The sequence below is a fragment of the Lepisosteus oculatus genome, chromosome 11, assembly GCF_040954835.1.
Source record: "Lepisosteus oculatus isolate fLepOcu1 chromosome 11, fLepOcu1.hap2, whole genome shotgun sequence".
Lineage (NCBI taxonomy): Eukaryota > Metazoa > Chordata > Actinopteri > Semionotiformes > Lepisosteidae > Lepisosteus > Lepisosteus oculatus.
Window position 1 is genome coordinate 31,859,280 of NC_090706.1, and position 108,246 is coordinate 31,967,525.

General features: G+C 35.3%; 6 protein-coding genes and 1 long non-coding RNA gene across 12 annotated transcripts in view; 3 read left to right on the forward strand and 4 right to left on the reverse strand.

The window, feature by feature from the left end:
- slc34a1b (solute carrier family 34 member 1b) overlaps positions 1-1,047 on the reverse strand; it is a 10,722-nt gene extending 9,675 nt beyond the window's left edge. The window contains exon 1 of the mRNA XM_015349636.2: positions 945-1,047. The gene's annotated coding sequence lies outside the window, so the exon portion shown is untranslated. The remainder of the gene's footprint in view (positions 1-944) is intronic.
- A 7,530-nt stretch (positions 1,048-8,577) lies between these two features.
- On the reverse strand, positions 8,578-29,368 carry LOC107077678 (uncharacterized). Its single transcript, XR_001478676.2, has 5 exons — positions 29,202-29,368; positions 13,493-13,580; positions 12,531-12,608; positions 12,070-12,126; positions 8,578-11,725 (listed from the first exon to the last, which is right to left on the reverse strand). It is a non-coding gene; the product is annotated as an uncharacterized lncRNA (long non-coding RNA).
- A 4,721-nt stretch (positions 29,369-34,089) lies between these two features.
- On the reverse strand, positions 34,090-61,644 carry rgs14b (regulator of G protein signaling 14b). 2 transcript variants are annotated; one of them, XM_006631962.3, is made up of 16 exons: positions 61,577-61,644; positions 55,555-55,677; positions 45,550-45,571; positions 43,671-43,840; positions 42,540-42,632; positions 42,164-42,307; positions 41,564-41,743; positions 40,539-40,680; positions 39,880-39,986; positions 39,104-39,307; positions 38,166-38,239; positions 37,548-37,674; positions 37,218-37,299; positions 36,650-36,708; positions 36,449-36,560; positions 34,090-35,132 (listed from the first exon to the last, which is right to left on the reverse strand). In XM_006631962.3, the coding sequence occupies exons 1-16, from the start codon at positions 61,598-61,600 to the stop codon at positions 34,705-34,707; spliced, it is 2,091 nt and encodes a 696-aa protein (XP_006632025.3). In that variant the 5' UTR covers positions 61,601-61,644; the 3' UTR covers positions 34,090-34,704. The 2 variants fall into 2 exon arrangements, with proteins under 2 accessions (XP_006632025.3, XP_015205138.2); XM_015349652.2 differs by lacking the exons at positions 55,555-55,677; positions 61,577-61,644 and adding an exon at positions 54,094-54,267.
- A 2,443-nt stretch (positions 61,645-64,087) lies between these two features.
- On the forward strand, positions 64,088-84,373 carry LOC102694875 (uncharacterized). The gene is made up of 18 exons (XM_015349658.2): positions 64,088-64,224; positions 67,843-67,994; positions 69,608-69,786; positions 71,942-72,147; positions 72,945-73,082; positions 74,246-74,426; positions 74,997-75,087; positions 75,884-75,982; positions 76,694-76,784; positions 77,201-77,380; positions 77,720-77,861; positions 78,479-78,575; positions 78,664-78,758; positions 79,721-79,875; positions 81,989-82,172; positions 83,005-83,117; positions 83,780-83,873; positions 84,222-84,373. Exons 2-18 carry the CDS (start codon positions 67,892-67,894, stop codon positions 84,285-84,287), a joined length of 2,214 nt encoding a protein of 737 aa, XP_015205144.2. The 5' UTR covers positions 64,088-64,224; positions 67,843-67,891; the 3' UTR covers positions 84,288-84,373.
- A 101-nt stretch (positions 84,374-84,474) lies between these two features.
- On the forward strand, positions 84,475-93,052 carry LOC107077662 (uncharacterized). The gene is made up of 9 exons (XM_015349659.2): positions 84,475-85,002; positions 86,771-86,838; positions 87,147-87,269; positions 88,446-88,520; positions 88,629-88,706; positions 89,067-89,090; positions 89,798-90,052; positions 90,173-90,271; positions 90,846-93,052. The coding sequence occupies exons 2-9, from the start codon at positions 86,787-86,789 to the stop codon at positions 90,893-90,895; spliced, it is 756 nt and encodes a 251-aa protein (XP_015205145.2). The 5' UTR covers positions 84,475-85,002; positions 86,771-86,786; the 3' UTR covers positions 90,896-93,052.
- Positions 93,053-93,701: 649 nt separating this feature from the next.
- On the forward strand, positions 93,702-105,047 carry arl3l1 (ADP ribosylation factor like GTPase 3, like 1). Of its 3 annotated transcripts, none has more exons than XM_015349670.2 (6): positions 93,702-93,894; positions 97,610-97,732; positions 100,564-100,680; positions 101,969-102,019; positions 102,359-102,544; positions 104,688-105,047. In XM_015349670.2, the coding sequence occupies exons 1-6, from the start codon at positions 93,877-93,879 to the stop codon at positions 104,733-104,735; spliced, it is 543 nt and encodes a 180-aa protein (XP_015205156.1). In that variant the 5' UTR covers positions 93,702-93,876; the 3' UTR covers positions 104,736-105,047. The 3 variants fall into 3 exon arrangements, with proteins under 3 accessions (XP_015205156.1, XP_006631944.1, XP_069052199.1); XM_006631881.3 differs by having other exon boundaries at positions 93,705-93,894; positions 97,589-97,732; XM_069196098.1 differs by having other exon boundaries at positions 93,883-93,958; positions 97,589-97,732.
- Positions 105,048-106,283: 1,236 nt separating this feature from the next.
- On the reverse strand, positions 106,284-107,394 carry LOC102696122 (profilin-3). 3 transcript variants are annotated; one of them, XM_015349770.2, is made up of 2 exons: positions 107,305-107,394; positions 106,284-106,797 (listed from the first exon to the last, which is right to left on the reverse strand). In XM_015349770.2, exon 2 carries the CDS (start codon positions 106,759-106,761, stop codon positions 106,348-106,350), a length of 414 nt encoding a protein of 137 aa, XP_015205256.1. In that variant the 5' UTR covers positions 106,762-106,797; positions 107,305-107,394; the 3' UTR covers positions 106,284-106,347. The 3 variants fall into 3 exon arrangements, with proteins under 3 accessions (XP_015205256.1, XP_015205255.1, XP_006631945.1); XM_015349769.2 differs by having other exon boundaries at positions 107,253-107,355; XM_006631882.3 differs by having other exon boundaries at positions 107,207-107,348.
- Between the last annotated feature and the right edge of the window lie 852 nt (positions 107,395-108,246).

Here is a 108,246-nt window from a genome sequence, read left to right on the forward strand (position 1 = left end):
TTATTTTACTTTGCAACTTGAAATTACTTCATTCAAATTATGAACCACACTTCCCAAAGCAATTATTGAAAATATAGTTTATAGCAGTTAGGTATTTGTTACATTATATAGATGTGTGTAGATCTTCCATTGTCTTCAGTTTAGTTCTCATTGTGTTGAACTAGGTTGGAGAAATCAAAAACTGTGGTAGTCATCTAACCTAGAACAAGAATTTCATTTGTGGACTAGTTTTGTTGTGCACACCTCAATTGCAGCTAAGAATTAATATTAAGATGTTATTTGAACAGATTGAAAAAAGTGGATTTTCTCCTATTTTACTGATGTGTAGGTGACTTACAGTATATTGATTGTACTGTATATATTGATAGGTACAGTATACTGTATGTATTTAACTGCAGTGATACAAAGAAATAAGTACCATAACATAGAACACACACAACCAAACATATATTTAATTTTAATATTTAAACACAAATATTTCATTTATTTTTTTCTACTATCAAAAACACAGTAATGATAAATGTTACTTAATTTTATTACATTATAATGTACCCCCAAAGAATTCATTGAATTTAGCATCTCAGCAAGAGAGCATTTGGATTGGAAACCAAGTGAATTTTCAGGTAAATTTCCCTAGGAAAGGTTAATCAAACCCATTAGTCTTTAAATTATTAATATACAATCAAATTAAAATTAGTTAAAATTAGATAACTAATTAACAGCAGTTTTTTTAGCCTTTTTTCCTAATCCACCCAGAATAACAAGTGCTAAAATCTGATGTCCAATATAAGAATACTCGCAAAAATGATTTTATAACTTTTTAAGAACATTTTCATATACCTGTATTAATAAAAATATTAAACTTTGATTTGTTATTAAACTCTATGTGAAATAGAAAAAAGGGAAAATAGTACAGAAAACTGAGATTAATTAATCAATCTTACCGTCTTCAAATATTAATTTCACTGTCGTTTTCCACACATGGTCCCTTGCACAATTAATTATGGGAAAGAGGCTGTGGATATTTTATACTCCTAGACTCGAGGTCTAAAGTCTAGGAGCATTATGCAGTATGTCTCACTAATTAACTAGCTCTCTTCATCAAATTCCAGGCTGTTAATTTATAATCAATGAACCTTTCCATAACAGGCAATACTGTCAGAAATGTTCAGAACTTGGAACGACTGCTCCTCATTTCTTCCTAATAACAAAGAACATTTAGAACATTACTGGTTGGTAGTAAAACAAAACTTTTTGTACTAGCTTCATAAACTAATTTAGGCCAAACAATCTAATATTAATGCTTTAAGTACAGTAAAATACCTCATCATTTTAATGCTTTTGGTGTTTAAGCTTTATTTTGAACTGTGAAAAATGTAAGAAATCCTCAAATGTGGACTAATTTGCCATAGTTTATTTACATATAGTGATTGATTGTTTGACTGTTTTTTCTCTGAAGAATGTATTTTTAAAACACAAAAAAAGATTTTATAATTTTATTTACATTCAACAAACTGCGTGAGTCATGATCGAAAATAGGACACCACACATACACTCAAATGTACTGCAAGGATTCCAAGAATTTAATTCAAAGGCAAGTAAAACTGAATGTAGAGCACATCTTTGATAATAATAAAATAAAATAATATAATAATAAAATAGAATATATTCAAATAAAATAAATTAAATTCAAATTTGAATATATTCAAATCATCCAGGTGGATGCTGCACATTGGTGGTGGTGGAGGGGAGTCCCCATTACCTGTAAAGCGCTTTGAGTGGAGTGTCCAGAAAAGCGCTATATAAGTGTAAGCAATTATTATTATTATTATTATTATTATTATTATTATTATTATTATTATTATTATTATTATTATTATTAAATATCATGTATATACTGTTAAATTTAATTAGTGAAACATGACACCTAGTGGTCAGTCATATGAAATCATTTGAGAGCAGCATCTGGTGATCTCTAATAGCATGCATTGCATTACTGCGCTGTTTTAAGATAAAACAGCTTTATCTGTTGTGATCTATCAAGCTCGAAAATGATTTGATTAAATTCTTTACCTGTTACTATGGTAGTGTAGAAATACACACCTGTAATCTAAATAAAATCTGATACATTCAATTACATTGTTTTCTATGATTATATGACTATGATTATATGATTTATATACAGTAACTGTGGATATACAGTAGAAGTCAATTCTTTTGAGCATATTGTAGGAAAAAAAATACTTCGCAATAGGATTAAAACACACAGTCACAACAACAAAAACAACAACAATATTGTGATTGTCTTTTTGTTGTTTTAGCATAACTATAAAAACAATATTTTATTGCTATTAAGAGTGTATTGTCTTTACCTCTCACCTTTCAATAGTTGTATCAGTAATTCCTGGTGTTTTTAAAGTGGTTATAACAGTGTGTCTAATGGCATTGCTTTTTCTGGCTTTTGTTTTTGAACTGGGAAAACAAAATCTACAGACCAGAGTCCGGCCAGGTTCCTCAGAGTTGAACCAGTTCACTGTTTTTGTGTGGAAAATTAAAGCAGCTCCACTTGATGTGATCTCCAGACCTATTTCACGCTCCCTGAAGCAGAGAATTGCTCGTGCCAAGTGGCCTTTAAAAACAGACTGATCCCCCATGCTTTTCCTTGAGGGAAATAGAAATACAGGAAAAAGTGACTGTATGAACAATTCAATTATTACACAAAACTACAAATACTTACAATCCATACAGTAGTTTATTGTGATGAAAGCTAAGAAGGTGAGGAGTTTCTTACTAAGTAAAATGAGGAGTTTCTTACGCAGTATTTGTCATTTAGCATTTTGGCTTTACTGTTGTACACCGAGTGGGATAGAAATCCGCAGAAATGTCCGAACTCCCTATAAAAATCTGTAGGTCATCTTTTACCTATTTACATAAGGATATTTCTCAGTTCAGTTATCTTGACATATGAATTATTATAAGTCCAAAACATGTCATCTTTGTTCTTTTCTTACATCACAGATTGTTTTAACACTGTAGGAGAAAAAAACAGAAGTCTTGCTTAAATCCTGATACATAAGAAAATAGAAGGTTAATATGAATGAAATGTTTGGATGTCTGTAACTATCAAGGATTCACCACAATATGTAGTATGTCCTTGAGCACTTTTTGAAGATGACCTAGACTCAACATGATTATAAATGCTAGAATCTGCTGGCACATCCTGGCTAAGTTGCAAAGCTTTATCACTGACTTTAAAATTTGAGATAATGCAATATTCATAAGTCACACTTCAAGTGTTGTCTGAATGATGTAGCTTGTATTTTACAAGTATGTTAATCTTTACAATACATCATTTATATTGATGAGTAAAAAAATCAGTTGGTTTCTAGTAATGCCAATACACACCATGTATACCATGTAGGTATACCATGTACATTTTTTCTTTTTAGAATTTTGACTTTTTAAAAAGTCAGTCAAATAAAATCCAGTTGCATATGGTTTTTCTTACCACAGTTGTGGGGAGTAACTCTTACAAATGTCTAATGTTTTAGAAAACTAGAAAAGACTGTATTAGTATATAAATCATTATAACGTTCTAAATCCATTATAAATTCCAAACATTTTATGCTCAACACACAGATAACCAAGAATAAATAGCTCTGGTGCATATATTTGTCTCACTGTTTTGCCTTGAAATAATATCATATTATTACAGAGTAATTAAAACAAACATTCTGTATATCTCATAACTGAGATGATATCTATATAATTCATATTAGTGGACAATCCCTTCATCACATGCAGTAGGTGACAATCAACACAGACTACAGTAACATTCCAGGTGACTATAAGAGAATTCATATACAGTACGTACAGTAGGAGAATGTGTTCACAAAAAACATGATATAACAATCCAGGCTTTCTGTACAACTTCAAAGACAAAGGACCAAAGGTGCAGCAGCAATCAGTTCTAAGGACATTTGTGTGCTTTAATGGACTTACTGCTTTTCATCTTTGTCTGAGTTTTGCAAGGAGTCCAGATACCCAAACCAAGGTGTAAGTAGATACGTATAACAGACAAAGACTGGACATTTTGGACAAGTTATTAATAGGTGAAAATAAAGAGATGAGAGTGTGTCAAGAATGCTGACACACTGGTAAACTGGTGAACTGGTTAATTTTGAAAAAACGTAAAATTATAGCTTAATAATCTTCTTATTAGTTGACAAACAATGCTTATTAAGACATGTTTCGATGATTCATCTTAAATAGTCAGTCAATCATTATTTGAGCACCCTCCTGCAAAGTCAGCATTTCCAGACATTTTTGTTGCAAAGCCAGTGCTGCACTTCTGTGCCATGTAGCAGCTGCTTAATGTTTTTCTCTAGTTACCTAGTAGAGGCAAATTAATGACCCTTTCAGTTGATGATGAACTGCTGGCACCACTACAAAAACCACTGGCCAGGAAATGTTCTGCCCAGTGCACATCTTCAACAGAAAAGGTGTTCTGTGACCAAATACTTTATACTTTATTAAAGCAAGCAAAAATTAACATTTGGATAAACACGTTGTTGTATTAAATTTGATAAGTATGATATAGGTCTGCTTAAGCATAGATTTACACATGTCCACTTGCTAAAAGCTGAGCAAGGCTGAGCTTTGTCAGTAGTGGGTAGGTAGCCTTTTTAGAAAATCATGTTGCAGTAACATTGTGTTTGTGGATCAATAGGTGGCACTTCTTACTCTGGACCAAGACAGTTACAGGGGAGCCACGATGCTTTCTTTCAGATGAGATACTGTACTTTAACAATACTACTTTGTCGTTAAAGTTTCTGTTGCACTGATCATAGGCGTAAGGTTGTTAAACCTGGAGTCATGGATAAATCCCACTCCAGGCTTGGACTACCTAAAGTCTACCTAAAGTTCATCCTTAGTTCAATTGGTGAGCTTATTTCATGGTTCTTCATCTGTTGTGTTGTGTGGTGTGGTGTTCGGGGGCCAGTGTGCCACTGGAAAGTTTCTATCTTTTAAAGACTGATAATTGCCTTTTTAGTTAGACATCCAAAAAACACTTTGAGAGGTAGCTTGTGTCTATTGCGGCACTATCATGTCTGACATTTAGCAGGCCACAACCACACATGCTGGCTCAATATCTCTTACTTTACATCACACCACATCTCTATCAACTTAATGTTGGACACTTTAATTTAACACATTTGTGGAAAGTTAGAGTTATGTCATGATTGGGATTCCTCCACTTAAGGGTGCTCCGACCCTTTTGTATTTTAGTTCATTATGTGCACCTGTCCCCTGTTTGTCCATCTTTATTTAAGGCGGGAGCTCCCACTATGCCTGACTCAGCATTGGGAGATGGACGCCCGGAAGTCCAGGATAGACCCGACTGCATAAGCTTCATCATGGCGTTACGGATTTTAACTGTGTTTTATTTGGTCTTGGATGGATCACCCGGTTTTGGATTTTGGACTGCGCCCCCAGATTTTCCCCTTGGGCTGTCTGAACTTGGTTGCCTGCACCAAGCCCCCTGAGCACCGGATCACTGCCATCATGCCCCCCTGTCTGTCAACCCGTCCTGATCCTCTTCGTCTCCTCTCTGTTGTCCATCTCCGCTTACTTCTGGATACCGTCTGCATAGGGTCCTGAACTACGCTTCGTGGGAGCCTGGACTGGCTCCCATTAAAAGTCATTAATGATAAACCCTCTGTGCTGGTTGTTATTGATCGTTCTTTTTGTCCCAGATAATTACAAATGTGCTGTGATAATAGATGGGTGGAGATCAATGCATTATTGAAGCATGGTATGTCCACTGAAAATGGTTTGTAATTTCAGTGTGGATGTCTCAGGTGTGTCAAAGCAACCATGGAAATGATCTTACTTTCCCAAGACATCTTCTGGGCTGAAATAGTATGTACAGTTATAAAGATGGAACAAACCATGCAAAAACCTCTGAAACGATAATAAAAGATTTTAGACTTGATAACATTAGAACACAAGAATATGGGCAATGCATTTTTGAGATTATGTTTGCAAGTATTTAAAAATATGTGTATATTCTGATTAGAAAAATTAAATAATGTACTCCTTTTAAATCTTATAATTCCCCCCTTGCTCACAATTCCCCTATTTTGTAAGTACAAGACATAAACCACATAAATAGTACCGAAAAATAAGTACCAACAGATATTACTTTTGATCAAAGAAATAGTACATTTATTTTCTGCTGTTTTTACAAGACATAGAAAGTGTTATTTTTTTCATTTTGGATGTGTTGTAGCATAGACTTTAAGACACTAAGCTATATTTACCTAATTGAGGAATTCCCTGGTGCACATCATAAATAACACTGGCAACAGTTTCTGGATTCCTACCAAATTATACATAAGCCATGAGTCCACTACTTAGCAAAGCTAGATGTGTACTGGCAGAGAAACCACGGTTTGGTTGCTAATAAACCATGGATAAGGCAATAATCACTTTGCATGTGAAATGAGCTTTGAAATGGCTCTGTTAAAGTGGCAAAGTTTAAGGAGGTAGCTACCCACCAATATATTTTCACTAATATTGGGACAGCACAATGGGCAAGACTGGAAGAAGGGGTACAGGTTATGGAGACACACTTTTTACTATTTATCACTTTGCCAAAGTAAAATGTTGTAGAGTTGTCAATGTTCATGAACAGTGTAAAAATATGTGCTCACTTCCATAGATAAAAGGAAGAGAGTTTGTCACTGCCAGCAAAACCTCCTCGTGGTGTGAACACTAAAGGACAAGTGAAAAACTGGTAAACAACGGTACATTTTTTAGAGAATGCTTTCTGCCAGCAACCTGATGATGCATGCCCACAACAAGCAGCAGAGACAAAAGGCCATTCAGGAAACTCTTCAGCTTAGAACCCTTTTTGAGCTTCAGAGGTTTACATCACAATATTGTTACTAACTTGGGGTTACGGAAATCGAGAAAATCAGGCCGAGCGGATAAATCAATAAATAATCATAACCCCCTACCTGTTAATGATATCTGCCAAAAATATACCAAAGCAGTTGGTATAACTGGAGGCACATGATATTTTTGGCACTGGTTTGGTGAAAAAAGTAATAGTTCAGGCACAATTGGTTAAGCAAATATTTATTAAAAATGACAATACACACACTAAACAACATAAAACACAAACATACAACAGACAAGTTATGCTACAGTATGTATAGATTTACAAATAAGGCTCAATGTCCTCACTTCCCAGAAAAACCTCAGACTGTTACCAAGTATTCAAACTCTATAATGCTTACAAAAGCAAAAAATAAGAGATAAGCTGCCTACTAAACTAAATAGAATACTGTCTGTTATACACATTTCTCCCTCTGTAACTCAGATGCCACCAAATGAATGGGAACCTCTCTCCCTATTCTAAAAATGCACCCACGACCCAGGAAAGGCTGTTTTTAACCAAGGGATTCTTTACGCAGGAAATCAGAGTTCCTTAAAAACCACAGAATAACTCACTTTACAGAGGTTCAAATAATTAGCTCCAATCTGGTGGTTGATCTGGAACAAGGAGCTTGAGCCTCAGATATCTTTCTTGTAGTCTTGTCTGTTCTTCTTCTTCCAACCTTTTTATGCTCTGTTCCTGGACCATTAATTGACACTTAATGATTTACCCGGAACTTAATTAACTAAGGTAAACCAAGGTAAACTTCACAATTACTTAGATCACTGAATCTGGACCCCCTACATCTAAGACACACATCCCCTTGCTTTGAAGAAGGAGATGTTGACACCAGTCAGGTTTCTTAGAGACACTTCTGTAGTCACTTATCACTGTAATCATATTTTTATTTATTTGAGGGTTTTTATTGAGTATAAGAAAGATGAGTGAGGAAAAATGTACAAAGAAAAGGGATTAGTGCATGAAATATATAGCTTTGAAATTACACCAGGAATGATTATGATTTAAAAAAGCTGAGGTGAAAGTCTTATGTTATCATCCAACCTACTGCTGTTACAAACTTCATTAAAATGAAGCCTTGCATCTGGGCAGAGGCAACATTGACAGCAACCTCTTTCTGGACTGAACAGTAAACTGATACATCTGTTCTTTTTCTTTTCCCGTTTACAACCGTTTTTGTGCAATATATGCCAGGGACCTGTGCAATACATTTATATTTATAGTCATATTGTGCAATACAACTTTTTTGTGTACTGTTCTGTTCTGGTTTGTTCTTTGTGTGTTCTGGACTGTGAGTAACTCTTCTTAGTGCACTTCTCACTTTACTGATTGCATTGTATGTATTGTATTATTAGTATTGTATCATTCCTTACACTGTGGCTGTGTCGTCTGTATTAAGCTGCTGTTGCACTGCAATTTCCCTCATGGGATCAATAAAGTATCTACCTGTCTAAAATGAGAAAAAAACAGTGAGGGTAGTGAGGACTGATGTTCTTCAATATACAGACATATACAGATTGAGTCCAGTACATACTGTTTATGTGTACACACACTTATTGTATATGCATACACATGTATGTTCAAAAAGAAATAAATTAATAAATACACTTAACAAGTAGAAAAAACAAGTTTTATTATTCATCAAAGTCCTGGTTCACATCAATACATTTATATTGCCACTTCACAAGTAAATAAAATGAAGTCAGTGACTGTTAAAGAGTGAAACCAGTGGTAATTGGTTTATTAGTGTTACACAAAGGTGCTCTTCGAGAACAGTTTGGGAAATTGTATTTATGGCAGTAGTAATGGTATTTGGTATTATTTGAAGAGAATAGCAAGAGAATGCTTCAATCAGAAAAACTAATGGTTTCAGAGTGAGTGTTTCTTTTAAAAATCCACATATTTGGACTGTTTCAACCAACTCCCATTTAGATAACCAATGAGAAAAACACTTACTGTAGCTTGTAAGGAAAGGGAGAACCTTTGACTCAGCACAATGATTCCACTTATTTCTTAAGAGGTCCCAGGATTTTTTTTTCTATCTTAGCTGATAACAACATTTAATTGTGTGAAACATGGCTTATTTTAGTCAGTCATTTTATTGGGTAGTGCTACTGACCCAGAACTGTTCACTAAATTTGCATAGGCTACAGAATTCAAGTACTGTATCTTATTGAGTTGTAAAAGTACTGTGCCACTGTGCCAAATTACTTAGTAATTTTACAGTGCAAAAGGATTTAAAGAAAATAAAAAAGTCTGAGGTCATAGTTTGCTCATTAAAATTTGAATCAAACTCAGTTCGTATAGGTTTATATTTGTTCTACTATAGATCCCCATTCTAATGCCAGATTTAATATTCACAGTTTCTAGTTGAGAAAATTTCATTGCATGACTTGTTTACATCTAGAAGTATATTAATTAAAAATAGAGTTAAAGTTTTACATAAGAGCCATGATAATGAATGACATCCTTCTTTGAAAAGAAAATGGAATATTTACCAGACAAGATGACTAAAACTAATAAAAACTAATATGACCTGTGCAATACATTTATATTTATTGTCATATTGTGCAATATGACATTTTTGCTTACTGTTCTGTTCTGGTTTGTTCTTTGTGTGTTCTGGACTGTAAGTAACTGTTCTTAGTGCACTTCTCACTGTACTGATTGTATTGTATTGTATGTATTGTATTATTAGTATTGTATCATTTGTTGCACTGTGGCTGTGTTGTCTGTGTTGAGCTGCTGTTGCACTGCAATTTCCGTCCTGGGATCAATAAAGTATCTATCTATGCTGATTCATTAAATTATTTTAAGTAAAATTAATACAAAACTAAGCAATAGTTTGATTTTCCTTTTCTCAGTTACTATTTTATTGAGTAATGTTCAAGTGTGTAAATGAAGGGACAAAGAGAAATAAAATACAAATAACACAGGAAAGCAAGAGGTAAATCTTTAATCCATTAAAATAATTATGTTTGTGACTATACAGTATATCAGCAACAAAATATACTGAATCAACCATTCCTTGTTTAAACAATAATGTTTCTAGAACCATAGCAATACTTACATTTTTGTACTATAATTTGTATTCAAATATACTGTATGAATGCTCATTCAGGTGTATGTCCATTTTGTGATAAATGTACTTTACCTTCAAATAAGAAAAACAAACTATCACAGAACACATTCCCAGAAATAAATATCCATAAAATGGAAGATGAAATTAGTATGTTTGAAGCAGAAAACTGGCTAGGGATAGTCAAAGAGAAATGTTTATTGAAGAATTTAGATCAAGTATTTATCTGGCATTTGACCGATAAAATGAATAGGTCACAATTATGGTACAGTATATAAGTTATACATAGAAAGAAAAATACAGAGGTCATTAAATTCTAAACTATTTAAACTAATTATTGAATTGTAATATGTCCCATTCCTGGTCAATTTAAATTATACAGAACAGAGCATTCCCTGGTGTTTCTAAAACTGCAATTCCTGAATATGTTCCAATTTGGGACAAGAATGCTATTTGTATTCTGATATTACTGATAAAAAAGGTAATAACTCCTACTGAGATTGAAAAAATTAATACATGTAAGACTTAGTAATAAGAAAGAGTAAAAATCAATACCAGAGGGAGGATTCTGTGCTCCAGAAAGTAATTTACTTTTTGTTCATTTTTAGTAATTTTTTTTTTTAATTTCAATATTAGCATAGCTATTACTCTGGCCTTAAAATTAACTAAATATATTGATGTTCTAAAGCGTGCCTGCTACACACAAGCTGTATGTGGATATACATACATATTCTAAAAGTATTTAATGACATACTCTAAGCAACAGATATTCTGACCATCTAAGAAAATTAAGAACAAGAAACTGTTACAAATGAGAAAGAGGCCATCAGGCTGTCATACTTGCTTGGTTGTGGTATTTGGTGCTTGAAAGCTACCTTAAACAAGGATCTTTTTTTAGTAGTCTTCTACCTTTGACTTTCTTATTCCCAATTAATTTATTTTATTAGAATTCCCTGACAACTATTTCAATTCTCCTGGTTTAACAGATGCTGAGTAAAACTTAAACCATTTCACACAGGATAGCAATTTCAAATGAAGAACTGTCAGAGAAAAAAAAAGTGCAGAATGTAAGATTCACCAAGAAGAGACTCTAACCTGCCTGATTTCCCCCAGGCTAAATTTTAAAAGTATGCTCCTGGTGAAGTAGAATTGAGTGATTTCCACGTCTTTCACATTATGCTGAGGTAAACAGTAGTTTTTTTTATTATTTTTAATTAGATTTATTTTTACACACACATTACAGATTTACTAGTTAACTTGAAGCATGACACTATATAAAATGAAAAATGTACAGAGACCATTCAGTCTACAATAAGTGCTTCCAGATCTATATAGTAGTATTAAGATATACCCTGATTACCAAATAAAGAAAGAAGAATGAATTCAGAGAAAGAGAACTTCAAGGTCGCTTTTTTGTTAATGCACATTCAGTTCTTTACGTACAGTGGACTGACATTACATTGACATTACGTCAGCTTTATATCTGAAGCATGGTGATGACAATGGGAAAGTCAAGGCCAAACCACTGCACAGTTTTGGCTCCCTGTTGCTGTGTGTTTGAGTGGATACTGACAGAAATGCTTTTTTTTGGGATGACTCATTAGCCAACTAGCCATTCGGCTTTGATCTCCCACTCATTTTAACACTTCAGGTGAGGATGTTGTCTCTGAGACATCAGAGGCCTCCTGAAATGGGAGCAAAGATCCGTAAACAACAGTCAGAAAGACAGCTTGGAATAGTGTTAATAAGCAGAAATACACTGTATGTTATTTTGTTCCATAGTTTCCAAACTTTGCAAACTAAAGTGCAGTTGAACTGTATGTTTAGCTTATAGTTTATAGTTATAAGCTTAAACTTTGTATCATAGCTTTATAGTTATACAGGTTGGTTGATTTCTTCTTGTTCAATATGTAGTAAAGCTAATACTAATAATACTATTAAGATATACCATGAAGAAAAAACAGACTGACACAGAGAGAACTACAAAGTTGATCTTGTTGAGAAAAGCTTGCTTTGCAGCAAAACTTACCTTAAGTTTCTCTAGTTCTGTCTTCCCTGGCAGGGATTTCTGGGGAGTGTGAAAGGCCTGTGATGTGGGAGAAATTATTTTTTTAAACTGCTGTGAATCTTCCTATATATTATAGGATATACAGAAAGGGAAAAGTCATATTTTTCTAGGCAACATCCATTACTTACTAACTTATTAATCCTGAAATTCAGAATATTTCACTGATATTTGTAATATTTTTTAATATATATTTGATTCATTCTATAATAATACATTTTCAGATCACATTTGTGCAATGAATATTCAGGATACCCCAATGATTCTTGTTTTATTTTACCAAAAGACAATGAAGTCATTCAATTTTGAGGTATCTTACCATTTTTCTAGTTATTGTTGTAAGTGTTATTAGTAATAGTTATTTTTCAATATATGGTCTTGGTGAGAACAATGAAGAACAGTCACTTTTTGTAGAACACTGATACCTTTTTAGCTTGTTGGATCTCCTCAGTGGATTTGGACCTGTTTTTCACAGTCTGTTTCTGAGGAGAGGAAGATTGGCACTAGGAGAGAAAGAAATTGATAAATACTGATATAAAAATCAACAGTCATACATTTGAAGTTTGATTTCATTGCATACAGTTATTCTTACAAAACAAGGTGGAGTGTTTTAGCACACAGAGACCTACAGTATATGGATGATAAAGTACAGACAGCTTTGGTGAAACATGATTCAAACTTAATCATTGCAAAGCCAAATGGAATACTGTGTTTACATTTAGCAAGAGAAACGTTCATAACTAGTAACATCAGTAGAATTCATGGGATGGAATCTCTCATTCTAACTATAAAAATATATGTACCGTATATGCACTGTACAGAAGAAACACAATGATTTAAAGAAAATATTGAAGTATAGATATGGAACAAAATAATATAAAATATGAGAAAAATACATATCAAAACACTTTTTATTCACTATGAAACATGAGAAATTAAAATATTACAAAGCTAATAATGAGTGTGATTTCCATGAGCATTGCCAGTATTCTAACAGCCTTGACACATAGACCCGAGCAGCCACTGGATAATTTGTTGTAGCCTTTGGACAGATTGTGAACATTGTGCTTTTTGGACTTTGTTAGCCTTTTGGTGTTGAACACATTATTGTTGTTTTTTTTTTCAATTACACAACTATATCAATATTTTTTTTCTTAGATTGTCACTAACAATGGGCAATTCCAAATGAATTTACATGGGACTCTAAGGATAAAGTATTTGTGTGTTATTCCCGAGTTGTTCTGTCAGAATTCATTAACATTTTGTGCCCATATATATGTAAGTGCTTTGATCGAACTATAGATGTGGCTTGAATTTAATTCTTTCTGAGAAACAGAATGAAAACATATTTAAATAAGAAAAAATCTATCCAGTTTTTTTTTTTTACCTTTGGGTCCATAGCTGAAAAGTCACTTCAGAGATTGACGGTGCTTTGGAATATTCACACAACTTTCTACCCTCTGGAACAATGATATCTATGGAAGTAAAATATGCAATCAGTAGTAACACATTTGTTTCTCAGTTGTAAGGTAGATTATCGGAAACACTTTAGAGATGAGTGTGGATAATCTTGTACTAACTGATGCCTATTAATGTTAAGTACCATGCCTTAAAACAAAACAGATTATCCTGATGTATTATTATACATTTCTTTAATTGAAAATTAATTTTAACACATTGTTATACATTTGTAATGTGCTATTTGAAATCCCTCAACAATATTTATAGTCATGTAGTAAGTTTTTCTCTCCACTAGAGGGTTGTGTATCCTTATATGAAGTAGGAAAGCTTTTACCTATTATACATTATATATAAATTGGACAACTGTCTACCAAAATGTGTCCCACACAAAATATCATACTACTGAAGTGAAAAGGCTTCCCTGTTTCCTCTGTGGCAATCAACAAAACTTTATAAAATCAGCATTTCCATTATGTGTATATAACCTCTTCTTTAAAATATTGAAGAGATCGGTTTCTAAACTACATACAGTACATATGAAGTGGAATTCAGCATGTAAACACAGAAGTAGACACATGTAGTTTCATTGACATAGTGTGTCACAATCGTCCTTAGTTATAAAGCTGAAATTCACTTTACATTCCACCTACAATATATTAACAATCATCAGATGCACCAGAATTCTTATTTCTTATTATTATAACAGCAAAACTCACAGTCTGTCCCTCCTTCACCATGAAGGGAGCATCTTTATTGTGAATAGTAAACTTTGCAATCGCAGGAAGCCAGAACCTATCCTAGCTAGAAACAGGCCCAAGGCAGGATACACCCTGGATGGGATGCCAGTCAATTACAGGCCACACACAAAAACAACACGCACACCATTTTCTCAGAAGCCAATTAATCTATCAGTATGTCTTTGCACTGTGGGTGGAAACTGAAGCACCTGGCTAAAACCCACGTCAACACAGGGAGAACATATTGTCCAAACTACACATAGACAGCACCACAGGAAATTAACCCGGGGTTCCAGCTCAGAGAAGCAGCAATGCTAACCACATGAGCATTTTTCTCATGTGGTAAAATGAATGTATTTGTAAAATGAAGTGGCTATGAATAACATTTGGATAGATGATGGACATATAAGTGGGTCCCATTGTGTCATTTCAATGCCTACCCAGCACTCATCAAGTTAATTGACTCTCGTAGGTCTTACATCTGCGCATAAAAAAAATAAAAAATAAATCTGGTTTCATGACAAACTAACAAAAGTACTTTTTGGTGAAACAGCTAATCATGAACTCATGGAGCTGAAAATATGCATCACACTGTGACAAAAGTTAGTGGTTACTCATACTCAATTAGTAAAATGCTCCAAAAATAACAAGATTATGAAAGCTTGACAGTCCTTCATTTCAATTCGTATTTGTGATTAATGCAGTCTGGCATTTAGCCCCCTGAACTTTCTCCTTTAAGCAAGGTAGCAATAATTAGATTAGACGCTTCAAGAAACAACAGGGTTCACTATTTCCATTTATTTACCACCCTTCAAACACTTCAAAAGACCATAAATTAGTGAGGACAAGACCTGACTGATAGACACTGGAAAACTGCACAGTAATAGCTACAAAAAACAATGATGTTCAAATGTGCATTATTAATCAACCCAAATCACCAACTATACTTTGTTTTGAATGGATTATGGAAAATTTACACAAAGAATAGTTAATACAATATTTAATACACAACATACTGTTGCTGCAGTGATGTTCTGGTTCAAAACCAAAACACTATCTCGATGTTTCATGCTACACACAGGATACACACTTAATTAAGTAATAATTAAGACTAAAATACATTTATTTTCAACATAGGACAGTTGCACAGCAAAACAAATTATGTTTTAGAAATGTTTTTTAATTAGAAAAGGACAAAAAACGGCTGATTTTTCTGACAATTTAAGCAATTAAATTAGTACAAGTAATTTAATTGTTACAGCAACTCTGGAATTTAGTTGATCTGCCCTTCATCTCACTCACATACAACATGAACTCACTCAGCTCTTGGAGTAAGGAAAATGAGTTATTAATTAATTCTGAGTCCATGAATAGTATCTAAAAATATTTTCTAAGGCAATTCTCTCTCTACCCTTCTTCAAACATCAACTAGACATTCTGAGAAAATTATGCTCATAGCTACTGTATAATGCTTTAATCAGCAGTTCTTAATGCCTCCAGAATTTTTCCACAGATTTTTGCACAGTATTCAACATCGTGTTCATTTTTTTCTTACAGGTCAGAATTCAGAATTGTTGTGTGAAGTCTGAGAACTCAGGCATCCAGTAATAAAATGCCTATTTCAGACAAGCTGACAAAACACAAATATTTTTAAAAGTTTGATTTGATATTAAACACTGTGTGTCTTCTTCTCCAGATAAGAACCCATACTCCCATACTGTTGGTCACAAGCGCTTTAAGCTTTAAAATAACTAATCGTGTTGCATAAAGATGTCAACAAGGCTTCCAGGCACAATAACAAAAGTCACAGATTACATAAAAAGCACAGTTCTCTGGAACAGAAAGAGATAAGTGGATATCTGTGTAAAAAGAAAATATTAGGACTTTTAATTTTGCAAGCAAAAAAAATGAATGCATTTTATTTTCAATTTTAGAGTTCAGAAGAGAGATCTCTACACTGTTGCTTTAACTGCATTTGCTTGCTTTAAAGCCTTTGTTGCCTTAACTCCCAAGTGGAGCTCTATAATCATCTATTAAGAGATAATGGGAATCGTTTCATCTGCTTTCTGGCACTGTGCACAATACCAGGATATTAATAAGTTCACTTGAGAGACGTGATCCATGCTCTGAATCAGTTGCTAACTAACGCGGTCTTTCATCATGCCAGAAAAACCATTTTCATGCGGCTCTAAAGCTCAAACCACCCACACTGTCAGACTGGATTGTTTCAGTCCGGTTAAACTAGTCTGTTAGCACAGCTGGACAGCATTTTTAAAAGTGATATTAGCACACGTCTTTCTTATTACGACAACAATTTATTCTCCTGTGAAGTCAATTCACATATTCACATACCATGTAACGTCAATGTAAGCTTTTACCCGAGTCTTTTTTCAGAGCATAATGAAAAATAAATTATTTTTTTACATTGTCTTAGGGGCTCTGCAACAAATACGAGCAATTTGGAGGAGAAATACATATATTTTTATCTTTTTAGATCTTACTTATTTAGACATGTAGCATTACTTTTACACAGATCCAGCTATTCAAAATGCGCGAGGTACGCTTCGTTAAAACGCGGTGGGCGTGGCGCATCTACCGCATTTTACCGTATGTTAAATGAAAGTGATAATAGTATCCGAAAGCACCTTGTAAAACCGCAATGTGGAGCTAAGAAAGTTTAAGTTCTCATGTACAGCATTTGAGGGAAAATTAAGAATTTAAGTTGTATACTCTTTAGATTTTTAATAATTTTGTGTATTACAAAATGTTAATCACTAAACATTAAAAGGTCGGTATATTTTATAAAAACAAGATTGCTCTATTGGACAAAAATACACAGCCTTAATAAATATATTAATTATGCATAAATATTTTATGCATCAAAGTCTTTCACTTGGTAACTTACATGGGTTCTGGTTTAAACGGGCTTGTTCTAACATTATTAAGCTTATATTCTGTACTTCATAAAAAGTTATAACGTTTTATCCTTTTCTAACAATACCTACAGTAGTAAGAACACCACTTGCTGTTATTGTAAAAAGATAAATGTTGTTCAAGTTCAAGTTTATTGTCATTATACTCATATACAGTACAAGTATATGGCATAACGAAATGCTATTTACTTAGCTCTCAAACAGTAAGAAGTACATAAAAAACAACAACACAATTGTATAAGAAAAGAAAGACAGACAAGAGGCAATGTACAAAACAACAACAGGTAACAGGCAATGTGCAAAACAACATCAGATGTGCAAACTCATACATCAACAGAATGAAATAAAGGATAGAAAATTATGGGGAGTGAACATCTCGACATGTGAGGTAGAGGTAGATTTCAATGTGTGTTTGAGGTTCAGATCGTAGGTGAGAGGGGCTGGGAGTTGAATAGTTTGCGGGGGTAAAAACTGTCTCTGAGTCTGGTAGTCCCAGCCCAAATGCTCCGGTACTATTTCCAGATGGTAGAGGGTCAAACAGTTTGTAGCTGGGGTGTGTGTGGTCTTTGATGATGTTTAGAGCTTTCCTCAAGCACCGTCTGTCATAAATGTCCTGGATGGACTGGGCAGTTTTCACCTTCCGCTGTAGGGCTTTTTAGTCAGCAATGCTGCGGTTGCCATACCACACTGTGATGCAACCTGTCACTGTGCTTTCTGTAGTGCATCTGTAAAAGTTATTTTTAAAAAAATATACAGTATGCTACATTTTTAGTTATCCATTGAAAATTACTACACTTTAATAAGTCAAACACTAAATATTGTTTAACTGGCCTAATTAGGAACTTTCTCTTTTCATCTGATTGTCCTCTGGAGCACTTGAGGTCTAACATACAGTTTAGTTCTATGGAGTTTTACAGATACTGTATGTTATGACCCCAGGTGTCTAGGGGTAAAGGGGTGTAACATTTAGGATGGATTTGGATGCAGGTGGGTTTCTGGTGAGAGACTTAGAAAGCTTTGGTGCAAAAATGATTTCTTTTAAAAACTGAATAAGTGACTGGTACATGTACAGAACACAATAACACACAGGGAAAAGGAACTTGAGCAGTGCCAAAGGAAAGAAAATAACAAACAAAATGGCGTAAGCTAATAAAGTGAGGGGAAGCTGACCTAACTACAAAACAAAAACCTGAAACATTCAGTCTTCATTGTCTTCTAATGCCCTACCTAACCTTCACTAACTACCCAAAACCATAAAAGACACAAGGCACTCACCCATCCTAAACTAGTGTTTCTAATAAAAAGATAAAAAGAACTATGTGTGCACAATGTACCTGACAACCTTAACTAACCCTTTACACAAAAGTTCACAGAAATACACAAGTGAGCTACGAATACAAATAAGGGAAAACAAGAGTAGACACAAATAATACAGTACAAAAGAGCACAGAGGTTAATATGACACATTTGGGCAAGGTAATGGCGAAATAAAGGCTAATACAAACAAATGAAAGTATAAGGCGATGAACACAAATCAACAAAGTCGAAGCTATACGGAAGTTAAATACTGAAGAAGTTGAGATCTGATTGGTTGAGAAGCTGATTACGAATGATGTAATACAGCAAGTTGGATAAATTAATGAACCAATAGGGAGGAAGAACAACCAAGGTCAGGAAGTGTGGAACACTGAATCAAAACAAACACACACGGACCACTCTGGGATGTACTGTAACACCCCCACCCATAAAAACACACATCTAATGTTTGGACAAATGGAAAACACAAAGGAAAACAAATCTTGTTTAAACTCTAGAAAGGCCGTCAGCCAACACATTTTCTGCCCCTCTCTTGTGGAGAATTTCCAAATTATAATTATGGATAAACAAAGACCAGCATATCAGTCATTGATTTTGATTATACATATGGTGCAGAAACACCAAAGGGCTATGGTAAGTGTAACAATTATAAACAATTACACATAAACTTTGAATTACTATGGAGCTAATAATAAGGCCAATGCTTCTTTCTCAATGGTGGAATAATTACCTTGATGCTTGTTTAATTTTCGCAAGAAATAGCGAACCGGTCTTCCTGTCTCATCATACTGCTCTCGAAAAAGCATGTTGACACTCATCAGACCAGGTGACGTTTTCATTGGGCTAAGTAAACTAGTAAGTGGATGTACCATTTTAGAGAAGTTTTTACAAAAAGTTCGATAATAACCAGTCATGCCTAAAAATCTTTCTCTAAAATCTCTGTTTACTCTTTTGTTGCTTTGCACTCACCTACAGTACCAGCTTTAACTTTTTCAGACTGAATACCATCTACTGTTAAGAAACACTTATATAATATAGCTAACTGATAATGATATGGATACTGATCTACAGTTATTTTAAACACACTTTGGAGAAAAAAAATCTAATGTATTTCATTTAGATGTACAGTGCAATGTGTATTCCTTGCAGATGTACTATTGTACCTGTAGCTGTATTTTAGAGGTTTGTCATTTAAAAACTCCTTAGATCTCCTAGACTTGTCTAGAACTTAAAAGTTTGGTTTCAGATGCTATAGCATGCAAAATCGCATACTGTGGAAGCCTGTTTTATTTTTCTGCCCCACCAGGTAATGAAGCTGCTCTGTAGGAATGAAAGGGGTCATCTCAGAGGGGGTACGGAAAAAAGCCAGCAGGAGTGAAGGACGCCCTGCTCAAAGTTCCTGCCAGCTGTATAGCTCAGCCTGTCCCCCTCCTTTGCCCATTAATAATTGATTGGCAGAAAAGGCAATGATACCTCAACAGCCACAGTATGGGGTTGAACACTGCTGCAGTATGTCCGGAAGAAGGATAAAGATGTTATCTAAAACAGTGACATCCTAAAACCAGCAGAGAATTGTGAAGCCTACACTTCAGGCAGATTTCTTCATGTATAGTACCGATGAAACAGCAGTCCTGAAGAACCAAAGTCATTAAACTGTTCATTCATCCATGTTAATGATGTGACCATGCAAGTTCACCGGTGTTTGTGCAGATAAGAGCAAATTAATACCTGAACAAAGCTACGTATCAGAACTATAGCCATAAACAGAGGTTGGGGTTATATCTTTGCTAAAGACAGTTGACACTTCCAGTACTCTAATGCTGCAGGTGATTTTATTTCACCAACACAAAGCACCAACATTACACAAGAAAAATAGGCACATTTTAAAACACAAACAGGTCCTCACAAAGTTAATTAGAAATGGACAGCTCAATTGTTCATCTGTAAATTGAAGAATAGAAAAGGTATTTGTCTTTTCTAAGGAGGAATTAATAGTAAATACACTGTAAATATAGTTAATAGTGTATTGTGATATTTGATTGTTTGATCTACAAAATTGCTAAATTAAATCACTTTGAAATTACTGAAATTACTGTATACACATCAAACTTGTTATAAAATTATTTTTAGCGTTGTATAATGTCTCATAAGTAGTTTTTTTTAGGATTGCTATCTATTAATCTTGGGTCTTCTATTTAAACCAGCAAAGCAATCGTTAGTAGGATTATAACCAAAAAATATTTAAAAAGTAATAATAATATGCTTATTATTCAGAGTTCAGAGATCAGTATTTTAAACACAGGCCTTCAACTTATAGATCCAGTTCTACTGAAGTAGCTTCAAGTGGAATTGAATGGAGGAGAAATTCTAAATAAATTATTCAAATTGAGTTAAAGGAGAGCTGCAAAGTTATTTTTACATTTCAGGATTAGAAAGAATCAGCATTGATGAGTGCATTTCAAACAATAAAAGTAAAATGTACACAGAAACCTGTAAAGCCTCCAATTTACATCACAAAATAGATTAATTTTCCATGTATGCACAGCGCCATGTTTTACGATTCAGAACACGGCAACAAAGCATCCGGTGATGCGTTGCGGTCTTATTACATTTTAAACAAGCAGGCTCTCTTGTTCAATCCAATAAAATTATTGCTCCTGATTTCAAAACGGTTTTGACAACAAATACTACTTACTTGCTAACTCTGCATGCAGATCACGTTGGAACATTTCTGCAGTGAAATGTCTGCTGCACAACCTGTACGTATTCGCTCGTACATCACATTACATTAGTCATTACAGTAACTAGTGAGTAGGAAGGGCTGCATCACATTGCAATTCGTGGGAAATAGAATGCAAGTTTCCGACAACATGGTGACTTACAATACTTTCACAAAGTTTGACGTTTCTCTTTTTTTTAATTCTGTAATATCACCAAGATGAGACATTGGGACTGCAGTTTCCCTTTAGGTTTTTCAAATATAAAACATAGTTCTTACAATCAAAATTCAGGATGTCACAGAGAACACTGCCAAGCAGATATATTCCATGTTATGCATTATTGTGTAAATATATTTGCTTTTTTAGAGTTTTCTTTATCAAATCTTCTTTAACTAGGGGATATACAGTACCTTTCAGTCAGAGAATCGGACACTGTTAGTATTTTAACAAGTATATATGTACTTATTTCACTACTTTTATGTAACTGATACTGTAATATCTTTAGCTCTTCTCAGTGTTTTTATTTTAGAATTATTCTCACATATTTAATATTTTCATTAATGTGTTCTACTGTTATATTGATAAAGTAAGAAGAATAAAGATTTTATCTTTGTCTCGAGATCTTCATACTTCCAGGTGCTATAGAAATGTGAATTCAATTGTACTATATTGCAGTTGATTGTAATTGTGCCCTTAGTCAATAAATAAAATCAATTTATTGATTGATTGAACTCAGTGGCTGATAGACTATTCTGTCTACATTTGGTAACCTGTAGTTTTTCCCATCCTAATTTTTCATAATCATTCTGGAGAGCACCTCTTAAAAGCTGAATTAGTCACATTGCATAAATTCTTTTTTTAAAATTCATAATGATAATCTAAGCACACTGAATAAAAGAATCACCATGGGAACAAATAACAGGTTACACAAGCATTACAAAACAAAATAGCTGGCAAATGTAACGTGTTTCATAAGAAATTAAATAACTAAATTTTAAAACTGGTCAGAAGAATAATTTGCTATCTGTACATACAGTAGAATTACTGTATATTGGCCTTTCTGTGTTCCATTGCTTATGACATACACATGTACTACACCATTAATATGACCCTCTCTGACTTATAAAATATTTATTAATGTCATTGTGTAAAAATAAAGAGGATGAATCGGTAGATGTACTTTCTTACAGAATTGATTTTTCATTTTGCTTCCATTTTTATTTTTTTTAAAAGCCAAATATCCCATCTGCTCCTGCAGGCCATGGCTCATATTGCTCACTCTAGCTAAAAGCAATAGTCACAAAGATATTTTCACCTTAGCAACACTGAAACTCACTTTTCCTCCAAAATTTCCACTTTGCCTCAAATTTCTGGTGAAATTTCATAGATTTGTTTTCAATGTTTGTAACTATGGATTCCTATACAGGAAGGTAAGGATTCACCTTCTTGTGATTGCTTATAATGATTTCTAACTGGAGACAGCCTAATACAAAGCATGACTTTAAGTAATTTTACTCTGGACAGTATGTAAAAAATGTAAAAAAAGATTTACATTATGAAGAATCATTTGACCAAATTCAGAGCATGAAACATTCTGCTGGCTTTGTAAGGCTGTACTTTAAATATCAATATAATTTTAATTTTATTATTATATTATTAAAACAAACACAACATAACTTATAATAATATATATCACGCTGAATATATGGCAGTTGTTTGATTTTGTCTACTGTTAGAGACATACTTCTGTTTTACTGCTTTTCTGAGGGAAAGTTTTGTCAGACATTGCCAATACAAGATGATAAATCTAAGCTGAAAGATGCAGAAAGATAAGTTATATAAATATAGGGGTTCAAGATTCAAGATTTTTTATTTGCCATATACAACAAGTATATTGGAATGCTTACTCACTCAGCTGTACCCAGTAACAGTAGAGAAAAAAATAGGCACAAATGACAAACGGATATGGACAATATATTTAGACAATAGACGTTATAGTACAGCCAAGACAGGTCATAGTGCAAACAGTGCTAATTTGGGCAGGTGCTAATTTGAGCTGTTTATGATGTGGACTGCTTGGTGGAAAAAACTGTTTTTCAATCTATTGGCCAGTGTTCTGATACCTCCTACCAGAACCCAGGGGTGAAAACAGATCGTGGCCAGGGTGAATTGGGTCCCGAAGTATAGCTCGAGCCCGGCTGTAACAGTGGTCAAGATGTATCTGGTAAATGGAGGGTAGCTTGGTCCCAATGATTTTCTGAGCAGACCTCACAACCCTCTTTTTGGCTTTTCTGTACTGTGGCTCCACCATACCACACCGTCATACCACTGGTCAGAACACTCTCAATGGTATTACGGTAAAAATTGGTGAGTGTTGTCTTGCTCATCCCCCACTTCCTTAACTGTCTCAGGAAGCGAAGGCGCTGGTGGGATTTAATGAGGATATCAGCAGTTTTCTCTGACCAGCTCAGCCTCTCACTTATCTGGAAGCCAAGGAACCTGAAGGTGCTGACAGTTTCGACTGGAACCCCGTAAATGGTGATGAGTGTGTGACGTCCTCCATGCCTCCTGAAGTGCACAATAATTGTGAACAGCTGTCTAAATATTGTTTGACGTCTTGTTATTGTGAGCATACAATTTGTGGAAAAAATCCAAATCATACATTTATTTAAAGGAAACACTGTTTATCCATTTGTCAATTATATATTCAGCTGCCATCAAAGAAAAGCATTTTTACTTATTATTCTTGTTACTTAATTGCAGATATAATTGTTACTTATTGAGATACTACTTAAAATGTTTTTTACAAGAAGATAAGAATAGCACTTATTCACTTTTTACATTATCTCTGCTACTACTGTATATTATATTTCGCCAAAGATCCGGTCTACGTGAAAAGTGATATCAATGTTATTTCTCTTTTTCTTTATCTGACAAGATATATCATTGTGACCCTGTGTAGTATTTTAATTTATTTCTATTATGTATCTTATCTGCCTTTCATTTATAATAACACCACCTATATCACCGAGCTCTGAACTGCAAACGTGCCATTTTTTTCATGCTCTCATTCAGTACACACACTGGCATGTTCACTGACAAAAATACCCTTCAAGAAAAATCCATTTAAAATCTCAATTATCACTTTCTGTGATTTTATTTCCTTTAGGCAAATGAAATCTGCCGAAGTGTGGAATCAGGTCACAGATGATACAAGGAGGTTTTTATGTAATTAATTATTTTTCTTTTATGCAAAGTATGTACAGTACAGCCCTTCAAATGCCAGATCCAAGGAAAAAAGCAAACTGAAAGGCTACAGAATACTAAATCAAAGCACAACTAAAGTGCTTTGCTTAGCCAACAGCAAAAATATTTTACCTCGTTTTATGAGATAAATGATTGGATAAAGTATTAATATTGGAAATACCTAGATTGGCTCTGATCCTTGCTTACAAGGACAGCTCAGCATTGAGCTGTCCTTGTAAGCAGTTTCTTATATCAGGTGATCTCTGCCATGTTATGGGTATGTTAAGACACTGACTGAACACATAATCACAGCTTGGATCACAAGCATTCATGTCCCCAATTCTTATGTTCTTTACTTCTAGAGTGGCCACATCTCCAAGCTTCCATTGAGTTTTAAATTATTAAAGTCATCAGTTATAGTTTTTATGTAATTCGTCAAATATGCTAGTTTTTCATGTCTTTATCCCTATAATTGCTCTTCTGAAAAACTGCCTAACTTTATAAACACCAAGAGCTGGCCTTTACTTTAGTGAGATCCAAAGGCCCCTGAGCTGAACTTCTCTTCAATTTATCCACATGAACGAATTAAGTACACCAAATGTGACAGTCTTTAAATGCAGTCAATATGAATCTCGGGGGGGAAAGCTTAAAAATGCATTTCTCTGTTGTAACAAACAGCATGTCTAGCATGTCTAACAGTAATGTTTTCTCCTTACAAACTCTTCCAAATAACTAATTCTTTATCCTGTGACAGTTAGTAGCACATAGGTAGGCAAAGTTCAGCTGAGGCTTAAAGAAAGGACATTCAAAGGAATATGATGTGGCAGGGAATTCCACAATTATCTTGGCTGATGTGTGTGTTTCTCGCTTCAAGTTCAAATTGAATTTGCTTCTCGCTTTCATGCCGTTAAACAATGAGCTCTACTGGAAAATATGAGGCTCCCATCACTCTTTAAATGTAATTTAAAAACTTTAAAAACAAATTATTTTGAATAATAAAATTTAATCTTCACAAATGAAGCTACCATTAAGCCATTTTACAGTAGGAGACTGAATAGCATTAAACATCTTAAGCATTTTGTCTAATGTTAACCCTTTTAAATAACCCAGAAGGTTCTTTAAACGACTGTATGCATTTAGTAAAACAACTACTTTCCTTTTTTGTTTATTTATTAATGTGCTAAACCTTGTTTCAATCATAAGACACAAACCTACGAATATACTTTTTATCAAGACAAACAAATGAAATGTACAGTAGTTCTGTTTTACATGCCTTGAGCACATAGTTATTTGATATTAAGAGAAGTTTTCAGTACCTTCACTGTCAAAAGCAATAGAAATTATAGGCATCCCAGAGTTTTGGTTATGGTTTTCATTTAAATGCAAATTCGTATCTGTGTTCCTAACTGGGTGGCACATCTTCAATGCTGTAATATCCCTCTGAACAACAAGCCAACTCCAATACTATTATTTACAGTATCTTCATTTCTTAATCCAGAACCTACCAGAATTTGTGATCATTCCCCTAGTTCTGGCCCTTCTCTTTCTATAAAACGGGCGATCTTTCAATTTTGACAAACGATAAAAATGACAATTGACCAATAATGAACAAGAGAAGCTAATTCTCTATGTAACTGAACAAGAAGAATTAGTTTAGCACAAGCAGATAATGACTACAAGGAAACCCAAAAATACCCAGAAAGGAAAATAATTATATATATACTGTATTGATTTATGGTTAAAAGTTAAATGTTGAGTTCCTATGTTCCTGTAAATGTATTCAGTAACTCTTTTTTGTATTTTTGGCTTTGATACAGGTTGAGTAGCTACCAGAGCTAGATAAATATACCTCCACTGCCATTGAATAATTGATTAAAACTACAGATTTGATCCAATGCTCAAAAAAGCCTTTACATTAATAAACGTGGAGCACCTGAAATGCCAATTGTATTAAAGACCCAGTGGAGATCACATGTCAAGTCTGAATACATTCATTTTCTTGGTGTCTTTAAATTAGTTTCCTTAAAAGACATGTACAACTCTCCAAGTACTGAACAAATGAGTGGAAGAGAGTCAGTAGGAGAATCATATTGGTTTCCAGCATAGCAGAGACCTCTTAGTATGAAAGACTTCAGCAGAAGCTGCATCTATGCCTGAGATTTCCACCTCCAGAATGGCACTTCTACTGCAGTCTATCTATTCTGTCCAATCTGTAGAGATGTATGGCACAGACATTTGCCATAGCCCTCTATTAGTGAGCTGAGGTCCAGATGTGTCATGGAAGATCCAAGTCTGGAAGTTAAACAGTGCTACATCTGGAACAATAAGCCTCCATCTCACATTTCTATCTAAAATGTCATTAGGAGAGTAAAATATTGCATATATATCAAGAGACTATATATATCAAGAGACTATATAATAAGGGGAAAATACAAAAGTAATTGCAATGTGCATACTGAAATATGCAGGCAGGCATTATCTCGGTAAATAATTACTGTATGTGGTATAAAGTAAACTCCATAACATATTTCTGGATGTTACTTGTTTTACAATATAAACCATTTATATTGGTTTTCTCTGCACAAAAGCATTGTTCATACCTTTAGTGTGCTGTAACAATTACCCTTTCCAAATGAAGCCTAAATCAGGACAGGTGTTTAATTTTTGTTCCAGATCAGTTTGATCAAAACCGATAGATACTGACTTCTTGTCTCGTTAACAAAACCAAAACTGGGATCTGTGATTCTTCAATCTATAACATATTTCCAGATGCTTAAACTCTTCCTGAAGACAATGATTCATTCCTCCTTATGAGATATTACACAGCTGGTAATTAAAAAAAACATAACTCTCAATGTATGGTCAAATACATGATACTAAAATAAAATGCAGTATATTACTGTGTAGACAGTAATGTTAAGAGATGTTAAGAGATGCACCACTGCAAAATCCTTTTCTCTTACAGATTGACTAAATTATACAGTTGTTTTTACATCTTGGTCACTGAATGAACAGCTAGCCATTTTACAGCATGAATCCTATTAATCTGTTTTACCCCCAAGCTAAAGTACAGATACAGTAGGTCAATAAACAAGAGACCACGCAGAAGTCAGTGATCCTAGTCCTATTGCATAAGCACCTGGTAAACCAACAATAATATGAAAAAACAGATCAGGCAAGTGTCTCTAAACAAACAATACTGAATAAGTGACCATTTTACACAGCTGTGCACAGCTGCGCATTCAGTAGTATGTGGACATGAGAAGGAACCAGGAACTATATGGTACACGGTGTGGTTTTTCATCTTACCCTAATGATATGGGTCACTTGTAAAAAAAATTCATATCTAATCCTGAAGTCCACAACTTGATTTTGAGTCCATTGGAATTTAGGGATCCTTTTTATATGGAGAGCTGGAAATTGAAATGACTTCAGTAAAGAAACACATTGCTTCAGCTGTGTATATGATGAATTAAAATCTTTGAAAACCCAGAATTCCTTAAGATGATAAGAAATAAACTCAACATTGAACTGCGGCATTCCTTCAGTGGACAACCTTGTCCTCCCTCTCTCTTGCATCGACCCATGAATGCTCTGAACATAACTGCAGAAGCGCAGACACACCCTTCCACACATATCTTTCCATATTCTGTCAGAGGCACCTGACTGAGGTACCAGAGCTTTGAATTTGCATCATTCATAGAACAAGAAGCTTTGCCTGTCATTTCTTCTTGAAAGGAAATGTTTTATTTTACTTGCTCCACATGCTATCATTTCAACCTCCAGAGAAAACAGCACATTGTCATCTTCAACTGGTTGTACAAAGATAAAGCCATTTTGAAAACACACACTAAAACATTGAACACAGATATCAATGTTTAATAAAATGACCTCTTTCCATTCCTCTCCTTGTCAGTTTGGATACACACTATCATTTTATAAATGTCTAACAATGTGTTGTTATAATATAAACAATAAGTATGTTTATTTCTGTGCTCATCAGTAAATTCAGATACAATATATGTTACTATATATTGTATACACTGTATATGTCATTATAATGATATATATCATAATAATATATATATAATTATAAACATTACTAGTGTTTGAAACTGTCTGCAGATGTAGCTGATATTTACAGCAGGTATGAGACATACAGTTTACCTTATATAAGGTATAAGATATAAGGTTTCATGTCTAGAATTAATATAAAAAATTATTATCACCTCTAGACTGTTATAAATGCAGAATATACCAGTCAAGGACCTATGAACACGCTCTTCTAGCAAATACATATATATCAAACCTTATTTATCCTCCAAACAGTTTACTGCATTTCTGTCCAGATCACTATATCTGTTTACTTCTGGATTGCTTATTTTATTAATTACTTGTTAATACATGTAGTGAAAGAAAGCAAGACACATTACCAAGATGGCATACTGTTTTAAATTAGCTGTCTGATGGACCTAATATACAACCTGTTACAGCCTAGCAAAAACATTCTGCTCCCTAGTTTATTGTAAAAGATGATAATAAAAAGTGATCCCAGCACTTCTACATGTTATCAGTTAAAGAACACCCTCAGAGATTCTTATTCTTTCCAGTATTGCGAAACAGTATTTTAAATAAGGCAGAGACAGCTAACGAAAAGCAAATGAAAATGAGAATTCTATTACCTTTTTTTTGCTCTGTGTCTCTCCACCAAGAGGAAGCAATGAAGCTCACAGGTTTGCACTCCTCATTCTGCTGGTGAATTCTTGCCTTTCTTGAAGCACTCTTTGCTGCCCATTCATAATTTCTGTGACATACGAAGCAGCATCCCTCCTCTGAGTCTCCCAGCCCTGTCAGAGAATGTCAGGTGCTTAGTTTTGCACCAATCCTAGCCACTGAGACTCTGTTTAGGGTCTGTGAGACTCATTATCCACCTACCAACGCGTTGCGAATGCAAAAGGACTGCTTCTTCAACTAATGTTTCTTCTCTCTCTTGTTTAATTCGCTCTATGTTATCCTTGGAATTCGGAGACACTGAAATCTTTTGCCAAATGCATGGAAACTGCATGCTGTAAAAATAAATATGTTTACATGTTTTAATAATAAAGGTGGTCAAGTCTCTTTTACACTACTGTAAATGGGGAGGTTTTAGATCATTAAAATATTTTGGAATTATTTTTACTTTGGGATTATTCCCCCAGAACTGCAAGAAAAACAATCTTTAGCTAAGAAATACTCACTACTGCCTGAATTAAGATTTGCTGAAGTATATATAGTAGATAGTCATCTATGCAGCACTTTCACCTTCGTGTCTTAGTAATAACACACTTTTGTTGTTGCCATCTCTTTGAGTTGACATTTATAATTATTGTCAAGTCTTTTATGCTGATATATTCAGTATATTTAATTTCAAAGCACTGAAAGGCTAAACGAGTCACTGAAGTCTGAACAAAATTATCTATATCTAATTGCCATGAATGCAATTTAAGAAAAAGAAAAAACCTTACTATGTTTTCCAGTATCATTCAGATGTAAAATTCTCATGGACTTCTGCTGCTCCTGAATTTTCTCTTTGCTCCAAGGCATGTACACAGAGTTATTAAATTAGTCTACGAGATGACAGGGTCATCACTTCAGTTTGTCAAAAGAGAGACAGATTCCCTGGCTGCCTCCTCTGTGTAACAAGTGCTTTGGATAACTGTGTTTACTTTTACTAACTGAAAAGTTATTTTTAACAAGAATGTGAATCAAGCTAGGAATGACTCAGATAATATTGATTGCTCACTCCATCTCCAAAAGTTCAAATTCTAGAATGAAAGGGATGCCCTGCCTTATTATCAAGTCCCCAAAATAGAAACAGCTGTTAAACTCCACATTTAAGAAATATCTAAAAATACAAGTTTACAATAAGTGCTTCACATATAAAACATCCTGAGATTTCTTGCAGTTTAACAGAGACTTTGAAGTTATCTTCCACTGTTGTGTGCTGTGATTTATTTTAATCTACATTTAGAAAAATGTCAAGCTGTTAGCTGTTCCAAAGGGTATTTGACTGGCATGCCTGCGAGCTGCCTGACAAGCTCTGTCCATCTGCACAGCAGTGAGGCTTAGTCCAATAAATGCAAATCATCTCCACATACTGCCAATCTCCTAACACAATTATCCCAGTCCGACATAATATACAGTAATACACAACATGTCTTCAATAACAAGGGAGCCCAGAGTGAGGTGGAAAATACCTTTTGCAGCTTTGTAGGGGGACTGAGAATTCAATGAACAGAACCAAGTACACATTAATTGACAAATAATTTATTTATTTGGTTCACTGCACTTACTTTGGATAATAAGCTGACACCTATTTGATGACACTGATCAAAGATAGCTACAGAAAGATGTCTTGAAAACTTTTATACACATAACATGCTTTTGCAAGTTTTGACTTTATTCCACAGAGCCATGTCATTGCCCCATCTATGCATCTATGTCATTAACTTAGGACTATCTCATTGACATGCAGACTGATTTTCTTTTACTGGTGGGGATATCTGTGACTCTTAGCAGACTGCTATTCTGCAAAATTAAAAAATAAATAAAGGTGGTTGACCATTTTGCTATTTTTAAAAACACATTAACTGTCCCATATATTGTACATTCTTAGAACAGCAATGGAATTAATTAAATTAAAAGGTAAATGAATTGAGTTTTTAACCAAAAGCGACTGAGGAATTGTCTTGTTCGTGCGCTTTGTGTGTGAAAAAACGATCCAGGTCAACAATGTGCTGCTCAAGAACAAAAACACTTTATTCCGTAATATAACTCCAAACATGTTAACCCATGTGTACTTCACCCTGTGTTCCTTAACTTGTATGAATCCCATTCCCACACACTAATCAACATGGAACGTCATGTGGTCAATGACGTCAGCCGATGGCACTTACTGTAGCTATATTCACTATGTGGTCGTGTGCATATTACAGGAATGACAATTCCTTTTTCCTTTCGCCTCTTTTGCTCTTACAATCTTTCACAAAGCCACTTTCTGAAAAGCTATAAAGGAAGCAAATCTCTTCACATAAGGTTTTCTTCTGTATCCCTCCATTAACTCATCTCCACCTTTGCAGGTCCAAATGTCCCACAGGCAGGTGGTTGACCCTTACCCAAGCAGGTCAAACAAGAACCCATCATGCCTAGACTTGCAATAAACACTGAATCATAATGTCTTAACATTTATATTATTTCTAAAATTATGAATATTCTCACAGTCAGGTAGACGTGCTTTTTGATTGATTCTCAGTAATCCCTAGCAAAAAAGGCAGCTTTGTAGATGTTAAATGAGCTACGTAACCCTTTTTTCTTAGTTAATTACCCATGAAAAAGCACTGAAAATCAGATCATTGCACACTGCAATGGTACAGTATGCTAGCCAGCCATTGCAAGTTACACACAATTACATAACTATAACATGTGGGTATTTCATCTTAACTAACTTGCCCTAGTGCAAAGAAGAATGGTCTAGACTGTGAAGTGGAGAAAAATGCAATCGAATAACAGATCAACCCTTCTAATTACTGACAACATCATTTGAGCAGTTTCCGTCTGATACAGAACTTCAATGAAAACTACAAACTGTTTTTCATCCCAGGGGACATAGATGCGTTAATTCTTAATGTTTCACTAAAGAATTTATGAGCACTTAAAGGTAAAACCTAAAAGGGGGAAGAAATCAATTATCACTCTTCTTGATATTTATTATGCAGGAACTGAATCTTCTGTAGCTTGTCTAGTGAGTGCCAAAAACAATGCTTAATCCTTGTCCTTTTTGGAGATTGTTTTTGATTAAACTTTTGAAACAGAGAGACTGCAAGATCTTCTTCATTGATTTTTTTACATGTGTATCATGTACAGTAGCAAACATTTTGAGGTCTGCATTTACTCTAAATGGCAATCATTTGTCCAACTTGAAAGGTGATTTTAGAAAAAAAATACCTTTAGCTAGGTTCCAGAACTTAATATGACCTACTCCAATCAAAATCAGTCATTTGAGGGAATATGAGAGTTCAGCTCTCCCTTGTGATATTACTGTGTTGTAGAGAGAGCAACTGACAGGGAAACAACTGTGTTCATCCAATTTCCCTAAACACAGAAATTGCCTCAGACTCAGAAGTACAACAACTGTCAGTGCATTAATGGTGTGATTCCAGATCTCGGCTCCAGGCATCAAACATCTCCCAGAGCTCACTAAATGTAGAAAACAAACCCCTGCTGTTTTGGAGACACTTATAGCCAGACCCACCTAGGGGTGTCTAGACTTAAAATTGTCAATGAAAACAATCAAGGTTAAAGTCAATATGTTGCCACCCCCACAGAAAAAAAAACATTGGCGTCTTGCCTTCACTTAACAATTTAAAGGGAAGTTGATTTCAGTACTGTATATAGAGTATATAGTATATATACATCCTCTCTCCCAGCCTTTGTTCTCCAGCTACATTACTTTTGCCTACTGCCTTGTCTCTCTCACACCGGCCGAAACATTGTGTTCTCTTTTTTCTTTTTTTCAGCATGGAATAAACCTATTACTTGTTCCTGTATATAGAGGCATTTCATTCTCCAAATCCTGTCCATTGCAAATAGAACCAGAAGTAAACTGGGTGGTTTCAAACCAGTAGACTTCAGTTTCTTTTGTCACATTTAAATTACATTAAAATCTAGGTCTTTGTATTTAAATCTACAATGATCTTTATATTTTAAGAGCCATGAACATGTTTAAGCACACAAAAAACACAAGAAATAATTTAGGTATGGTAAACGTTTTTCATAGCCACATCCAGTAGTGTCTGACAGCTTGGCAGATGACAGGTTTTTGAAAAATAATTTCCTGAGGATGCTAAAACTGTTATGCATTATTTAGTGTGGCTATGTTAGAACCTCTCGCACTTTTCCAAGGAATGAGATTGAGAAGAAAGATCTCCATTACTGTAAGGCAGCAATGGTAACCACTGCAAAACCATGACACCCAGATCAGCTTTCTTAAATGAAAACTAGGAAACGCTTAATACATGATTAACTTGCTAAAGCAGCATTCCAAAGTGAAAAATCAGAGGCCTCCAGCAGTTACTTTCCATTTCATATTCAATTTATTCTGTACTATAACATGGACAAAGCAGTTTGGAATAATTATTTTTGGTCTGTATGCATTCCAGATGAGTACATATTAAGCTGGTAAAGAATGATTAACATCATAACAAAGAATAAGGAAGTTGAAAGCAAAGAAATATAATTACACATACCCATATACAAACTAAAAACAATGTGAAAAGGGGAAAAAAATAAATTAAAATAGAGGAGTGCAAAATAACTAGACAAAATAAATAACAATAACTTACCCTTAAAGTTTTTCATTCAATAATCCACAAATTTCAGTGTTGGAATAAAACTAATGTTGAAAAAATACATGACCGATTACTGCTCCGCTGTAGCACAATATAAACAACAAGGTGCCTCATTGGTGCTAAGAGAATCAAAAGTGCAATTCTAAAAGTGGAAAAAATCAAACAGCTGAAAGGGAAAGCAAGGCAATTTCAGAGATTTTCTTTTTATTGGATGCATCTAATACTTTTTACTAACAGCCGAAAACCACAACATTTTACAAGAACTACTGAACAGTGCAAAAAGTGCATGGACAATTGTTTCTATTTTAAAATGTGCAAAATGGAAAAACAAAGTATAAGTTAAATTAGAAAAAGGCACAAAGGTGTAGCATTTTTTGTATGTTATTATACAACAAATTCTTCCAATCTACAGTATCCGAAGCCTACATAAGTTTAATCACTATTTAAAATAAGTTAAAGCAGACAACTATACTACAATATATATACAATTAGAGGGAAAAGGTTTTTGAAAGCTTAAAATGTAGTTTCTCTTTCTAGTCCAAATACACAAAAATAATCCCAATAAACCATCTGACCCCTCCACTTCACACACATTACCTTAAAGTCTATAGTGCACAGTATAACTCAGATAACAGAAAGAACACTGCTCTTTTACTGAGCCACTTTCAGCTCACTTTATCTACAGATGGCAGTGAGAAAAGCAGAACTCTTCCAACTTGAAAAAGGACTTCTCACAAAAACAGTGAGGGGAAAATGCAAAACCCATTTGTTAAGCAAAACATTTTTTGCTGCCAGGAAATCATACTGTTGTTTCGCGACTGGAGTCTGTGTGCACAATGGGCATTTTCGTCTGCAATGAAGGTGCATTGGTGTCTGTCACTTGGCTGGACTGTTTGGATTGACATTCACTTTGGTCTGAGTCATTAGTTAGTCCTGTATCACTGTCCTCTGAACTCACTGGCTTGTTGCATTCTGGAAGTGTGGTGGTGCTTGCAGGCTGCTTCTCAACATCCTGTCCACCACTGTCCAGTTGGGCCAGGGGAGGGGAAGGGTCAGACGCGAGCTGACTCTCTTTCAGCTTCTCACGTTTGTCCTCATCTTCCTCACTTTCTTCCTCCCTCAGAGGCTGCTGCAAGAAGTGGGGAATTACCAAGTTCTCTTTGCAAAGGAGGCCTCGTTGATCATTCACTCTGGAGTTCTGCACTTTGGAGAGAAGATCGATCAGCCCTTTGGAGGAAAGGGAAGCAGCTTTTAATGCATAATCTAATAAAAGACTTTCAACCACAATATGATGTACAACTATTGGAAAGCAGCATGTTCATCCTACGGGTGTCCCTGTGAGATTTATGGAGGATTGTACCATTTTCCACACAATTAGGACTGCAGGTTCAATGTCTCAATTTTCAGTTTGAACAACAATATTCCAACTTGCTTTCTTTTATAGCTTTGCAATTCAATATACAGTATTATTATATGTGATACTACTTTTTTATTTCCAACAGTCTGGATGTTTGTAGTAAAAAAAAACAGTTTTGAATTTTGTGATCCTTTGACATGATTATAAATAAAAGGCAAAAACACAAACACTGAATTCACTCAACCACTTACAAATGTCTCTAGCTTGCCCAACATGGAGCAATAAACATATTTTGTTTATTTTGTTGAAGTGGTTTCTTCATAACTTTTTAAAATGCATTCAAAGTGTTTTCATAGGGTGCTTTTTCTATTAAGGCCTCGTACCTCATAAACCACAATAGGCCTCATGAACTACAATACATAGAACCAAATGTATCAAAGTCTTTGTAATAGAGTGCCACTGGGACAAAAGAACACAAAGTATCTTACTCCTAGAAAACATTCCAGCTCATATTGTTGGGTAAGTTACCATTTAGTTTGGGGTATTTCAAAATAACAGTATGGCTTCATTTTAATATTTCTGATTTTATTTATATTGTTTTCATGAAATACATTAAGACTCAAAGACAATTTAATTCCAATACCTGTAATGGAGAGATAATTGTGTGATAATGGTTTCAGAACCTATGTGCAGAAAATGTGTCTGGAAACCACAAAAATGTTTAACCATTTTAAACCTCCTACCACCTCCTCAGTAATATGACAAAATATTGGGTCTTTGTCAGTTGTCTGTACCCTGCAGAGGTGTGTGAGGGGTCAAGGGTTATAACGCCTTGGTGACCCCAGCTTTCTCACATTAATCTTAAACAAGGACAGCTTTTTCTGGGCAGAAAAATGATATCTTAAATTGGATTTACAGTTCATACTAGTCCCCCTTCTGATGAAAATATTCCATCCTTACATTTTCACTGAAAAAAAAATATTTTAAAGGTGATGATAATAGGTTCATAGACATTCCCTGATGAACAAAAGAAGTTTCACTGTGTATTTCTGGGATTTCTGTCATGTGAAATCTGTTTTGTATGTTAAAGATTGATCAACAAAAGTTTGTCACTAAAATCCCACATCAGTTTATTGCCCCACTTAGATCCTTAAGACGATGTTTTAAAACCTGAAAAATTCAATACCATCCATGTCGTATGTTCTCCTCTGCATGGGGTTTCTCACTCTGGAGTTTGTTCTGGTTTGGTTTCTTCCAGTGCAGGGAGTCTCACTCTTTTCTTCTTGTATTGAACTTTCCTATTAAAAATGAAATCAGTATGAGAATTCACATACTGAGCGCATACTTTAATTCTTTTTCAAAGTATGTAATGACATACAGTACTTACAATCACTTGAATCTCTGGAGGGGAAATAGGTGTTTTTGTGTTGCTATTCTGTTCTTTACCTAAGAAAGTAAGAAATAAAAGTTTGACCTTAATATCTTATTTGATTTGGTCTGGTACACAAATACACCTTAGTCCAGTTGTGTTTTAAAAATGAATCAAAATATATAGTATTTTTCCACCATAGTATCTTATATTGTTGCTGATTTACATACACTCAAGAAAAGATTATTTAGATCTTCTGATAAGCAAAAAAAAACATTCATTTTCCCTGTGGCTTGACCACACTCTAAACAAGTTCTAAAAGCACATATAAACATAAAAACCTATAAAGTACTTAATCTCTATCATGATATACATAATCCATTGTACTGTAAGTGGTATGTTTAAAGAAAATCCCATTTCTACACCAGTCATATATATCTTAATATTTGATCTAATAGGAAGCATATACATTCATTCTGGTATTAAAACATCAGACATTAAACATTAAAACTAAATATTTATTTCTCAGTGAATTAATTTAAGGAATTTTAAAAAATGCATGAAAAAATAAAATGTGTGTTTCTACCTTTTATTCTGTCCAAAAGTACTTTCTTTTTGGCTAACGACATGACAGGTATGCTCATGTTTAAAGGCTCCTGGCTTCCACTCTGAAAAACAATATTTAGATTCAAGGAAACTTCCACTAACACAAGGCAGAGCAATTTCTTCATCTCTGGGGGAAATTATAAGATATCTTCAAAAAAGCAAAGTGTTTATTACCTCCACAGTTATACATATAGAATATATATACACACCTCTTGGGAAAAGCAGTTTTGTCTTTTTGACAAGCCAGAACTACTGTTAATAAACAGTTAAGCTCATTCCAGTTACTGCATGTTTCCAATGCAGTACTTACAATAGTAGCCACCACCTCTTCGGGTCTGAGTTCATTTTTCCTCAGGACAGGGGCGAGAGCTTCAGAGAGAACCTTGCTGGATTTAGCAACAATTCCTACAGTTTTACCAAGAAACACCACCTCCAATCTAAATGAAATAAAAGAGAGTTTAATGGAAATAAACATCAGTCCTTACTACAGCAATATTATGGTGCCGGTTGAGTAACTACTGACTGAATGGTGAAGTACTGTGTAATTAGCTTGCAATTAAATTAAACTATAACAAAAGGGGGCACATAGTGTACATCCAGTACATCTACAGTAGCTGTAAAGACTGAAAATAAAGGAAGCCCAAGTCTAACATTATGAAAAAACAATGATGCATTGTAGCAAAACGAACATTGGTTTCCCAATTTTGAATCATTTGCAGAAGAAAAGCATAATTAAAAAGCAAATAATATAAAGATGATACTGTATACCGTGCTACTACAAAGTTCTTTTACTACAGGAGTTATCTTATAGTTTTAAGCATTAAAAGTCAATACAATTATTAACAGGGGAAAAAAAAGGTATGATACCAAAAAAAGTAATATAGTTGGTTGAGTAGCACTGATTAACAGGTGCACCAAAACCACTCACGTAAATGTTATCATGGTCTCCAGAAGGACCTGTTGATCTGTTAGGACAAGGCTTTCCTGGTCAAGAGAAAGAGGCTGTTGGGAAGAAGAGAGATGAGAGTTTCTGTCAAACAGTGGCACAAAAAAGGCAGGTAGATGATTGATGATGATAGATGGGGATTCTCTAATAGTTTTTATTTATGCCCATCCAATCTGGAATTGCTAATTGCAGATGAGCTTATTGTGTCTCTGCATCCAGCAACAACTCCTGTACCCACGTGAGCAGAATGAGGTAGGGCAGACAGGCTTGTCCTGTGACACACTGAAAGCTACATCTCGCCTTTGTTTGTTTGTACTGACTGGAGGATACACTCCTTGGTTCAGGCCATTGGCCAACTTATCCCAGTTCTACCCCCGTTAACCCCCTGCCAATTAATACCATCGTTTGGTGGAAAGATTCTAACCACACCGGGAAAAGAATCTTCCATATGAAGATGAGATGAATGTTGATGACTAAAACTAGATGTACTGTACATTATAATAGATTCTAATCAGGCTATAATAATAAAATAATCATGTAATGAAAAATAAAAAAATAAAATACAAATAATTTAATAGGTGTTACAACATGGTTTGTTGACTATCATTATATTTAATAAAACAAAAATGTAAAGGTAAATTTTGATTTAAGATAATCTTAACAACAATAACAATTTCCCCCTTTTTAGTTTTGATTCCTTTTTTGTTCAGTTTTTACCTTCCAGAATATTATTATTATTACAGAATATTAGAATGACATTAAAACCTAAAACAAAACCAGCCTGCAAGGTTGGTACTTAATATATTACAGGAAAAGCTAAGTTCAAAAGCTTTTAAGGTTTCGTAAGTTCAGGTCTTAGTGGAGTAACAGCTCAGTTATATTAGCGTTTTGTTGCAACTTCACAAAGCACTGAGACCCACTTTATCATTCCCCTTTAAGTAGATTTTGACGTCTTTTAGCAGGATTCCCCTCTTCTCGCAGATCCCCGACAGCATGTCTCGTACGGTGAGGTCGGCGCGCACGGGGGCGAGGGAAGCTGTCCCATCAGGCAGGTAGACACAGCAGTACTTCACAGCACGGCTTTCTTTATCTTGGTCAGTAACACGAGGACAGGAGCTCCCATTCTGTCATGACAAGAGTGAAAGATTCAAGACAAACAATCTAATTAAAAAAAACACAAAAGTAAAACAGCTTATACTTTGTTTGGTGAGACGCTGTGGCTTTAGTGACAGAGTTTCCGGGAATATAATTATTGAATGACAAAGCATGAGTATCTTGTTATAGGCATTTCAATACATACTTTTTTCGCCTGGTGTCGATGACATAAACAGATAGATCTGATAAAGCATATTCCGCATCAATAAAAAAGGGAAGTGTTCTTGAACTATTAAAAAGCACTTCCTTTCTGTAATCAACCATCACTTTAGACGCACGCTGATTAATCTGTTAAGGAAGAAGGGTTTTATTGTGTATTGTTATAATCGTTTCTACATTATTTACATTGCTGCATTGCTGCATTTTACCTATCGATAAATGTATGAAAACATCTAAGTTTTATACAGTAAATTATAAAGCACCTTAGTTTTCTTTGGCATGTTTAGATTACAAGTCACAAAGTGGAAGCCATGTTGTTTCTGGATATTTGAAGTTTTAAACAACATGAAAGAGGCATTAAGACAGTGAGCACATACTGTACCTCTCCTTTATTGCAGAAAGACCCCAGTTCCACACTGGTGGATGAGGTGACAGAGCTCTGGGACTCACGGCGGGAAACTGAGATTGATCGCTGGTCAGACAGCTCTGCTGTTGAAACAGGTTTTTAATAATTTAGAGGAAACTGAGGCTTGGTTACAGAGGTGTTGTAAGAAAGAGACAGGCTAAGTGAGATTCAGAAACAGCAGTGTGACATTTTAGCAGTAAAAGCCCATTAGTTAAACTGGTTCTTGTAGCCTAACAGCTTGCCCTCAACAACAAAGTTTCAAAATGAACCTGTTAAATAAATTGAAACTCAGGAATTTAGGTTAAAGGAGTTATCTAAGATTTGGCCATTCCCACAATCCAGGTCATTCAGAATGTTCCAAACTGTTCAAAATGTTCCAAAAGCACAAATGTTAATGCAAGTCAAACCTAGAGTAAAACAGTAAAATGCATAATGTATATTCTACATTTAAAGAAATTTTGTGATTTCAGTTGAATAAATCAGAATCCCGTCATTTCTCGATAGAACTTGGTTTGTCCTTACATTGGATTGTGATGATAAGCTGTCTTAAGCCTTCAAACAAAATCCAATGCCTTTTTTAATTATTCATTTGGAACTGTATTTAGAATCATTTTTTATCTTGCTAATAACCATACCTCCCCATGAGCCTCTCATCTCACGACGCTTGTCCCTCTTTGATTTGTCCTGACTGGGCCGGCCATCCAATGTAGCTCTCTTTCTCTCTGAGCTGTCCTCCACATCAAAAGGTAAGGACTTTCCAGCCTTCAACTTCTTCTTCTAAAAAACACCATATCTGAGGCATTTAGTTCTAAACTATCTTAAAACAGCAATCCATACATTACAATTTGAAATTAAGTAAAAAATTAGATTCAAAAAAATCTTCTTGGTGTTTCATAAATTTAGTCAGTGATAGAATAAAATCTGTTGGGAACTATCTGGTACTCCTCTGTTAGACCCTGCCTTGCCATTATTACTCAGAAACAAAATCTCCCTGGTATTAACACCGAGTTTAATCATAAAAAGCACCACAGTATTTTAACATTTGTGGTTTCCATTCAATGTATCTGAATTTAGACTGAAACGAAAAATAAGGCTTCTTTTAAAAGCCATCTAGATTTTGGATCTTTTGTCAGAAAAAATAAAGTGTAAGATAATTAATTTACACTACATCACAAGATTTTGTATGCTCTTTAGCAATTAGTTTATACCGTATATTACTAATTTCTCTCCCTCTCAGTTGAAGAATTCTTGAACTTCAGTAACACTTTTGCTTGAATGAGGCTAAGAAACATCTTCATAGCTATTAGAGTAACACAAAATAACACACCACACATAATCCTCAATCAAAAGCAAATGACATGGGATGCAATTATTCGCAAAGATTTATAATAAGACATTAATACAGCTGAAAGCTAAACCTAGGTAGAGAAAAGTGAAAATTAAATACACTGTGAAGTAACTGTGAGCTGACAAAAGCTTTCTACTGATCCATTCAGTAACAGAGGTCCTGGTGTGTTTATGTGAAGTTTTATTTTGCCATGTGGCTTTTATAGATGTTGTTTTACAGTATTGTGTGGGGGAGTGTTTCTGAAGGTGTTATGACAGTGTTTTTTAGCTTCATTAGAGAAAAGTGTTACCAGATTCAGATGCGATGCTTTACCTTTTTGGAGTCAGTCAAAGAGGGACTATCATTGATCATGCTCTTCCTAGAACCTGGGCTCTTGGAACCAGGCCAAAGGTCAGGCAAGGGCTGTCCTGCCACATTGGCCAGCATACATTTCTGGTAGAGCTGGGACCTAACAAAGCGGGTATAGCTGTCAAATTTCATCAGCTTGAATATCTGCATCAGAGAGGAGGGGAAATCGAAATGAAAAGTAAATACATTGCTGGTCAATGAGTGTATATTTGGGAATATTATTATGTAAATATAAATTACATTAATGTGCTAATCAATTCACCTGTTCAGTTATAAAATAGGAAAGACCACATGGCATAAACAAACACTAAAGCAAAAGATATGCTAAAGATAAATGAATATAGACTGGACTAAACTGAAATATTTTGCAATCACTGGTAATAAAAGTGTCTTCAGTCTGCAATACATATGGTTGAAACTTTCTGATCACTTTTAGAAACTATACTGACTATAGTATAAAATGTTGATGATTATGCATTATAGATCAGATCAGATGCAACAGACATGTACTCAGCAGACTTGACCAGCATTCCATAACAAAAGGAATTAGCCTTGGTGTACTACCTGTTGTTGGGCTTTCTGGAACATGTCCGGTGTGGGGTTGTCCAGCAGGCTCTCCTCTATCCTGGCTGTGTCATCAATGTTAATGGCATGTAGCGCGTTGCTTGATAGGTAGTTGACATAGATCTCTCTGGCCTCACGTAACAGCTGTACAGTCAAAATGATTAGTCTTGGAATAGGACTAAAGAGTCCTTCTTTTGAATCCCAATTTATTCAAAAGTAAATATTGAATCTTCATGATTGTTAATGGTTCTAGTCTTGGGCTTGTTGCCCAAGATAGATAATAATTTCAGTGCAGAATTCAGGATAGAAATACATACAGTATCTAGCACTACATATCTGTGTTTTGAAAAAAGTAAAACGTGTGAGTCTACAGTACCTCATCTTTCTGACTGGGAGGAATCTGCCTGAACTTCTCGCAAGCCTGCCAGAATAGGATATTCTCTGCGCTGACTTCTGATTTCAGAAAAGCCTGCAATACACAAAAAACCAAAGCTCATGTTACACCACATACAACTATTGTGGAATTGTGGGATTAATTGAACATAAGAAAAAGCCACAGCCAAAAGATGTTTTTTCACAGCTCAGGAGATAATATTTCAGCTCTCCTATGTATAAATATCTCACACCCTAAGTGCATCCTTTTCTATTCTTTCTTGCACTCTTTCCATCCCATCTTCACCTTCACAGCAGCTCCCTGGCTCATTCCTCATAAAAAGAGAGGAAGGGTCCTGACAACCTCATCCCCACAGGGAGACCGCCCTTCCCTCCGCCACATGAGTTATGCCAGATTAACTTTTAATACTTTTCAGACATTCCATACATTTAATCTCTTTGTTGTATTGAGATTTGGATGAACTACTGAAGTGATATAATTCTTTACAGACACACCAGGCTCCTCTCCAACTGCTATAAATTTGTTTATGGAGCAGGTTCAATTTTAATCAGAAATTACTAATATTGAGGTTGTTTTAATGGCCACAAAACAATACCTTCACAGGTTTTCAGACCGAGGTTGAACAAAGAGGATGAGGAAATGTAAAAAAAAAAACTTTTCAACATGTATAAAGTTCAATTTTTGTTCATTCATAATAGTATTCTGTAATACACAAATCACAGCATACTGTAGAATGGATGAATGAATAATAGCTACTAGACACAATCTAATTACTTAATCTCATCATTTTCATGTATTTAATCTAAGTATAATCTACTTAGAATCTGTGAAAAACTATTCCAAATGAGGTAACAAAGGTAGCCTCACAACAGTAACAATCTAGTCTATAAACTAGTCGCATTTTTAAGTAAACCCTCTACTCTCAAAAGTATCTCTAAAACCTGTGTAATTTGCTTTTAACTAGATATTTCTAGCCTCTAATGATCAAATAAGATGATTTTCATAATCTTTGGTAGTGAAAAAAAGCATTAAATACCAGTAACCAACCTACAACAAGTCAAGTTAAATTTCAGCATTAATCTTACTGCTTGTGGGCTTATGTCGGAGCCTTACCGTGAAATAGCGGACACCTGTGGGGTCCTCCAGGAGCCTCTCGAATGAGACTGCCCAGCTGGCCACAGACCTTTCCACACGACGGCTGCCACTCTGGACACTGGGCAAGCTGGTGTTGCTATTCAGGCTGTGAGTGCTGCCGTGCCCATCTCCCTCGGTGACATTCAATTCTAAATGATGACAAAGAGCTGCTCGTCATGCAGATCCAAATACTGAACTCTGCTACTGCACGAATCCCACATCCTGCTGGCTTGCAGTTTGTTTTAATATAAGTTCTGGATAATAAGCAGAATTCCCCAAATCATCAGGAACAAAAATGTTCTCCTGAAAGATCTAAAAATTGCTCTAGTCTTCTTTGCCCAAAAGAGATAATAGTAAGCGGTCTAAATAATTGATTTTATAATCAAAGCCTTTCATTGTTCATTCATGACGGTCACAACTCTTGTCAATTTAAGCAGATCCAGCGACATGCCCCTCCACACTTTCAGGAAAAAGAAACCAAGTGAAACATGAACGTTTTGAGCACAAACTTTCCTCAGACTCACCAGGATCTCTTTGAAATTTGTCAAATCCACAACCATTTGAGAACAAGGATAAAAATGCAGCAGAGCAGAACATCTCTGATAATAGGGACAAACACCGATGCACAACTACTTTCCTCTTTACATTAAAACCCAAAATGCTTAGAAGAGGAAGTTATTTCAAATTAGGGGAACCTTAATTTAGTAAACAGGTGACACCTGAGAATAGCCTAAACCTGAAATAATATATGCATTATTTCTTACTACACATGATCACTACATCAATGTGTAAAATTCCTAAACATGTATTTTGATTGTGATTGGTGTGACAGCTCCAGAGGTTTGGTCTCCCATTGTGCACAGCTTTGTACAAGATACATACAGAGATGTTGTTTTTGTCAGAGCATAAGTTCCTGACAGAAACAGATTTTAAATGTAAGCGTGGCCATGACCATTTAAGGCCTTGAAAGTTAAAGTAATGTTATAATAAACATGAAATCCAACAGATAGCTAGTGAAGAAGTTTTGAAACTGGAGATATCTAATCATATTTTCTTGACCTTGTTAGAAACTGTACAGCACTGTTTTGAATATACTGCAGGCCCTGCAGGAGCATACTAGAAACGCTCGAAAACAGAGTCTTTATGAGATAAAAGCATACATAAGGCATTAAACAAACTGGGTCTGAAACAGAACATGTTTCAGAGATTTAAGAAAACTACACTAATTCAGATTTTTAAAGGTCAGTTACCACAGAAAGAGGTTAGGAATAATAAACATAAGAAATAAGTGCATATACAGTATACCTTGTCGCTAGGTTGGAAGTGTGCTGTAAAATGAATTTCCCCAAAAGGGACAATATAGCATGAATTGAATTGAATATTCACGCAGCAGTAATTTAATTTTGAGGAAATTATAACAGAATTCTTAGAACACACAATACCAACACAATGCCTAACCTTTGTTTAAGGTAATAGCAAAACATCCATCCATTCATTTCATAACTATCCAGTTCAGGGTTGCATGGGAGCCAGAGTCTATCACGGTAAGCAAGGGGGACAAGGCAGGATACACCCTGGATGGGACACCAGTCCATCACAAGGCGCACACACACACACACACACACACAGACCCAGAGGAACCCCATGTGAAGATGGGAAGAACATACAAACTCTACTGAGACTGAATCTGGGGCCCCAGCATTGTAAGCCAATAATGCTGACTGACCACTGCACCACCGTGCTGCCCAATTTAATTTATGTTACAGCATAATAAAATATGCCGTTAATGCTGGGCCACAATTTGGAAAATACGAACTTGTCTTTATTCTTCCAATGTAGAAAGTGCTTTATAGCTTACCTCCATCCGACACTGCCAGTGTCTGCAAAATGAAAAGAGTGGAGCAATTAGTCAAATACAAGTAGATTCTCTATGAACATAAAAACCCAGAACTATATCCAAATTCTAAAACTGTGATGAATAGTACAGAGAGTAACTTCAAAAACATTCTTCTTAATCTAAATCAGAAAGGACTGTAATAGCAGTGGAATACTGAATAATTTTAAATAACCTGAGGAACTTGACTTCATCTCATATTTAATGACTTTAGACACATATAAAACTTGACTTTTTACTTAGAATGCAGTAAAAAAGATATGTTCAAGTTTTTCCTACTATATGTTTTACAGAGAGACAACACAGGTTCCAGTGTTTGGGCATCAGACTGTACAAAGGTGTTTAAAACAATATTACCATGGCAACACAATATGAAATTACAGACATTGTTTATATAGTGCTTTTCAAGGTGCAAGGCATTTCACACAAAGTTCAAATGCAGACACAGTTACAACATTTAATACATATGCACTGTATATTAAAAGATTAAATTATCAGATTATGAAGATAAAAAGTACATTAAACACTTGCAAATGTTAAAAAATGCATAACCCTATAAAATTCTTAAAAGAGCTATAAAAAGCCATAGAAAATCAGAAAGTTAGCAATAAAAAGGAGCTACATAAAAGAACCAGAGCCAGAGAACTCTATAAATCCACAGACCCTACAAAAAAAAAAACTTCTCTTTTCCCCCTAAAGTCTTCTTTTAGTTTTTAGTGGCAGAATCCTCTCCATTTGATTCTCCATGGGTTCCATCTCATTGTCCTCAGGTTCACATGACTTTTTCTGAGGGGGAAGTAAGGTTGCTAGGAGATGTGATTGTGGCTGCGGCGGCAACGGGTCATGTGACCTATTTGTCGACGGGGTGGTAATAAATATCAACTTAAAGTTGTGTGAAGCCTTAAAAAAATGAACGAGAAAACTAGCGGTGGACGTTCGCAATAAATACGAAAAGAAAACATCTTTAATTAAGAGCTTGCTTGTTTCTGACCAAGGCCTCTTGGTTTGTCTCATTTTCTGCATCAGCCTGTATAATAAACTCCAGGGTGCGAATGGCAGTTCAGCTTACGCTATGAAGTTGTTTCGTAGCTCCTCAAAACAACAGCAACTTGAACAAAAAATCAAACCAAAATTTTGACCCCAGTATAAAAAGATAAGGAGTTGCCAGGAGAGACCAGTTACACATTATAGCAGTTGCCTTACACAACCATAGGGAAAAAGCTAACTCTAAAACACTGTTCACGAGGTAGGGCAGCCCTGGGGGCTATTTACCTCCAGAAAAAAAATGTGTGTGAATAACCCCTCTTGGAGCACACAGACTAAACTAAAGCACACTGATTGTGATAGCCAGACAGCTATGAGTATGACTTTGGTGCCATTCCACTTAATACATTTAGCACTGGATAAAGATTGTTGGCACTATTTTTTGAATGATAAAACATATTTTGTCAACATTTATAGTTAGACTCAGAACTTAAAATAGAGTCAAGAATAATGCCCAGATTTCTCACTTCATGTGTCATTTGGCATTAAGTGACACCAGCGACTATTTCACTAGTCCAGTTGTTGACAACATACATTCAGGTTTTCCGACTCCTCAGAATTTAGTTCTAAAATTGCAGCTGCTTGACCAATATTATAGAGGACCTCAAGTAGAAATGGTTGGAGGAGAGTACAACAAAAGAGGATGGGTGAAGAGGGTATACAGTATGTGGGATGGGGAATGGTAATTCTTATATCTCTACGGTATTCTACAACTACATTTTATTGTTTTAAGGAAAATAAAACAAACATTATTTTACTCAAAATAATGGTTATAAATGGATGTAACTATTGGATGTAAAAACAACAATCCATTTCAAGTGAGGCCGAAGTAATGGTAATGTCAATAGGTTTCACAGATATGTGTAACTACTGTATGTGTCATTGACACAAAAGGGAAATTTAACATCACATTTGTAAATGATATAACCTACAGGGTACATGTACTGTAGAAGGAGAATAAAACTGGACCAAGAATAGACACCTGAGGGACACAACAAGTAATAATAAAAACTTTTTGGAAAATGAGAACCAGCTTAATTAGCTACTAGATTCACCCATCACTTACAGTAAGACAGTCAATTATTAAAAATGTTTATACTGTATAATCATTTTAACTAGGAAGTACAACATGTTCTTTGAAACTCAGGACAAGTAAGCAGAATTATCAATTTGTAAACATTCATAGAAGAAGATAGTGGTGTTGCACAGCTAAAAAGCTAAACATACAGTATACAAACTCTAAAAAGTTACTTGATGGTTTCATAGTGTACAAACTCTGGGTATTGCAATTGTTAGTGCCATGCTCAAGTCCCCAGGTGCATAGATAGTGTGAAAAAGCATGTTTTTTCATAACATCAACATTTCAAATTCTCCACACACATATATGCACATGAATTATACAGACATAGATATAAACACCTTCAACTAAGTATATGTATGAGAGGAGCTCATTACAGTCTCCTGTGACCTCCTGTAATTTACTTAATAATCCCTATTTGTACTACAATCAAAAATGCTTTAGAGAAAAAAAAAGTTGTGTCTAAAGTGAACAGAAGCAGTTTTGTACAAGTTTTGAGAAGACCATGCATTCACGATAACAGTAAACAGAATCAAATATTATCAAATCCTTTCATTTCTCTTGTGCTGTTCTGTCACTGTATTTCTCTGTGTCTTAACAGATATTAATTAAAAAAACTACAAGTGACAGGTTTTATTTCTAGTGTTACTGTCATTGCATGCATTTCACTTCCTCTTGGCTAAATTAGCAGAGAAATGGGTTATTTGTTTCAGTGAAGATTTGTGTTGTATAAAATGGATGCTGGGTGGCATGTTGGCTAGTGGTTAGCATCACTGCCGTGCTGCACTGAGACCCTGGGTTCAACTCCTGGGGTGCTCTCTGTGACGAGTTTGTGTATTCTCCCTGTGTTTGTGTGGGGTTCCTGCAGATGATCTGGTTTACTCCCACAGTCCAAAGACATGCTGATAGGTTTATTAACTTCAGGGTGTAGGTGTGGCCCTGGTGTGAATATGTGCATGTTTGTGCCTGTGTCTTTGTCCTGCAATGAGCTGGTGTCCCATCAGCGTTTCCCTGGCTAGACTGCAGGACACTGTAACTCTGAACTGGATAAGCAGTTATTGAACGTGATGATGTGGTGAAGGTTAATGTGGACTGTGTAAACAAGAAGCAAATAGACAGAGCAGAGAAACAAAAAGTTTGTCTGCTGTCTGTAAACTTGACAGTATTATGGCTGCCTGTTGAAAGGTCATTTCTAACTGAAGAATTTAGCTGTGTCCTTCACAACTTTCTTCAAAAAAAATACTGTACCAATGCCTTAATCTTCAAAGATCTTTAAAAAATGTAAAACTTATAAAAGCATTAATGCAATTGTTCCAAGTTTTGGCTATCAAGTAGTTCTTGTGTTCAACATACAGTAAGCTGCTACACCAAATCATTATTTGGTATACTGTATATGTTATTGCATTGTCTCAAGGTAACTACTGTAAGTGCAGTCATACAACAAAGGAAAATATCAAAATATCTTTTTCCAGATTGCAATGAAGCAAGACTGTTTTCAAACAGGATATGGGTGTGTTTCTTGCTGTGTTTGCTTTTCAATCAGCTCATATTTGTAAAAAAAAAAACAACTAACCCCAAACCTCTGCAAATCTGCACACTAAGTTTATATTGCACTATTTAAAGTTATCACATCTCTCCTTATCTAAAATACTTACAATAGCATTCACTGCTTAAGGTTTAAAAAAAAAGTGAGAAAGGTTTCTTACAACTTGGTGAAATCACATGGGTCAGCCTGCTCTACCAGTGTGTGAATTGCGTAAAGTACAGTACAGAATATCACAACCACGACTGCAAATTTTCTGTTATAATTTTAAAGAAATAAAGACCACGAATAACAACTGTAATTTAAATGAATCAATTAACTGATTGTTTTAGCAAATGGCTTTCACTTTGCCTATCACTGAAGGAAAATCAAGTCTGTAGGCAATAAAATGCCTAGAAAAACAGGAAGCTAGAAATCTTCCTTATATTTCTGCATTGTCTTGCAAAAGCAAAAACAAGTTTATCTCAAAAGGAAAAGAAGATGTTTAAGAGTTCCACCCTGGTGTTAAAATAAGTGTGCTTGACAAAGGCATACTGTAGAAAAAACCTTAATGGCGGTCAAAGAATTGATTGAATATCAACAGCATGTGCAAAAATTCTAAAACGGAACCTCTAAGGTTTGACGCATATTCTGTAGGTGTGGAAGTGGTAATGTGAAACTCGGAAAGGAAATAATGTTACATCCTTTCAAAGGTAATAGCATGTTACTTTAACATTTTTTAAATACTTTTTTGGATGGGATAAGGTTTAAAACTAAATAAATAAACTAAAAGGATAGCACTATGCAAAGGATATCATTATGCAAATAAACTGTCACCCTGAAAAAAATCTAACTTTGTTTTGTCTTTTTTTATGCTGCAGTAGTTCAAGGCCATCCTTTTTACTATTCAGTTTCTAAGAACTATTTTTTTCAATAGCATTTGGCGATAGCAGCATATTGTCATACTCAAAAAGATGCACAAAAACATTGTATTGTTTCAAATGTTGCCAAGGACATTGAAGGCAACTCCTAGGGTTTGGATTAACATGATAATCGTATCTTAAAGGTTAGAGGCATTACGCATACCTGTTGTGCCTCCTTCAGGGATAGGATTAACATGTTCATTAACACACATAAAGCCTGGTATATCGTATACAAATGTGCTGAAAACATCCTAAACATGCAGAAGGACAAAGCCAGATGTCTTGTCGTTCCTTCATAACAATTAACTCTTTGTTTTACCAATCAAAACAGTCATGAATTTCCCTTTTTGCAATAAGGAAAACAAATCTGTGCAGTTATTAAATGTCTGTTAATCATTAATGTCTGCTTTTCACAATTTATATTGGTACAGGAAGACATGGAATAGTATGTTTAATGGAGATCAACCTCTTTATTCTATCCGAACAGTGTAAATCTTTTCTTTCTAAAAGAGCCTTCCATTCAGGTAAATTGTAGTTATTGCAAAAATATTACTGAGAAATACTGTACTGCATCATCACTCTCAGTTATCAGAAATCTGTGATAATGAACCACTAAGTTATGTACCCAGCTCCAAATATAAAATTGAGTATATGGTCCATTAAATTAGGCTAGATACTTCAGAAAAGTAACCATACCTCATAACAATGTTGTACATACAGCACAATCGAATTCTAGGCTGACTAGAAAAGAATCGTGGCTGGGAAAGAAAGCATTGTCAGCCAAGCATAAAGATCAAACATGATAATAGGATCCACATCTACAATATTGACAAAAAAATATTAGGAAATCAGACCACCAAAAGGTTCATTGTCTTTGAATGCCATTTTTTAAAAAATTGAAGTTATTAATTTTCTCTTCTTGAAACTATTAAAGAAAAGGCTAGAACATGCCGTTCACTTCAAATGGGATTAATAAAACAATGTAAAAAGATGGAATAATCCTCAGTGGTTAATTATCTGCTTCTGTTACATTAGTGCAAGTCACGTTTTACTGGCTTGGTAAGCTAGTGGGAACTAACAAGTTGAGGTAGTTATAAATATTCTGTAATTTTTATTACAGTTAAAAGCCCCTCAGTTTAATAAAAGAGCCATTAATATTTTACTAGCAGCCAAACTGCCATTTCTCTGTTTCCCCTGCTAGAGCATCATTGATCTAGTACATTTCATGGAGCTTAATTACTTTTACTGTCTTATGAACAAGAAAAAACATGATAATAATTATACATATTAACAGATATTACTGTTTAATATTAAAAACAACCAGAATAACAGAATAAAATTTCAATTTATACCACATACTGTAGCTTTATAAAACACTACCTTTAGTACACAAAGGTATGCCTAAGTATGCCTAAGAAAAGGTAAGAAAAGGCAGGGAATGTACTGTAGTACAGAACTCATATTGCACAAGCAATATTTATAATGGTATATATAGTCAACTTAAAACACACAGAGAACATACCATGTGTTTCAGAGAGTAAAGCTCTCATTCAGAGTCCTGTAGTTCAGATATCACTGTATCCTGTCTGAGTATGTCAAGAAATGACATACCAGGCCATCCTTGTCTTGCCACATCACAGTGACCTCTGTTTTAAGTGAAAGATATTCTATTCCTCCAATTGACTATAATTCTGCTGGGTATACACTGGGTCTGGCACTGTGGGGACATGGCTGACAGTGCCTGTTTTTACTTCTGTGGCTATGCAAGTGAGCTCATCAAGAGCTGGCAATACCAGATGAGAAATTCTTGCTTCCAAATTCAGTCCGAACATTTAGATTATGGTAAACTTCAGAGAAAAGGATATGAAAACTGTGGAGAATTGCAAGATGAGCAGGAGGGCTACACTGAAGAAACTCTGTCCAAAACATTCTCCTAGCCTCTGACAGACATACAGCATGTGAGAGAGATGAATGTTGTCAGTTTGGAAAGTTGAACATTCTACTTTCATTATAGCATAGCAAGCAAATGCAGGTATTTTGTTAAGCCAAAAGAGCCCTGCCCTACAGCTTTTCCATCTTAAGTGGGTGCAACTGCACTAGTCATGGCCTCCCCTATAGGGGCATCCCAAAGCTATAATAATAAACCTGACAACTCATTTCTACACCAATACCCAGCCCACTGTCTGCTCAAATATAATACAGTGCAGAGCCGTTTCCATTACAGGATCCAGCAGAAAAAAAAAACAACTGAAAAATAAGTCTATAGAATTCAACATCTAAAGCTTTGTAAAAACCTTCTCACTTCAGAGATGTTCCAACCATCCTTTCATTATCTGAAAGGTGAGTATTCCTGTTCAGTATTGAGGCAACTCCTGAGATCATCCCAGAACTAAAGGGGAGACGGTAGAACCACATCCTGAATAAGACTTTTTTTCCATCTCAGGGCACACAAACAATTGAGATGAAAACTTTGGAGGAGACACTAATTATCCTAACCAGAAATCTCACACAATCCCAAAAAATATTCCACAAACACAGCAAGCACTTGTAAAATCCTCACAGAAGCGACCCCAATGTGGTATCAAACCAAGTATCTGAAAAACGGAAACACAACAGCAGCAGTAGTGAACACACCCCAGAACTGCACCGTTAACTGCAAAATTCTAAGAAACCACAAAGAAAACATAATCTGAATTGTTCTTATTTTGATACAATAAACCACATAATAATTCAAATAATTTAATTTTATCATTAATTTTAAATGTGGACTATACTGATAGCTGATTAGATTTCAACAGATTACATGGTGTAGCAATTCTTCATCTGAAAGTGTTTTTAAGAACAAACAACTAAACACCGGCCATCAGTAATGGTGTAGCAAACCGGATTAACAATGTATTATTGCTAATGTTTTATCTGTAATATAATTTTGAAATATACAGTATGTTGCATATATTTTAAAGATTTGCTATGCTATGTGCATTATTTGCCCACAACTAGAATGAGCTACCCATGTCCTATTGGAAACCCATTCCATCAGGTGTCAGATGTTAGCCAAGACTGTGTCTGGTTAGACTTTGGATGGGGCACAAGTGAGGAAACTCACTGCTGGATTGCTGGACCACATGGTGCCCTGAAGTCTCATAATCATGAACTCTCAGAAACCTCATGGTTAAGCACTTGCAAACCAGATAAACAAAATCATAGAATAAAATGTATATCTGAGTTTTCATACATCAAGGATGCTGTACTCCTGGAACTCCTGCAGTCCAGAATCCTGGTTTTCAGGTATTTTCCAAGAACCAACAATTAAGAGCTAAAGAAAACACATCATTTGACTTTTCAACTAGATAATTAGTTAAATTGTGTAATTACGTTCGGAGGTGAATGAAAACATGAGGACTTACTAATCCTCAAGGACTGGAAACCACCATCATTGCAGCATTTCTCATTATTGTGTTGTATTTACAATTAAAGATGTCATACAAATGTTTGCAATTTTATTTAAAACCAGCATCATCTTTTTAAACCAACAGGGTCTTTACTCCTACAATGATCATCATTGATAACCCAAGCTCTGGGTTCCTTAAAGGTAACCCAAGCTCTGTGTAGTCCATCTAATGTGTATTTGTACTATAAACATTGTAAAAGCGACCTATTCACAGCATTAGGTATACCTAATATTAATCTACATTGATTGCACTGTGACAACACAGCACATACACCTACGTATTATATAAAAATACCTTTATTATACAATTATTTTTAACAAATAAGCCAGAACAATGCCAAATATAATTTCCGTTGAAGTCTTCATTGAGATGATTGAATCTAAACTTTATTTATCTTACCAATGTGAATTAAATACATCTTTTCTGGGTTTTTTTTTACTTTAATATATCTGAATATCTGTATAAAAACAATTGATCCTCAAAACTCACCAAGTGTCCATTTGGAATTCCAAGTTGTTTCATTTTCTTTGACATATCCAAAGTTTAGAACATCAGTCGAATCCGAAATCCCAAACCAGAAAGATGGGTGTGCAAGAAGTGTGTAGAATGTGCTTCTTTTTTTTAAGCAGACACTCATTTGACATCCTTATTTTACAGTCACTAACATTTCCTGTTGCCACAGGAAGTTTTACCATAGCAACAGGCCGCAAAAGGGAAGTGCGGTTTAAGTGAGCTTTTTTTTAAGTTTTTCTCTTTTTTTTTCCTTAAAGGTCTTTTTTCTGAAGAGCGGTCATGAAAAGGGCTCAATTGGTTGTTGTCCATGCTATGTTAAAGTAAAAAAAAACATTACTTCCTGTGCTTCTTTTTCTATTCCATTTTAGGTACACTACCCCATTTATTAAGCAATTGGTGTACACATAACTTTTAACCTCCAACATATATTCAAACTACATAATCCAGTCAAGGGGGCAACTAAACCTCTGAATGCAGCTATTGTCTATGAATTATGCGAAATATTCCAATTTGATGGTCTAGAAAGTCTAAGAACTGTCTGTGATATGGTCTAATGAAAGACATTTTACAATCTTGTATATATTGTTAATCCTGGCATTTTAAAACCCCATATTACATCAGTCATGCAAAGTAACAGATTTAATTATTAATCAAATAATTAAAACTACTAATCAAACAAGGTTATTTGTGGGGAATACTTACAATCATCTAAACAATTTGTCTCAGAACCCACTTCCTCAAAGATGAACACATGACAAGGTTGCATGTTTGAGCGAAGTCGTGCCTTAATGATGTGATACCAAATCATATACTGATAAGTGCAATGTAAGACAATGTGTGAAAATGTCCTGTTCTGTTGATATTTGAGAATGTGTTTGGGATCTTTGAATAGGTTCAATTCTCACATTTGTGTGACCATTTATCATTGCAAAGGCTTTCTTCTTCTTACTTTTGACTATACTGCTTTGCTCTTCATTAGTCACTGCCAGAGCAACTGTAAGAAGCCACTATGTAAGTGCTTGACCAATAAGACAGAAGACTGATTTACAATTTGATCTATGGCCTGGCATTCTAATTTGTGGAATGTATTTTGGAAACAGCTTTTGGGCCCTTTATAATCCATTTCACATATAACATTTTAAGCATTAAAAATATCTAATTGCATACATTTTTTGAGTGTAATTTTCACAGCAAATGACCTACTGTATATGAAACTGAGAAATAACACCATTAAACACACTGATGTACAGTACAATTCTTAACAAGACTACAATTCATTTATTTATTGTCCTAAAACACCATCACTAAAGATACTTAGTGCTTTGAGCACTAGCCAATTAAATTAAAACAGATAATGTGTAAAACAGTAATGGTTATCACTTTAAAGTATAGTGTTATATACTGTTTTCTATTATGGGTCTGAAATTGCACACTTACTTTTGTGTAATTCAAGGGACGATTAATGATGAATGTGTTGTATCGCCCAAACTTCCTTCGCAGAGAAGCTCGTGGAGTGAAGGAGCTGAATCCCTTTGACAGCTCGTGGAACATTATCATCCTCTGTGGAGCACAAAAGCAATGTACAGTGAGTTCTGCAAACACATTCAACTTGTCAACTAGAAACAATGTGAAGCTACCAACATGCAGTGCATATCTAGTCACTCAAGGCTGACCAGTGCCTGATAATCTGGATTCTACAATACTATTTTACACCCACTTTCTCTTAACCCTTTCATGCATTAATTGATTACAGAAAGATGTAAAAAAATATATTTTGAAAATGCAACAGTTGCTTTATAATTTGAAAAAGAACAATGGGTTTATTCCATGCTGAAAAGAGAAAAAGAAAACACAATGTTATGGCTGTGGAGCCTTCTTCAGGTGTGAGAAAGACAGGGCAGTAAGCAAAGGTAATGTAGCAGGAGAACAAAAGCTGGGAGAGAGAAGGAGCAGGAGGCGGGAGCAGGTGGTCAATCAGGTACGTGAAGTCAGGATAGATGAAGTGAGGTGTGAAATGAAACCTACAATGAATAGAGAGAATTTAGAAGAAAATTAGTCTGTCATTGAGATAAGAGGAAAGGTGTGATCCTAGCTGCATAATAATTTTAGTTTCTGTGGTCTTTCTGTTGTTGGAGTTAGGAAAACCAGCTTTGAGAACACAGACGGATAGATTAGTGTGATCATGGCCGTCAGAGGGGAAATGAGAAACAATTTGCTTGGAGAAATCTTTAATCTTCAACTTGTTCTCTGAAGCGGTCTCCTAGTTTCCTTCCTGTTTTCCCAATGTAAATGGATGGGCATTTACCGCAAGAGATACAGTAAATAAGGTAGCTGGAGGTACAATATGTCATCTGAATGATCCAGAATTGTCCTGAGGAGCCTTGGATGAGTGTGGTGTTAGATGTGTACTTGCAGGTGATACAGCGAGCTCTTTTGCAAGGGAAAGTGCCTGGTGTGTATGTTTGCTGAGGGCGGTCAAGGGAGCTGTAAACAAGAAGGTTGCGCAGATTAGGTGGTCGGCAATATGAGATGATGGGGTGGTCTGAAAAGAGGTCCACAATGGAGGGATCATCCTGTAGGATGGAAAAGTTGTCGTTAATAGAACTGGGGATAGAAATTTTGTTGGGGTGGTGGGGAAGCACCAAAGGAATGTGGTTGTTACAGCGAGAGTTCCTGCTCGAGTTTATGGTCCAAGAGGTGTTTTTGGCTTTGGCAAGAGCCCTGTCAATATTACTGCTAGGGTATCCTCTGTTGATTAAAAAAGAGTACATTCTGAGGGCTTGGTTCTGGAAATCAATGTTTTCGCTGCAGAGTCATCGTAGCTGAAGGAACTGTGAAAAAGGGAGAGTTTTTAATGTGTTTGGGGTGAAATGAGCTATACAGGAGCCGTAGAAATTCCTTAGCCTCTTTATTGCTGTTGTTGGAAAGGATAATCTGTTTTTTGAGGGAGAAAATGGTAGAAAGCATTAGTTTCCTAGAAAAGTGCTATAGAAGTCTCTAAATGTGTTACTCTGGGTGGTATCAGAGTCAAAAGAAAAAGTATTAAATTTTAGGCGAAATCCTTCAGGAATGATATTATGTCGAAGACATCTGTAAAGGAATAGAAAGTTGATAGAAAGCCTGGTCTTGGAACAGATCGCTGTGAAGAGACGGAATGCTGGTATAGTATGAGAGGGGGGGAAAGTGAAGAGAAGGAATGATGAAGAGATATAGGAAAAGATTTAGAGGAATGCATAGTGGGTCACAGCAGATGTAGGTTGAAGTAGTTCAGGTGGGTAGCTGTGTCAGAAGTTGCGTCAGTAAATACCTATTTACTTTTTATACCACTGTGCTACAAAGCAAGACATCATTGATTTCTCATATTGCATATTCTCATAACTCACTATTTTGAATTATCAAGCGACATTAGAGCAATAAACACCATTTGCCATAAACTGGAATTTATATGAGCAGGATAGACATCACAAATTTGTCCAGTTGTTTATGTAGCAATCTTGGAAACGGAATGAATTCATATTCCAGCAACCAGCATTTGCTTACAGGATTATATCTGGGTTTCATTACATTCTGATAATGGGTAGGTGAATGGACTAAAGGATCAATGAAGTGAAGGTACAGTATAGTGAGGAAATAACATATGTAAAGTAGTCCATGTCTTATGGCTAGCCATAATTACCTGTTTCTTGCCCAATTACAATAAACAAATGGAATTTCATATTCCCATTGTGGCTTAATGTCGACTTGAGGTGTCATAACTAATTAATAAGTTGATAATAATATTTATTTCATGAAAATGAAGCATAAAATGAAATACTAATTCTAAACTTACCTATGACAGTATGTGATGCCTAATAGACAGCAAACAAGAAACAAAACAAAGCCACTTTTACAGGCATTTGAAAGATAGGTGAAAAACCTTGTTAACATTGAAACTATTACTACTTGAGGAGTGAAAAAGAAGTATGATTGCACATTTCTGCTCATAAAACTATATCCTCAGAGAGCCTTAGAAATATGTCAGATTTATCACTTTTCAATAAATGTATCTCAGAGCAGCTATTACTAGTGAGTGACTTCATCCTGCACGTTCTAGGTCACATTATCTCTAAAATGATGATAAACTGGTTCTTGTTTGTCTTTTGTGCTTACAGTGTGGCTGCTTATTATGAAGTTCTTATTTAATTTGCTGTAATGAATTACATGCCATATACATATCAAATGCTATAAACTTCCCACATCATCTGTGTATGAAAAATGGAATTCAATAGCCTTAATTTCTCAGCTATCTGTGATGTGCTAATCATCCTACAACATTGAGCAGACAAAGCTGGTATCCCTGCTTTGTGTGAAGAGTACAGCAATGAGAAAACTATGTATTCCTAAACAAAGTAACTTCAGGGAATCCCTCTTTGAGACTGTTTGGATAACTCCTTAAATATTCTCTGTCTATATTTTTGTTTATATGGTAAAAATAAATCTGAAACACATTCTTTCACCTCGGTTTTTATTTACAATTAACCTACTACCACTACAAAGAGATATCAGGTTTTCATTGATATAAACATGCAATGTGTACCTTTTGCTGTAGAAATTGTTATATAAATACATCTTAATTTGATTATAATCGTTATCAGCTGTTGATTACCATTATTTAATTTTCCCTCAAAAATAAACCCATAACCAAACAAACTGCAGTTGGTTCTTGAATATTTTTTTTCTTGAGATATTAGTATACTTTTTCAAGAATAATTTATGTCCTTGACTTTCAATCCAGAATAATCAAGGCAACTCTTCCAGACATTAAGGCTATTTGTGCACATTGTTTCACAAAGGACGTTAAGGACAAATCAAATGTTTAATGTTTGCGTAAGGCTGTTACCTTGGTAACCACTTTTCTCCCATGTCAAGCCCCTGGTGTTGACTATGTTGAATCCTTGTGTCTATCTGTGCAATGCAGGAAACTGATCCAAGTTTTTTTTCCTCCTCAATTGACATTATTAATTCATATTCACATTTATATTGCAGCACCACTGATAGTCATTACTATTCATTTATTTGTCAAACATTCTTGGAAACTTATTCAAGTGGATTTAAATATCTTACGTTTACTAAATTCTGTTCAGTGAGATGGTGCCCACTCCAAAGAATTCATTGGTTTCTAATTATGAACTGTTAAATGTGTAAGTCCCTCACATGTTAATTTCAAAGCTATGACTGCTGAAATGAAACAAATATATTTACAGTATCTTGTTTTGGTGGATCTTCTGTAATTGGCATGTTTGAGTGCTTCCCACAGGTGCAATCTGTGTGACAGACCTATTTTTGGTAGAACTGGATGGTAGTGACCTCAGCCAAGATATTGTACTTTGTTATATGCTGTAAGACTATGTTGATTTAGAATGACAGTTTTCATGGGAAATCTGCTATATTACAATAGCTTAAACAATTTACTGAATATCAAACAATATGCAGTTCAAAGGGTTTTTCTTTAAAACATTTACGGAGAAACCAAAGATACTAAGACAGTTAAAAAGAAAAAGAAAACTAATTTAATAATTCACTCGTTCTTTTAGAAATTCAAAGAGGCACCTCAATGCCTGTACATTAGACACAATTAAACCCACATAATACTTTCAGTATTCACAGCATTTTGTCCACTTTGTAGCTTATTAGATAATCAGAAACCACCATATCCGATGAATGACATGTAAAGGATACCCCCACACTACCTGTAGCCACAGATTAATATAGATAATAGATAATTTTATGAACTAATCTGTGAAGGGCAAGACATAGAAATGTAATGCAAATTACATGCAGTAATAAGGTAAAGTAATAAATGTAAGTAAAATATCCATGCACCTATAAAGAGGTAAATTAATGAGATGTCCTGACTGATATTTAAATTGTTGGGTTTCAAGCTTCCAAATAATACATTTCCTTCTCGCCAGCATCTATATCACCCTGCAGCTCTTAACTGGCTACCCACTGAGGCTAAGCAGGGTTGATCCTTGTCAGTACCTGGATGGGAGACCTCCTGGGAAGCTATGGTTGTCTTTGGGATGAGACGTTAAACCAAGGTCCTGTCTCTCAGTGGTCATTAAAGATTCCCGGGCATTCCTCGATAAGAGTAGGGAGTTATCCTGGTGTCCGGACAAATTTCCCCCTCGGATTTTACCGTGGCCTCCAATTTGTCCCCATGTATGATTGGCTCTCACTTGCCCTGCGATGGACTGCCACCCCGTCCAGGTGTACCCTGCCTTGCGCTCGTTGCTTGCCAGGTAGGCTCCGGCTTCCCGCGACACCGTATGGTATAAAGCGGTTTGGCAAATGACATGACATGACGTGATATTTCCTTGTGAACAGGGGTATTAGGTTTTATTTAATTGTGCTATCAAACATGCTATCATTTAATAGAATAAAATCCATAAATACAGGAATAAAGGACACACTCACAATTAACCTCTAAATCTAATAAAATGATACAAATTATATAACACTCCTTTATACTAAATAAAATATCTGTGTGCCGACTAGGTAATGCATGAATCACTGTCCCTTTGAGCCTCCTATAAATTCTCTGTTTCATTTCTCTGTTATTTAAAAAAGTGCTCCTCTGCTGTCTTCCAAATTGGCCAGGGATTAAGCTAACTGAACCATAGACTAAATCACTTAGAAGAAAGAAAGTGCTGTGTGTATCTCCACATTGCAACACATGAACCATTAAAAACTCAACAGACATCTTAAAAAGTATTCAAGCTGTGTTGATTTAATATCATACTTGGGCATCACTCGAGAACAGCTTAAGAGGTGTATTTCTCATGTAATGAATGTGTGACTCAAAAATACTCTGTAAAAAGTATTAATTGAATGAATGAATTTTTCACGTAAACTGAAATGTATTTTGTTGTATTGGAACAGTACGCAACACTATCACAAATGCAGTAGCAGAAGAAAAACTATTATTTAAAGGGAAAAATAAAAGATATAAGGCATCTTATAATGAGGTGCATTTTTGTCTGGGGCTAATTATCAGGACTTTTTTGGGACCTAATATCAGCACCTAATTTGAGTGTAAATGATGCTTGCATTGAGCATCTGATGGATAAGAAGCTACAGTAAATGCTGAAAAGCATGTGTGAACTTTTCATTTTATTAAACTGTTTTATTTAACAGACACCAAGCCACTGAGAGGCCTATAATTCAGTACTTTAAGCTTATCCTGCAAAACAAGGAAGGAAATACCAAAGGGACAAGGACAGCCCACTGCATTTGATTTCAAAAGCCTTCTTGCTGCAAGCAAAAGGCTTTTATTACTTGTTTCTTTGTTTGTAGGCTCTAGCGTACAGCATTGTCAACCACACATGTTCACACGGAAAGATAACCAGCTCTGCCCTAAAATGACACACATATACAGTATATATACAAACAAGTGAATGAAATAGAGGTACAAAGATACCTTCTCCTTGGATTCACAAAGCATCTTTGGAGGTGGACGATGTCAGGTCTGGGGAGAAGAGTGACCATCTGGGGTGTGTGCTTCAGGGCTGTGCCTGTCTGTGGTGAAAGGTAGCATTAAGCAAATAAAGGAAAAGGTGACGTTGGTGCAGGATCCAGGGAATAGTGATGGGTGATCAAAGAGCAAACACATTAGGCTAATAAATCTCAGACCTCCTGAAAATAAAAGCAATTGGATTAGCAAACATTGCCCACAGAGCCTGGAAACCACAGAGGGAGTCTTTCATCAGCATTTACAGAGCAGATGGGCGAACAAATAGGCTTTATAAACCTATTTTGCTTCAGGACCTGTTTCTTTCTTTGTCTTTAGTTGATTTTACATGAATCTCTGCTGGAATATAGTCTCCTAAATGAAGGATTTTGCATATTCGTATTTGTTGCCAGTTGTAAGAAAATATTTGATCCATATCTTTATACAAGAATATTGCAAAATGGCATTCTTAAAACAAGTAATGTGCTAAAACAATTTTAAGCATTTAAGAATCTAGTGTGGTGGCATATCAAAATGTTTGGTGTAAACACAACAGATTTTCTGTCTGTTTCGTAAGGAGAATTAAACAGAAAAAATCAGTATTTTACACTGATTTGCATACAGCAGATATACTGTATAGTCTACCTGTATACAAAACTCTGAAATGGTCTACATTACACAGTATGTGATATCTGACAGGTGCTTGCTCAGTCTTCAATCTTGTCTAAATACTTTTAAATTTCCTCTTCAGCTTCTACTTTGTTTTTTAATACTGCTATTTTGGCAAAATTTGTCAACGTATCTGGTTTAATATGTATGTCAAATTCTAGAACCATCCTGATCCTTGGTATATACTGTATTACAAAAAATAATGTTCCTAATACAGATCCCTGTAGTACTCTGCTAATTACATCACCACAAACTGCGTTTGCCCCATAGCCATACTCTAATTTCTATCCATTAAACAGTTCTTTATCCAAATATATGCGTTTCCTTGAATACCTACAGTACTACCAGCAGTCTATAATGTAAAATGGAAACCATACACAAAATAAATATAATAATTATTTTTAATTTACTGTGATTTTATCAAAAGAGGAAAACCACAAATATGAGTAAAACATTTAAGTAAAATGTGGGTAAGAAAGTTTATTTTTCTATTTTCTTTTCTATTTTTAAGTTATTTAAGTTATTTAACTTTAAATGACCTAAAGGGTACCATGGTAAATCTACAAAAAAGGAAGTATGCAGACTCAAAAGTATTATATAGCCACATTGTACCATGTTGGTTAAATACAGGAAATTTAATCAATGCATATATAGTTCATAATACATCTCTTCTATCAGCAGTTGCCCTGATCTCTGAGATAAGTGTGTGCTGAGAGCATACACCATTTTAGAAAGAGATACATTTTGAAAAGAAACTGTTAGGAACTTATATCAATGTTTTTGTTACTTTATCACTTTATCTTGAGAATATCTCAACTTGGTTTATTTCATTGTTGGTTATTAATTTTAACTGGAGTAATTTTCTGACATATTAATACTTAATGAGTTTTTATTTTTATGAAAACAATTACTTATTTTTCAAATTTGGTAATAATGTTGTGTTACACAAGCTTAGACAGAGAGGTTTTGTAAGATGATGTGAGTGAAGTGTACTACAATTTATTCATGCTTTGTGTTTGAGTAATTATCAACAAAAAGAATAGCAAACAAAAATTGTATTAATAACAAAGAAAGTAATCATAGCCTTTCCAGTGGAGGGCTAGTGGACGGTTATCTGAAATAAACATTAAAGGAACAAAATTACATCAGGAACAGGAACTTCAAATTAAAAAGGTATCATGTTGAAAAAGGAACTGCAACAAAGCTTATAAAAAATTCTGCAGTCTCCCTTCAGTATCTACAGCACTGTTTCCTTTCCATCTCTTTCAAATATCTGAGTTTTTTCTCTAGATCCCGATTGCATTCTAAATCATACTGTATAGTAAAAGCAACTCACACAAAAAAAAAACTCACACACAACAATTCTTTACTGTAGTCAAAAAGTACTCACTTATTGGCCAATACTTACAATACAAAACTGAATAGTTTTCTGTTGAGAATTCTGCCCAGTTGTACACAAATCCTTTCTGGAATTGTAGAGCTAAATAAAGCTAGTTTTAGTACCATGTAATAATTGCCTGCTGAATACTGTATTAGTGTTTTAGACTGTTCGGAGTCTGTTTTGCATTTGTGTTGTGTACCATTATATTTATATATATTTATATTTTGAATCACCATAAGATTTTATGAGAAATGTCAATATAAAAGGTGCTTCCTTAACATACAATGAAGAGGCTTTAGGACCCAGAGTCTGTCTGTCAGCCAGCCTATATATTGTCTAATACTTTTGAGTGACTTGGTGTACTCTTGTTGCTATGGCTACCTTCCAGGGAAAGCTGTTAACAAAGACAACAAATGAATGGAGAGAAGCAGTTCAGTGACTAAAAGGAGAGACAGGAAAAGTTGACTGTGTGCATTTCGTCTTGTGAGTTAATCATCAGGAACGGAATGGGATGACACTGACAGATGGAGACCCGGACTCAGGCTTGATTGCTCTGCTTATTGGCTGGGTGAGGCTGAAGCTGTGCTACAATATTTGCTCCTCTGTTAATATTACACAGCATTTAAAAAAAGAGATGTTACTGCTGTCTTACCTCACCAGTAGTGTCTGCTGTATTAAAAGAGAGGTAAAGGACTGGCAAAGTTATTTTAAGACAATTACTGTAGCAATCTGCCTGGTGTGATCTATAAAGCAATAAGGTTCAGTTCAGTCTATCAATGGTGCTCCTTGCCTCTAAGCCTTTGCCAGTTTATGTATGTTTTTTTTATTTAAAAATTGTTCAATAAACATATTTGTTCTACATTCCTGTCTTTCCTGTAAAGCTGTAATGTTTCATGTGTAAAATAATGTGCAGCTGTGGGTGTTGCTCTTCACTAGTCATGATGTGAGTTCCCTCCTATATACTGCATTAATCTCTCTGGGATCTTTTGGAATGAAAAGTGCTCTTTGCAGTAAATGCAAGGAATTATTATTATACCAAGTACCCGTTTAACTTTAGATAAGATCCAATTAAGACAGAGATTTATTATGAAGTCTTGTCTGCCCTTTTGCCTCATATTAATGAATTGGTGAAGGGCAAAGACTTGAAGGTTAAAGATTTCTAAAATATATTTATGTATTCAATTATAAACATTTAATGTAGTGGACAAACAAAATGAGGAACCTGTTGAGTAACAATAAGAGACAATTAGAAAATAATATGGTATATTGAAACTGTGTTTTAATTGGATGGTAGAATGCTTAGCCTTGTACATAAGCATGCTGACTGTTTTGCATTATACCAGGTTATGAAGGTTATCAAGTAAGGAAACATGACATTTTGATTTGTTTAATTTGAACAATGGGTGTTCTAAGAAGAATGAAACAAGAGAGAGTGAATGCTGAAGACCAGGAGCAAATACCATTGACAGACTTTCACAACAGAGTTCAAGTATAGTTCTGGTCAGCCCAGAAATGCCACTGTAATGGAGAACACCAGGGAAACAAACAGACAGCATGTACAGAGTAACAACCTGTGTCTCCAGCATTGCAGCTTACATGGTGACAATGAGCCTACAGTACATGTAATATGATAAACTGACCTTAACAGGGTTTCATTATGGACAACAACATCTAAGAATTGAATGCTTCTGAATGCTTAGAAAACTGATGAGATAAGTTTGGCTTAACCTGCTTGGTTACTGGGTAGCCTCCAAGCCTCGATGACAAGGCTCGAACCCCATTCAAACTAATAGAACCAAGTGGTAGTAGCAAGATGGAAATGGGTTGGAGGAGGATGCTTGAGACAAATGCAAAGGGAGGCATCGGAACATTCAGTTTATGTACAGTAGCTAGTTTGGTGTAGCTGGTATAGCTGTGTGAGATTGACTTGTCATTATTCCTCCTGAACTTCAGTTAATATCTTGGTTTTCATGCAAGGTGCTAAAGTCTGCAATCCACAATAAATAGGAGCACTTGGTGAAGAACGTTTGCTGTATCATCAGCATATTAAAGGGGCCTTAGTTAACAAAAAACAATTATTTTAAACTTTGCTGCTCTGGAATTAGATCAATGATCTTGCTCTAGTGACATGGCTATAGATTCACACAAACAGCTTTGAGAATTTAGATGTCACTTGATTGTTGTGAAGTTGGTCTTGCAAATGTTCCTTTTTAGAAGAGTTTCAACACCACGCCTACAGATCACAAAATACTGTCATCATCAACACCAGCATGAAATGCTTCAGTAATCAGCCACATTAAAGGTATAAATTGAACAGTAGAAACATACTGCTAAAAAGTCATCTAAAAAATGCCAGTCTCAGGAAATGATTCATAGAACATATAGTATGTTCTTGAGTTTGCGTGCTAACAATTGACTCTCAGATGAATATGATGTATAATGTATAACATAATTATAATACCCTGGCTAAAGCATTTAAGCATTAAAGTATTATTAATATTGAAATACATTTGTTCTCTGAAACCTGTTTATGAAGCAAAAATAATTTGTATGAAAATATTATAATAAAAGTTTTATTTCCTCTTATAAATTAAAAGAATATTCATTTACATATTAAAAAGATCATCTAAAATCATATCATATTAAAAAAGAAACCATTTACAAATGGATAGCATTATTATTATTATTTGCATTACACATAACCCTTACAAAGTTTAAAAAGCTTCATTAGTCATGCTTGTGTTTTTCTTGTGGCCAGAAACCCACATCCTTGTGTTTTTATAGTTAGCTGTGTTACAACAGACAGCACAAGTGAGTCATGGGCTGTCAAGTCGGCCTGACAAATATCTAAAATCATACTTATAGCAACAAGGACCAATGTACAAGCCCACTATGTGGACACGGGCCTATCATTTGAATCCTTAGATTCCACCATTCATCGACCCATTCAGCCATCCATTCTCAGCCTGTGTGCCCTGGGGGGGTCGCTGTCCATTGATCCACTTTGTGGTATTTGATTGCTAAGTGGAGCCTCATGCAGCTGTGTTTACAGGATGACAAGGTTCCAATTTGTTTTGTACAAAAACATTTTTTCATCATTAAACAGAATTTTTGACAGTACTGCTGATCAGCGTGAAACTGTTTTGATTTTTTTTTTGCATGAACTCTTTAAGAGAGGGGAAAAAAAGCAACAGTTGCTTTGGTGTTCAGCAATGTCCACTCCACTTGAAAGATGACTGGTTGAGATGAGCTGTGATGTTTATAATTTTCAAGCAGTTTATAATTATTAAAGAGAATAACAGAAGACTCTTGTAAGGTGCTGAATGCTTTGTTATACTTTGCATTGCTGAGAAACAGTGTTAGTCAGTGGAGTACAGCATTTTTCTTCTAGCAGTTATTCCACCCACCAAAAACTTCATTTACACTCCTTCTGTTCAAGCTGTTAAAGAAGTAATCAAAATAAATGGTGTTGTGGTTGTTAGGGGCAACATGGCAAGTGTAATGTTTACCGAATAAAGCCACTGCAGTAATAATATAATATTAAATTACCTGCCTTGTTTCCATTCTGTGTCTACCTTAGGGGGGACAATATTTTCAGATTAGGAAACTTAAAAAGTAGCTTGAATGGACGACTAGTTTAAAAAAAAAACAAGAGATTGCATCACTGTGAAGACCATAACATTTAACCTCTTACAGGTTTCGTAGCTATCTGCCTGTCTTGTACAAATAATCCAGACAGATGGCATTTGAATGTACAGTATTTAATTCAGACACCATTTAGGTTTTCCTGGAAAGCATAACCAAACAAGATATAAAGGAGAATAATTACAGGTGTCAGGAACTTTCTTACTGTTGTTTGTTTCTTACTTAAGAGGAAGGAGAAGTTGACAACAATTACAAAGGAAACAAATTGGCAGACTTTGGCATTAATTTGGGGAACATCAGAAGGACAATATATTGCATTTCAATTTTGAAATATGCTAAATAATAACTATATAAAACTTTAAGTCTACACACTTGCATTTTAAATTTGTATTTTTTTTCTGCATGCAGCATAGGCTTCTTTATCTGTGTGTGGTTTATAATGTGAAAATGCCAATTTTACAATTCTATTATTATGTTTGGTAGTGGCAGCAGAGATAGATCAGTAGTGTCACTGTCATTGTTATTCCTATCTGAATTCTAGTACCTGAGGATAGATCCTAGTGTGAACACCTCATAACATCTCATCAGTGATGTCCATGCAGAAACAACTGTCGATCAGGGATGGTGCCTGTCGCCCCATCACAGCTCTGGGGTACCACCCCTCAAGGAGAGAGGTCATCACCGGCTGTGCTGGTAAGCGATGTGGTCCACAGTGTCAAAGCACCATGGCAGTTTATCAGTGATGTTCCCTGTTGTCTAAATATTATGGTTCATGATGGTACATTTGTATTACAGTTACAGCCTTACAGTTCGAGGAAGAAAATGTATTTTTATATTTATACAGCAAAGCTGCTAGCCATATCAGTAACTTAAAGTTAAAGAAGCTATTGCCTCCTTTTCACACAATAAATCACCTGGACCCAATGGGTATACAGCTGAGTTCTACCAGATATTTCAGCCCATACTTAATCCAATCTGACTGCAAACATTTAATAATATTTGGTTAACAGATATGACTTCACTATCATTTCGGGAGTCTCTAATACCCCTTGTATATAAGAAGGGTAAAGATCCATCATTGTGTAGTAGTTACCGCCCCATTAGCGTAATGAATATGGACAATAAAACTCTAGCTAAAATACTTGCTAATCAGTTAGGTAAGATGCTACCAATAATCATACATCAGGATCAAACAGGACTTATGAAAAATAGATATTCAGATAATACAAGAAAGCTGTTTAATAATACAAATTGCTTCAGTACAACATTTTAAATAGACTTTATTATACCCCAGAAAAATTAAAAAAGATAAAGTGGCATAATACAGGAATGTGTTCAAAATATAACACACATAAAGGATCACTATTGCACTTATTATGGTATTGTCAGCACATACAGTCATTTTGGACCTCCACAGCGGGGAAAGCACTCAGGTACCTAAATACCTCAGTTCCACTTACTCCCATTATATGTATCCTTGGTGATTAATCAAAGGTAAAGCAGCAATTCAATATAAAAATACTTTCTTGACTCTCTGTATTATTGCTACAAAAATAATATTGCTAAAATGGGTGGACAGTACAGGACTGGCGTGCAAAGAATGGATTAAAGAGGCTGTATAACAAGTTAAATTTGAAAAGATTTCATATAATTTACAGGGGTAACTTAATGAGTATAAGAATGTTTGGGGTCTGTTAGAGAAATATTTGAATGGCATTGGATGTTAAGAATATCAGTAGGAAGTTTTTGAATTAATCTTTTTTTTTTCTTGTTGAGTTTTAATTATTTTTTGTGAAAGTAAGTTTTTATATTTTTGTCAAATAAGAAAAAAAGAAAAGAAAAACAAATAAAGAGTGAGAAAGAGAAAGAGGAAAAAAAATAAGAATAGAGAAGTCCTCCAAATTTGGAAGGGTGGAGGTGGGATAGAAAAAGAAGAAAAAACAAACAAACTCAGAGTTGAGAGCATTTTATATTTTTATTTTTTATTGTGGCTTGAAATGCACTCATAAAAATAAAAATAGTGTTGCAGTTCCCCTTTCATGAGCTGTTAAAGAATAGCTGGATAATAATTGCAGAGGAAGACAAAGGCAAAAATAAGAAAATGTACTTGCTCAGCTCTAAAAGCTCTGAATGGTCTGGTCCATCAAGAGTTTCACCTTGTGCTGGGCTGGTTTGCAGTGTGAACCTGCAGAGCAAGAACACTTTCCCATTCTTTAGAGCTATATACTGCTTCCATAACATATTGGCTGAAAATGAATTAAGAGTCATATCTCATCTGATATTGGGTTTTGTGTCTTTCTGTTGAGATGGAGTTATTAAATGGTGGGATATAGAAAGTGGAAAACTATCCATCAAAGCTGCCAAGCATTCTGGAATGGTCACCAGTTTCCTATACTGGGAAGAAGCAAAGCTCCTCCTTTCTGCATCAAATGATGGAACTGTACTTGCATGGACCACAGGTGCCACCATATATGACAAGATAGAGGTAGGAACAGGATATCAATTTCCAACTCACTTTATGACACAAAAAGTACCAGTGCCGATTTGTTTAAAGAAATTGGTTGTCGAACACAATGTGATACCGAATACAATCCTTTTCTTCCTTCCTTCAGTGCGTTACAGTATATTGCTTTTTGAGCCTGGTATGAACATGTATCTCTAGCAGTAAAACAAAAAAAAAATTCTCTAAAAAAAAAGATTTATTTCCAAGATTGACAAAATCAGATAAGATAATCATTTAAGTCTCTCTCACATTGCATATAAATGATTATTGTACTACCATCTTTCTAAATGACTGGTTGTTTTGTTGGAGCTCTTCCTCAGTGCAATGGGAAGCTCACTGGGGAGGGCTAATATACAACCAAAGCTCAGAGGAGTGGCAAAGCAGGACCAACTCCTCTGTCTTGGAAAAAACAGTATAGCAACAGCTTGGGAGGATTAATATTATTGGAATTGTAGCTTATAGGACTACAATGCTAGATAAAAAAATACAGAAATGAATAATTTCAGATCAGAAGAGCCGATATTTAAGCATTAGATACCACACAAAATAGAACTGAAAAATAAGTAAATATATTAAAGTTAATCTACAGTATGTGTGTTTTTCACTGATGGCACAATTATTTCTTGACATCTTAAGTTATTTTATCAGTTGCCATTCTAACATTCAAGACATAATTTTAATCAAAGGTTTTAGACATACTGCAATCAAAATGACAAGCAATACACATGTGCCCTATGTGTAAAATCTGTTAAAAACAACAGATCTGTTTCCTGTTGAATCTGGCTCTTTTGTCTGTTTATTGTACAAGAACAAGAGTTTATATGTTAGATTTGTTATTTTATTTCCGAGCTTGGTGGAAGGAATTAAACACTATCACTCTTTTATAGCAGCTGTTAAAAAAAATAGATTTCCTGAACAGATTAAATTTAACATGGGTGCTGAAGAAAGAGTGCCTGAAAACTTTAAAATGGCATGCATTTTAAATAGTTACTTGTTATTGTAACAGGACAGAAAAATCTATAAGTATTTGATCTTGTACCTTTGCTTTTAGTGAGTCCCAGAGAAAAATTAGATTAATATTTCAGGACCTATGATTAATCTAATACTAATTTTAATGTTAAGCCTTACTATTCTCTCACACAGTTTCCTTTAAATAGAGATAATATTACTGTAAAGTCTGCTCATAACAGACATAGTTAAGTCTGGAATTGGTCTATTTTACTATCTAAATTCAGGAACAATGTGTACAACTCCAAACATTGATCAGACATCAGCAGTAATTAGATGTCTATTTATTTATCACTTAGGCATAACCTTTTTTCATTCGTCAGCTTACCAAAGCACAAAAGCAGATGCTGCCATCAAGTGGCTAATGTATGTAAGATAATTTCTTCAGAATTGGAAGAAAATCAAGATTCACAGAAAATGTGTCTTGCCAGCTATTCACTGTTTTCACTGTACACTACTTAGAAAATGACAATATATGAAAGTTGCAAACAGGACAAGAACTCTGTTCCAGGCTAAACCATTTGAGATCTTTTACTCACTCTTGTTGCTGTTTCTTGTCCTGGTTTTATGTAAATAAATTACCCATTTGATGAGTACAGTAGAAATCTGATTATAAATATACCACAGAGAATGTAAACTTTATAATAATTTAGAATCAAAATCAATTTATAGGTTTATTAAAAACATTTGATTTTTTTTTTCTTTGTTTCTTTACCCACCTGAGCTGAAGGTAGGATGAGAGCACATGTCTTTGTTTTGGGCAGGGAATGCGTTATTGTCCTACAATTCCACATAGTGCTCCAGTATGTTCATTACTTTTTTAAGATGAGGAGGAGGAAGAGGATAATGCAAGAATATTTCACTGTTGAGCTGTTGAGAATGTCTCAGGAAACTATACAGCAGATTGGCAGGTATACTTATTGCACAATGACTATTTAGCTTTAAACAGTTTTAAACCCTGATTTTGTCTTAGTTTCATCAACGTAATCATCAAAGTATTTAGAAACATTGTTTTTTCCCAATGAAGCTGCAGAGTCCTGCAGTGTCCGAGATACCGTTGTTAACTATTCCTGTTTTCCCATGTGTATCTGTTGCACTTCAATCTGACAAAGGTCTACACTTCCTTTAGATGGGCAGGCCTGTTTTCTCCATGGCTATTAATCTCCGTCGACATCAGCTGGTGTGTGGTTTTAAGAGTAGGATCGTTGTCTACCCTTTGGATGAGAACAGGACTTCTGGCCATATCATTAGGATGTCAGAGAGCTCCACTGACCGCAGACACAAGGATATCGTGTCCTGCATAGTGTGCCATGATGCTCAGATTTACACGGGCGGGTATGTACAATGATATGGATGTCCAGTTGAGTTATATAACCCTATAGACTGATGCTGCACTTCTTTATCACTGGGATATGTTAATAAAAAAAAATGTTATTTTGAAAAAAAGAAAGGAGAAAACAAAATGGACAAGAAAGAGATGAGCAAGAAATATTTACTTTGCATTAAAAATATCATTGATATTATTGTCTCAAAGTACAGGACTTAAATATGAAAAAACAATGGTATTTCCACTATGAGGACTTCATTAGCTTTGATGGAATCTGGAATCTGGATACTAATGTTGCTTAGGGCTTTAATGTTAACTTCATGAAAAAGCAGCACAAAGTGCTACAGGTATGCCACTGGCTTCTGGAGAGTACTTGATTTTGACTTTTTTGTAAAGGTACTGATCCCAGAATGAATGGATGAAAATACGTACTGTACTGTATATACTGTACTGTACATCCCTCTGAGACACAAGTATCACTTTTTTCATTAACAAAAATGAGAATCAAAACAGATAAATGCTGAAACCATAGTACAGTATACTGTAAAAAGTTCATTTGAAAGGGTTATGCAGGTTTTTATTGGTGTGCAGGAGATCACTTGTTTGTTGTGACTCCATGACACCAACAAACCCTACCATCTGCCTGGTGCTTTCAGTGAACACAATTAGCATTGAAAAGATTTTCACATTCCTCTGTGTGAGGTGGCTTTGTCTAGGCAGAACACAGCCTTGCATAATGATCCAAGAACATTTCCATCTGGAAGCCGCTGATTGAAACCACCAACCCCCCATTCTGTTTCGGCAGCTATGACAGAAGGTTTATCGTCTTTGACACCAGCTCCTACCCCAAAGAGAACGGGCTGACAGCAGTGCAGTGTAACTCCAGCGCCCATGAGGCTGGCATCACAGCTTTGCTGCTAGTAAAGGAGAGCGAGAACACGCGGTGAGAGATACTCAACACAGAGGTGAAACACACAGGTTGATTTCAGAAGGCCAGAGTTTTAATTAAACTGTGTGCATGTTACCCCCATTTTTTATGCATTTCACATAAGCACAAATGTAGAAATACATTTGCTATACTTTGATGTACTTGACATGATAGTATGCAAAGGAACAAGTAATAGGTTTATTCCATGCTGAAAAAAAAAGAAAGAGAACACAACGTTTCGGCCTTCTTCAGGTGTGTGATGATAGTATGTCTCTGTAACAGGGCAGAAGTAGTGGCAAGGGGAGCTTAGTTATAGTTAGTCGTGTCATTTGCCAAACTACTTTATACCATACGGTGTCATGGGGAGCCGGAACCTACCCGGCAACGATCGCAAGGCAGGGTACACCCTGGACGGGGCACCAGTCCATCGTAGGGCGAGTGCAAGCCAATCATACATGGGGACCATTTGGAGGCCATGGAAAAAGGCTGAGGGGGAAAATGTGGCCCGGACACCAGGATAACTCCCTACTCTCATCGAGAACTGCCCAGGCATCTTTAATGACCACTGAGAGTCAGGACCTCGGTTTAACGTCTCATCCGAAAGACAACCATAGCTTCCCAGGAAGTCTCCCATCCAGGTACTGACCAGGCTCAACCCCGCTTACCTTTAGTGAGTAGCCAGTTGAGAGCTGCAGGGTGATATACAGTAGCTGCTGGGCTGTAGTAATGGTAATAATACAAATATTACTAATTTTAATATGATCAAATATTCTATTAGTAATGTTAATAATACTATAAGTAGTAATATAAACAATGGTGATAGTAATAATAAAGTAACGAGAGAGATATTCAAAACATGCGCTTAGGAACAGAGCAATGTAGCTGCATGTGCAAATGTGTGCACTTAACCTACTGTATGTGCACACATTTGCACCAATCTCACTAATTACTTTTTTAACCTATTAACCCTTTCATATTGCTCATTAGCCTCAACCATGCAAGCTCTCTTCACCTCTACCACTGCCCTGTTAAAGTCTCCTAAACTGCACATCTAGTTATATAAATCTCACATGCCTTACCTGAAATATTCTTACAAATTTTACTGTCTATGTCAAATGAAAGTTTTGCTCCCTCTAGAAAGGCCTCTCCTAAATGCTGTGCTTCACTGTGCACTTCAGCCTGCTGACAGGTTCCTTTGACAATGCCGTGTGTATATGGTCCCAGGACGGGCAGCTCATTCAGAAGCTGAGCTTCTCTGGAGTGATCACAGGGCTGTGTTACGCATCCTGCGTTGACCTTGTGTGGATTGCCTGTAGGTCACCATTCGCCACCCTGCTGGAACCCAAATCTGGAGAGATTGTAAGTGGAAAAATAAAAGAAACAGACATTGCAAGATGATGATAAAGTTGTCAGTCATTTTTGTGTAACAAAACACAAGCATTATGATTTTCTGGCCTGCATTCATAAAGCTGCATAGATTACCTTCCCCACATCTTTCTTCTATGTAACCCAAGTAAAACAGGCAAAAACATCAATTGGGTTCCAATTGCATTTATGAATTACATACATACTGTATAAAGAGCAAAGTCTAGTTTAAGGCATATATTGTAATTATTTACAAAACATTTGATTGAGATGTCGAGAATGTTTGAATGATTGATAATGTTAATGATTGAGAGAGTTAATTTGGTAATATAAATCTACAGTAAATACAATTATCTTCTGCCAGTTTCCAGGTAGAAAATGTTTCTACAGCTTCTGGTAGTTATTTTTCTAATTTATTAGCTTGTTTTAAAAAAGTTTATGGAACAAAACTCAATTCATAACTTGCACTTAACAATTAAAATCTATTATTTATAAGTGTCTACAGTATGCCTATTAAAGTTCAGCTAATAATTAAACCTGTTCTCTTTTTCTCTTGTGCTTAAGGCGTCTGATTTTATTGATACCTTCCAAAAGATAGAAACTGGGCCCAGGCTTGAACGACTTTTATACTTAGCAGAAAATAACTCTGTTGTTGGTAAGGGAATTACTGTATGCCATCGCATAAGGAGAAACTTTTAATATTTGGTGTCTTGCTAGGAAAGCAAACGAAATCATCTCCACAAACTGATCTAACCAGTGTGGAGAGTCAATGTATAGAGTATACTATATCAAATAAAAACTTGAGCTGCTGTGCTGAACAAATAGAGGATATTTTAATGCTATTTTATATTGAAATAAAAATGTTTTTGAACTAAACAAATTGTTAAAGGCACACAAGAAGATGGAAGGGGTGGGGATAGATGATTCATATGACAAGCAGGTTTCACTTTCTTGATGAAAGCCGCCATTTCAAAAAGTAGACAGTGAACGTACAGAGAAAGAGATACTGTAGAAGAGGAAGAAACACTTTTGCAGAGATTTAAGACACAGCAGCAGTGTCATTTTCTCCCTATATAGTTCGTCAGTCGAGAGACCTTGTTGAATAAAACATTATGTGGGCCCTACATAAAATGCAGACCAGGGTATACACGGTACATGGCATTTGAGCTATAATCATCTTGTCTGTCAAGCCACGAGAGTAGGTGATGAACTAATATCAATGTTATTTATCACTGTGTTATAATATCCTAAATTGTATATACTAGTTTTAGAGTTAGTATGTTTTGTATTATGTAGTACTAACAGCAATCACTGTATTTCATGATTAAATATGAGTCCACATTAGGTACATGGGCAGTTGTTAGTCCACTGGTCCACCAGTTCTACAATCCTGTTCTTGGTGAGCTGGATTGTGTACATTCTAAGCTCTAACAGTATCCTGTGTTTCTTAGGCACTGCAGGCCACAACCATGTGATAGTATGGAAATGGAAAAAAGCCAGGAGCACCACTGTCCTTCAGAACAGACAGTCTGTGGATTGTCTGGCTTACAGTAAGTATTTGCCAAGTCTAAATGTGTCATGCCTGCTGATTATGAAACAAAAAACTAAAGAAATCCACAGATGAACAGCACTGCTGCATCTCGATTAAGTTAAGAATTGTTCTTAACACTTCAGAGGTCTCAAAAGAAATCAAAATACTCCGAAAGTCATGAATGAACATGGATAGAAGAAAAAAAAAACATTTCTTTCTTGCAGTAATACTTTCTTTTATGCAATGGGGCCAATACAATGATGACATTCTATAATAAACATTTTAAAAACCTGAGTGGATATCACTTTGCTTTCATTTTTAATTTTTATGATGTTATTATATTCAAAAATAAAAAGGAAAGCTTTACAACCAGTGGTTTAATCACGAAAACATAATCAGAGTAAAATGCTAATTATTGCTCATAAGTTAAATTAACCCTCAGAAGAAAGGCTTGGTCATTTCATTAGAGGGCACATTCATTTTAGAAGATCTTCAAATGATAAAAAAAACTTTATTCACATGCTTGTATTTGAATATGCCTTTAACCAGAAGAGGTTTCTAAATATCTTCTCAAATCTGATGTAGTTGATTATCTTGACCTCAATATATGCAAACATGTTTAATCTGCTGAAATGTAAAGCCTGCAGATACTAAACATTAATAATACTTTTTTCAGTTTCTATTTCTAATTATTTTTACATAAACACTCTTTTTTTATTAATTTATACAGCAATGAAAAAGCCCATTCTGCTCTTCAGTGGCCACAGTGATGGGAGTGTGACAAAATGGGAAAGGATGAATTCCTCTAATTATATTTACAGGTTATTAATGAACACGTATTGAATGCTGTGAGACAATTATTCCACTTATTTGCATCAGTGCTAAGAACAATTTTAGAAACTACTATCAAAGCATAGTTAAGGTTTTTATGGCTTTTTGTGGAGTTTATAATTCAAATAAATAATCAATCATGTAAAATTAATGTAAAATTGTTTAATGCTAAATGTTAATGTTATGTTTATTTACTTTGGGTTTTACGGGTGAACCCTGTGTATAAACGATACGATACTATCAAGAAATATTATAATTTTCAAAAGAAACATCATTCTGTAAATAAACTTCTCAATGCATCATGTCATTGCTACTATCGGACCTTTTGACACAGAACCTGCCATTATGCTTCAGTTTACAAGTTCCCGTCATTTCTAAATTAAGCTACTTCTCCATTTTATTTCAGTAAAGAGTCCTTCAAGATATGTGAACACGTCCAGAAAGCTAGAAGCCAGTCACACAGTTTAAAACCGAAGAAGAATACAAATGCTGGTGAAAAAAGTCCTGGAGCAAAATTGAGGAGAAGCAAATCATCAGATGGCACCATGGTTCAAGACAAGCAGAATGAGCCATCAAGTTTTACAAGGTTCTTTGGTAACTCTTCTTTAAAACAGAAGTACTGATAATTAGAACCTAATACATACAGTATAAAATATAACCCTACTGTTTATACAGTTTGAAATACAGTTCAAACAGATCAGCTGTTGTGTCATACCTAAATTTATTTTTTTTCAATCAATTTAATATATTGGTACTTCATATATATTTTATATTTGGTCTTTCATTTTGCAATCACTTATCACAAATGATTGAGATAAAAACCATAAGACCTGCTGTTCCAACAAGTTGTATTTTGGTGTTTTGTTGCAGTACTCCACAAATGAAGTTGTCTGTCAGTCACTCATTTGTTTTTGCTTTATTAAAGGAGTGTGTTTGTTGAAGAGTTGGATCTGCTTGCTCTGTCCTCTGAGAATGGTAGAGTTTATCTCTGGGGCTTTGATGACTCCCTCTCCAGCATTGTCAAGCTGATGCCAAATCAGTCCAGTGTCTGCCCAGAAACAAGAAAGGCATGAATTTGCTTTTCTTCTCCTTTTGATAAGATCTTATGATAAGATTTTGATTCAGCAACAGTGGATGAGCACACCATTATGAAACTTATCATCATGCCAACAACGTTTATTTTTACTTGAAAGTCCCCAACTGGCTTTTTTATATAATATTACATTTGCATTATGCCACCACTTGTCAGTAATGAGAAAGAAACATAGTGAATAATGATGATGCAAGGAAGTGAAATTCAATAACTACATTTTGATGTTGAAAGTGTACCCTGGGTTGCGCTCATTACTTGCTGCTCCCCTGCAACCTGAATTGGAAGAAGTGGTTAGAGAAGGATGGGAGGTGCAGTTTATGTGCTTTAAAAATATGAATTTGCTTAAAAATTGATAACTGCTTTGCTTTCAATGTGAGATGCAAAACATATTTAAGTATGGGTTTTACAGACAGTTAGCTTCAGAAACTCACAGTTTAAAACACTGACACAAAAACAATGTCTCAACTGTTCAATGTATGTTTAAAAGTTGAAAATTGCAGAAATTATACTTGGAGTTCATAACTACCCTAGGTTTAGTGGGAAGTGTGCTGCTATCTCTTTCCTTTCTTACTGTGTCTGCTCTCTTCACAGAAGTTCCATTTCCTGCTGGACCAAGCCAGTGAGTCACAGAGCAAAGACTCTTCAGGGGAGGAGGATAATCCTGATGCTGCAACTAACCGAGTCTCAGGCAAGAATTACCATTGTGGGTGGTCTGGTGGGCATCTGCATGCAGTATGTGATAGTAAGACCATTTTTTTTCCCTATGATTGTTGCAGGATTTAGCTGTAAGAAGGTTTTGCTTGGACACTTTCAGTCTGTCTCTGCACTTGCAGTGGTTGGCAAAGGAAGTCCTTATAACACTGTATTCTTGGTAAGACTGATTTTGAATAAGTATTACATGATGAATTCTGTTTCCCAAAGAAAGTGCAAAAGGGGATATTTGGTCCAAATAAAATTAAGCACATAAAACTACATTTGCAAAGTTCATAATCATTAAATAGTCATAGTATATGTACCCTTTATCTTATGCTGGTTCAGAAAGCTGCACTGAAAGAATTGGTTTACAGATTGGCACTACAAAAATGATTTGGATCATATGATCCAATAACCTAATATATTTTTAAACTACAGTTGGGTATGATTTCTGTCTGACATTTGAATTGGGTTGATTTTCATTATTACGATAGTGGTAGCATTTATAGTAGAGCAATTCTAGGAATGCAATTGTAGCAGTAGGAACTGGGGCTGGGGCAGCTCGCTTCCCAACATTACCCTGGGAAACCAGAAATCTCAGCCTCCTTCTGACCCCTGCGAATGTGGTCGGGATGCATTTCTCAAAGACTTCCTGTCTTTCAATCAGATGGTTATTTTACAATCAATCAGGCAATTCAGCAGGATATTACATTTTTTTTCCACCACTTATTCAGTGCTCTGACATTGACCTAGAGCTAACAGTGCTTGTTTTCGCTTTCACTTTATGCTCTTTCTGCTTTCTAAATCTTTAGGCACTGGATGACCAGGGTCACGTCATCCTTTCTGTATTCTCTTCTGGCATGAATTGTTTTTCTTGCTTCTTTCGAATCGTTGTCACCTCCAAAGCTTCTGCCCCCTAGCATTTTCCACTGCCAGATTTTTTCACACTCACTAAGGGCCTGATCTCCAGCCTCTCCACTGCAGCTAACACCCACGTTTTTTCTTCTCTGAAATCCTGCACTTAGAGTCGGCCTGTCACAGACCAAGGATCTGTTATTTCAGGAGCTGCAGCATAACAGGAACACTGTTGGTGTAACTCTGATTTCCCTGCCTTTCACACTAAAGTTAATCTCCTGGCAGATCAGCGGAGGTTGGGACAGAAGACTCTGTGTCTGGGATTTAAAGAAAGGTGTTCTGCAGGACACCTTCAGCAATGCTGACTTAGAGAACTGGCATGAGTTTAAGGAGGTGGCATGTGATGGAGCCATTTTAGACCTGGCCTATTCCCCAAAGAGGTACAGTATATCACTTTTGTTTTGTTTTGAAAACAGCAAACAATTATAGTTAAGGCCTAATCTGAACTGTTGCATTGTCATTTATATTCTTTTCATTAATGAAGTTTACAACAAGTTAATTAAATTAAATGTGGTTCTGCCCCCTGGTTTCCTTCTCTCTTCCATTGGGAAGATAATTTCTAAATAGATTAAAATTCACCAAGAATCTTTGTACAAGTGTTAAATCTCTGTATCTGTGTGTCTCATGGAGAGCAAGCTGGGGTATGCGAAAGGACAAATTCCTAATGCAAGAAATTGTAAAGGGTTAATAAATTGATGTTATTATTATTATTATTATTATTATTATTATTATTATTATTATTATTAAATATAAGTTTTTCTAGTATGACTGAATGTAAAGAAAATGGAGAAATGTGTTTTGCATTGTTTAATATGTTAGTTCTTTGACAAACCTCATATCAGTGTTGCAGAAAATCTAGAATGTTAGGATCCAAGAGACCACTCACCAAATAATTTTAAAGCAGTGCTGAGCAGTGAAAAAAATAAATAACAAAAGAAATAAGGATCAAGTGTACTGCTAAAAAGAGGAAAACAGCTGCACTTCTTTATAGAAATGTTTTGTTTTTACTGTAGTCTGTCATGATTAGCTTAGTGAAAAGCTGAAAAGACTTGATCTGGACTCTGTTCAAAATGACAATAACATGCTGAGCTGTTAGGGATCAGGGTGCATAAATGGAAATGAAATTTCCAAGGAGATGAAATAAACATAATAAATTACATGTATGTTGCAGATTGCAAAAGGTGGAATTTCACCAGGATTATTCAAGAAAAAGTTTAATGAAACATGTCTTGAAAGAAAATGCATGTCTTAAAATGAATCCTTATTCAATGATCTAAAATGGGTGTATAGCCTCCTTTTGTCTTTAACGTTCACTTATAAAGTACAGTAAGTCACTTGATTTTTTTAACTTCAAGAGATATATTAAGAGGGTGTCTTTTAAGAATATGCTGTGCTTGCATTAGTTTTGTCTTCCTTTTTGTTTATCATAAACTTTCACCATTTTCTGGTAACACGTAAAGACATATCAGGAAAAATATGTCTAGTCCCTGGTCCCTATTTACATAATGCCTTTGAATATGTATATTAGCACCCTTTATGACAACACAATAAAGTAAGGTTTTAAAAAAGGCTGTATTGTTTTTTTTTTCTCTGAAAGTCCTAGGGGGTTTAGTGTATGCTCAGTGCTTCCACAAACAGGAAGGATAGCAATGGAGCTCTCAGAAATCTCCTTGTGATGAGGAGCTGGAAATTCCCCTCAGCTAATTACTTTATAAAAATGCAGGAAATGTGCACTATCCTGAAATATTTGACTAACACGGTTGTTAAATACTGGAATCACATGCCCCCACATCTTCATAGAAAAGACATGGAGGAATTTCTGAATTTCTGTGGTTATCACAATAATGTATTATAGACCTCATCTAAAGCTGATATGAAACATTTCTTAATATACTGTATACAGTATTAACATACCATATATATTTACGAAGTTGCCTGGATACTCACCTGTTTTAATATCACTGTTAATGATTTTTGTAATTGCACTGTGTTGTTCATTTTTAACATAAATAATTCTGGAAAGCTCTCCACTTAGACAATTGTTTAGTGGATATATTACACAGTTTGAAGAATTTAATTTAATAAGGAAAATGTAATGGTTTATTCCAATCTGAAAAGAAGAAAAGAAACACACCGTTTCAGCTGTGGAGCCTTCTTCAGCCTTCCTGCTGACACAGCTACCTACTTTAATTAAATATATGATTATAATTCAGAAAAATAATCAGATTTAAAAAATACATTTTAAATAAACCATGGAATGCAAATTTCTAACTAAAAATACTGAAATGTATCATTGTGGGCACCCTGATCATGCAGGATGACAAAGAGCAAGCAGGATGACTAAGAGTGAATAAGTCATTATTTTTCCATACTGCAGGAAAATAAATGCTAATAAGATAATAAGCTTGTCGAAAAAGTCTTAAATCATGAAACTCATTAAGAGGTTAAAGCAAATACCTGTACTGCCCCTTCATTGTTCCTTGAATTTTTCAGGAATGAGTTTGCTTACTCCTCCAGCGATGGGCTTATCTACTTGCGCCAGTTCAGCCCTGTGGGCAGAGAGATGAAGCTAATCAATGTGATGCGGGGGCACGAGAGTGATGTCACTGCTGTCATATGGCACCACAGTCGAAGTCAGTGGATCAGCGGCTCAGAGGACAGCACCATACGTATATGGGTACGAGATGGGATGTTGCTACTCTATAGATACAGAAGAAAAGCAAATGTGTTTGAGAACTGGTCAGAATTACTGAGTGCATACAGTATGTCAGTCTCACAATAGGTATACAAGTTGATGAGTGAAGTGTTTTTTCCCTTTTAGATCATTTAACTCCAATAGCTTTTCCTTCAGTTAAAAGATGAACATATATTTTAACTCTAATTTCATTTTAAACTACATGGCAGATTCACAGTATAGGTCTTATTCAATTTCTGAAAACCCAGATGACACTGAAAGCATTTTATGCTGTGCCAGTAATATCAATAATATTTTGGCACTAACACTCCCTTCTGAAATCAAACAGTTAAAGGACTTGATTCTCCAAAGTTATGGTATGATTATTTCAAAATATGACTGAATTTATCCATTCACCTGTCACAGAACTTTCTTTACACAGAACTGCCATTGTTCTGTGTGGAAAGTCATCTGTTATACCACAGTTCAACACATAGCATTACAAAAACATGCAGAGCAATTGTTCTCCAAGCTAATTTGTTTGAATTTGATTCCCACTCTCTTTAGTTCAACAAAGTTTCCATTTCAGCACAAGGGCAAATACACAGACAGTATTAATGTATCCTAGCTAAGATTAAGGAGTTTCATGATCTGTTATTAACAACATATTCCGCAGATAGGGAAAAAAATCTTAATCAAGAACTAGACTTCCTTTTTGTGTTGCATCTGCAACATGTAAGATGAAAATTATGTGTATAACAGAACTTTAACTTAAAGACACTTTAAATATTTAACCATAGTTATTGGGATCTTTCAGAGTGTTTTTTTCTTTCAGAGTGAAAATGGCATGCAATGTGAAAACATCTTATTCACAAATGGAGCTGTAGGCTGCCTTGCCTTTGACCATTTCAATGGCTGTCTCTTGGCTGGAGTACTAAACGTGTTAAGGTACCTTATAGGCTACACCTGATATATAAAAAAAGGTGCTCTGTAGTGACTGGAGTCGGAGTTTTCACTGTTGCTAGAGGATCTTCTCTAAACCTTCTTTAAGATGTTGAACAGCTGTATATGGAGCACAATCATTTTAACTCACAAATCTCTGAGATAGAAACATTGAATTGGGATGATGCTGTTGTAGCCTTAAACGGGGTATTACACTTAAAATTTGTCTACAGGTCATCATTATTGTAAATCATAAATTGTTTGCAAATAATTTACCTGGTAAAATGAAAGAATAAATATATATATGGAAGTTGAAGCAGATAGCTGCATCAGTATGCATAAGCTGCAAAGGAAGAGGTAAAGGTTTATTGAAAAAACAGAAAGGAAAAGAAAAGACAACATTTCGGCTGTGGAGTCTTCATCAGGGATGTAAGAATCTTTTAGGATCTTTCAGATCCTAAGCAAAGACTCAGTACAAAGACTTTCAGTAGTGAAAATTCTCATTCAGTATAAACAGCCGTTCTGAGATAATTTCTCCTCCCCAAGTGAGACTAGAACTAAATAAAAGGAATAAGCCTTACGCAGTTGTAATATTAATTTTAATTTTTAATTTTTGTTCAGCTCATATTATTTTTTAATGTAGTAATTTTACTTTTTTTTCTTTTCAGGGTGTATGACCTGGATTCATGTTTACAAGTGCAGTCTCGTCATGGGCACACAGATACCATTCGTGCTGTTTTACATATCCCAGAAAGGAATCAGGTGAATTAACAACTAAAGATGCCAACATTAGAATACCTATTAGGATAAACACTTCAATGTGGTTTTCAAATACTGGTTAAACTTTAGAATTCATAACCTTTCTACATATTGTGATTTCTATTTCAGTAGTTCAGTCAAATCCTTATTAATGTGATGCAGAGATGACACTTATTAAAGGTATGCTTTAAGTGTCTTAGATCAAATACATTTGCTTTGTATTGAGCAGTATTAGTCCTAGTATGTATGGTTGTTCTTAATTCACAAAGTGAATTTAAACAGTTATCTTCTTGCTTATATCTAGGAAGAGTCAGACAATACACTTATTATATTTTATCTTCTGTTCTTTAGTACATCACAGGCTCTTCAGACAAAACAATACAGATGTGGAACACCTACAGCAAGTCTCCTCCTTGAAGTGCATTTAAACAAAGCAGCAAGCACCTTCTTCAATTACTTGAATTATTCAGAATTGTATACGTTAAATGGCATTTTAACCCTTTTGATTTTGTGAGCTTTATTTTACCCTTATGGCCATATTTGTGATGTTAATTTCAGATATCAAACACAAGGATAGCGGTGATCTAGCTTCCCCAGACTTGAGATAGAAGGCACTCATCAAAAAAGAAAAGTAAAAATAAACCCATAAAAAAACCATAAAATTTGTCCTAATTAAGCGCTTGCAATTCCAAATTTCCTTTGGAAGACATTTTCTTAAATGTCACAGGTCATTCCATTCACTGAACTGGAATTGCTTGAACTCACTGGTTTTTCAAATCTTAAAACTTAGTACTGTATATCCCCTTCACCCTCCCAAAAAATCACACATGGCAGTGAGTTTCAAAGTGGATTTTGTGACGTAACATAAAAAAACTAAACAAAGTGATCTTAGTTAGACTATACCTAAAGGAAAAAAACTGATTTGCATCATGGAGTGTATGAATGTTACTATGCACTGTGCATAATATTAAGTATTTGCATTATTATCTCTCTACATTTTTAGAGAGAAAATCATGCAAAAGTCATTGCACAAGTCATGATCTGCTCTTTGAGAGCAGTAATTCACTGCACTCAATAGGCATTGCTCCTTCACAGAAGCCAAATGTTAAGCAGAGAAGGTTAAAGAAATTAGGTAAGAACAACATTTCCTTTTAAAATTATTATAACTACATTTTGAAACATTTTTTCTGCCTTTAGAAATATTTTTAACATAATTGTTCAGTAGGAAATCTATTTGAAGCATATAATGAATTCTGTCTTCAAAATATGTACAGTAACTGTCTCACTTCATCTTTTAGATGTTTTTCCTTTGTCTTGATTTGAGAACCAATGCATGTACTGCTATCATTTATCTATTACTACTGTAAATATAAAATGGCTTTTCTGACAATGTATAAATGATGTTGGTTAATGCTTACTGTATTTCATGTTTACAACTTGTGGAAACTTTATTTTTTCAAGTGAAACAAAATGCAAATTTACTTAATGCTTAATGGATTATACCCCCTGTAAATGTATAATTAAATCTGAAATTGGGTAATGTATGTTCTTGTTTACAATGATTTTCTTTCCCGACTACTACAGTTTACACTTTACCCATTTGAGGTAAAGATCTGAATAAATATTAATATGGTTGTATTTATATAAATCTTTGTATTTATGTGGCTGCTTTGCAGCCACAGGACCTGAAAGCTTTACAATCATTGAGTCTGCTCTATACCAGCACATTCTAGAGGTATTTTGAGACCATCTGTCCAACAGCTAAAGCTTAGCCAAAAATGGATCAGCTAACGAGACAATGATCAAAAACACACCAGTAAATCTACAACTGAATAGCTGAAACAGAAAAGAATCAGGATTATGGAATGCCCAGGTCAAAGTCCACACCTCAACACCATTGAAATGCTGTGGTGGGAAATCAAGAGAGCAGTTTATGAATGAATGCCCCTTAAAAATCACTGAGCTGAAGTAGTTTTGTAAGTAGGAACGGGCCAGAATTCCTCCCAGGTGATGTAAGAAACTGATAAACTCAGTTTATTTCAAGTAATTAGTACTGTAAGGACTTGGTGATGACTAGATGAAGGTCTGATCTGTTTTAATATGCAAAACCATAGGATCATAGGGGGAGATTACTTTCTTTTCCACATCACTGTATATCTCCCCACTGAGACACTTTGAGACCAGATTCAGTTTTAAATATATATTTTAAGAGACTTACTTTAAGTTTTTAAATTTAACATTGCACCTTAGCTAAATTGGGTACTGTTGCCCTATTGTAAAATAATTCATTTTTAGAATTATTTTCTTTTTATTTTAGGCTTTAGAGACAACAAGTTTTAGATCTGATGATCATCCATTCAGATTTGCATTTTAGGGTTATAGTGTCCTACTAATACCTTCTCCAGTATTTATTTCTATCAGGAGATTAACAAAAGTAAGCAAAACTGAAGCCTATATGCAAAATAAAATTTAAACTTAAGGACTGTATCTGCAATACAGTTTCAGTATTGACAGGGCAAGAGCTGGCCCCACTAACACCTCTTCCAGTGTTTTTTTCCCAGGAGGTCTAACATCCAGGTACTGACCAGGCTCACACCTGCTTAGCTTCAGTGGGTTATCAGTTGTAAGTTACAGGGTGATATGGCTACATAATTTCACTTTGCAATCCTGTCCTTCTAGGACAGACCTCAGGTTCTTATGAGAACTCAGCAGCTTTATGATAAAGGATGGATCATACATGGCATACAGTTTATTTTTTTATTTGGTTCAAAAGCTAATGGAAGGCACAGTGCAGGGTTAACAACACAATGAAATATACAGTAATATCTAAAAATTTAATCCTGCTTCCACTGATTGGTTTTTAAAAGAGTACTGTATAAATGCTGTTTTTTTTATTGCAGCTTCTATACTTTGAAAATGAAACCCTGTGGACTTCTTCCTTGTATGCTGGTTTTGATTTTTATTTCTAGTAAGTGGTTTGTCACCGTTTTTCTCTTTTATATATTTTTATTTTTAAATGCTATTATTACTGTGATTGCAGTGTAGAGGTCCAAATCCCACATAAATCAAGCCATTTACCAATGAGGCACCACATATGGTGGACATACAGAATATGTACATAATATACATTTTCCTTGAGAATTCATGAGGGCTGATTTTCAAAAGTTTCTGTTCCTGCAGAAAGCAGTTTATACAATATCACATTTGAAGGCTGTATTTTAAAATATGAACTTAACCTGTGTGAAATATTTTATGTTTGTGATTTTTTTGCCCTAGGTATCCAAATGGACATCATTGATCAATTAAATCTCTGCAAACAGTGCAATGTAAACAGCAACTGCTGCATACCGTCTATTAACAATTTTTACCAACAGAGTATTGGATGGTCTTTCCATCTTGGTAAGCTTGCCTATCTTTAGATGATAGTTCCTGGAATCTGAAACGATGAAAGATTCTTCATTCTCTCTGAAGGAAATTACTGATCCTGTTTAAAATTAAAAGCAAAAAGACTATTATTCTGCATCTTTAAAATATTGACAGTGGTGTTCAACTCCTTTTTAATCTGAGCAATTAACTCTCAGTTCTGTTCTAGTAAACACCTAATTTTCTTCTTTACTACGAGGAAGGCCTTGGAACAAATTTGAATTTATTATTACCTATATCAGGTTATGCTTTGATGAATTTTGTCAAAGCAATTATCTATCTGGTCCCTTTGCCACTCTAGTTCAGTTCATACCTTACAACAACCTACCCTAATTATTACCCCCAGTAAATTATATTTCATTGTGTTACAACCAGAATTGAATCTGGATAATTAATCTATGAGTTCTATAATGGAGTAATGGTGGATTTTCATCAGATATCTGACCACTCATTTTTAAGTACTTAAAGTATGTGTTATGATCATAAGTCCCTCCTCTTAAGGGCACTCCGGCTCTTTCTTGTTTGCTTGATTGTCCTGCACCTGACTCCTATCCAGCCCCTCCCTACAAAAGCCAGATGCTCCTACCATTCTGGGCTCAACATTGGAAGATGGACGCCTGGAAGCCCTCCTACCAGTGGGTCCAGGAGAGGCTCGACGGCAAAGGCTTCGCAACGGCGTCCTGGTCATCTGGGTCTTGCAGCTTGGAGCTTGGTGCTTGGAGCGCCTGGCCCTGTTACACCTTTTTATTCCCCCGACCTTTCACCAGATCCCGCTCCGGCTTTTAACTTTTGTCTTGTCTGTCTTGGATGGATGACCCGGCTCTGGACTTTAGCTCCAACTCTGGATTTCCCTTACGGACTCCTGCTGGGCTGTCGCATGGGCTACGCCCCCCCCGAGCACCAGTGCACTGTCGACACGCCCCCTTGTTCTTCTATCAGCCCCACTCCTAGTCTTCTTTCCCGCATGTTTGTTACACTCCCTTCTGGATTCTATCGTCTGCATAGGGTCCTGATTAACACTGCGTGACAGTATGCAAGGAACCGATGATCATATATCTCATCGAAAGAGTTTGTCGTAAATTGTTAAAGAAAAAAAAGACAGCAAATTGTGTGTTTTGAATATTTTATTTTATTTTCTCCTATACCTGACAGTTGAAACTGATTTGAAGGCAATAAATCAATGCTGTGTCAACGTGTCTTTAAACATTCCTGACGGCATTACTTCCTGTAAGTGCTGTTGTTTTTTACACTTTTTAAAATTTTCATAGATTACGGAATGTTTTCAAGTTCCTTAATTGTATTGTGTTATATTTATTTAATATTTGGTTTCTCCAGCTGCCTGCAAATCCCTGGCGGAAAACATTACGAATGTATGCCTCTCGGAAAATAATTTTACAGATCACATGTTTTGTGGTAAGCACTTCAGCAGATAATGCATGCCTTATTAAAAAGTTGTTCTCGTATGGTATTTTTTTCTTACAAGTTTTATTATTTTCTTTATTTTTGTAGTCAATACTTCTAAAACACCAGGAAAAGTAATTTGTTCTATTAATTTAACTTATGTTTTATCTATCTAGTTCTCAATCTACAGTATGTACAGTATTACTCAGTTGTTTCCTGGCTTATTAATGACCCAGTTTGAGCAGCTGGGTTTTCAGATTTTTTATCCTTCTAAAGTTAGATTTATTATTAACATCAGGCCTTTTATAACAATATCATTTTTATTGTCAATATATTTCAGTATTATAACTATATTCTCCTTCCATTTTTCAGTAATATTCAAGGACTGCCTGAAAGGTATTTTTTTCTCAGTGTTCATTCCTAAGACACATGCTTTCTATTGTATATGGACCCAAATAATACTAATTAAGAAATAAAAGGGATATTTCTAAAGATTACTTCTCTGCAGTATATAATTGGCCTGCAATTATCTGAAACTTATTGTAAAATATTTAAGTTTTAAGTCAAATAACAGATAACTGTAGAATATGAAATATTTTAGTATGTAAGAGGAGAGAGATTATAAAATAAGTATTGAAGGACATACAGTCAGAACCTCTATGAAATGTTCCACTGGGTTGCAGCAATGGCCGTGATGATAGGGTTGGTGGTGGTGTATTTTTGCAATAAAAGCTGGAAATGTATCTATATCTAGTGAGTAGTGATTGGCAGGAAATACATTCAAGCTCTGTCCTGAATGCATACTGTATTCATCAATAGAATGATTGATTACAAATGGCTTTCCACAGATTCGCGGTATTTTGAATTTTATAAAGGTAAAACTAAAGCCTTTTACTCATCCCTCTCACAATTCTACAATTCATCAATTAGTTTAAGCACACGTTTTCTGTATTTTTAGTTAGCCATTTCTTGAACATTTTCACCCTCAGAAGGCATGTTTAACTTTATTTTAATCCATTTGTCTTTAATTTTTTATTTAATGTACACATATCACAGAAGTAATCGATCTAATTATTATGTGTTTTTTGTACCTCTGATTGCAGCTTACACTGTTCAAATAAAAACAAATAGCACAGAAGTTCCTGAAGGCAATGACCTTACATTGTCCTGTGCCAATTATGTTCCTAAAGTGACTCAATTGTTTTATTGGTTCAAAGATGACCAGTTCTTGAAACTTACTAATTCAAGTAATCTGACATTAAGAAATGTGTTGCAAAACTACACTGGAATGTACCACTGTACTGTGAAAACACCATGTCTAAATCTGACTTCAAATAAACTTCATATTACTGTTAAAAGTAAGTACGTCTTAATTTATATTTTTTAAATACATTTTTCAACATGTTCTATAATATTTACAGAGAAACAGAATATAATGTTATTATTATTTATGGTTTTGTCTTTGATTATACAACCAGGTGATGGTTTTATACTACTTCTTCTGTGTGGCTTGGCTGCTGGGATATTTGTCTTTGGCTTGGCTGTCATGATGAGATGCATACTTAAAAAATCAAGAGGTAAGGTTTTGTGTTCCTGCTCTACTTTGAAATAGCTGTCCCTCTAAATGTAGCACCATTAATAAGGTATACTGTAGCAGTGCACAGATAAATGTGACCTACTGTATACTAGTAATATCAGAACTAAATATTTACAGACTTTTAGAAAAGCAAGAAACAGTTGTCTGTAGTTTGCCAAAACCATGACTTGCCAGGTGCGTGCAGGCTTACAGTGATGCCAGTGTGAGACACACAGCACTCCTCCAGCTGGTGCCAACTGTGCTGTTGGGCACTTGCAGCATGCCAAAAAACTATGAGAGGTGGCATGCCCCCACCTCAAAATGTGCTCTCACTCTTATTTTTCTCCATGCAGCCGCAAGCTGACAATTGATCAATCGGATGGACATTTAAAACATATTTTAAAATTTTAATGTCCATGTTTAAAAACAATATCACCTATCCATGATCATTTGCCAATACATTTGCTTTTGCATTAAGAAGTACACATTTGTGTATCTGCCTGTAACATTATACTTTAACACCTTTTTTTTATTTTCATCTTCACCTTTTAATTTTCTGTTGTATTTCTTCACAGCCCAAAACACAAAAAGAAATGAGATGCATATCTACGCCAACGCTACTTAAATTTCTATAATTTTGTAACATTCTATACAGTGTATGACCTATAATGGCCTTTTGCAAAATTCTGGGTGCAGCTCAATCTTTAGATCTACTGTGGAGGAAATGGTCAGTAATGTTTGTGGGGGGCCTCTTTAAAAAATGGGCAGTCTACTATTGTTATAAAAGGCAATGTTTTTTTTTTTCATTTACTGGGTAAAGGCAAAAAAAGTGTTTCAAAAACACTATTTCTATTGTAAAAGAATTGCCTGTACAGTTGTTGAACCAAAGTCTTTACTCATGCTACTGTATATGGTATACCAGGCTATTCAATACAGGAAAGGAAGACTTTACAAACAGCTTCCATTAAAATGTTACCTGATTTTACGTTTAGAAGTTAAATGCTACTTTTTATCACATATTTGAATTTGCTTGATATGGGGCCTGGTTGTAATCTTATCTTCAAGATACACATATATTATACAGCAAATGGAAAACCAGAAGACTGCTTGGAAATTCAAACATGGACTCTGGACATCTAATGAAATCATGTGAAATCTAGTGTTGCTTATTGATTTCATTATTTTTGTTTTGTTGACAAATTAAAATGATATATTTTGTTTCCCCTCTATTTTTGTACTTAAGACTCCTTATTTGGAAATTTGTTTTTGCAAAATAGAATGATGACAGCATCTGTTTCCTGCTAATTCTAAAAGTGTACCAAACTGGATGCAACTTTAAAACTGAGAACAGGAAGCACTTATGTATGCAAAGAGTTATGGGTGTGTGGAACAATCTAACCAGTAATGTTACACAAGCCATAATTTCACATCTCATTTGTAAGCGTTTTTATGTTCCTACCCCTAAATTATACTTCAGTAGAAAATATGCACTATTTAATACTGTTTACCTAAGACAGCTTGTATCTGGATGATTACATTTTGTTGTATATAGAAGACATTGTATACTTAAACTGTATACTATAATAATTATATAACATGTAGAACGTGTATCTCTGTTTTTTATTTTGAAATTAAAAATATTATTTGATAAGGAGTCAAGGGGTAAGTGAAACATGGGTGGTTATTATATATGGACTGAATATAGTTTGAACTGAATTACATTTACATACTGTATAGAATGTACAGTATTTTTAATATAGTACACGTTTATTTTAAACTTACACATAAATGTACTTGTAACACTTTGAAGTTTTGAGCGAATTTGGACAGGTAGTGGTCATTGTTCATGAGTTAAATTGTACAGTATGTTTTAATATTGGCTTTGGTCTTCATGCATTTTAAAATGAGGTTCCTAACCCAAGAGAAGACTGTTACGATCCCTGCTTCAGAAGAAGACGTAGATCACGCTGAATTAGGCAACCTATCTGATCACTTATTCACCACCACACCTCCAGCACATTATATACTTAAGCAGTCTTCCCTAACCTCCTCGCTCAGTATTGGTTTTCTGTGTGAGCTTCATTACTGCTTTACGCTTTTTTCTCGTTTGCACCTTTTCGGCTTTGGAACTGCTTTTTGTCTGTTGGACCTATGGCTTTTGGTTTATGGCTTGGCTCTGGAAAGTATTTTCCTTGTTTTTGGACTCCTGGCTTTCTCCTTTGAGCTACGGCTTCTGGATAATGACTCGGGTTTGGCAAGTACCCCTCCCGGTTTTGGATTTCTGGCTTTATCCTCTTAACTACGGCTCTTGAGTTACGGCTTTGAATTGGCAATCACACTCAGTCGATTTAGGATTATTGGCTTCCCCTTTTGAATTGCAGAAAAGATCTTTTACAGGATTATTTTCCAGCTCTCGCATTAGGGTTTATTTCTTAGTTTCGTAACAAAGACAAAGTAATATATACAGCAATATTATACTAATTTTAATTTATCTTTATTTTAATTTTAATCATGCTATTACAATTTTAGTATTTATTTAGGAGGGATTTATGATTTGGGGAAAAAATGTGTTTATTTAATGGTAGAGGGACACAACTTTGTCTCCTTTTTGTTGGTTTGTTTTGTAATAAATCTGCATGATTTGGATATTTATCCTGCTAAATATAGTTGTTTTTCTTCTGCGAATAACACTTATCCACAAGCATCAGTGACAGGTCATCAGTATTAAATCTCTCTTCACATTAAGGTGACACCTACAAGTCATTCTACAGATTACTTTACAATCAAACTCAGGCCACCTATACAGAGGTTTGTTTTGACTGCTACAGGTAGACATTACAAAGGGGGGACAATATCAATAAAATTTCTGTTTATAACAGTGAAATATTTACCATAGGTTAGGTCCCCTTTTCAGGCCATATAGGCCCATGGGGAATGAGGGGCAAGGGCCACCATTTTTCTCAACCATCAGACACTGGAGGTAATGTGGTCAGCATCCACTCTGGCCGGCCTATTAGCCCTGGAAGGATTAACCCCTGGTCCTCATTTGGAAAGCAGGCTGAGTGGACTTGGGAGCAGTCTGGTAGAAATTAGAGTAAGCTACATCACTTGCCTCTACCTGGGATGGCCTTGCTGTCTGAGCTACCACCGCTCCAAAATATTTGCCATATTAGCACTAAAAGACCAGTCCGGTGCACGATTACATCAAAACATAATCATTTCTCATTTTTGAAATTTCTGAAATAGCACTAAAATTCAATCCTGTTGGGATGATAAAAAGTAAGGAAGAAGAAGAGATACATGTTTTCAAATCCATGAATGTCAGGTAATCCACATGACTTCCAGAGCAGCAGGTGGCACAGGGATAATCCAGGTAATTATTTAGTGCCGAAGAGAGGGAGGTATATGTGGAAGACTGCAGCTAATTCTGGAGTTCTAATCCTTCCCAGCCCCCACAGAGCCAAGAAGAGAGAAGACAATCCCAGCAGACTTAGCTTATTGCACAAGTGTAACCAGAGGAATAGAGAATCCATTCAGATGACCAGGGAACCTCAATAGAATGTAGCTACATTTCATTTCTGTTGCTGAAAACAAAAACAACCTACAATGGGAGAAGTGCAAAAGGTGCGGTTTGGAATATTGTTTTGTCTCTTTCTATGTGATTTAGTGTGATCCTGATATTTTCAAGGTAGGTGGGTACCTGGGAGTAATACTCTTTTAGAAGGGATATGGGGTTGGGGTTTGCTGAAATGGTTACAAAGCTTGACAGTTTAACAGATTCTCAACTCCATAAAACTGAAATCTAATCTAAAGGGCTGCCTCGTGGGCCCAGAAATAGTTTTGATCTTTCGAACTTTCAAATAATCGGAATTATTTGAAATTCTAATTTAATACTACTACTCCTTACTACTGATTATGATTGTCCACATTAGGGACTATTTATCCTTTCTCTTTTGCATGCTCTATATTTACACACAAAAAAAACATTGAAATGAGTAAAAGTTTTCACTGATTCTTAATGGGATTTTAATGATTAATCAAAGTAATTCATTAAATAAAATTACAGTATAATTTTCTGTAATTTTCAAGAAGTATCTCATATCTAAACAAGAGATACTATATATTACTTGGCTGACAATTTTATCTAAAGCAACTTGCTGTACAGTTTGTGGAAGCAATTTGAGGTATAAGGAGAAAGGGCACAATAGCAAGATCCAAGTGCAAACCCACACACTTTTAGCTACAATTTCAGATTGCTGTTAACATATGCACTTAGACAACACTCAAGAATATTTACAATCTATAAATATTTATTTTGTACTTTATTACTGAATCACAGAATGCTGAGTTAATGTGTTCTGCATGTCTTAATACTATATAAAGACCAGTATTAATCCTTTATTACTGACAAAGGACTTTGTACAAGGCCACAATATATCTATGATATGTTAAGTACTAGTGTGTCAGTCATACATAGTTAATCCATTCCTTGTAGTTGATGCTTAAAATACTTTTTCACTATTTTCAATGACATCATATACTGTAAAATCCATTGTATTGTTATAAGGAAATTAGGGAGATGATGATGATGATGATGTTGATGATTATTATTATTCTGGTTGTTGTTGTTGTTGTATTTTTTATTTGACTGAATTTTTTCACCACATAAAACAGTAGTCTTTCCCATACACAGAAGTCATTTTGTATTGAAATAGACAAGTACAAATTATTCTGGATAATACAGTGCCCTCTAGATTTATACCCCTGATGAAATAGATCAACATCATATAGCAGAATGATTTATGGATTGGATAATGTGTCTCACTTAATAAAGTACAACAGTGTTCTATTATAATCCTAACAGTAGTCCACAGATCAAAAAGTACAGAGCACAGAGCAAAGTCATGTTTGTCAAATTCCAGAAAAATGAGGGCTTTAGCAAGACACACTATCCAATCTGTATGTGTTTCTGTTATTTGGTGTTTATGTCATATATTAATATATGAAACACCCCTATTTCATCAGTTGTATGAATAATTTTGGTCAGCACTGTACGTAGAGTGTATGCAATATGAGGGTTTCTAAAGTCCAGCCTCTTGCCTTTTCTACTTAATCTGTTCAATAAGCAAAATAGGGTCAGCATCGACAGGCTTAAATATATAACGACTCCTTTCATGCTGGATTCACTATAAGTAACCTCGAAGGCTTGTTAGTTTCCCTGTGTCCTATGTGTTAGGCAAACAGGATTATGGAGGTTAACACAATTGTACCACAAATTACACTGTCTTGGTCTCCATTCTGTTGGATCAAGGTCACATTCTGTCTAGACATATGTGTCCACTGGTGTACAAGGGTTTCTCAACAGTAAAAGATGTTCTCCAAATCCTTTGCAAACAAATTGATAGTGACAGGAGTAAGATACTGATGCCCAGAAGCTCAATGTAATGTTCAAGCACAAAGGCAGCTGTAACATTTGCTCAGCAGCAACATTTGGGAAGGAAAAAAAGATGACCTAAGCATAGTCTGCCTCAACACTGTTAACTGGATAGCCATGTCCAGAACTGTTACCATTCTACACTTAAAAAAAAACATAATTTGGCACTTCAAACATCCAGACCATGATTGACCTCACCGCATTTGTGGCCTGTGAACTATAGAGAAAAGACATTGAAATCACTGCTCTGAGCTGGAGAAGGGCAGTGCTCTGAGAGTATTTTAACCCTGCTCAGTCTCTCCTTGGTGATCCAGCATTGACATGTTCACCACTTCACTCCTGAGCCACCTTCCAGCATCTCAGCAGAGCCCTTCCTATTCCTGATTTCCAGTCCTCTTGGGCTCCATCTGGGATCTCTACCCATGGATGTGCTGTCCAGGTGGAGACCAGGTTCAGACCCGAACCCCAGCTGTCGACTGCCTCAGCCGGGTCACAAGTGCATCTCCTTATTCCACCCTGATGACACACACCGGCCTGGTCTCCAGAGATGACCCCCTGATGAACACATGCCCAGTCCAGCCCGGAGACAGACTTGTCTAGTGGATGACCGCCCTGACTGGGAGTCTCCTACCTGGTTTCAGTGCCGAACCCCTCAGCCCTGCACGGCATCCTGGAATGAAACACAGCTCTGGACCTTGGTGGCTTGTCCCTGTTCTACACCAGCCTTCCCTGGACTTCCCTTTCCTTCTCCTACATTTCAGTCCCTCAGTCCACCTGCCTGCACCCCGCACAGCCCTTTCTCTAGGAGCCCGGCTGCAGGATTCTGGATTGAACCTGATGTGTCCAAATCACTTGCTTCTGGACCTTGACTTCTGCAGACAGTTTTACCTCATGCTGGCTTTGTGTCCGAGGTGCAGTGATCTGAAAACTCACCCTGGACTGTAGCACCTTAGCTCTTGGATCCATATGGACTTACCTGGGGGGGCAGCTGTAGTCGTAGTATCTTGATCTCAAACGAACAGTGATCCAGTAAACCTACTGAACATGATTTTGACATAGGTTTCTTTAATATGTAATAAAGGATCTATGAAATGTCCTTAAAATATATACTAAAATGTCCTTAAACTTGTGTTACAAACTAACTTTTACTCAAGTCTTTAAATTCAATTGTCTGGCTGCTTCATGTCTGATTCTGCCCATAGTGAAGGTTTCTTTTCTGGCAATACGAATAACTATGGAAGCAACAGAAAGGAGTAGTGATGAAAGGAAAGGCTATTTGATGAAATAATAAACGTAATGCTGTACAGTTTGCACCAGTCCTTTTAAAACAAATATTTCCATCATTATAAATAAACTTAAATGCTAATGGATACACAAAAACAGCTTTGCTTCAAATGTGTTCCATTTTTACCTTCTATTTTTTTAAATGAATGTTACAAAATGTTTTATCACAAGCCTTTTATAACCAGAACATACTGTTGCTTTCTTCTATGTTCATTATTACAGTATATTTATATTTCATTAGAATATACTGCAGCAAATATTATATTTCATACATCACATAAAGAGAGAATTTACTTTTTCAAAAACTGTTAGGTGAAGTTCTTCATGGATTTTGCATTTGTTAAAGATTGTTTGCATGCAGGACTCTCAAATTTCTAAACAAATCTGTCCTCTACTTCTGACGGACCTAATTTTGTTATGTCAGGCAGACAAGGTCAGTCATTAGGGTAGTGCTGGTTGCCAAATCCTTTTCAGCTTAGAAGCAGGTTACGAACACCATACCTCTTTGACAGACTCCTATCGCATTCCGGTCACTGCTACACAACCTGCTCACATCAGTTTAAAAAAATAATATTGTAACCTCTTTTGACTCTATTTTAGGGTTTATTTTCTGTCATTCAGAAACTGAAAGGTTCCACTGAGCAGGAGTTGAGGATAGTTCTTCTGGGATTGGACAATGCTGGGAAAACGACATTACTGAAGAAGCTTGCTTCAGAAGATGTGAACACAATCACTCCAACACAGGTAAGAAACAGGAATGGAATTTGACCGTAATGGGGATAATGGATAATGAGGCTATGCAACATTATAGAATTCTTCCTACTTGTAATTAAAGTACTATCATGAAAAATAAAAATGTGAAATTTGTGGATACAGGTGTACTGTAAGATAATATGCATTGTTGACAATATTTATTAAAACGCATTTGTGTTATATTTCTGCATTGTAATGCTGATCCTTTCTCTTGATTATTTATAAGATAAGTTTCAGCAATTTTGAGCATTTGACGTTAGTTGGGCTCCCAGGTCACTCCACTCGTGTGGCTGAACCCATGAAGTAAATGTGGAAAAGCTGTAAGGGTTTCTAATTGATAAAACATGAAGAGCAGAATTATTATGGTTGGAATTAGGACAGATGCCTTTCCTTATTGTTTTCTTGTTCTGAATTTAAGCCTTGCCATCACAGCAAGGCAAAGCTCTAATACTAACAGCTAAGTTGAACAACTTGAGCTAGTGGGGGAAATGTCTTGTAGATAGGTACATTCTCAAACTTCATTCATCTTTTTATTTTATGTCACTGATACATCCTGTCTAAAATCATGAAATAGTTTTGTACTACCCTTGTACTCCGGTTGTAATTGGCTGTAAATCAATACAACCAGCTAAATTACTCCTTACAAGCAGACTCAAATGGATGCAATAGATCTTGTGTGTAAGGCAGAGGTCAGACAAAACCAGCAGTAGTGACTCCCTACTAAAGTAGGGAGCAGTACATCTTGATAAGTGCGCTAGAGCTCCTCTTGTACTCAACATATAGGCACCTTGTGTTGCTCTTTTCGGCTCCTAAACTGTTTTGAACCCTGATACAGGACCAGATTAGTTTTCCCTGAAGGTGAAATTCCTTAAGTTGAGCCAAGTCCTCAAATGAGATTGATCCACTAAAGTAAATTGTGTAACAGATTGGCAGAGAAAATCTGCCTCTGAATTGGATAATGTTGCTGGGGTGTGAATACTGGTCAACTCAAGAAGAAAATAGCCTGAGAAGTTGCATCACTAATCTAGCGTGGAAATAAATACAACCTTTATTTATTTAAAGAATTAAATGTGATTTCTAAAAATCAGACTGAAATATACAATCGCATATAATACATGGATAATGCAGAAAACACTAATTCGCTATAGTTCAGATAAAAGTAAAAAATAAACACTAGAGTTTCAATGTTCAATAGTTCCAGGTGCTAGTAGAAATGTCTGCACATGGTGCTTGGAATTGGCAATTTCTTTATTCACCACAGAATAATTAGTTCTGCAGTATTGTTTTTAAATGAGATTAAAAAGCAATCTGTGTTTGAAGAGCCTTAGGCTCTTGTAAGCTTATATAAAAGCTTATCACTTTTCACTGTCTTTGGAGGCTTCTTTATTACTTTTCTCATTCTGGGGGGCAGGAGTTCTCCTAGATATTTTTTTGTTTCCTGGAGCAATGAGTCCATGGTCTGCTTGCTTCACATAAAGGATTGCTGTTGGTCAGTAGTTCTGTATTTTTTAAAGGCACAAGTATTATATGTTGTGGGTGCCAATGGTGAAAAGCCTAAAAAATGTGCCAGACTTGAAACATGGCTTATTTTCTAATATTAAGCTGCAATTAAGATGTTTTCACAAGCATAATAACCTTTGCTGATTAAGAAATTTAGCCTACATAATTAGTTATATTATCAATGATATATCTCTTTTTTATCACCATTTCTTTTTCAAATAAGATAGCCAGACAACTGTGTATTCCAGAACACCTGACCTTTTACATAGATTTAATTGTTCTTTTCAATACAGTAAAAAGGTTTTGGATTAATGGAGTCAATACTTTGACAGTTGTTATACCTTATTAATTGCTGTCCGTTGACTAGTACCGCAGTCTAAAACAATTTGGAAACAATGGCTGCAACATTACAATTTCACTATTTAATACAAAATAGTGACCTAAAACATCCAAGGTTGTAAGAAATTGCCCTTTCATACTATTATGGTGTTTCAGTTTTGCCACAAACAATTGCTGAGTAAACTTTCTCGGCTCTCACTTCATACAGCTTCACTCATCCTCATTGGCACCAATATAAACTGGACACTCTGGCTATTATAGTAGCACTTAATCCCTGTCACTTCTTTGGCTCTGAACTCTTCTGGATCATCTAACTTGTGCAGGCCCTAATTGGTACAAATGAATCCTTCTAATCTAACAGACTGTTAGACTTTTCCATGGGACTAAAGATTTTAAAGTATTGCAAAGGCTGTTTCTCTAATGCAAAACACTCCATAGCATATTATTCATTGTTATCCTAAGTTATATAGAAAAACAAAGTTTCTAAACTGGCAGCAAACATCCCAGAGTACTTTAAAGAGGCTCCTCGTTTCTACAAAAAAGGAAAAGAGTGACAAACACTAGGTTGACAAGTTACAAATAATTTGTTACAAAATATGGGATATGGTTGTTTTATGAGATAAGAAAAGGTTATATTGCTAATACGTCTGATTGTGTCAAGTCCACTTACATAAACTGACCAAAGTGGTCAAAATAAATGTGCAAATAAAAAAACAATAGTATGCTATCACTAGTAGGAAATATTAAGAATTGTTCAGCAAATGTTCAGCAAGTTGAAATTGAGCAAATTTACTGATTTAGGTGGTAACTAATCTCTGTCAAAATAAAAAGTCTCAAAGAAAGTTTTAACAAACGTTCAAGTATTCAGCAACATTTTATGTAATCAGATACACAGTATATTTTCAGCGTTCAGAATTGTAAAATTATGGTTTTAAATGCACTGAGCCTACGTTCTTTTATCATTTTAATTTCCTCTACTGCAGGGTTTCAATATTAAAAGTGTGGCTTCCAATGGTATGAAACTGAATGTCTGGGATATTGGAGGCCAACGGAAAATTCGCCCTTTCTGGAAGAAGTATTTAGAGAACACAGACTTGTTGGTGAGCAATCTGAAATTATTTTCTCCCACTTTTTAGAACTCAGCCTTCCATCATGGTATGATACTCAGCACTGAAGGACTAGGTAGTAAATCTGAATCGTGTCTCCTTTTTTAAGAAAAAAAAAACAAAAGGAAAAAATCTCCAAAGTTTCTCTGTCTTTGTTAATTATGTTTTTGTATAATTTCAATTACACTGTTTCCTCATTGTGGAAATAAATATTAAACCTCCATATGTCTTTCTAATATTAATATGAGTTTCAACTTTACTATAACTAGTTTTACATAGTAACACTTTATACTATGGTGCTGCTTATAAATGTTATTTTAACATTCTATGAATATTTGGAAGATGTAAAAATAACATACAGTATAACAGATTGGACATATTGGAGGTTTTTTAAATTTAGGAGTACTTGCCAATTACAATTTACAAGAAAGTTCTACTTATTACTTTATTTTCATACCTTTATTACTTATTTACCTTATTATTGCATTTTCTTCTTTATTAACAATGTTCAAAAAGACTGAAGAATGTCAATAAGAAATATATGTAAAAAATGGGGGCCTTTGGCTGAGGCACAGGTTCTTTTGCTAATTCGAGCCTGGGTCAGGTTGCTTGCCAACTGTGACCGGGATTCCCCACGAAGTGTCACATAGTTGGTGGAGTTGCCAGAGTAGTGCTGGGATGAACCTGTTGGGGCTTTCTCAGCTGCCTACCAAACAGAGACTCCTGCAACATGCCTGACACTTTCAGGCTTACACATATGTCAATGAGAGACCGAGCGAGTTAGGGGCAATGGAGCCTGCTGCATGTCAGATGGTTCAGCAGGTGGGCATGTCTGAGGAGCACATTTGTGGTCTCTGTCTGTGTGAGTGCAGGAGTCAAATAAACTGGAAAATAGACATTGGGTGAGTATAAAACAAAATGTGTCAAAATAATAAAAACATATTTATAACTCCTTTATAAATTGCCACAGAGGAATAATTAGTGTTGTGTTTTTCGTCTTATTTCGAATTTAAAATATTTTTTTGCTTCTTTCTTCAAAAAGAAGAAATGATTTTCCCCCTACATATTTCATGACTTTATCAGTTGTTCTTGCACTGATAGATTTCTGGATGATTGGTCAATAGTTAATAGATGATAAAGGCGCAGTGTGGCAATGTGGCAGTCTGCCAGTACAGGGTCATTTTACATTCTAACAATGCTTCTTTCTGTGGGACTATGACTTTGATGTAGAGCACATACGTTCATGTAAGCCTTGTAAATAAGTCAGCTTTCTTTTTTACAGATCTATGTCATAGACAGTGCAGACAAGAAACGGTTTGAAGAAACAGGCCAGGTAATGTTTTTTTTTTTTCTGTAGGTCATGCCAAAACCCTGCATCATTTTTTTACTACTGTGAACTTTATATTCTTACCATGAGAATTCTGGGACAATTTCCAGACTGTTGCACAATGCTTCTACAGTTATCACTTTGCCTTGGTATTAGCAAAGTAGTACTAAAAGCAAGTTAAAATACATATGTTAAAATCCCATACCTTTTTAAAATTTGCAGAAACAAATGAATGAGAAGGCAATCGACTTTTAAAACACGATTCTCCTCACCACATCTTGGAGGTGTTCTATATGTCCTCATGGGTTTATTTGTTGTGTTCGCACTGTATCTCACCTATTTCAGGAACTTTCTGAACTCATAGAGGAGGAGAACCTGAAAGGTGTCCCTGTGCTCATCTTCGCTAACAAGCAGGACCTGGTGTCAGCAGCTCCAGCAAGTGAAATTGCAGAGGGGCTCAACCTTCACACATACCGGGACAGGGAGTGGCAAATTCAGGCCTGCTCAGCGCTGTCAGGGGAAGGCGTGCAGGTAAAAGCATCACCTGGTAGTCTTGAAGCAGTGGCCTGACAAAGATGATGTCCGGAAGAGAATACACCACGCTGTAACATGTTCTTGCTTGGGATTCAGACAAACATGGCGAGTCCAACACTGACTGCCCTCTGGCAGAAGAGAAATTTATATATTCCAGTTGGCATTTTTTAAATGGGTTGAAATAATTGAAGTTTAAATGACTGAATCTCTTCAATCACACATGAGCACAATCCAAACGTTTAGCACTTACCAACCCAAAAAACATGTCCAAAAGAATTAGTGATGTTTTCTGTAATACTTCTCAATCTTAAAATGAATGGTAGGGACTGGAAAGTGAATTCTGGGTTTTTAAAAAGGAAATGCTGTAATTGAGGCCCTATGTGTCAAGTGAATGATGTCTGTTCACTTTCATAACATATCACCATAACATCTATGTCCCAGGTTTCACGAGGAAAACTGTAGGTACCTTTTGTCTCTTTTGGTCATATCCTGCATAGATTGTCCTTTGTAATACCTCTAGCAACCAGAAGTTAATATCAAAATCCTAGCATTGCAATTTCTCTTGAGTGCACAGCAATTATTCCAGGTGACAAGTTTCATGTCCAATCAACACAGTATGTACAATATCACATGACTCAGTCTTTTAATAAATTATATGACTTGCTAAGATAAAGGGAAATAAAAGAAGAAAAGCAATTATTATTATTCCTCTGGCAGCTTATTGCTTTATATGTTCCCAGGTTGTAGTCCTCAAAATGTGATTGGCTGTTGCTCTGAACAGTGGCAATTTGTATCAGATGTGACTTTTGTCAGGTCAAGACAAACAATCAATTACTGCAATAGGTCCAAACAGAAGGCTTTTTAGTCTAGATTTTTGAATTTGTCAATTTAAGAATTTTACATTTTAACTTAAGGTGTTAATTTAAGAAATTTGGAAATTCATAACACAAACCGCATATCAAAATTCTATCTAAAATTTACCTTTTATAAACATCAGTACACATCTTACATTCTGTGGTTCATAGACTTTTGTATTCTCTGTATCTGTAAATTTTCATTTGTATCTATTCCCTACCAAGGCAATTAGCTTTCTGAATTATTTTCTATGCTACTTACATACATTTCTATGCTATTTTACATACATGTCTGGTATTGTTATTACAAACTTTACTTAAATATAAGCTTATATACAGTACTGAAATGTAAAGAATGCTAGATAGAATTGATGTATTTTATCAGTACTTGTATTGGTAGATTTTAAATCCGCATGATCCTATCTATTTTTGAGGGATTTATAAATATATATATAACTCTAGTCTGCACTTAGAATCATCAAAATGGAACAGAACTACTGTAATTGCACACAGCCATATTTTTTATCATGAACAATACTTTTGTTTTTAAGTAAAATGCTGCAATGATTTCTAAAATATTAGTCCTGTAGAGCTATTCTGTAGGAGATTTGCATAAATTAATGTCTTATTTTACGGAAAATATTTCAAATCAGCTTTTGAATTAAATCCTGCCATAAACCCCATTTAAAGCCTGTTCCATTCACTGTCTGAAGGTTTATTTATGATTAATTTCCCTATTGGTGTGTTTCATTCTTCACTTTAGTTACCAGATGAGAAACAGTAATTGCCTTGAAGTGTACACGATACACTACATTGAGTTTTATTGAATTTTCCTTAAAGCAACAACATGATACTTTTTCCGATACAGATGCAGTTGTCAGTTACAGTTTTGCCTTTACACAGATGTGGTTAAGAGGTCTAAATACAAGACTAGACCCAGCTCAAAGTCTGCATATAATAATCAAATAATATTAATATGGTGTTAAAGTATATTTGTTAGTTTATATTTATTATGTTTGTGGCTTATTCAGTTTAACACCTTTTAACACCTTCTCAGTTTTTGGAAACTTATAAAAATATGATTAACCATGATATAAATCCTATAGTTCAGGAAGTTTTTTATGGCATTAAACAATACGTGCACATAAAGATATCCTGAAGATAAATTATGAAATACCCAAAAAGTAGGTTTAGTAGAGTAGTAGAGTGTATTCATAAACCCAAGCTATTCAAGGATGTTAAAATTCAGTTCTGAAAATACTAATTCCTGCTTTATTATTTTTTAGGATGGGATGAACTGGATCTGCAACAACATTGTTAATAAGAAAAAGTAACATCATTATCTACAGTACATTGTTAAGAAAATAATCCTTAATTTTCACTTATACTTTAAGTGTGTTATTGCTATTAACAATAATTATGTTAATCGTGTTTGCAGCTTCAAGCTATCTCATTTGAAATGAACTGCTGGAAAATAAAATTACCAAGATCTGTGACTGATATTAATGGCCTTTTCTGCTAATATTCATATACAGAAAAGGAAATCTATCAGTCAAGATGGGTTTACTAGTGCAGATTGATCTATCAAAACTGTATGGTTTCTTTGGTTGATAAGCTGTAATGTACAATTTTAAAAATAAAACACTAGATCATTATTGTTTCCTGTGTTCATTTATTCCCCTGTAATTATTGTAAGTAGAAAGTAGGTTGACTATTTCAGTTATTACATCTATTGTACTTTCAGAAAACAAATGACTGTTTGATACTTATGGCACAAGAATTGTGGGTTATGTATGAAGTTTGTACTCTTAGATCACACTGCTTAAAAATCAGTTCTGTGTAGGTATTGTTTTTACCATTACATTAGTTTAATTCATTTTCCTTAGGAAGGAAAGTGCTGTTTTCTAATTTTCTGAAAACGTTATAACAATGGGAACACTTCATGACTAATTTTTTTAACAACCATCTTATCAAAGTACTAAAAGGTACTGTTACAGTTACAGTATGTGGGTGGAACCACATAAAATGTAATGAAATACAGTACTTGAGCTTTCACCTCTGATGACTTTCCTACCATGTCTACTAACAGAATATAATACTAAAAGATCTAGTCCAGCCATTCCTTGAAAGACGTCAGGGTATGAGCTTCAACAACACAGCTGGGTAGCGATTTCCTGCCTCACTCTCAGCTGTGAAATGCCTGGTGTTCTAAATGTCTAGTATAACTTTTTTCAGTCTGTGTGTTTCCCATCTTACATTTATTGTTTATTATTTTATTACCTGTACATAATACACTGCTTTTGTCTACATTGTCATCCCCCAGGTTTTTACCCACTTTTGAATATTGTCTTAATCTTTTTTACTTTTCCTTGCATCATCTACAGTGTAACTCTCTGAATTTCATGTGATCTGCTCATTTTACTAGTGTGCTTATTATACCAGAATTCAGATGATTGACATACACTAGAAAAAGCACTCTGGTACCAGCACTCCACTCTGGTACCAATCCATAGGCAGGTCATTTCCAAATCCAAGTCACATTGGCTCCTCAGGCAAGAACTTAACCTGGTTTCTGTGACATTAAGCAGATGAGAGAGCTCAAGACACACAATACAGAACGCTGGCCCATCTCAGGGATTGTTCACAAGCAATGCTAGTCCCCATTTCTATAGCCATGTGGACTGGGGAATTGAGGTAAAAGTAAAGTACATTGCTCATGATACAATAGGACTGTCTGCAGTGGGGACTTAAACACAGAACCTTTCATTAGAAAAAGTATTAAAAACCATCTGAATATCTAAACATACCATATCATATGCTCTGTTTCAACCACTGTTTTTGCTTGTTCACAGATTTGTAATAAAAATAAAAAGACTAATAAGAATGGTAAAATGAACGTGATTTATTATTGTTTCTGTAACCTGTTTGCACTGCTGTGCATGAGATTTAAATCCCTCTCTCTTTGAGATACTTCACAATGTCGTGGACTTTCTTGTTCAGTAAGCCCCCATGGACCCCTCTCTTCCCTATCAGAAACACCAGTGCCTTCGCTGTCCTTCCCACGGCTATTGACTTCCCTTCGTCGCCCTTGGTCCTGATGTCCATGGCTGAATCTTCATCGATCATCAGATAGTCTCTGATAACCGAGGCTTTTTTACCTCCTATGGTAATGCCAGTCCTCAGGAAGGATGTCCGATCATTTCCCATCAGTATCTCCACTTCTTGTGGGCTGACAGCTGCCAGAACACCACCAGGTCTGGAAGCCCAGACAGCCTTGCTCTCTGAACAGCCGACGACAGCGGCATCTTCCACGGTTTCCTCTTTGAGAAGAGCCGCAACGTAGTCTTTCCACTCTCCCATTTTTTCCCCCTATTTTCAGTTTTTAATACAGAGCTCCTGTTGAAAGATGATGTAGAGGAGTCAGAAAAATAGTCTAATCATTTATCCTACTGTTGTAACTGGTCCATCACATTTTCTCTAATCTCTGAAAACGAATTAATTGAATTAATTGTAGGTATTGCAGTATTACTGAATCACACTTTTCTACTATAACTGCATATTTATTACAGTTCTGAACACTGGACTGTTTATAAATGACACTAACTACTAACTACTGTTACTAACCATATACAATTCATCATTAGCAACGATCGCGTACGACCAAGCTTTCGGTACAAAGTTTCTCTTCATGTCTTACAATTGTACATACAGTACAGTAAGTCTACAGTCCATGTATTGAAATGTTACCGGAACAGAAAATAATAATAATTAATAACAGCAAACATTTCTTCCTGGTTTGTTTTACCCTTTGTGCTATTCATTGTTGGAATGAAGGAAAGCGCAGAATGAACCTCAAATCAGAAGTCAGGCAAACAACGTTTTCACACCGAGATCAATTCTCACCACGCTGTGGTGGCCGTCCAGCAAGCTTTCAAGCGTAAACATCATTATCCTTTCCGCGTTTCCGGCACGGCACCTGTAACTGTTTTAATTTCGGCTCACCGTGGAAACAGAACGTGTCTGGCTTTCTGTGAGAAGAGGCTGGAGCTAGAGCGCACCGTTTTCTGTGTTCTGGCAGTAACAAATTAAAGGCTTTTTTTTTTTAATGGGTAGCTATTGTAAATGGATGCTGCAAAGAACATGCTGCTGCACGAATTGGTGAAACAAATGCGCTAGACTTACTCACTATCACACAACAACTAGAAACATAATAATAAAGCAAACTACGAATTCATTTTTAAAATATTAAGGCAACTAAATTGATTAAAAAGTGTTGTTTTTTTTTCTTTTTAGGCCACTTTCCGAAACTGATTTTCTTATTTTGGGACGTCGTATAGAGGTCGTTAACCTTATTAAGAAGGTTAATTTATTAAGAAGACCATTCAATCTTAAAAGATTCATGTTTATTGTTTACACGTTTTTAGCCCTTGTGTGGAAAAACTAAAAAGCAGAGCTACATCAATCTTTAAAATGCAGTAGACCTATCTTAATGTTGTTAGAAATTAGGGCTATATCTATACTGTACATTCTATTTGGAAAGCAGTGGAGTGTGTAATTAACTTAGGACATCGCTTTGATAAGACCTACTCAATCCATTAATGAATAAAGTAATATCTTAAAGGGTGTTATTATGTCCCCTGATTTTCTAACTACAATGAGAGGGAATCGTGGGCGCAGGTTGTCTAGAAGAAATATATTAGTGATAAAGCGTAGTGTTACTACTTACACAAAAACACGAGAATTAACAACTGGGTTTTGAGGCCAGTTACCAGAATTGAACTTTTTTAAGGAAATCATTTTCCTTCTGAATCCTTGCTAGTTTTGCAGTGCCGTCAGTAGGTGGAG

Excerpts from the sequence above, each read along its gene's own strand:
- rgs14b (XM_006631962.3), bottom strand. The coding sequence starts at position 61,600 with ATGCTTTGTGAATCCAAGGAGAAG. Across the intron at positions 40,681-41,563 it reads CTTTGACTGACTCCAAAAAG|AAGAAGAAGTTGAAGGCTGG; the intron begins GTAAAGCATCGC and ends GGTGTTTTTTAG. Across the intron at positions 39,987-40,538 it reads GATGAGAGGCTCATGGGGAG|CAGAGCTGTCTGACCAGCGA; the intron begins GTATGGTTATTA and ends CTGTTTCAACAG.
- LOC102694875 (XM_015349658.2), top strand. The coding sequence starts at position 67,892 with ATGTCCATGCAGAAACAACTGTCGATCAGGGATGGTGCCTGTCGCCCC. Across the intron at positions 72,148-72,944 it reads GCTCAGATTTACACGGGCGG|CTATGACAGAAGGTTTATCG; the intron begins GTATGTACAATG and ends CTGTTTCGGCAG. Across the intron at positions 79,876-81,988 it reads CTGGCCTATTCCCCAAAGAG|GAATGAGTTTGCTTACTCCT; the intron begins GTACAGTATATC and ends TGAATTTTTCAG.
- LOC107077662 (XM_015349659.2), top strand. The coding sequence starts at position 86,787 with ATGAAACCCTGTGGACTTCTTCCTTGTATGCTGGTTTTGATTTTTATT. Across the intron at positions 89,091-89,797 it reads ATTCAAGGACTGCCTGAAAG|CTTACACTGTTCAAATAAAA; the intron begins GTATTTTTTTCT and ends CTCTGATTGCAG. Across the intron at positions 90,053-90,172 it reads ACTTCATATTACTGTTAAAA|GTGATGGTTTTATACTACTT; the intron begins GTAAGTACGTCT and ends TTATACAACCAG.
- arl3l1 (XM_006631881.3), top strand. Across the intron at positions 97,733-100,563 it reads ACACAATCACTCCAACACAG|GGTTTCAATATTAAAAGTGT; the intron begins GTAAGAAACAGG and ends CCTCTACTGCAG. Across the intron at positions 102,545-104,687 it reads TGTCAGGGGAAGGCGTGCAG|GATGGGATGAACTGGATCTG; the intron begins GTAAAAGCATCA and ends ATTATTTTTTAG.
- LOC102696122 (XM_015349770.2), bottom strand. The coding sequence starts at position 106,761 with ATGGGAGAGTGGAAAGACTACGTTGCGGCTCTTCTCAAAGAGGAAACC.